General features: G+C 44.9%; 2 protein-coding genes across 2 annotated transcripts; one reads left to right on the top strand and one right to left on the bottom strand.

Moving 5' to 3' along the window:
- Window positions 1-52410: 52410 nt before the first annotated feature.
- On the bottom strand, window positions 52411-68806 carry LOC143768157 (uncharacterized). The gene is made up of 7 exons (XM_077256845.1): window positions 68632-68806; window positions 68108-68511; window positions 57141-57303; window positions 55834-56477; window positions 55299-55412; window positions 52811-53810; window positions 52411-52484 (listed from the first exon to the last, which is right to left on the bottom strand). Exons 1-7 carry the CDS (start codon window positions 68735-68737, stop codon window positions 52411-52413), a joined length of 2505 nt encoding a protein of 834 aa, XP_077112960.1. The 5' UTR covers window positions 68738-68806.
- A 900-nt stretch (window positions 68807-69706) lies between these two features.
- On the top strand, window positions 69707-120010 carry LOC143768156 (uncharacterized). The gene is made up of 8 exons (XM_077256844.1): window positions 69707-69839; window positions 69923-70011; window positions 103596-103745; window positions 103875-104054; window positions 104138-104261; window positions 104345-104442; window positions 105762-105852; window positions 115685-120010. The coding sequence occupies exons 1-8, from the start codon at window positions 69707-69709 to the stop codon at window positions 116686-116688; spliced, it is 1869 nt and encodes a 622-aa protein (XP_077112959.1). The 3' UTR covers window positions 116689-120010.
- The last annotated feature ends 24169 nt before the right edge of the window (window positions 120011-144179 follow it).

The raw sequence follows: 144179 nt of genomic DNA, 5'->3' as shown, positions 1-144179 counted from the left end.
TACCTCTGCCCACTGCTCTGGCGGGAGTTTTTCCCTCTCAGCAACCCTCTCAAACCTCATCAGGAAGGCCTCAACATCATCCCCGGAGGTCATTTTCTGCAATGCGTGTCTTACCGCCTTCCGGACGTGGGCGTCGTCAGCCAGACCTGGGGTTGGGAAACTCGTCCTGCCATGGATGGCGGTTGCCAGAAGCTGCATCTACTGAAGTTGCTCCTGCTGGCTCTGTTGTATCTGCTGCAACAACAGCCTATTGGTCTCTTGCTACTGTGACTGCGACCGGACCAAGTGTTTCAGCAGGTCCTCCATTTTTTCTGGCAATGCTTGCTGACTTACTACAGACTTGACCCAGGACATGCAGTAACAGTCTCACGTCTCCGCTGGGAACGCTGCCCGCATGTCTAAAACCAATTGTAGGGGTTGTACTCGCTCAGGTGCAGCAGGTGGCAATCAGGAAGCACGTTCATTTAAAAGTTTAAAGGGTTTTTGCTCCATAAACCCACATTTCAAAACCAAAATCAAATAGCCTTTAGCTCAGGCAAAAGAAAATACAAATGTCCAGTACTTCAGGCTCAGTTTTGGAGCCTCAATACACATTGGAGGCTTAAGCATTAGTCTAAATTATATAGCTTTAACCACACCCAGGAACCCATCACGTGATTAGTTACGTGGTAGTGACATCACCGAAGGTCCTTAAAACACATATAGAGGTATGGTGATGCCCCTACCCAGGGGTTAGGTATATGGGTAGCCAGACTCTCCCATCTCTCACAGATACCCGTAACCTGTACCCAAGTGTACTAAATGATCCCTTAGTGCTTATGTGCAATAAAGAAAACACTCCGGGTTACATCACAGAGGCAAGCCATCTCTGCAACATATACCTTCCGTCGACTATATGACCTTTAGCCACACTACAGTATAAACAGGACAGGAGGAATGGTACTGTGCAGTGTATATATACAGGATAGGAGAAATGGTACTGTGCAGTGTACATATACAGGACAGGAGGAGTGGTACTGTGCAGTGCATATTTACAGGACAGGAGGAGTGGTACTGTGCAGTGTATATATACAGGACAGGAGGAGGGGTACTGTGCAGTGTACATATACAGGACAGGAGGAGTGGTACTGTGCAGTGTATATATATAGGACAGGAGGAGTGGTACTGTGCAATGTATATATATACACAGGACAGGAGAAGTGGTACTGTGCCGTGTATATATACAGAACAGGAGGAGTGGTACTGTGCAGTGCATATATACAGGACAGGAGAAGTGGTAATGTGCAGTGTATATATACAGCACAGGAGGAGTGATACTGTGCAGTGTATATCTACAGGACCGGAGGAGTGGTACTGTGCAGTGTATATATACAGGACAGGAGGAGTGGTACTGTGCAGTGTATATATACGGTACCGGAGGAGTGGTACTGTGCAGTGTATATTTACAGGACCGAAGGAGTGGTACTGTGCAGTGTATATATACAGGACAGGAGGAGTGGTACTGTGCAGTTTATACACAGGACAGGAGGATTGTATTGTGCAGTGTATATACAGGACACGATGAGTGGTACTGTGCAGTGTATATATACAGGACAGGAGGAGTGGTACTGTGCAGTGTATATATACAGGACAGAAGGAGTGGTACTGTGCAGTGTATATATACAGGACAGGAGGAGTGGTACTGTGCAGTGTATATATACAGAACAGGAGGAGTGGTACTGTGCAGGGTATATACACAGGACAGAAAGAGTGGTACTGTGCAGTGTATATATACAGGACAGGAGGAGTGGTACTGTGCAGTGTATATATACAGGACAGAAGGAGTGGTACTGTGCAGTGTATATATACAGGACAGGAGGAGTGGTACTGTGCAGTGTATATATACAGAACAGGAGGAGTGGTACTGTGCAGGGTATATACACAGGACAGAAAGAGTGGTACTGTGCAGTGTACATATACACAGGAGAGGAGGAGTGGTACTGTGCAGTGTATATATACAGGACAGGAGGAGTGGTACTGTGCAGTGTATTGTAACGCTGTAGTAGCTTCGTACGCAGTGAAGAAGCAGTGACCCACAAATGCAAACACAAAAGTCTCTTTTAATGTGTTTCTTCACAGCATTAAAGTCCAGTACACATAAATGCATATAACTTCAGTGATCAGTTTACACCAGTTCAATGCAATACATTTCACATGGCTTTAGATTTGCTGTCCCTACACAGGCCAGACTTCCCTTGTCCAGTTTCCCTGGGCGACCACACGCCATCTCAGTCTCTATACGTCTCCATACACACAGCCTCATATGTTGCAGACACTACTCACGCCAGCCCTCCTCTGACTAGTTCCCGTGGGTGTCCTGCATCGCTGTATCACAGTCTCTGTACTCACTCAGCGCACTGCACTCTTTATCCTCCTGGAGTGCAGCCGGGTACAAATAAGACAGAGTCTCTGTACTCACTGTTTACTCACACAGTCGTACACAGTTCAGGATATCCTCCGGATAGCAGCCGGGCACCATATCCACCTGTTTGCAATCGTTGCACATGCTAGTCCTCTTTCGAGCACAGGACATCCACCTCTGGGCACAGAACATCCACCTCCGGGCACAGGACTGTCCACCTCCGACTCATACGGGCACAGAACATCCACCTCCGGGCACAGGACTGTCCACATCCGAGACCAGTACCATGGACGACTTGCATCTCTGTGTACGCTGCGGGTGCCAGGCTATTCAGCTGCCCTGGGTGCTGGCTCTGCTGGCCTCCATGCACTCTGCAGACCAGCACACACCAGACTGACACTGACGTGCACCTCGCACACCTGGCCTCACCTGGCCAGACGCCTGACACGGCCTGACACACCCATACCCCTTACTGCAGGGCTTTTAAACACACACAAACCTGTGGCCTTCAGCCACCTGGAAAACCCGGACCGGAAATCCATGACTGTCATGCACACCTATGGACTTCATCCGTCTGCATGCATATTCTGGGGAGAATAAACAGCGCCCCTTAGCTGTATCAGAGGCCACAGCCTCACAGTATATATACAGGACAGGAGTGGTACTGTCCAATGTATATATATATAGGACAAGAGGAGTGGTACTGTGCAGTGTATATATACAGAACAGGAGGAGTGGTACTGTGCAGTGTATATATACAGGACAGGAGGAGTGATACTGTGCAGTGTATATATACAGGACAAGAGGAGTGGTACTGTGCAGTGCATATATACAGGACAGGAGGAGTGGTACTGTGCAGTGTATACATACAGGACAGGAGGAGTGATACCGTGCAGTGAATATATACAGGACCGAATGAGTGGTACTGTGCAGTGTATATACAGGACAGGAGGAGTGGTACTGTGCAATGTATATATACAGGACAGGAGAAGTGGTACTGTGCAGTGTATATATACAGGACAAGAGGAGTGGTACTGTGCAGTGTATATATACAGTACAGGAGGAGTGGTACTGTGCAATGTATATACAGGACAGGAGGATTGTATTGTGCAGTGTATATACAGGACAGGAGGAGTGATACTGTGCAGTGTATATATACAGGACAGGAGGAGTGGTACTGTGCAGTGTATATACACAGGACAGGAGGAGTGGTACTGTGCAGTGTATATATACAGGACCGGTGGAGTGGTACTGTGCAGTGTATATATACAGGACCGGAGGTGTGGTACTGTGCAGTGTATATATACAGGACAGGAGGAGTGGTACTGTGCAGTGTATATATATACAGGACAGGAGAAATGGTACTGTTCAGTGTATATACACAGGACAGGAGGAGTGGTAATGTGCAGTGTGTATATACAGTACAGGAGGAGTGGTACTGTGCAGTGTATATATACAGGACAGGAGGAGTGGTACGGTGCAGTGTATATATACAGGACAGGAGGAGTGGTACTGTGCAGTGTATATACACAGGACAGGAGGAGTGGTACTGTGCAGTGTATATATGCAGAACAGGAGGAGTGGTACTGTGCAGTGCATATACACAGGAGAGGAAGAGTGGTACTGTGCAGGGTATATATACACAGGAGAGGAGGAGTGGTACTGTACAGTGTATATATACAGGACAGGAGGATTGTATTGTGCAGTGTATATATACAGGACAGGAGGAGTGGTACTGTACAATGTATATATACAGGACAGTAGAAGTGGTACTGTGCAGTGTATATATACAGGACAGGAGAAGTGGTACTGTGCAATGTATATATATACAGGACAAGATGAGTGGTACTGTGCAGTGTATATATACAGAACAGGAGGAGTGGCACTGTGCAGTGTATATACAGGACAGGAGAAGTGGTACTGTGCAGTGAATATATACAGGACCGGAGGAGTGGTACTGTGCAGTGTATATACAGGACAGGAGGAGTGGTACTGTGCAGTGTATATATACAGGACAGGAGGAGTGGTACTGTTCAGTGTATATATACAGGACAGGAGAAGTGGTACTGTGCAGTCTATATACAGGACAGGAGGATTGTATTGTGCAGTGTATATACAGGACAGGAGGAGTGGTACTGTGCAGTGTATACATACAGGACAGGAGGAGTGATACTGTGCAGTGAATATATACAGGACCGGAGGAGTGGTACTGTGCAGTGTATATACAGGACAGGAGGAGTGGTACTGTGCAGTGTATATATACAGGACAAGAGGAGTGGTACTGTTCAGTGTATATATACAGGACAGGAGGAGTGGTACTGTGCATTGTATATACAGGACAGGAGGATTGTATTGTGCAGTGTATATACAGGACAGGAGGAGTGGTACTGTGCAGTGTATATATACAGGACAGGAGGAGTGGTACTGTGCAGGGTATATACACAGGACAGAAAGAGTGGTACTGTGCAGTGTATATACAGGACAGGAGGATTGTATTGTGCAGTGTATATACAGGACAGGAGGAGTGGTACTGTACAATGTATATATACAGGACAGAAGTGGTACTGTGCAGTGTATATATACAGGACAAAGCAGTGGTACTGTACAGTGTATATATACAGAACAGGAGTAGTGGTACTATGCAGTGTATATATATACAGGACAGGAGGAGTGGTACCTTGCAGTGTATATATACAAGACAGGAGGAGCGGTACTGTGCAGTATATATATACAGGACAGGAGGAGTGGTATTGTGCAGTGTATATATACAGGACAGGAGGAGTGGTACTGTGCAGTGTATATACAGGACAGGAGGATTGGTACTGTGCAGTGTATATACAAGACAGGAGGATTGTATTGTGCAGTGTATATACAGGACAGGAGGAGTGGTACTGTGAAGTGTATATATACAGGACAGGAGGAGTGGTACTGTGCAATGTATATATACAGGACAGGAGGAGTGGTACTGTGCAGTGTATATATACAGGACATGAGAGGTGGTACTGTGCAGTGTATATATACAGGACAGGAGGAGTGGTACTGTGCAGTGTATATATACAGGACAGGAGAGGTGGTACTGTGCAGTGTATATACTGTATACAGGTCAGGAGGAGTGGTACTGTGCAGTGTATATATACAGGACAGGAGGAGTGGTAATGTGCAGTGTATATATACAGGACAGGAGGAGTGGTACTGTGCAGTGTATATATACAGGACAGGAGGAGTGGTACTGTGCAGTGTATATATACAGGACAGGAGGAGTGGTACTGTGCAGTGTATATATACAGGACAGGAGGAGTGGTACTGTGCAGTGTATATATACAGGACAGGAGGAGTGGTACTGTGCAGTGTATATATACAGGACAGGAGGAGTGGTACTGTGCAGTGTATATATACAGGACAGGAGGAGTGGTACTGTGCAGTGTGTATATACAGGACAGGAGGAGTGGTACTGTGCAGTGTGTATATACAGGACAGGAGGAGTGGTACTGTGCAGTGTATATATACAGGACAGGAGGAGTGGTACTGTGCAGTGTATATATACAGGACAGGAGGAGTGGTACTGTGCAGTGTATATATACAGGACAGGAGGAGTGGTACTGTGCAGTGTGTATATACAGGACAGGAGGAGTGGTACTGTGCAGTGTGTATATACAGGACAGGAGGAGTGGTACTGTGCAGTGTATATATACAGGACAGGAGGAATGGTACTGTGTAGTGTATATATACAGGACAAGAGGAGCGGTACTGTGCAGTATACACTCACCGGCCACTTTATTAGGTACACCTGTCCAACTTCTTGTTAACACTTAATTTCTAATCAGCCAATCACATGGCGGCAACTCAGTGCATTTAGGCATGTAGACATGGTCAAGACAATCTCCTGCAGTTCAAACCGAGCATCAGTATGGGGAAGAAAGGTGATTTGAGTGCCTTTGAACGTGGCATGGTTGTTGGTGCCAGAATGGCTGGTCTGAGTATTTCAGAAACTGCTGATCTACTGGGATTTTCACGCACAACCATCTCTAGGGTTTACAGAGAATGGTCCGAAAAAGAAAAAAAATCCAGTGAGCGGCAGTTCTGTGGGCGGAAATGCCTTGTTGATGCCAGAGGTCAGAGGAGAATGGGCAGACTGGTTCGAGCTGATAGAAAGGCAACAGTGACTCAAATCGCCACCCGTTACAACCAAGGTAGGCCTAAGAGCATCTCTGAACGCACAGTGCGTCGAACTTTGAGGCAGATGGGCTACAGCAGCAGAAGACCACACCGGGTACCATTCCTTTCAGCTAAGAACAGGAAACTGAGGCTACAATTTGTACAAGCTCATCGAAATTGGACAGTAGAAGATTGGAAAAACGTTGCTTGGTCTGATGAGTCTCGATTTCTGCTGCGACATTCGGATGGTAGGGTCAGAATTTGGCGTAAACAACATGAAAGCATGGATCCATCCTGCCTTGTATGGAGCATCTTTGGGATGTGCAGCCGACAAATCTGCGGCAACTGTGTGATGCCATCATGTCAATATGGACCAAAATCTCTGAGGAATGCTTCCAGCACCTTGTTGAATCTATGCCACGAAGAATTGAGGCAGTTCTGAAGGCAAAAGGGGGTCCAACCCGTTACTAGCATGGTGTACCTAATAAAGTGGCCGGTGAGTGTATATATACAGGACAGGAGGAGTGGTATTGTGCAGTGTATATATACAGGACAGGAGGAGTGGTACTGTGCAGTGTATATACAGGACAGGAGGATTGTATTGTGCAGTGTATATACAGGACAGGAGGAGTGGTACTGTGCAGTGTATATATACAGGACAGGAGGAGTGGTACTGTGCAGTGTATATATACAGGAGGAGTGGTATTGTGCAGTGTATATATACAGGACAGGAGGAGTGGTACTGTGCAGTGTATATATACAGGACAGGAGGAGTGGTACTGTGCAGTGTATATATACAGGAGGAGTGGTATTGTGCAGTGTATATATACAGGACAGGAGGAGTGGTACTGTGCAGTGTATATACAGGACAGGAGGATTGTATTGTGCAGTGTATATACAGGACAGGAGGAGTGGTACTGTGCAGTGTATATATACAGGACAGGAGGAGTGGTACTGTGCAATGTATATATACAGGACAGGAGAATGGTACTGTGCAGTGTATATATACAGGACAGGAGGAGTGGTACTGTGCAGTGTATATATACAGGACAGGAGGAGTGGTACTGTGCAGTGTATATATACAGGACAGGAGAAGTGGTACTGTGCATTCTATATACAGGACAGGAGAAGTGGTGCTGTGCATTGTATATATACAGGAGGAGTGGTAATGTGCAGTCTATATATACAGGACAGGAGGTGTGGTACTGTGCAGTGTATATATACAGGACAGGAGGAGTGGTAATGTGCAGTGTATATATACAGGACAGGAGAAGTGGTACTGTGCAGTGTATATATACAGGACAGGAGAAGTGGTACTGTGCATTCTATATACAGGACAGGAGAAGTAGTACTGTGCAGTGTATATATACAGGAGGAGTGGTACTGTGCAGTGTATATATACAGGACAGGAGGAGTGGTACTGTGCAGTGTATATACAGGACAGGAGAAGTGGTGCTGTGCATTGTATATATACAGGACAGGAGGAGTGGTTCTGTGCAGTGTATATATACAGGACAGGAGGAGTGGTACTGTGCAGTGTATATACAGGACAGGAGAAGTGGTACTGTGCAGTGTATATATACAGGACAGGAGGAGTGGTTCTGTGCAGTGTATATATACAGGACAGGAGGAGTGGTACTGTGCAGTGTATATATACAGGACAGGAGGAGTGGTACTGTGCAGTGTATATATACAGGACAGGAGGAGTGGTACTGTGCAGTGTATATATACAGGACAGGAGGAGTGGTACTGTGCAGTGTGTATATACAGGACAGGAGGAGTGGCACTGTGCATTGTATATACAGGACAGGAGGAGTGGTACTGTGCAGTGTATATATACAGGAGGAGTGTTACTGTGCAGTGTATATATACAGGACAGGAGGAGTGGTACTGTGCAGTGTATATACAGGACAGGAGGAGTGGTACTGTGCAGTGTATATATAGGACAGGAGGAGTGGTACTGTGCAGTGTATATATACAGGACAGGAGGAGTGGTACTGTGCAGTGTATATACAGGACAGGAGGAGTGGTACTGTGCAGTGTATATATAGGACAGGAGGAGTGGTACTGTGCAGTGTATATATACAGAATAAGGCCACATTCACATGTTCAGTATATGGTTAGTATTTCACATCAGTCTTTATAAGCCAAAACCAGCAGTGGGTGAGAAATACAGAAGCGGTGACTAGTGTTGAGCGATACCTTCCGATATCGGAAAGTATCAGTATCAGAAACTATCGGCCGATACTGTCAAAGTATCGGATCTAATCCGATCCCGATACCCGATCCCAATGCAAGTCAATGGGATGAAAATATCGGAATTAAAATAAACCCTTTCTTTCCTTGTAGGTTAATTCTACATGAAAGAAAACAACTAAGAATAATGTAGGATGTATTGGGGGAGGTGGCGGAGACATTAAAGGCACAGAGGTTTAGCCCAATCAAATAGAATAGCATGATTTTTATTTTTTTTTATGACGTTCGGCGTTAGAAAGATTTTGACTATGTTATTTTTTTTTTATTTTGTCAGATATTGATGTTTCACTACTTCCACGCCCTTCACCTTCTTTTTTACTTCTCCCACACTTTCTTCTTCATTATCCTCATCATCAGCTTCTTTGACATCAACTTCTTCACCTTATTCATCTTCTTCTTCATCTTCTACCTATTATTTTTTTTCTTACATTGTTCATATTCTTTTTATTTAACTATTATCTTCTTCGTATTCAACTTCTTCATCATATTCTTATTTGTGACAGGCATTCCCGTAGTTGTTATCTATAAAAGTCTGAAGATTACACCTTCCGTTCTGCCTGTCACAAAAGAGTTACATTTGTCCGCGTTCAGTTTGGCCTGCAGCATCAGGCTTTATCCAGGGGCACCACGAGGAGGAACGGACTCACCCCCATACACTGCTTAGTCTTCTTCTGCTTATAATTTAGATAATATTTTTTGCTCTGATATTTAGTGTTATGCTTAATGTTCTTCTGCTCTTTGTTCTGCAGCCTCTTGTTCTTCTGCTTCTCGGTCTTCCAGGTCGTCGTCGTCTCCAGGGTCGTCGTCTCCGGGGTCGTCGTCATCGGGGTGGTCTTCAGGGTCATCGTCTCCAGGGTCGTCATCATCTCGGTGGTTGTCGTCTCTGGTGTCGTCGTCATCTTAGGGGTGGTCTTCCGGGTCATCGTCTTTAGTCTCTTGAACTTGGAAATGTAGCAGAAGGTACAAGAAGGCTGAGAAAATGCCGAGAAACAGCTGATGGAACTGGAACTCGGATGGCTACCCGAAGGTCCAAGAGCCAATGGAACTACCGAGGACCAGCTGATGTTACTGTAACCTGGTTACTAAGCAGGAGGTACCCGTGCCTGAAAGCACTACCAAGGACCACCTGACGTTGGTGGAACTCGGATACCCAGAGGGAGGCACCTAAGCCAAAGGCTCTGCCCGGAACCAGCTGATGGTACTGGAACCAGGATGGGGAGCAGAAGGTACAAGAGCAAAAGACACTGCCGAGAACCAGCTGACGGTACTGGAACCCGGATGGGTAGCCGAATGTCCAAGAGCCAATGGAACTACCGAGGACCAGCTGACGTTACTGGAACCCGGTTACTAAGCAGGAGGTACCCGTGCCTGAAAGCACTACCAAGGACCACCTGACGTTGGTGGAACTCGGATACCCAGAGGGAGGCACCTAAGCCAAAGGCTCTGCCCGGAACCAGCTGACGGTACTGGAACCAGGATGGGGAGCAGAAGGTACAAGAGCAAAAGACACTGCCGAGAACAAGCTGACGGTACTGGAACCCGGATGGGTAGCCGAAGGTCCAAGAGCCAATGGAACTACCGAGGACCAGCTGACGTTACTGGAACCCGGTTACTAAGCAGGAGGTACCCATGCCTGAAAGCACTACCAAGGACCACATGACGTTGGTGGAACTCCGATACCCAGAAGGAGGCACCTAAGCCAAAGGCTCTACCCGGAACCAGCTGACGGTGCTGGAACCAGGATGGGGACCTATTCAAGCTTGTCTTCCTATAGCCCCAAATAGCGTTGTTGGAGCAAAGGGTCAGCAGGGGGATCAGAGTGTAGGCCGAAGCCTGCACTGGCGGCAGCTTTGGGTCTGTTGTGTCTGCGTGGCTGTTGCAGGACACGTTGCCGGCTACACAGCAGGGGAACAGCTGGCGGTGCTGAACCCCACTGACACATTGGCGAGGTGTTTGGCTCTGTGCAGCCAGCACTTCTGGACAGCAACTAGCGGTGTTGGAGCCCGGGCTCTGCAGGTGGAGCAGAGTGTAGGCCGAAGCCTAATTGAACCAATTTTAAAGGTAACCTTTAACCCCCCCTCAGGGGTTACAAACTAGAAGAGCCACACCTTATGCAGCAGTAGTGCTGCACAAGTCAAAGGTTGCTCTTTTAATTTTTCTCCTTGCACACGCTGAATGAAACACGTATAACATTTAGCCCTTTATACAGTCAAACTGTGTTGGAGGCGAGAGTTCCCTTCGTAATGAGACGCAGCACAGCTGGCAAACATGCCACCTTGGTGCTTGGCGCGGCCTCCTGAGCGTTGTTATTTGCTGCACAGGAGTCTGCGCTGTCGTGTTATCCCTTGGCCTTGCGCTGTTAGCGCTGCCCGTCCTCTGACATCATTTCATGTCGGCCGGTGCTGTTCGCGATGCCCATGAATCCCAGCCCCCCAGTGTCTTAACATTGTTAAAACACTGCTGGGCTGGGATTCATGGCCTGGCGCAGTACATATGTTCGCCTCTCGCTTGGGTTCTTACACCTGCTTCAGACTATGCGGCGTCAGCTGATCCCTTATCGCATGCCACGGCCATGAAGCCGCACAGTCCGAAGAAGGCGGAAGGAGATGAGGGACAGGCGAAGAAATGCACCGCTCATGCCCGTCAATCACACCCTCGCAGTCAAAATAAATAAGACACCGAGGGGCGTTGTGTGGGGCAGGGCGGCCGCAGAGGCGCAGCCAGCCAAACAATGATGTCAGAAGATGGGCAGCGCTACCAAGGAGTTTTAATGGTCTCAGGGGACACATTTTTGACGTGTTCTGTTCCACGTGTGCAAGGAGAATAAGTGTATGAGCCACCTTGCACACATGCGGCATTACTGCTGTACAAGGTGGCTGTAAAACATACAAACGCCTGGGGGAGGGGGGACAGGTTCCCTTCAATTTCAGTTCTTGTGTCTGCGTGGCTGTTGCAGGACACGTTGCCGGCTGCACAGCAGGGGAACAGCTGGCGGTGCTGAACCCCACTGACACATTGGCTGGTGTTTTTCTCTGTGCAGCTAGCACATCTGGGCCCCAACTGGCGGTGCTAGAGCCCAGGGTCAGCAGGAGGAGTAGAGGGAGCAGAGTGTAGGCCGAAGCCTGCACTGGCGGCAGCTTTGGGTCTGTTGTGTCTGCGTGGCTGTTGCAGGACACGTTGCCGGCTGCACAGCAGGGGAACAGCTGGCGGTGCTGAACCCCACTGACACATTGGCGAGGTGTTTGGCTCTGTGCAGCCAGCACTTCCGGACAGCAACTAGCGTTGTTGACGCCCGGGCTCTGCAGGTGGAGCAGAGTGTAGGCCGCAGCCTGCACTGGAGCAAGTTGAAAGGGAACCTTTAACCCCCCCCCCCAGGCGTTTGTAGCTGAAAGAGCCATCTTGTACAGCACTAATGCTGGAAAAGGTAAACTTAGCTCTTTTAATTATGGTCCTTGCACATGCTGACCCTAACACTTTTGAAACGTGTCCCCTCACACGGTTAAACCGTCCGGTCGGTGGAACTTTCCTTTGTCATGTGACGCAGCACAGCTGTTACCCCCTTGTCACCGTGCGCCTCCTCTGCATGTGCAAGGAGCACCACGAAAAGAGGCACTTTTTCCCTTTGCATCATTACTGCTGCACAAGGTGGCTCCTTCAGTAACAAACGCCTGGGGGGGGGACAGGTTCCCTTAAATTTAAATTTAACTTGTTGTGCCTGCGTGGCGGTCGCAGGACACGTTGCCGCATACACAGCAGGGGAGCAGCAGGCATTACTGAACCCCACTAACACATTGGCGAGGTGTTTGGCTCTGTGCGGATAGCACTTCTGGATGGCAACTAGCGGTGTTGGAGCCCAGGGACAGCAGCAGGAGGAGGAGGTGGAGGAGATAGGAGGGATTGCCACACACACAGCTGGGGAACAGCTGACGTTACTGAACCCCAATAACAGAGGAGGGACTGTTGGGACTGTGCGGACAGCACTTCTGGACGGCAACTAGCGGTGTTGGAGCCCAGGGACAGCAGGAGGAACACAGTGTAGGCCGAAGCCTGATTGGAGAAAGTCTAAAGGGAACCTTTAACCCCCCCCAAGGCGTTTGTAGCTGAAAGAGCCAGCTTGTGCAGCACAAAGGATGCAAAAGGAAAAGGTGGCTCTTTTCATTATGCTCCTTGCAAACACAGAACTAAACACTTATAAAATGTGTCCCCTGATACCGTGAGAACGTCCCGGAGGTGGGACATTCCTTCGTAATATGACGCAGCACAGCTGTCATTCCTACCCCCTTAGCGCCGTGCCCAGGGTCCTCAGCGTTGTTTGATTCCGTCCCGGAGCCTGTGCTGTTATGTTATCCCTTGGCCAGGCACACTTAGCGCTGCCCATCTTCTGACATCATTTGGTGTCAGGATGGCTGCGCCTGTGCGGCCGCGCTGGCCGAGAGCCCGCCTCGCAGTGTCGTCTAATGTAATCCCACCGCGGGCCTGGGATCCGTGGCCATGCGCAGTGCATATCCTCGCCTCTCACTCCCCTCCCTACGGCTTCTTCAGACTGTGCGGCGTCACGGCCGTGGCATGCTATTAGGGATCAGCTGACGGCACACAGTCTGAAGAAGGCGTAGGGAGATGAGTGAGAGGCGGAGGTTGAGATATGCACTGCGCATGTCCATGGATCTCAGGCCGCAGTGGGATTAAATCAGAAGACACTGCGAGGCGGGCTCTCGGCCAGCGCGGCCGCACAGGCGCAGCCAGCCTGACACCAAATGATGTCAGAAGAGGGGCAGCGCTAAGTGTGCCTGGCCAAGGGATAACATAACAGCACAGGCTTCGAGACAGAATCAAACAACGCTGAGGAGCCGGCGCACGGCGCCGGGGGGGGGGGGGGGGGGTAAGAATGACGGCTGTGCTGCGTCACATTACGAAGGAAAGTCCCACCTCCGGGACGGTTTTACGGTATCAGTGGACACATTTTATAAGTGTTAAGTTCTGCGTGTGCAAGGAGCTAAACAAAAATAGCTACCTTTTCCTTGTGCAGCATTACTGCTGCACAAGGTGGCTCTTTCAGTAACAAACGCCTTGGGGGGGGGGGACAGGTTCCCTTACATTTCAGTTGTTGTGTCAGCGTGGCGGTCGCAGGACACATTGCCGGCTACACAGCTGGGGATCAGCTGACGTTACTGAAACCCAATAACACTGGGTCGTATGTTTTGACTGTGCAGACGGCACTTCTGAGCCTCAACTGGCGGTGTTGGAGCCCAGGAATTTAAGTTCAGGTCGTAGAAAGATGAACACAACAGGAGACCTGGATAACGTAGACAGTCACCTAATTATTTAATCAGGAAGAGGAGTGGCAAATTCCTGCGAGATCCAGGCCTTGTTCATTTTCAGGAAAGTAAGCCGGTCAACGTTATCGGAGGATAGTCGCATGCGACGGTCAGTTAGTACACCACCTGCAGCACTAAAGACGCATTCCGATAATACACTAGCCGCAGGGCAAGCCAGCACCTCCAATGCATACTGGCTTAGCTCTGGCCATGTATCCAGCTTTGAGACCCAAAACTTGAAAGGTGAAGAACCGTCTGGGAGTACAACAAGAGGGCAAGACATGTAGTCTGTCACCATCTGACGGAACCGTTGCCTCCTGCTGACTGGAGCCGTCTGTGATGGTGTAGACTTTTGTGGCGGGCACAGAAAACTGTGCCACAGTTGGGCCATACTGGTCTTGCCTTGGGCAGAGGCACTGCTTCTGCTCCCTCTTTGTGCAGAGCCTCCACCACTGCCTGGACGCACTGAGCTGCTTTGTAATGCACTAGCAGCACTTCTCTCACTTGGAATGGAGAAGATGATGGAATTCACCAGTGTGTCTTGGTACTCCCGCATTTTTCGCTCCCGGTTCAACGGTGTGATGAGGCTTTCTACGTTGTCCCGGTAGGGAGGATCGAGGAGGGTGAACACCCAATAATCAGACATGTTGAGAATGTGGGCGATGCGGCGGTCGTTTCTCAGGCACTGCAGCATGTAATCCACCATGTGCTGCAGACTGCCAACTGGCCAAGAAACGCTGTCCCCTGCTGGAGGCGTGATCTCTGCCCGCTCGTCATCACCCCACCCTCGCTGTACACACTGAGTACTGGACAATTGTGTAACTCCCTCCTCTGGACGGATGTCTTCCTCCTCCATTGACTCCTCCTCATCCTCCTCACAAACTGTCCCCTGCCTACGCGTTTGTGAGGAACCACGTGGCGCTGACTGTCCAGAAGATGATGGAAATGGTGAATCCTCATCCTCCACCTCTTCCACAACATCATCCCTTAGCGCTTGCAGTGATTTTTCAAGCAGGCAGGTAAGGGGGACAGTCATGCTGACTAGTGCATCATCTGCACTCGCCATCCGCGTGGAATAATCGAAGGGACGCAAAACCTGGCAGACGTCCTTCATAGTGGCCCACTCTGTGGTTGTGAAGTCTGAACGGCGCGGAGTGCGACTTCTTTGCGCCTGATGCAGCTGGTACTCCATTACAGCTTGCTGCTGCTCACACAACCGCTCCAACATATGTAACGTGGAATTCCACCTGGTAGGTAGGTCACATATGATGCGATGTTCCGGCAGGTGGTGTCGGCGCTGCAGAGCCGCAATGCGCGCTTTTGCCGTGCTGGAACGCCGCAAGTGAGCACACTCTAGGCAGACCTTGTGCAGCAGTGCATCAAGATCCGGATAGTCCCTCAAAAAACTCTGCACGACCAAATTGAGCACATGTGCCAGACATGGGATGTGAGTGAGGTTGCCGAGGCCCAGAGCTGCCACCAGATTTTGGCCATTATCACACACTACCATGCCTGGCTGGAGATTCGCTGGCACAAACCAAACATCGCTCTCCTGCTTGATGGCATTCCAGAGCTCCTGCGCTGTGTGGCTTCGATTCCCCAAAGAAATGAATTTCAAGACGGCCTGTTGACGTTTGGCCACGGCTGTGCTCATGTCGGTCATAACAGGTAAACGTTCATCACGGGTCCATGTGGAGGTGGACTGTGACGGCTCCTGCAGCGATGATTCTGAGGAACTGGTGTAAGAGGAGGAGTCAATGCGTACAGAATGGATTCCTGCAATCCTTGGAGTGGGCAGGACACGTCCTGCGCAACTCGCACGATCTGTACCCGGCTCAACGACATTAACCCAATGGGCAGTTAGGGAAAGGTATCGCCCCTGTCCATGTTGACTGGTCCACGCATCGGTGGTGAGGTGGACCTTGCTACTGACGGCATTCAGTAGCGCGTTTTTTATGTGTCCCTCCACATGCTTGTGCAGGGCAGGGACAGCTTGCCTGCTGAAGTAAAAGCGGCTGGGCACATTGTACTGTGGTACTGCCAATGACATCAAGTCACGGAAGCTGTCAGTCTCCACCAGCCTGAATGACAGCATTTCCAGTGACAGAAGTTTGGCAATGCCTGCGGTCAGAGCCTGTGCTCGTGGGTGGTTTGACGAGAAAGGCCGCCTTTTCTCCCATGCCTGTACTACCGATGGCTGTAGACTGGGCTTGGAGTGTGTGGATGACTGGGAAAGTGGTGCTGCGGGTGGAATTACAGCGGGTCTCTGGACAACAGGGCCAGAGGTTCTTCCACGGCGATCCTGGGAGGAAGCCGAACCAGCTGCGTGTGAGCTGGAGGAAGAGGCAACACGAGCTGAAGAGGTGGTAGCTGCCGCTGTTGGTTGGCCTAGCTCTTCAGTGTGTTTTTCTAACTCCGCCGCGTGCCTGTTGCGCACATGTTTCCACATGTTGGAGGTATTGAGGTTGCTGACATTTCGACCTCTTTTGACTTTGTGATGACACACCTTGCATTTGACATAGCAAATGTCATCTGCAACTGTGTCAAAAAAGGGCCAGACACTGGAAGTCTTGGGAGCGCCCTTTTTGGCTTTTGGAACAGACATGCTCCTAACGGGTGCCAAAGTGGAGGCTACAGGCTGCGCAGTCTTCCCCCTCCCTCTACCTCTTTGGCCCGTTCTAGGAATCTCTTCCTCGGAGCTGCTCCCACCACCTTCCTGTCCCTCACGCCACGATGGGTCAAGGACCTCATCATCTACACTACCCTCTGCCACCAACTGCTCCTCCTGGGTAGTCTCAGCAGCAGAGCACGCACCAGAAAGTGGCACCTGAGTGTCATCATCAGCGGATGCGGCCTGCGATGTGGTGACCGGAGGCACTGGCCCACCCGCCTCTTCAGAGGAAGAGAGAAAAAGCTGTTGGGCATCACTGCACCCTGCCTCTTCTTCCATTTCTCCAATGCTGCTTGGCTGGCCCCCTGTTTCCAAGCCAAGAGATTCAGAGAACAGAAGTAGAGACGGCTCCTGTCCTGGGCTCTCTGTCTGCCTGGGCAATTTGGCAGGTGGTGAAGAGACAGATGGCTGCTCTCCAGTGCTCTGTGTCTGAGAGGATGTGGCACTAATTGAAGTCGATGCGTTAGCTGCCATCCATCCGACAATGGCTTCAATTTGTTCTTCACGCAGCAGCGGTGTACGGCGCTCTACGACAAAGCTGCGCATGAAGGACTGTTCCCTGGTGAAACTGGGTGCTGGTGAGTCACCGGTGCCCGCAGCAGGCACAGAATCCCCACGTCCTCTCCCTGTTCCGCGCCCACGCCCACGTGCCTTACTCACTGCCTTCTTCATCTTGGTTGACTGATAAAGATAAGCAGAAAAGTACTAACGGCTTTGTGTGCTTATTCCTGAACAGCTCCTAACAGGTATAAGAAACACTAATTTTCTAAAGTGTGGACTAGACTTTAATATGAGCTAATGTGGCCTACACAAATGTAAAGTGGTGTCACTGGTGTGTTTGGTGAACTTTATTATTTATTTATTTTTTTGGGGCTGAACTGACAACAGAGAGAGCTGCAGTCACACGGAGACCGTGCAGACAGCCGTAAACGGCGCTGCAAGGCCCAAAAACCCTCCTCTACGTTATCCTATGTAGTGTTTTTCCACAAGTTAGCTGGAGATGGGTGGAAAGACACTAATAGGAATTTTTTGAAAAAATGTGCAGCAGCCTGCACTACTTAAAACAAAAGGAAAATTGATTTTACGGTATGACGCAGTGAAGAACCCTGAGCTGGAGACAACCAGGCTATGGCTGCTCACAGACTACAGGGCGAGCTGCAGTCACACGGAGACCGTGCAGACAGCCGTAAATGGCGCTGCAAGGCCCAAAAACCCTCCTCTACGTTATCCTATGTAGTGTTTTTCCACAAGTTAGCTGGATACGGGTGGAAAGACACTAATAGGATTTTTTTGAAAAAATGAGCAGCAGACTACACTACTTGAAAAAAAAAAAAAAAGAACAGTATGAGGCAATGAACCACCCTCCCTGAACTGAATACAACCAGCTATGGATGGCCTATGGCTGCACTCAGACTAGAGAGTGGGCTGCACTCACACACACACACACACACACACACACAGACCTTGCAGATCGCTGTGAAAACAGCGCTACAAGGCAAAAGCAAGGTGATTAGTAGGTGAACACAGCGGTTGCTAAATTAGCCTTTGAAAAGCACAAAGAAGCAAATCGCTATCTCTAAACTGGCCCTCAGTCAGCAAACAGCGTCCTGTCACTTAGGGTACCGTCACACATTGAAATTTTCATCGCTGCGATGGCACGATTCGTGACGTCGCAGCGTCGTATGATCATCGCTCCAGCGTCGTAGACTGCGGTCACACGTTGCAATCACGGCGCTGGAGCGATGCCGAAGTCCCCGGGTAACCAGGGTAAACATCGGGTAACTAAGCGCAGGGCCGCGCTTAGTAACCCGATGTTTACCCTGGTTACCAGCGTAAACGTAAAAAAACAAACAGTACATACTCACCCGTCGGTTTCCTTCAGGTCCCTTGCCGTCTGCTTCCTGCTCTGAGTGCAGCCGTACAGTGAGAGCAGAGCGCAGCACCGCTGCGCTCTGCTCTCACTTTCCGGCCGGCACTCAGAGCAGGAAGCAGACGGCAAGGGACCTGAAGGACACCGACGGGTGAGTATGTACGGTTTGTTTTTTTACGTTTACGCTTGTAACCAGGGTAAACATCGGGTTACTAAGCGCGGCCCTGCGCTTAGTTACCCGATGTTTATCCTGGTTACAAGCGAAGACATCGCTGGATCGCTGTCACACACAATGATCCAGCGATGTCAGCGGGTGATCAAGCGACGAAAGAAAGTTCCAAACGATCTGCTACGACGTACGATTCTCAGCAGGGTGTCTGATCGCAGTAGCGTGTCAGACACAGCGATATCGTAACGATATCGCTAGAACGTCACGAATCGTAACGTCGTAGCGATGGAAATTTCAATGTGTGACGGTACCCTAACTGAATTCACAGCAGAGTGAGCGCAAAATGGCGCCAGCGACTTTTAAACTGCATCATGACATCATTTCAGCAGCCAATCACAGCCTTGCCAGTAGTTTCAGGCCCTCCATGCTGAACAGGATGTGCCCACACTTGGAATCATTCTCATTGGCTGATTTCGTACAAATTTGTGCCGATACTTGCGGTATTGTTTCCATTATACTTTTCCTCTGATTGCTCCACTCCTGGTTTTAGGTTACAAATATTTATTAACCCCTTCCCGACCTCTGCTGTACTATTACTGCGGAGGTAGGGTCCCCTGCTTTGATGTGCGTTTCGGCGCTGAGCCCACCTCAAACCCGGGACATGTCAGCTGTTTTGAACAGCTGACATGAGCCCGCAATAGCGACGGGTGAAATCACGATTCACAGCCGCTATTAACCAGTTAAATGCCGCTGATAGCGGCATTCAACCGGCGCTTCCGGCTGCACGGCCGAAAATGATCACATCGCCGACCCTGTCACATGATCGGGGGTCGGCGATGCATCAGGATGGCAACCATAGAGGTCCTTGAGACCTCTATGGTTACTGATGCCGGCCTGCTGTGAGCGCCACCCTGTGGTCGGCGCTCATAACAAGCCTGCAATTCAGCTACATAGGAACAAAATATGAGGAACCGGAGCATGATTGTATAAAAAGAATACTTTATTATAGAAAATTACTTAAAAAACAGTAGTATCATTAAGAGGTATATAACAGGCACCATGATACACACATGGGAAGACACCCACCCCTCTAATAACCCCTATAAATGATATCATGGGGAAGGACTTCCTTGATAAAGCGGCATCTCTTGGCCGCGAAACACGTGTCGGGAGCGGCACTGTGGCGAGACCCTGCCCTTCTATCTTCCCCCTTTTGCATTCTGGTAAGCGGACCTGTTCAACCTCATTATATTTAACTCTATGCACTTTGTGATTTTTATTAGAGTGGTCTCCTAGCCAGGTTGCATAATATGATAGGGGTTTCCCCATGATATCATTTATAGGGGATATTAGAGGGGTGGGTGTCTTCCCATGTGTGTATCATGGTGCCTGTTATATACCTCTTAATGATACTACTGTTTTTTAAGTAATTTTCTATAATAAAGTATTCTTTTTATACAATCATGCTCCGGTTCCTCATATTTTGTTCCTATGCTGTTTGGAGCTAAGTGATGGGTCTGTGTGTATACAACACACTTGTGTTGTCCCAGACCAATATTATGACCTTGGGATTTTTTATATTACTAATTCAGCTACATAGCAGCGATCTAATGACCGCTGCTATGTAGCAGAGCCGATCCAGTTGTGCCAGCTTCTAGCCTCCCATGGAGGCTATTGAAGCATGGCAAAAGTTTAAAAAAATGTTTTAAAAAATATGAAAAAAATAAAAAAATATAAAAGTTTAAATCACCCCCCTTTCGCCCCATTCAAAATAAAACAATTAAAAAAAAAATCAAACCTACACATATTTAGTATCGCCAAGTTCAAAATCACGTGATGTATCAATAAAAGAAAGCATTAACCTGATCGATGAACGGCGTAGTGAGAAAAAAATTTGAAACGCCAGAATTGCGGTTTTTTTGGTCGCCGCGACATTGAATTAAAATGTAATAACGGGCGATCAAAAGAACGTATCTGCACCAAAAAGGTATCATTAAAAACGCCAGCTCAGCACGCACAAAATAAGCCCTCACCTGACCCCAGATTACGAAAAATGGAGATGCTACGGCTATCGGAAAATTGCGCAATTTGTTTGTTTTTTTTAGCAAAGTTTGGAATTTTTTTCTACCAATTAGATAAAACGTAACCTAGACATGTTTGGTGTCCATGAACTCGTACTGACCTGGAGAATCAAAATGGCAGGTTAGTTTTAGCATTTAGTTAACCTAGCAAAAAAGCCAAGCAAAAAAACAGTGTGGGATTGCACTTTTTTTGCAATTTCACTGCACTTGGATTTTTTTTCCTGTTTTCTAGTACACGACATTGATGATCACATGTTTGTGGTATGCAACACTGCACCGTGATTACTTTTGCAAAGACTATAGTGATAGATTGCAGTATACCATTCTGCAAAGACCATTATAATATATTAGTATAATATACTTCCTTTGTTTACATATAAAGCACTTCAAATCTGTATTTTACGTCAGTAATTTATAGGATATTTTTTCACGATTTTGTTGCCAGGTGTCTACCCTTTTTTATTCTGTATCCGTTGTCTCTACCTGCTGCCCATTGTGGGCTATTTTTACCATATTTGGTGTTGTATGATGTTCAATAAAGTGTTTTTTCTATATCATCAATGAGTGGTGCCTGTTTTTAGGTATATATAAGTTATGTGCGGCTAACCACCGTGGGTTTCATTATTGGTGTTGTGTAGTACACGACATGCTAAAACCAATGATGTAGTTGAAAAATGCAACTTGTCCCGCAAAAAACAAGCCCTTGAATGGCCAAATTGACGGAAAAATAAAAAAGTTATGGCTCTGGGAAGGAGGGGAGCGAAAAACGAGAATGCAAAAATGGAAAAGGGCAAGGTCATGAAGGGGATAAAATACTGAACAAATACTGACGTGTGAACGTCCGCTTAATACAGGTACTCATTAGAGTGGAATCACACTAGCATATGGCATCGGATGTGATATGCCAAAGATACTCGGCTCTTGCTCTGCTGCGAGCGTGAGCCAAGTGTCAGTGCTCCAATGCTCTCGCAGCACAGGTGTGGAGGAGATGGAGAAATTAATTTCTCCATCTTCTCAATGGTCTGACTCGCTGTGTATCAGACTGCAACATCTGCTGAGAAAAAAAAACGGCTGCACGCGGACAGCAAGTGAGAAGAAAATCGTACCACTTTTCTGGAAGAAAATGGAACCGATTTTTTATATATTCTTTATTTGCCCTTGTGGCAACATTTCACTTCCATATCTGAGAAATGTTCAGTTATGGATCCGAAACGTTGCCACATGGGCCAATAAATAGTCCACTACTTTTCTCACAATTAATCGGAGTGATAGATAGATACACACACATAAATAATAAGAATAGATACTGAGAATTACACCATTTATGCAGGACAGTAGAAGTATACACAGCTCAACAATATACCGTATATACTCGAGTATAAGCTGACACGAGTATAAGTCGAGGCACCTAATTATGCCACAAAAAAACTGTGAAAACGTAATGACTCGAGAATAAGCCTGGTATGCATTGTTCCCTCATCCCTATCCTTGTTTGCATGGCTCCCCCGTTTCTGTCCTTGTTTGCATGGTTCCCCCATCCCTGTCCTTGTTGGCATGGCTCCCCTGTCCCTGTCCTTGTTTGCATGGCTCCCCCGTCCCTGTCCTTGTTTGCATGGCTCCCCCGTCCCTGTCCTTGGTTGCATGGCTCCCCCGTCCCTGTCATTGTTTGCGTGGTTCCTCATTCCCATCCTTGTTTGCATGGCTCCCTTGTCCCTGTCCTTGTTTGCATGGCTCCCCTGTCCCTGTTCATGTTTGCGTGGTTCCTCATTCCCATCCTTGTTTGCATGGCTCCCTCGTCCCTGTTCTTGAATGCATGGCTCCCTCGTCCCTGTCCTTGTTTGCATGGCTCCCCTGTCCCTGTTCTTGTATGCATGGCTCCCTCGTCCCTGTCCTTGTTTGCATGGCTCCCCTGTCCCTGTTCTTGTATGCATGGCTCCTTATTCCAGTCCTTGTATGCATGGCTCCTTATCCCTGTTTTAGTATGCATGGTTCCTATAAAAAAAACACATCCTACTTACCTTTCCTGCATGCCCTCGCAGCATCTCGTTCTGGTGCCAGCATCTCGTTCCGGTGCCAGCAGCTCCTGCGGCCGGGTGATCACGTTTCCCCCGCTCATTAAGGTAATGAATATTTACTCCACACCTATGGGAGTCTAGAGGGGTGAATATTCATTACCTTAATGAGTGGGGCCACATGATCTCTCTGCCTGAAGAGCTGCTGGTGCCAGAACGAGATGCAGTGAGGGCACGCAGGGAAGGTATGTAGGATGTGTGCTGGAAGCCGGCGGCTGCGGCTGTAACTGTGCGCGCTATAAGAGAAATTAATATTCACTGCCAGCGCAGTAAATATTCATTTCTCTTTAGCAGCGGCACAGGCTTTAGCCGCAGCCACCGACTCCTGCCTCTGTGACCCTCTGCTCCCCCTCCCCCACCATCTTTCTGGGACAAAGACTCGTGTATGAGCCTTGGGGGTTGTTTTCAGCAGCAAAAAATGTGCTGAAAAACTCGGCTTATACACAAGTATATACGGTATACTACAATCTATTATATACACAGCTGCATATTATATACCGTGTTATGGAATATAGAGCGGTGTATATACTATATAGTGCAGAGATGTGGCAGTGTATATATAGTGTGAATTCCACACGATATACACAGTGCCATACTATATTAACATCTCTACACTATACAGTGTGTTCCAAATTATTATGCAAATTGGATTTAAGTGTCATAAAGATTTAATTGTTTTGTTTTTCAAATAAACTCGTGTTGTGTCTCAGGGCTCAATGGATCACTGAAATCAATCTTAACCCCTTTCTGACATTAGACGTACTATCCTGTCGAGGTGGGGTAGGCCCGTATGCCCACCGATGGGATAGTACGTAATAGCTCACGGGGGGAGCGCGGCCAACAGCAGCCAGGTGTCAGCTGACTATCACAGCTGACATCCGGCACTATGTGCCAGGAGCAGTCAAGGACCGCCCCCGGAACATTAACCCCCGGCACACTGCGATCAATCTTGATCGCAGTGTTACAGCGGTATAGGGAAGCATCGCGATGTGATCGCATTGCTCCAAGGGTCTCTTACCTCCTCCTCCCTGCAAGCCTGGATCCAAAATGGCCTCAGGGCTGCATCCAGGCAGGTGCTGGGAGGCCTCCAGGAGTGCACGTCAGATCGCTGATCTGACACAGTGCACAGCAAAGTGTCATTTCAGCGATCAAAGGCTACTTTCACACTTCCGTCGGTACGGGCCCGTTGCAATGCGTCGGGCCGACGTACCGACGGATGCTGTGAAATAACTGCAAGACGTGGGCAGCGGATGCAGTTTTACAACGCATGCGCTGCCCATTCTGCAGTCCGGGGAGGAGGGGGCGGAGCTTTGGCCACGCATGCGCGGTCAAAAATGGCGGACGCGATGCACAAAAAAAGTTACATGGAACTTGTTTTTGTGCCGACGGTCCGCCAAAACACGACGCATCCGTTGCACGTGTGGCAATCCGTCGCAATGCGTCGCTAATTCAAGTCTATGGAGAAAAAAACGCATCCTGCGGGCAACTTTGCAGGATGCATTTTTTCTCCAAAACGACGCATTGCGATGTATGCCATAAGACGGAAGTGTGAATGTAGCTAAAGAAAAAACGCATCCTGCAAAGTTGCCCGCAGGATGCGTTTTTTTTCCATAGACTTGCATTAGCGACGCATTGCGACGGATTGCCACACGTGCAACGGATGCGTCGTGTTTTGTCGGACCGTCGGTATGAAAAAAGTTCCATGTAATTTTTTTTGTGCGTCGCGTCCGCCATTTTCGACCGCGCGGCCGAAACTCCGCCCCCTCTTCCCCAGACTGCAGATTGGGCAGCGGATGCAGTTTAACAATGCATCCGCTGCCCAATCTGCAGTCCGGGGAGGAGGGGACGGAGTTTCGGCCGCGCATGCGCGGTCGAAAATGGCAGACGCGACGCACACAAAAAGTCTTGCAATTATTTCACAAAGTCCGTCGGTACGTCGGCCGTACGCATTGCGACGAAAGTGTGAAAGTAGTCTTACACTATAACATGATGCCCCCCCCCCCCGTATTGTTCCCACAAATACGTTTCTTTATCTAAATAAAAAAAACAATAGAAGCACACATATGTAGTATCGCCGAGTCCGTAACGACCCGTCCTATAAAACTATCCTACTAGTTAACCCCTTCCGTGAACACCGTAAAAAATGAGGCAAAAAATGCTTTATCATCATACCGCCGAACAAAAAGTGGAATAACACGCGATCAAAAAGACAGATATAAATAACCATGGTACCGCTGAAAACGTCATCTTGTCCCGCTAAAAATGAGCTGCCATACAGCATCATCAGCAAAAAAATAAAAAATTTATAGTCCTCAGAATAAAGCGATGCAAAAATAATTATTTTTTCTATAAAATAGTTTTTATCGTATAAAAGTGCCAAAACATAAAAAAAATGATATAAATGAGGTATCGCTGTAATCGTACTGACCCGAAGAATAAAACTGCTTTATCCATTTTACCAAACGCGGAACGGTATAAACGCCCCCCATCCAAAAAGAAATTAATGAATAACTGTTTTTTTGGTCATTCTGCCTCACAAAAATCGGAATAAAATGCAAAAAATATTTTTTGCTATAAAAAGCGTCTTTTAGTGTGTGACGGCTGCCAATCATAAAAATCCGCTAGAAATCCCGCTACAAATAGTAAATCAAACTCCTTTCATCACCCCCTTAGTTAGGGAAAAATTTAAAAAAAATATTTTTTTCCATTTTCACATTAGGGTTAGGGTTAGGGCTAGGGTTAGGGCTAGGGTTAGGGTTGGGGCTAGGGTTAGGGCTACAGTTAGGGTTGGGGCTAAAGTTAGGGTTAGGGCTAAAGTTACGGTTAGGGTTTGGATTACATTCACGGTTGGGAATAGGGTTGGGATTAGGTTTAGCAGTGTGTCAGGGTTAGGGGTGTGGTTAGGGTTACCATTGGGATTAGGGTTAGGGGTGTGTTTGGATTAGGGTTTCAGTTATAATTGGGAGTTTCCACTGATTAGGCACATCAGGGGCTCTCCAAACGCGACATGGCGTCCGATCTCAATTCCAGCCAATTCTGCGTTGAAAAAGTAAAACAGTGCTCCTTCCCTTCCGAGCTCTCCCGTGCGCCCAAACAGGGGTTTACCCCAACATATGGGGTATCAGCCTACTCAGGACAAATTGCACAACAACTTTTGGGGTACAATTTCTCCTGTTACCCTTGGGAAAATACAAAACTGGGGCTAAAATATAATTTTTGTGGGAAAAAATATGATTTTTTTATTTTTACAACTCTGCATTATAAAATTCTGTGAATTACGTAATGGGTCAAAGTGCTCACAACACATCTAGTTGAGTTCCTTAGGGGGTCTACTTTCCAAAATGGTGTCACTTGTGGGGGGTTTCAATGTTTAGGCACATCAGGGGCTCTCCAAGCGCAACATGGCGTCCCATCTCAATTCCAGTCAATTTTGCATTGAAAAGTCAAATGGCGCTCCTTCGCTTCTGAGCTCAGCCATGCGCCCAAACAGTGGTTTACCCCCACATATGGGGTAACGGCGTACTCAGGACAAATTGTACAACAACTTTTGGGGTCCATTTTCTCCTGTTACCGTTGGTAAAATAAAAGCAATTGGAGCTGAAGTAAATTTTTTGTGAAAAAAAGTTACCGTATATACTCGAGTATAAGCCGACCCGAGTATAAGCCGACCCCCCTAATTTTGCAACAAAAAAACGGGGAAAACTTATTGACTCGAGTATAAGCCTAGGGTGGAAAATGCAGCAGCTACCGGTAAATGTCAAAAATAAAAATAGATACCAATAAAAGTTAAATTAATTGAGACATCAGTAGGTTAAGGGTTTTTGAATATCCATATTGAATCAGGAGCCACATATAATGCTCCATACAGTTCATTATGGCCTCATAAGATGCTCCATATACAAATATGCCCCATATAATGCTCCATGCAGTTCTTTATGGCCCCATAAGATGCCCCATATAATGCTCCATGCAGTTCTTTATGGCCTCATAAGATGCCCCATATAATGCTCCATGCAGTTATGGCCCCATATAATGCTCCAGGCAGTTATGGCCCCATATAATGCTCCATGCAGTTATGGCCCCATAGAGTTATGGCCCCATAGATGCCCCATATAATGCTCCATGCATGCAGTTCTTTATGGCCCCATAAGATGCCCCATATAATGCTCCATGCAGTTCATTATGGCCCCATAAGATGCCCCATATAATGCTCCATGCAGTTCATTATGGCCCCATATGATGCCCCATATAATGCTCCATGCAGTTCATTATGGCCCCATAAGATGCTCCATGCAGTTATGGCCCCATATAATGCTCCATGCAGTTATGGCCCCATAGATGCCCCATATAATGCTCCATGCAGTTATGGCCCCATAGATGCCCCATATAATGCTCCATGCAGTTATGGCCCCATAGATGCTCCATATAATGCTCCATACAGTTCTTTATGGCCCCATAGATGCTCCATACAGCATTGTGCCTCATGTAATGCTGCTGCAGCACTAAAAAAAAAAATGACATACTCACCTCTCATCGCTGCCCACTGCTCCTCAGCGTCCCGTCTCTCTGCACTGACTGTTCAGGCAGAGGGTGGCGCGCACACTAATACGTCACCGCGCCCTCTGACCTGAACAGTCACAGCAAGAGGACGGGAAGACGGAGCTTTGGTGGAACAAGGGAAGGTAAATATACTCACCCATAAGATGCCCCATATAATGCTCCATGCAGTTCTTTATGGCCTCATAAGATGCCCCATATAATGCTCCATGCAGTTATGGCCCCATATAATGCTCCAGGCAGTTATGGCCCCATATAATGCTCCAGGCAGTTATGGCCCCATAGAGTTATGGCCCCATAGATGCCCCATATAATGCTCCATGCATGCAGTTCTTTATGGCCCCATAAGATGCCCCATATAATGCTCCATGCAGTTCATTATGGCCCCATAAGATGCCCCATATAATGCTCCATGCAGTTCATTATGGCCCCATATGATGCCCCATATAATGCTCCATGCAGTTCATTATGGCCCCATAAGATGCTCCATGCAGTTATGGCCCCATATAATGCTCCATGCAGTTATGGCCCCATAGATGCCCCATATAATACTCCATGCAGTTATGGCCCCATAGATGCCCCATATAATGCTCCATGCAGTTATGGCCCCATAGATGCTCCATATAATGCTCCATACAGTTCTTTATGGCCCCATAGATGCTCCATACAGCATTGTGCCTCATGTAATGCTGCTGCAGCACTAAAAAAAAAAATGACATACTCACCTCTCATCGCTGCCCACTGCTCCTCAGCGTCCCGTCTCTCTGCACTGACTGTTCAGGCAGAGGGTGGCGCGCACACTAATACGTCACCGCGCCCTCTGAGCTGAACAGTCACAGCAAGAGGACGGGAAGACGGAGCTTTGGTGGAACAAGGGAAGGTAAATATACTCACCTACTCCCGTCACTCCTGACGCGGTCCCTGCATATCCCACGGTGTACGGCGCAGCAGCTTCTTCCTGTAGTGAGCGGTCACATGGTACCGCTCATTACAGTAATGAATATGCAGCTCCACCCTATGGGCGTGGAGTCCATATTCATAACTTTAATGAGCGGTACCATGTGACCGCTGAAGGGGAAGTGTTGTGAATTCCGTCTGGGCTCCCTCTGGTGGCCTTTAGCGATACTGCGGGTCTGTAGCTGGGCTCAGCTGTCTCATTTCCTGCTATGCTGGTCCCTATTTAACTCCACCTGGACCTTTACTTGTTGCCTGCTGTCGTTGTATTCAGTACTGGTTCTGATCTCTCCTGGATTTCCCTGGTGACCTGTCTCCTTCTGGAGAAGCTAAGTCTGGCTAGTTCTTTTGCTCATTGTTTCCTTGAAAATGTTTCTCAGTATATTATGAGTTCAGTCCAGCTTGCTTATATGTGATTTTCACTTGCTGGTAGCTCTGGGGTGCAGAGTGCGCCCCTCACATCGTGAGTCGGAGTGGGGGTTCTTGCATTTTCTGCGTGGATAGTTTTTGATAGTTTTGTACTGACCGCACAGATCCCTTGCTGTCTTCTGTCTATTTAGTGTTAGCGGGCCTCATTTGCTAAATCCTGTTTTCATTCCTAAGTTTGTATTTTCCCCTTAACTCACTGTTATTATTTGTGGGGGGCTGTCTAAACTTTGGGGTTATTTCTCTGAGGCAAGTGAGGCTTTGCTTTCTCTCTAGGGGTAGCTAGTTTCTCAGGCTGTGAAGAGGCGTCTAGGTTTTTAGGTAACGCTCCACGGCTGCCTTTAGTGTGTGTGGATAGGATCAGGGTTGCGGTCAGTATAGTTTCCACATCCCCAGAGCTTGTCCTAATATTCAGGTTTACCTATCAGGTCAGTTTTGTGATCCTACCACCGGATCATAACAGTACAGCAGGCCAATAAAGAGTTAATGCATCGCAAAAGAGGGATAAGAGAAATCCTGAGTTCATTTTTTTTTTCCTCTGCAGTGTGTCTAGCCTCTCTCCTCCCCTTAATCTCTGGGTGGTTCAGAATTCAGCTGCTGCTATGGACATTCAGAATCTGTCTTCTAGTGTGGATCATCTCACTGCAAGGGTACAAAGTATTCAGGATTATGTAATCCACAGTCCTATGTCTGAGCCTAAAATACCTATTCCTGAGCTGTTGGATTGCTTTATGAGGAACCAAATTTAGTGGATCAAGCAGAAAAGGTTTTGCTGGCTCTCTCCCAGGGTCAGGATGAAGCAGAGGTTTACTGTCAGAAGTTTAGGAAATGGTCTGTGCTCACTCAATGGAATGAGTGTGCCCTGGCAGCGATTTTCAGAAAGGGTCTTTCTGAAGCCCTTAACCCCTTCCTGACGTCGGACGGGATAGTACGTCCGACGTCAGGTCCCCTGCTTTGATGCAGGGCTCCGCGGTGAGCCCGAATCAAAGCCGGGACATGTCAGCGATCTGCCCGCACCTATTAACTAGTTAAATGCCACTGTCAAACGCTGACAGCGGCATTTAACTACCGCATCCGGCCGGGCGGCCAGATATGACGTCATCGCCGGCCCCCGTCACATGATCGGGGGTCGGCGATGCTTCTGAATGGTAACCATAGAGGTCCTTGAGACCTCTATGGTTACAGATCGCCGGCAGCTGTGAGCGCCACCCTGTGGTCGGCGCTCACAGCACACCTGCAATTCTGCTGTGTAGCAGCGATCTTATGATCGCTGCTACATAGCAGAGCCGATCGGGTTGTGCCTGCTTCTAGCCTCCCATGGAGGCTATTGAAGCATGGCAAAAGTGAAGAAAAAAAAAAAAAAAAAATGTGAAAAAAATTAAAAAAACATAAAAGTTTAAATCACCCCCCTTTCGCCCCAATCAAAATAAATCAATAAAAAAAAAATCAAACATACACATATTTGGTATCGCCGCGTTCAGAATCGCCCGATCTATCAATAAAAAAAAGCATTAACCTGATCGCTAAACGGCGTAACGAGAAAAAAAATCGAAACGCCAAAATTACGTTTTTTTGGTCGCCGCGACATTGCATTAAAATGCAATAACGGGCGATTAAAAGAACGTATCTGCACCGAAATGGTATCATTAAAAACGCCAGCTCGGCACGCAAAAAATAAGCCCTCAACCGACCCCAGATCATGAAAAATGAAGACGCTACGGGTATCAGGATGGCGGAAAAATCGGAAAATGGCGCAATTTTTTTTTTTTTAGCAAAGTTTGGAATTTTTTTTCACCACTTAGGTAAAAAATAACCTAGTCATGTTAGGTGTCTATGAACTCGTACTGACCTGGAGAATCATAATGGCAGGTCAGTTTTAGCATTTAGTGAACCTAGGAAAATAGACAAGCAAAAAACAAGTGTGGGATTGCACTTTTTTTGCAATTTCACCGCACTTGGAATTTTTTTCCCGTTTTCTAGTACACGACATGGTAAAACCAATGATGTCGTTCAAAAGTACAACTCGTCCCGCAAAAAATAACCCCTCACATGGCCAAATTGACGGAAAAATAAAAAAGTTATGGCTCTGGGAAGGAGGGGAGTGAAAAACAAAAATGGAAAAACGAAAAATCCCACGGTCATGAAGGGGTTAAGGATGTTATGGTGGGGTTCCCCACGCCTGCGGGTCTGAATGAGTCGATCTCTTTGGCCATTCAGATTGATCGGCGTTTGCGGGAGCGCAAACCTGTGCACCATCTGGCGGTATTTTCTGAGCAGAAGCCTGAGTCTATGCAATGTGACAGGATTCTGACCAGAATTGAACGGCAAAGTCATAGACGTCAGAATGGGTTGTGCTTTTATTGTGGTGATTCAGCTCATGTTATCTCAGATTGTTCTAAGCGCACAAAAAACTCCGCTAAGTCTGTCACCATTGGTACTGTACAGCCTAAATTCATTTTGTCTGTTACTTTAATTTGCTCTCTGTCATCCTACTCAGTTGTGGTTTTTGTGAATTCAGGTGCTGCCCTGAATTTGATGGATTTGTGTTTTGCCAGGCGCTGTGGTTTTATCTTGGAGCCTTTACAATTCCCTATTCCACTAAAGGGAATTGATGCTATGCCATTGGCCAAGAATAAACCTCAGTACTGGACTCAAGTAACCATGTGCATGACTCCTGTACATCAGGAGGTGATTCGCTTTCTTGTGTTGCATAATTTGCATGACGTTGTCGTGTTGGGTCTGCCATGGCTGCAGGCTCATAATCCAGTCCTGGATTGGAAAGCAATGTCTGTGTTAAGTTGGGGTTGCCATGGGATTCATGGTGATGCTCCTTTGGTGTCAATTGCTTCTTCTACTCCTTCTGAAGTCCCTGAATTTTTGTCGGACTACCAGGATGTATTTGATGAGCCCAAATCCAGTGCCCTACCTCCTCATAGGGATTGTGATTGCGCTATAAATTTGATTCCTGGTAGTAAGTTCCCTAAGGGACGACTTTTTAATCTATCTGTACCAGAACATGCCGCTATGCGGAGTTATATAAAGGAGTCTTTGGAGAAGGGGCATATTCGCCCGTCCTCGTCCCCTTTGGGTGCGGGGTTCTTTTTTGTGGCCAAGAAGGATGGTTCTCTGAGACCCTGTATAGATTATCGCCTTCTAAATAAAATCACGGTCAAGTTTCAGTATCCTTTGCCACTGTTGTCCGATCTGTTTGCTCGGATTAGGGGGGCCAGTTGGTTCACCAAGATAGATCTTCGAGGAGCGTATAATCTTGTGCGTATAAAGCAGGGCAATGAATGGAAAACAGCATTTAATACGCCCGAAGGCCATTTTGAGTACTTGGTGATGCCTTTTGGGCTTTCTAATGCCCCTTCTGTGTTCCAGTCCTTCATGCATGACATCTTCTGGGAGTATCTGGATAGATTTATGATTGTGTACCTGGATGATATTTTGGTCTTTTCTGATGATTGGGAATCTCATGTGAAGCAGGTCAGGATGGTATTTCAGGTCCTGCGAGCCAATGCCTTGTTTGTGAAGGGCTCTAAATGTCTCTTCGGAGTCAAGAAGGTTTCCTTTTTGGGCTTTATTTTTTCTCCTCCTACCATTGAGATGGATCCAGTCAAGGTCCAGGCTATTTATGACTGGACTCAACCTACATCGGTGAAGAGTCTTCAGAAGTTCTTGGGTTTTGCTAATTTTTACCGTCGCTTCATCACTAATTTTTCCAGTGTGGTTAAGCTTTTGACGGATTTGACCAAGAAGGGTTCTGATGTGACGAATTGGTCTCCTGCGGCCGTGGAGGCCTTTCAGGAGCTGAAACATCGGTTTTCTTTGGCTCCTGTATTGCGTCAGCCGGATGTCTCTCTTCCCTTCCAGGTCGAGGTTGATGCTTCTGAGATTGGAGCAGGGGCTGTCTTGTCACAGAGAAGCGCTGATGGCTCTGTGATGAGGCCATGTGCTTTCTTTTCAAGAAAGTTTTCGCCTGCCGAGCGGAATTATGATGTTGGTAATCGGGAGTTGTTGGCTATGAAGTGGGCGTTTGAGGAGTGGCGACATTGGCTTGAGGGAGCCAAACATCGTGTGGTGGTCTTGACGGATCACAAGAATTTGACTTATCTTGAGTCTGCTAAACGGTTAAATCCTAGACAGGCTCGATGGTCGCTGTTTTTCTCCCGTTTTGATTTCGTGGTTTCATACCTTCCGGGTTCGAAGAACGTAAAGGCTGATGCCCTTTCTAGGAGCTTTGTGCCTGACTCTCTGGGAGTTTCTGAACCGGCTGGTATCCTCAGAGAGGGGGTGATTTTGTCTGCCATCTCCCCTGATTTGCGACGGGTGCTGCAGGAGTTCCAGGCCGATAGACCTGACCGTTGTCCACCGGAGAGACTGTTTGTAACGGATAGATGGACCAGTAGAGTCATTTCCGAGGTTCATTCTTCGGTGTTGGCAGGTCATCCCGGAATTTTTGGTACCAGGGATTTGGTGGCTAGGTCCTTTTGGTGGCCTTCCTTGTCGCGGGATGTGCGTTCGTTTGTGCAGTCCTGTGGGATTTGTGCTCGGGCCAAGCCTTGCTGTTCTCGTGCCAGTGGATTGCTTTTGCCTTTGCCTGTCCCGAAGAGGCCCTGGGCGCACATTTCCATGGATTTTATTTCGGATCTTCCAGTCTCTCAGAGGATGTCTGTTATCTGGGTGGTTTGTGATCGTTTTTCTAAAATGGTCCACTTGGTGCCCTTGCCTAAGCTGCCTTCCACCTCTGAGTTGGTTCCACTGTTTTTTCAGAATGTGGTTCGTTTGCATGGTATTCCTGAGAACATTGTGGCTGACAGAGGATCCCAGTTTGTGTCCAGATTTTGGCGGTCCTTTTGTGCTAAGATGGGCATTGAGTTATCTTTTTCGTCGGCCTTCCATCCTCAGACGAATGGCCAAACCGAACGAACTAATCAGACCTTGGAAACTTATCGGAGATGTTTTGTTTCTGCTGACCAGGATGATTGGGTGACCTTTTTGCCATTGGCGGAGTTCGCCCTCATTAATCGGGCTAGTTCTGCTACTTTGGTTTCGCCTTTTTTTTGCAATTCTGGTTTTCATCCTCGTTTTTCCTCAGGTCAGGTTGAGCCTTCTGACTGTCCTGGGGTGGATTCTGTGGTGGATAGGTTGCAGCAGATTTGGAACCATGTGGTGGACAATTTGACGTTGTCACAAGAGAAGGCTCAGCGCTTTGCTAACCGCCGTCGCTGTGCGGGTCCCCGACTTCGTGTGGGGGATTTGGTGTGGTTGTCTTCTCGTTATGTTCCTATGAAAGTTTCCTCTCCTAAGTTCAAGCCTTGTTTCATCGGTCCTTATAAGATTTTGGAAATTCTCAACCCTGTGTCATTTTGTTTGGATCTCCCAGCATCGTTTGCCATTCACAATGTGTTCCATAGGTCGTTGTTACGGAGATATGTGGTGCCTGTGGTTCCTTCTGTTGATCCTCCTGCTCCGGTCTTGGTCGAGGGAGAATTGGAGTATGTGGTGGAGAAGATCTTGGATTCTCGTGTTTCGAGACGGAAGCTTCAGTACTTAGTTAAGTGGAAGGGCTATGGTCAGGAGGATAATTCCTGGGTTGTCGCCTCTGATGTCCATGCGGCCGATTTGGTTCGTGCCTTTCATTCGGCTCGTCCTGATCGGCCTGGGGGCTCTGGTGAGGGTTCGGTGACCCCTCCTCAAGGGGGGCGTACTGTTGTGAATTCCGTCTGGGCTCCCTCTGGTGTCCTTTAGCGATACTGCGGGTCTGTAGCTGGGCTCAGCTGTCTCATTTCCTGCTATGTTGGTCCCTATTTAACGCCACCTGGACCTTTACTTGTTGCCTGCTGTCGTTGTATTCAGTACTGGTTCTGATCTCTCCTGGATTTCCCTGGTGACCTGTCTCCTTCTGGAGAAGCTAAGTCTGGCTAGTTCTTTTGCTCATTGTTTCCTTGAAAATGTTTCTCAGTATATTATGAGTTCAGTCCAGCTTGCTTATATGTGATTTTCGCTTGCTGGTAGCTCTGGGGTGCAGAGTGCGCCCCTCACATCGTGAGTCGGTGTGGGGGTTCTTGCATTTTCTGCGTGGATAGTTTTTGATAGTTTTGTACTGACCGCACAGATCCCTTGCTGTCTTCTGTCTATTTAGTGTTAGCGGGCCTCATTTGCTAAATCCTGTTTTCATTCCTAAGTTTGTATTTTCCCCTTAACTCACTGTTATTATTTGTGGGGGGCTGTCTAAACTTTGGGGTTATTTCTCTGAGGCAAGTGAGGCTTTGCTTTCTCTCTAGGGGTAGCTAGTTTCTCAGGCTGTGAAGAGGCGTCTAGGTTTTTAGGTAACGCTCCACGGCTGCCTTTAGTGTGTGTGGATAGGATCAGGGTTGCGGTCAGTATAGTTTCCACATCCCCAGAGCTTGTCCTAATATTCAGGTTTACCTATCAGGTCAGTTTTGTGATCCTACCACCGGATCATAACAGGGAAGATCTTGAAGCTGCCGCGCCGAACACTGTGGGACATGCGGGGAGCGCCGGAAGTAGGTGAGTATTTGACAGGCATCGCTCCCCCTCACCCGCCGACCCCCCGCCTTCCATGACTCGAGTATAAGCTGAGAGGGGCACTTTCAGCCCATTTTTTTGGGCTGAAAATCTCGGCTTATACTTGGGTATATACGGTAAATGTTCAATTTTATTTAAACATTCCAAAAATTCCTATGAAACACCTGAAGGGTTAATAAACTTCTTGAATGTGGTTTTGAGCACCTTGAGGGGTGCAGTTTTTAGAATGGTGTCACACTTGGTAATTTTCTATCATATAGACCCCTCAAAATGACTTCAAATGAGGTGTGGTCCCTAAAAATAAACGGTGTTGTAAAAATGAGAAATTGCTGGTCAATTTTTAACCCTTATAACTCCCTAACAAAAAAAAATGTTGTTTCCAAAATTGTGATGATGTAATGTAGACATGTGGGAAATGTTACTTAAGTATTTTGTGTGACATATCTCTGTGATTTAATTGCATAAAATTCAAAGTTGGAAAATTGCGAAATTCTCAAATTTTCGCCAAATTTCTGTTTTTTTCGCAGGTAATTTTAAAGAAATTTTACCACTATCGTGAAGTACAATATGTCATGAGAAAATGTTAGAATCACCGGGATCCGTTGAAGCGTTCCAGAGTTGTAACCTCATAAAGGGACAGTGGTCAGAATTGTAAAAATTGTCCCGGTCATTAACGTGCAATCCACCCTTGGGGTAAAAGGGTTAAACACATGTGATACCGTATATACTCGAGTATAAGCCGACCCGAGTATAAGCCGACCCCCTAATTTTGCCACAAAAAACTGGGAAAACTTATTGACTCGAGTATAAGCCTAGGGTGGAAAATGCAGCAGCTACCAGTGAATTTCAAAAATAAAAATAGATGCTCCATACCGTTCATTATGGCCCCATAGCTGTGCCATATAGTGCTCTGCACCATTCATTATTGCCCCATAGCTGTACCATAGAAAGCTGTGCCATATAGTGCTCTGCGCCGTTCATTATTGCCCCATAGCTGTGCCATATAGTGCTCTGCACCATTCATTATTGCCCCATAGCTGTGCCATATAGTGCTCTGCACCGTTCATTATTGCCCCATAGCTGTGCCATATAGTGCTCTGCACCGTTCATAATTGCCCCATAGCTATGCCATATAGTGCTCTGCACCATTCATAATTGCCCCATAGTTGTGCCATATAGTGCTCTGCACCGTTCATTATTGCCTCATAGATGTGCCATAGAAAGCTGTGCCATAGAAAGCTGTGCTGCTGCAATAAAAATAATAAAAGACATACTCACCTCTCTTGCTTGCAGCTCCTCAGCGTCCCGTCCCGGCGTCTCTCTGCACTGACTGATCAGGCAGAGGGCGGCGCGCACACTATATGCGTCATCGCGCCCTCTGACCTGCACAGTCAGTGCGGAGAGAGAGACGCCGGGAAGACAGAGTGGCGCCCGGCGTGTGGAACGCGGACAGGTGAATATGACATACTTACCTGCTCCCGGCGTTCCGCTCCTTCCCCCGGACAGCTGGTCTCCGGGTGCCGCAGCCTCTTCCTCTGTCAGCGGTCACCGTTACCGCTGATTAGAGAAATGAATAGGCGGCTCCGCCCCTATGGGAGTGGAGTCCATATTCATTTCTCTAATGAGCGGTCCCACGTGACCGCTGAACAGGGGAAGAGCTGCGGCACCCGGAAGCAGGTAAGTATGCCTCAGCACCCTCTCCCCCTCACCCGCCGACCGTGACTCGAGTATAAGCCGAGAGGGGCACTTTCAGCCCAAAAATTTGGGCTGAAAATCTCGGCTTATACTCGAGTATATACGGTAATTCGTTTTCCAGGTGATTCTAATTAAAGGAAAACTACTTAAAAATCATGTTCCACATTATTAAGCAGGCCACAGGTTTCAAGCAATATGGGTAATAAAAAGGATCTCTCTGCTGCTCAAAAGCCTTAAATAGTGCAATGTCTTGGACAAGGTATGAAAACATTAGATATTTCTCGAAAACTTAAGAGTGATCATCGTACTGTGAAGAGATTTGTGACAGAAACAGAGCACAGAGTTCATGCAGATAAAGGCATAATGAGGAAGGTTTCTGCCAGACAAGTTCATCGGATTAAGAGAGCAGCTGCCAAAATACCATTACAAAGCAGCAAACAGTTATTTGAAGCTGCTGGTGCATCTGGAGTCCCTCGAACCTCAAGGTGTAGGATCCTTCAAAGGCTTGCTGTGGTGCATAAACCTACTATTCGGCCACCCCTAAACAGTGTTCACAAGCAGAAATGGTTGCAGTGGGCCCAGACATACAGTACAGACCAAACGTTTGGACACACCTTCTCATTTAAAGATTTTTCTGTATTTTCATGACTATGAAGATTGTACATTCACACTGAAGGCCTCAAATCTATGAGGAATATAGAGGAATTCTATGAGGAATTATATACTGCTTTTGCAATTAAATGGTTCTCTGAGAGTCAGCAGGAGGGTGTATACTACAGAGGAGGAGCTAACTTTCTTTGTATCACTTAGTGTCAGCCTCCTAGTGGCAGCAGCATACACCCACGGTCTGTGTCCCCCAATGAATGGCTCGGAGAAAAGGATTTTACGGTGAGTACACAAAAATCCCTATTTTTCTTGGCTCATCCTGGATCCTTTGTTATCTGTGGATGGATGTTTGGACATTAGGGCTTTGTCACGGGGAGACTAGGTGGGCGAGAGCTAATAACCCGGGCCCCTGCAATTTCCCTCAGACTAGGGAAATCCTGACTGACCCTCTACCTGAAGTTTACACTGATGGTGTGCATGTCCAGGCCTCGAACCTCACCCTGCCTCCTGTTTCAACCCTAGGCTGAAAACCTCCGCCCACCACCCAGTGAATGCAATACACCAATACCCACAGTTAGCTCAGACTAAAAAAATATACACCACGCCGCAGTCACTCAGGAATACACTATAAATGTGCAGGGCAAAATAAATACAAATATAGGAAGGATTAAATAAGACAAAGGAAAATACACCACCAGCAACGATTCTCCAAAAACCAGCTCTCCACTCCAGACCAAGATAACAATGTGTTGTGAATTTGGTTTCTGGGCTCCCCCGGTGGTTTCTGGTGGTACTGCACTTGTGTGCTTCATCTCCTCTGTTCACCTGTTTCCATCAGGATGTGGGAGTTGTCTATTTAGCCTTGCTCCTCAGTCATTTCTATGCCGGCCAACAATGTTACCAGAAGCCTTTCTGTTGCATGTTCCTGCTCCTAGACTACTATCAGCTAAGTTGGACTTGTAGTCCTAGATTGTTTTGCATTTTTGTTCCAGTTCTCTGTGTTTGAATATTTCTGAGGCTGGAAGCTCTTGTGAGCTGAAATTGCCACTCTGGTGTCATGAGTTGATATTAGAGTCTTAAAGTAATTTCAGGATGGTGTTTTAAGAGGGTTTTCAGCTGACTGTGAAGTTCCCTTTTCTGTCTTCCTACTATCTAGTAAGCGGACCTCAATTTGCTAAACCTATCTTCATACTTCGTATGTCAAATTCCTCTAAAATCACCGACAATATATGTGGGGGCTACTGTCTGCCTTTTGGGGAAAATTTCTCTAGAGGTAAGCCAGGTCTGTATTTTCCTCTGCTAGGGTCAGTCAGTCCTCCGGCTGGCGCTGGGCGTCTAGGGATAAAACGTAGGCACGCTACCCGGCCACTGTTAGTTGTGCGGTAGGTTTAGCTCACAGTCAGCTCGAGTTCCCATCTTCCAAGAGCTAGTCCTTTTGTATGCTTTACTACGGTCTCTTGCCATTGAGAACCATGACAGTTTGGCCGGCCAAGGGTTAAAATAATTGGCAGAAGAAAGGAGAGAAAAGAAGTCTGCAGAGAATTTTTTTTTTTTTTTTTTTTTTGTGAGTTTGCTCATTAGTTGATTCACTTGCATCTCTGCTTACTGCAGCCTTCGTCTCTCTCTCCTTCTAATCCTTGAATGGTTCTGATTTCACCTGATTAAAATGGATCCACAGAGTTTAGCTATAGGTTTGGATAATCTCGCTATGAAGGTTAAAAGTTTACAGGATTTTGTAATTCATGCTCCTATATCTGAACCTAGAATTCCTTTACCTAAATTTTTCTCCGGGGATAGATCTCGCTTCCAGAATTTCAAACATAATTGTAAATTATTTTTGTCTCTGAGATCTCGCTCCGCTGGAGATCCTGCACAGCAGGTCAGGATTGTAATTTCCTTGCTCCGTGGCGACCCTCAGGATTGGGCATTTGCTTTGGCACCAGGGGATCCTGCGTTGCTCAATGTGGATGCGTTTTTCCTGGCTTTGGGGTTGCTTTATGAGGAACCTCATTTAGAGATTCAGGCTGAAAAAGCCTTGATGGCCCTGTCTCAAGGGCAAGATGAGGCTGAAATATACTGCCAAAAATTTCGTAAGTGGTCTGTGCTTACTCAGTGGAATGAGTGCGCCCTGGCGGCGAATTTCAGAGAGGGTCTCTCTGACGCCATTAAAGATGTTATGGTGGGGTTCCCTGTGCCTACAGGTCTGAATGAGTCCATGACAATGGCTATTCAGATTGATCGGCGTTTGCGGGAGCGCAAACCTGTGCACCATTTGGCGGTGTCTACTGAGAAGGCGCCAGAGATTATGCAATGTGATAGAATTCTGTCCAGAAGCGAACGACAGAATTTTAGGCGGAAAAATGGGTTATGCTTCTATTGTGGTGATTCAACTCATGTTATATCAGCATGCTCTAAACGTACTAAGAAGGTTGATAAGTCTGTTTCAATTGGCACTTTACAGTCTAAGTTTATTCTATCTGTGACCCTGATTTGCTCTTTATCGTCTATTACCGCGGACGCCTATGTCGACTCTGGCGCCGCTTTGAGTCTTATGGATTGGTCCTTTGCCAAACGCTGTGGGTTTAATTTAGAGCCTCTGGAAGTTCCTATACCTCTGAAGGGTATTGACTCCACGCCATTGGCTAGTAATAAACCACAATACTTGACACAAGTAACTATGCGTATTAATCCGGATCACCAGGAGATTATTCGCTTCCTTGTGTTGTATAATCTACATGATGTGTTGGTGCTTGGATTGCCATGGCTGCAATCTCATAACCCAGTCCTCGACTGGAAAGCAATGTCTGTGTTAAGCTGGGGATGTCAGGGGACTCATGGGGACGTACCTTTGGTTTCCATTTCGTCATCTATTCCCTCTGAGATTCCGGAATTTTTATCTGATTATCGTGACGTTTTTGAGGAGCCTAAACTTGGTTCACTACCTCCGCACAGAGATTGCGATTGTACTATAGATCTGATTCCGGGCAGTAAGTTTCCAAAGGGTCGTTTATTTAATCTATCTGTGCCTGAACATGCTGCTATGCGGGAATATATTAAGGAGTCCTTGGAAAAGGGACATATTCGTCCTTCGTCATCTCCCTTAGGAGCCGGTTTTTTCTTTGTATCTAAAAAAGATGGCTCTTTGAGGCCGTGTATTGATTATCGGCTTTTGAATAAAATCACGGTTAAATATCAGTATCCTTTGCCACTGCTTACTGATTTGTTTGCTCGAATAAAGGGGGCCAAGTGGTTCTCTAAGATTGATCTTCGTGGGGCGTATAATTTAGTGCGAATTAAGCAGGGGGATGAGTGGAAAACCGCATTTAATACGCCTGAGGGCCATTTTGAGTATTTAGTAATGCCTTTTGGTCTTTCAAATGCCCCTTCAGTCTTTCAGTCTTTTATGCATGACATTTTCCGTGAATATTTGGATAAATTTATGATTGTGTATCTGGATGATATTTTGATTTTTTCGGATGACTGGGACTCTCATGTCCAACAGGTCAGGAGGGTTTTTCAGGTTTTGCGCTCTAATTCCTTGTGTGTAAAGGGTTCTAAGTGTGTTTTTGGGGTTCAAAGGATTTCGTTTTTGGGGTACATTTTTTCCCCCTCTTCCATTGAGATGGACCCTGTCAAGGTTCAGGCTATTTGTGATTGGACGCAACCCTCTTCTCTTAAGAGCCTTCAGACGTTTTTGGGCTTTGCTAATTTTTATCGTCGATTTATAACTGGTTTTTCTGATGTTGCTAAGCCGTTGACTGATTTGACTAAGAAGGGTGCTGATGTTGCTGATTGGTCCCCTGCTGCTGTGGAGGCCTTTCGGGAGCTTAAGCGCCACTTTTCTTCCGCCCCTGTATTGCGTCAGCCTGATGTTACTCTTCCTTTTCAGGTTGAGGTTGACGCTTCAGAAATCGGAGCTGGGGCGGTTTTGTCGCAGAAAAGTTCCGACTGCTCCGTGATGAGACCTTGCGCGTTCTTTTCTCGTACATTTTCGCCCGCTGAGCGAAATTATGATATTGGTAATCGAGAGCTCTTGGCTATGAAGTGGGCTTTTGAGGAGTGGCGTCATTGGCTTGAGGGGGCTAGACATCAGGTGGTGGTATTGACCGACCACAAGAATTTGATTTATCTTGAGTCTGCCAGGCGCCTGAATCCTAGACAGGCGCGCTGGTCGTTATTTTTCTCTCGGTTTAATTTTGTGGTTTCTTACCTACCGGGTTCTAAAAATGTGAAGGCGGATGCCCTTTCTAGGAGTTTTGAGCCTGATTCCCCTGGTAATTCTGAACCTACAGGTATCCTTAAGGATGGAGTGATATTATCTGCTGTTTCCCCAGACTTGCGACGGGTCTTGCAGGAGTTTCAGGCGGATAGACCTGATCGTTGCCCGCCTGGTAGACTGTTTGTTCCGGATGATTGGACCAGTAGAGTCATCTCGGAGGTCCATTCTTCTGCGTTAGCTGGTCATCCTGGAATCTTTGGTACCAGGGATTTGGTGGCTAGGTCCTTCTGGTGGCCTTCCCTGTCACGAGATGTGCGAGGTTTTGTGCAGTCTTGTGATGTTTGTGCTCGGGCCAAGCCTTGTTGTTCTCGAGCTAGTGGATTGTTGTTATCTTTGCCTATTCCGAAGAGGCCTTGGACTCACATCTCCATGGATTTTATTTCTGATCTCCCTGTTTCTCAGAAGATGTCTGTCATCTGGGTGGTGTGTGACCGTTTCTCTAAGATGGTCCATTTGGTCCCCTTGCCTAAATTGCCTTCCTCATCCGAGCTGGTTCCTCTGTTCTTTCAAAATGTGGTTCGCTTGCATGGTATTCCGGAGAATATCGTTTCTGACAGGGGAACCCAATTCGTGTCTAGATTTTGGCGAGCGTTCTGTGCTAGGATGGGCATTGATTTGTCTTTTTCGTCTGCTTTCCATCCTCAGACTAATGGCCAGACCGAGCGAACTAATCAGACCTTGGAGACTTATTTGAGGTGTTTTGTGTCTGCGGATCAGGATGATTGGGTTGCCTTTTTGCCCTTGGCGGAGTTTGCCCTCAATAACCGGGCTAGTTCTGCCACCTTGGTTTCTCCTTTCTTCTGTAATTCGGGGTTTCATCCTCGTTTCTCTTCCGGTCAGGTGGAGTCTTCGGATTGTCCTGGAGTGGATGCTGTGGTGGAGAGGTTGCATCAGATTTGGGGGCATGTGGTGGACAATTTGAAGTTGTCCCAGGAGAAGACTCAGCAGTTTGCCAACCGCCGTCGTCGTGCTGGTCCTCGTCTTTGTGTTGGGGACTTGGTGTGGTTGTCTTCTCGTTTTGTCCCTATGAAGGTTTCTTCTCCTAAGTTTAAGCCTCGGTTCATCGGCCCGTACAAGATATTGGAGATTCTTAACCCTGTGTCCTTTCGTTTGGACCTCCCTGCATCTTTTTCTATTCATAATGTCTTCCATCGGTCATTGTTGCGCAGGTATGAGGTACCGGTTGTGCCTTCCGTTGAGCCTCCTGCTCCGGTGTTGGTTGAGGGTGAGTTGGAGTACGTTGTCGAGAAGATCTTGGACTCCCGTGTTTCCAGACGGAGACTTCAGTATTTGGTCAAGTGGAAGGGCTACGGTCAGGAGGATAACTCTTGGGTGACTGCCTCTGATGTTCATGCCTCCGATTTGGTCCGTGCCTTTCATAGGGCTCATCCTGATCGCCCTGGTGGTTCTGGTGAGGGTTCGGTGCCCCCTCCTTGAGGGGGGGGTACTGTTGTGAATTTGGTTTCTGGGCTCCCCCGGTGGTTTCTGGTGGTACTGCACTTGTGTGCTTCATCTCCTCTGTTCACCTGTTTCCATCAGGATGTGGGAGTTGTCTATTTAGCCTTGCTCCTCAGTCATTTCTATGCCGGCCAACAATGTTACCAGAAGCCTTTCTGTTGCATGTTCCTGCTCCTAGACTACTATCAGCTAAGTTGGACTTGTAGTCCTAGATTGTTTTGCATTTTTGTTCCAGTTCTCTGTGTTTGAATATTTCTGAGGCTGGAAGCTCTTGTGAGCTGAAATTGCCACTCTGGTGTCATGAGTTGATATTAGAGTCTTAAAGTAATTTCAGGATGGTGTTTTAAGAGGGTTTTCAGCTGACTGTGAAGTTCCCTTTTCTGTCTTCCTACTATCTAGTAAGCGGACCTCAATTTGCTAAACCTATCTTCATACTTCGTATGTCAAATTCCTCTAAAATCACCGACAATATATGTGGGGGCTACTGTCTGCCTTTTGGGGAAAATTTCTCTAGAGGTAAGCCAGGTCTGTATTTTCCTCTGCTAGGGTCAGTCAGTCCTCCGGCTGGCGCTGGGCGTCTAGGGATAAAACGTAGGCACGCTACCCGGCCACTGTTAGTTGTGCGGTAGGTTTAGCTCACAGTCAGCTCGAGTTCCCATCTTCCAAGAGCTAGTCCTTTTGTATGCTTTACTACGGTCTCTTGCCATTGAGAACCATGACAACAATGCACAAGACAGAAGCTATAATCAGCGACGCCCAATGATCAGGAGAACTATTTAAAGGCAATGGGCATGGCCCAGCTTCCAATCCGAGGATCAGGTAAATTAACCCCGGAACAGCTAGATAAAATCTAGCCGACGCCAATGAGCAAATAGTGGTCAAAAGTGGAATTACCGCTGTCTGTCGGACGACCTGGTCTGAACAGCGTCCGACATGACAGGCTTACAGTCATGGCCGAAAGTATTCACACCCCTGCGATTCTGTCAGATAATACTCAGTTTCTTCCTGAAAATGATTGCAAACACAAATTCTTTGGTATTATTATCTTCATTTAATTTGTCTTAAATGAAAAAACACAAAAAGAATTGTCCTAAAGCCAAATTGGATAAAATTCCACACCAAACATAAAAATGGGGGTGGACAAAAGTATTGGCACTGTTCGAAAAATCATGTGATGCTTCTCTAATTTGTGTAATTAACAGCACCTGTAACTTACCTGTGGCACCTAACAGGTGTTGGCAATAACTAAATCACACTTGCAGCCAGTTGACATGGATTAAAGTTGACTCAACCTCTGTCCTGTGTCCTTGTGTGTACCACATTGAGCATGGAGAAAAGAAAGAAGACCAAAGAACTGTCTGAGGACTTGAGAAACCAAATTGTGAGGAAGCATGAGCAATCTCAAGGCTACAAGTCCATCTCCAAAGACCTGAATGTTCCTGTATCTACCGTGCGCAGTGTCATCAAGAAGTTTAAAGCCCATGGCACTGTGGCTAACCTCCCTAGATGTGGACGGAAAATAAAAATTGACAAGAGATTTCAATGCAAGATTGTGCGGATGTTGGATAAAGAACCTCAACTAACATCCAAACAAGTTCAAGCTGCCCTGCAGTCCGAGGGTACAACAGTGTCAACCCGTACTATCCGTCGGTGTCTGATTGAAAATGGACTGTATGGTAAGAGACCCAGGAAGACCCCACTTCTTACCCTGAGACATAAAAAAGCCAGGCTGGAGTTTGCCAAAAATTACCTGAAAAAGCCTAAAACGTTTTGGAAGAATGTTCTCTGGTCAGATGAGACAAAAGTAGAGCTTTTTTGGGCAAAGGCATCAACATAGAGTTTACAGGAGAAAAAAATAGGCATTCAAAGAAAAGATAATCCACAAAGTCCTATTATAACTTTCTAAATGGTACTTCCACAGTACATATAAACAACCACAAGATGGCAGCCAAATCACTGTCACCTTAAAGAAGCCAACCATATGTAATAATTATTTCTAAAAAAGTTTTTGTTAAACAAAAATAAACACAATACAAAACATAAATAAATCAATAAAAACTACTACATATCATCCGGATAGTACCCCATGGGAAAATAGCTGTAGGAGGCCTCATGTATATATTTATACTGGGAAGGATAATACAGCGGATGCAGGAAAACAATTCAAAGAGTCTAAGTTTCCAGTAGAATTTAAGTTTATGGCGCTAGCAGCATCCCTATAAAGACCCTCAAAGCACTCCGTTTTCCTAGCACCTCTACTTACGCATGACAGCATGAGAACAATAATTAAACGATCACAGCAAAATGCCACATAGTGCCGCTTAATAATACCACATAATAATCAAAAATCAGCGCAAAATATCCATTACCCAGATGCCGTAAATCCACGTGTGCCTCCTATGCAGCCTTTTCCCAGCGCCCCGACGCGCGTTTCGCCCTTGCTTCTTCCGGGGGCGTGTCTCCAAACAGACCGGGTGACGCATTTATGCCAATAAAAGGCCAATCAAGTGCCGCCACTAATGAAAAAAATGGGACCGCTTATTCCACCGATGACTCAAACGGCGCATGCGCAGATCCATCTCTTCCTGGATAAACCAACACTTCCGGACATCCGCCGTGTGGACCGCAAGCTGACAGCAAGCAGGAACCACCTGTGACGCTGTCCGAAGTGTGCAGGGAGGAGGACCCGCGCATGCGCACTATCATCTGGAATATTGACCGAAAAAGTGAAAGAAGAAGATTAGGATTTAATAAAAAGTGCCAAAAAAGAAGATTACAATATTAATAGTGCGATAATAATAAGTGATAAAGTGCAAATGCAGCCCTGTATATCAAAATTATTTATAATAACCAAAACGTGCATATGTTAATTACCCTGCCACAGGTGCAAGAAAAAGTAATTTATTAATACCGTGCAAGAAAGTGCAGATTAATGGGACATATAATACAACCCATACATATTATCCCGCAATGCGTACGCGGGCGTGAAAGCATTATTAAACATACAACCAGCATACAACCAGTGCCGTGACGCTGTACTACAATGCCAGCATAAGTACAACAGTGCAACAGAGATTATCTATATAAAAATATCCTTAATACACTGAAGGTGCCCATATAAATAACAAGTGCAGATAAGGCTACAAAAAATGCATAAGAAGCATATAATAACTACGCAGGATCTCATTCAATAAATATATAACTACAATACTATAGAAAATATAAATAAATAACATTTTAAAATTACTATATATCAAAAAATACATATAACCATATCAAGATATATAAAAATATATAAACATATATTATATATATGAAGAACAAGTAATAATATAAGCCGAATTCAACAGCAACTGTTCTTTATTCCTGATATAAATCCTTTTCATAAGATCCACGCAGCGATTTATCCCATTCTTCATCAGATAGCAGCAGGAGAGGACCATGGCAAAATACTATATCAAATATACAATACACAAAAATTAGAAACCATGAATAAAACAATAATACAATGATAAAGACATATATATAAATAACCCCATTAAAAACACCCAGACCCTAAAAATACCTCTCAAGAATAAAAATTATAACATACAATATTATCTACAAAAAGGCAGAGAAACCAAAGTTTTCATTGAGGCCATCAGGACTAAGGGTTCCCAGACGATATATCCATTTACTCTCAGTCTGGGCAAGGATTTTAGCCAGATCACCCCCTCTAATACCTAAAGAAACCTGATCAATAGCTTTTACTACCAGGCCTCTGGCATTACTTTCATGATATATTTTAAAATGTCTGGCAATAGGTTTAAGGGGCACATCGTTATCCACTTTTTTAGCCTTTAGAATATCCCTGACATGTTCCCTAGTTCTTACCTTCAATTCCCTAGTTGTCATGCCGATATATACTTTCCCACAAGGGCATTGCGCATGGTATATGACTCCTTCGGAACTACAATTTAAGTGTTGTCGAATATCATATTGTTTGGAGCCATCAAAGTTACAGAACTTTGTTGCCTTTGTGTGATTAAAACAGCCTTTGCAGAAGCCACACGGAAAGAAACCAAACCTTCCCATATTCTTCTTATTCTTTTTACGCTCGTAGTGGCTATGTACCAGAGTATCTTTCAAATTTGAAGACCTTTTCGCAACAAAGGATGGGCGGTCAGGTAGACAATGTCGTAAAGTGGAATCCGCTTGTAGCACTTTCCAATGCTTTAACACAATCTCTTGAAGTTCATTCCACTTATTGTTATAAGTTGAGATGAAACGTACTTGTTCAGGGGGATCTTGTGCTTTTGCCATGGAAGAGTCTTTATATAGTAGTTGGTTACGCGAAGTTTTTGCAGCTCTAAGGTATCCTCTTTTGATCATCCTTTTGCTATATCCCCTTTCGGTGAATCTTCTTGTTAGATCCATGGCTTGTCTTTCAAAGTTAATGTCATCTGAACATATACGCTGAGCCCGGAGAAACTGCCCCACCGGAATTCCACAGACTGTGGAGATGGGATGGGAGGAATCTGCACATAGAAAGGAGTTAGTAGATGTAGATTTTCTGAAAATATCAGTAGTGATCACACCATTAGATCCAACTCCAATTTTAATGTCCAGAAAATCAATTTCCCTTCCAAATTTAAGTGATAGTTTGATGTTCTTGTTATTGTTAAGATATCTCATAGTATATTCCAAAGAGCCTTCCCATATAAACAGAACATCATCAATGTATCTCATCCAGTTATGGATGTGACACATTTCCTGGATGAGATCACCTTGAAATACCTCCCTCTCCCAGGCCCCCAAAAACAAATTGGCATACGAGGGGGCACAAGTGGCCCCCATCGCAGTTCCCTGCAACTGTAAATAGGTCCGGTTATTAAAGGTAAAAATATTATGCGTCAGCAGAAATTCAAGCAAGATCATAATCAGTTCCACCATGTCAGGTTCCACTCGACTAGAGTTTAGAAAAAATCTTGTTGCATCCAACCCATCCTGATGCCTTATAGATGTATATAAAGATTCCACGTCGGCTGCTACAAAAATCATATTGTCCTCCAGACACAATTGATCCAGACGTTGCAATGCCGACGTGGTATCCTTAACCCCTTCCTGACATCAGACGTACTATCCCGTCGAGGTGGGGCGGGCCCGTATGACCACCGACGGGATAGTACGTCATACGCGATCGGCCGCGCTCACGGGGGGAGCGCGGCCGATCGCGGCCGGGTGTCAGCTGCATATCGCAGCTGACATCCGGCACTATGTGCCAGGAGCGGTCATGGACCGCCCCCGGCACATTAACCCCCGGCACACCGCGATCAAACATGATCGCAGTGTACCGGCGGTATAGGGAAGCATCGCGCAGGGAGGGGGCTCCCTGCGGGCTTCCCTGAGACCCCCGGAGCAACGCGATGTGATCGCGTTGCTGCGAGGGTCTCCTACCTCCTTCCTGGCTGCAGGTCCCGGATCCAAGATGGCCGCGGCATCCGGGTCCTGCAGGGAAGGAGGTGGCTTACCGAGTGTCTGCTCAGAGCAGACACTTGGTAAGCCTGCAGCCCTGCACAGCAGATCGTCGATCTGGCAGAGTGCTGTGCACACTGCCAGATCAATGATCTGTGATGTCCCCCCCTGGGACAAAGTAAAAAAAAAATTTTTCCACATGTGTAAAAAAAAAAAAAAAAAAAAATCCTAAATAAATAATAATAAAAAAATATATATTATTCCCATAAATACATTTCTTTATCTAAATAAAAAAAACAAAACAATAAAAGTACACATATTTAGTATCGCCGCGTCCGTAACGACCCAACCTATAAAACTGCCCCACTAGTTAACCCCTTCAATAAACACCGTAAGAAAAAAAAAAAAAAAACGAGGCAAAAAACAACGCTTTATTACCATACCGCCGAACAAAAAGTGGAATAACACGCGATCAAAAAGACTGATATAAATATCCATGGTACCGCTGAAAACGTCATCTTGTCCCGCAAAAAACAAGCCGCCATACAGCATCATCAGCAAAAAATTAAAAAAGTTATAGTCCTGAGAATAAAGCGATACCAAAATAATTATTTTTTCTATAAAATATTTTTTATCGTATAAAAGCGCCAAAACATAAAAAAATGATATAAATGAGATATCGCTGTAATCGTACTGACCCGACGAATAAAACTGCTTTATCAATTATCAAACGCGGAACGGTATAAACGCCTCTCCCAAAAGAAATTCATGAATAGCAGGTTTTTGGTCATTCTGCCTCACAAAAATCGGAATAAAAAGCGATCAAAAACGGTCACGTGTCCGAAAATGTTACCAATAAAAACGTCAACTTGTCCCGCAAAAAACAAGACCTCACATGACTCTGTGGAGCAAAATGTGGAAAAATTATAGGTCTCAAAATGTGGAGACGCAAAAACTTTTTTTGCTATAAAAAGCGTCGCTGGTTTCACACTTGCGTTTTTGTCTGCAGCGTTTTTTGCACAAAAAAAGCATGCGTTTTTTCCCTATATTTAACATTGAAAACGCATGCGGTTTTTTTCTGCATGCGTTCATTTTCAGAAATACAACCTGCAGTATTTTCTTGCGTTTTTAAGCACATGCGTTTGTTTGCGTTAAAAACGCATGCATTTTTATCGAAAAAAAACAGAAAACACACTGAAAAGCCACCCACCACCATCAAGGTGATAAAGGGATCCAAACCCTAACCCTAACTCTACCCCTAACCTCACCCCTAACCGTTTAATGAACATTTTCTGACAGTCATAGTGCCACGTATTTCAGTGCCACGTATTTCAGTGCCACGTATTTCAGTGCCACGTATTTCAGTGCCACGTATTTCAGTGCCACGTATTCCACGTATTGTTGAACAACAACTTCTGGGGTCCAAGTTCTCTTGTTATCCTTAGGAAAATAAAAATTTGGGGGGCTAAAAATCATTTTTGTGGGAAAAAAAAGATATTTTATTTTCACGGCTCTGCGTTATAAACTGTAGTGAAACACTTGGGGGTTCAAAGTTCTCACAACACATCTAGATAAGTTCCTTGGGAGGTCTAGTTTCCAATATGGGGTCACTTGTGGGGGGTTTGTACTGTTTGGGTACATCAGGGGCTCTGCAAATGCAACGTGACGGCTGCTGACCAATCCATTTAAGTCTGCATTCCAAATGGCGCTCCTTCCCTTCCGAGCTCTGTCATGCGCCCAAACAGTGGTTCCCCCCCACATATGGGGTATCAGCGTACTCAGGACAAATTGGAAAACAAATTTTGGGGTCCAATTTATTCTGTTACCCTTGTAAAAATACAAAGCTGGGTGCTAAAAAATCATTTTTGAGAAAAAAAAAAAAAATTATTTTCACGGCTCTGCGTTATAATCTGTAGTGAAACACTTGGGGGTTCAAAGCTCTCAAAACACATCTAGATAAGTTCCTTAGGGGGTCTACTTTCCAAAATGGTGTCACATGTAGGGAGTTTCAATGTTTAGGCACATCAGGGGCTCTCCAAACGCAACATGGCGTCCCATCTCAATTCCAGTAAATTTTGCATTGAAAAGTCAAATGGCGCTCCTTCCCTTCCAAGCTCTGCCATGCGCCCAAACAATGGTTTACACCCACATATGGGGTATCATCGTACTCAGGACAAATTGCACAACATTTTTTGGGGTCCAATTTCTTCTCTTACCCTTGGGAAAATAAAAAATTGGGGGCAAAAAGATCATTTTTGTGAAAAAATATGATTTTTTATTTTTACGGCTCTGCATTATAAACTTCTGTGAAGCACTTGGTGGGTCAAAGTGCTCACCACACATCAAGATAAGTTCCTTAGGGGGTCTACTTTCCAAAATGGTGTCACTTGTAGGGGGTTTCAGTGTTTAGGCACATCAGGGGCTCTCCAAACGCAACATGGCGTCCCATCTCAATTCCAGTCAATTTTGCATTGAAAAGTCAAATGGCGCTCCTTTCCTTCCGAGCTCTGCCATACGCCCAAACAGTGGTTTACCCCCACATATGGGGTATCAGCGTACTCAGGACAAATTGTACAACAACTTTGGCGGTCCATTTTCTCCTGTTACCCTTGGTAAAATAAAACAAATTGGAGCTGAAATAAATTTTGTGTGAAAAAAAGTTAAATGTTCATTTTTATTTAAACATTCCAAAAATTCCTGTGAAACACCTGAAGGGTTAATAAACTTCTTGAATGTGGTTTTGAGCACCTTGAGGGGTGCAGTTTTTAGAATGGTGTCACACTTGAGTATTTTCTATCATATAGACCCCTCAAAATGACTTCAAATGAGATGTGGTCCCTAAAAAAAAATGGTGTTGTAAAAATGAGAAATTGCTGGTCAACTTTTAACCCTTATAACTCCGTCACAAAAAAAAATTTTGGTTCCAAAATTGTACTGATGTAAAGTAGACATGTGGGAAATGTTACTTATTAAGTATTTTGCGTGACATAGGTCTGTGATTTAAGGGCATAAAAATTCAAAGTTGGAAAATTGCAAAATTTTCAAAATTTTCGCCAAATTTCCATTTTTTTCACAAATAAACGCAAGTTATATCGAATAAATTTTACCACTAACATGAAGTACAATATGTCACGAGAAAACAATGTCAGAATCGCCAAGATCCGTCAAAGCGTTCCAGAGTTATAGCCTCATAAAGGGACAGTGGTCAGAATTGTAAAAATTGGCCCGGTCATTAACGTGCAAACCACCCTTGGGGGTGAAGGGGTTAATATAAGAAGGAAGGTTGGTAACCAATGGTTTCAAAAAGTAGTCAATTATACTCCCAATTACTTCACAAAGTCCCCCATTACCTGCTACAATGGGACGGCCTGGGGGGTCCAGATGATTTTTATGTATTTTCGGTATTAAATAAAGGGTAGGGAGCTTTGGATGGCAATTTCTAATCTGATCCACCAGTTTCTTCGTCACTAGACCTTGTGTACAGGCGTTCTCCATAATTTCCACCAAAAGATCCTGAAAGGAGGACATAGGATTATACGATAATTGACGGTAGCAATCATGGTCATTTAAAAGTCTATTGGCCTGTTTTTCATATTGGACAATTGGCCAAATGACCAGATTGCCCCCTTTATCGGCCGGTTTAAAGACAATATCGTCCCATGTCTGCATTTCTCTCAAGGCCAACCATTCCAATCTAGAGAGATTGGATCTATTCCTTTGTTTACATGCCAACTCCTCTATATCTTGTGTGGCCAATTTTGTAAAAATCTCCACTGCAAGGCAGAGATTTAAAGCAGGAAATGTTTTACAAGTAGTATATAGATTTTTAGGAATCATACTCACACTTGATGTACTAGCATTTTCTTCTTCTAAGGAAATTAAGGCCTCCAGGGCCTCATCTTCAGCCGTTGTGAGTATATGATCCTTTTCTATCTTCGATGCATGTAATTTTTTAAGAACTAATTTCCTAGCAAATAGATGGGTGTCCTTTACCGATGTGAACGGGTCTAGGTTATTAGAAGGGGAAAAAGTCAGGCCACGTTGTAAAACATTAATCTGTTCCTCAGTTAACACACGACTAGATAAATTAACCACCTGATAGCGGTCTGCAGGTCTGCCATTCCTTTGTGCCTTCTGGAACATATCAGGGAATTTTTTCTTTCTCTCATTCCCTTTAGATTGAGAATCCCGTGTAGTTTCTACATCACTGGCTGAGGTTGCACTATCCACCTCAGAGGATCTATCAGATTGTGTCCGAAATCTCTTTCTTGGACCACTTATCCCTCCTTTTAACTGCCACCTGAAGATTTTATTAGAATCATAGTCTTCCACATCACGAAGATATTTTTTGGATTTTTCTTGGCTGATTTTATCTTCCCATTTTAATGCATCAGTCTCCAAATCTTTAGACCATTTACCAAATTGGTCTATAGTCATTTCTTTCGCTAATGTTTTAGAGATAGATTCCAATTCATTATCCAGCTCCAATAACGAAGATGTATTATTCTCAATTAAAATTTGAATGAACTCTAAAGAACATCTAGATGCTGCTGATATCCATCTTGCAATTAGCTCTTTATTGCCAAGTTCATAGGTGGGATACAGTTGAATTCTCAATCCCCTAGGGACTATTTTTTTCTCTAAATAATTTTCAAGTGTGGTCTTATTCCACCATAACTTTGTTTTTCGTTGCAAGGTGTATCTATATTTATGCATTAGATCTTTAATTTCAAGAGAGGTATTCTGCGAAACCACAGGGGTACTCCGTGAGAAAATGTCAATAGCTTTAGAACGCCAGGCACTTTCTCTGGCTTTCAGATCCATACTTAGACGGACACTCTGTTACAAAACAGCAATCAATAGTTAATCCACAAAGTCCTATTATAACTTTCTAAATGGTACTTCCACAGTACATATAAACAACCACAAGATGGCAGCCAAATCACTGTCACCTTAAAGAAGCCAACCATATGTAATAATTATTTCTAAAAAAGTTTTTATTAAACAAAAATAAACACAATACAAAACATAAATAAATCAATAAAAACTACTACATATCATCCGGATAGTACCCCATGGGAAAATAGCTGTAGGAGGCCTCATGTATATATTTATACTGGGAAGGATAATACAGCGGATGCAGGAAAACAATTCAAAGAGTCTAAGTTTCCAGTAGAATTTAAGTTTATGGCGCTAGCAGCATCCCTATAAAGACCCTCAAAGCACTCCGTTTTCCTAGCACCTCTACTTACGCATGACAGCATGAGAACAATAATTAAACGATCACAGCAAAATGCCACATAGTGCCGCTTAATAATACCACATAATAATCAAAAATCAGCGCAAAATATCCATTACCCAGATGCCGTAAATCCACGTGTGCCTCCTATGCAGCCTTTTCCCAGCGCCCCGACGCGCGTTTCGCCCTTGCTTCTTCCGGGGGCGTGTCTCCAAACAGACCGGGTGACGCATTTATGCCAATAAAAGGCCAATCAAGTGCCGCCACTAATGAAAAAAATGGGACCGCTTATTCCACCGATGACTCAAACGGCGCATGCGCAGATCCATCTCTTCCTGGATAAACCAACACTTCCGGACATCCGCCGTGTGGACCGCAAGCTGACAGCAAGCAGGAACCACCTGTGACGCTGTCCGAAGTGTGCAGGGAGGAGGACCCGCGCATGCGCACTATCATCTGGAATATTGACCGAAAAAGTGAAAGAAGAAGATTAGGATTTAATAAAAAGTGCCAAAAAAGAAGATTACAATATTAATAGTGCGATAATAATAAGTGATAAAGTGCAAATGCAGCCCTGTATATCAAAATTATTTATAATAACCAAAACGTGCATATGTTAATTACCCTGCCACAGGTGCAAGAAAAAGTAATTTATTAATACCGTGCAAGAAAGTGCAGATTAATGGGACATATAATACAACCCATACATATTATCCCGCAATGCGTACGCGGGCGTGAAAGCATTATTAAACATACAACCAGCATACAACCAGTGCCGTGACGCTGTACTACAATGCCAGCATAAGTACAACAGTGCAACAGAGATTATCTATATAAAAATATCCTTAATACACTGAAGGTGCCCATATAAATAACAAGTGCAGATAAGGCTACAAAAAATGCATAAGAAGCATATAATAACTACGCAGGATCTCATTCAATAAATATATAACTACAATACTATAGAAAATATAAATAAATAACATTTTAAAATTACTATATATCAAAAAATACATATAAACATATCAAGATATATAAAAATATATAAACATATATTATATATATGAAGAACAAGTAATAATATAAGCCGAATTCAACAGCAACTGTTCTTTATTCCTGATATAAATCCTTTTCATAAGATCCACGCAGCGATTTATCCCATTCTTCATCAGATAGCAGCAGGAGAGGACCATGGCAAAATACTATATCAAATATACAATACACAAAAATTAGAAACCATGAATAAAACAATAATACAATGATAAAGACATATATATAAATAACCCCATTAAAAACACCCAGACCCTAAAAATACCTCTCAAGAATAAAAATTATAACATACAATATTATCTACAAAAAGGCAGAGAAACCAAAGTTTTCATTGAGGCCATCAGGACTAAGGGTTCCCAGACGATATATCCATTTACTCTCAGTCTGGGCAAGGATTTTAGCCAGATCACCCCCTCTAATACCTAAAGAAACCTGATCAATAGCTTTTACTACCAGGCCTCTGGTATTACTTTCATGATATATTTTAAAATGTCTGGCAATAGGTTTAAGGGGCACATCGTTATCCACTTTTTTAGCCTTTAGAATATCCCTGACATGTTCCCTAGTTCTTACCTTCAATTCCCTAGTTGTCATGCCGATATATACTTTCCCACAAGGGCATTGCGCATGGTATATGACTCCTTCGGAACTACAATTTAAGTGTTGTCGAATATCATATTGTTTGGAGCCATCAAAGTTACAGAACTTTGTTGCCTTTGTGTGATTAAAACAGCCTTTGCAGAAGCCACACGGAAAGAAACCAAACCTTCCCATATTCTTCTTATTCTTTTTACGCTCGTAGTGGCTATGTACCAGAGTATCTTTCAAATTTGAAGACCTTTTCGCAACAAAGGATGGGCGGTCAGGTAGACAATGTCGTAAAGTGGAATCCGCTTGTAGCACTTTCCAATGCTTTAACACAATCTCTTTAAGTTCATTCCACTTATTGTTATAAGTTGAGATGAAACGTACTTGTTCAGGGGGATCTTGTGCTTTTGCCATGGAAGAGTCTTTATATAGTAGTTGGTTACGCGAAGTTTTTGCAGCTCTAAGGTATCCTCTTTTGATCATCCTTTTGCTATATCCCCTTTCGGTGAATCTTCTTGTTAGATCCATGGCTTGTCTTTCAAAGTTAATGTCATCTGAACATATACGCTGAGCCCGGAGAAACTGCCCCACCGGAATTCCACAGACTGTGGAGATGGGATGGGAGGAATCTGCACATAGAAAGGAGTTAGTAGATGTAGATTTTCTGAAAATATCAGTAGTGATCACACCATTAGATCCAACTCCAATTTTAATGTCCAGAAAATCAATTTCCCTTCCAAATTTAAGTGATAGTTTGATGTTCTTGTTATTGTTGTTAAGATATCTCATAGTATATTCCAAAGAGCCTTCCCATATAAACAGAACATCATCAATGTATCTCATCCAGTTATGGATGTGACACATTTCCTGGATGAGATCACCTTGAAATACCTCCCTCTCCCAGGCCCCCAAAAACAAATTGGCATACGAGGGGGCACAAGTGGCCCCCATCGCAGTTCCCTGCAACTGTAAATAGGTCCGGTTATTAAAGGTAAAAATATTATGCGTCAGCAGAAATTCAAGCAAGATCATAATCAGTTCCACCATGTCAGGTTCCACTCGACTAGAGTTTAGAAAAAATCTTGTTGCATCCAACCCATCCTGATGCCTTATAGATGTATATAAAGATTCCACGTCGGCTGCTACAAAAATCATATTGTCCTCCAGACACAATTGATCCAGACGTTGCAATGCCGACGTGGTATCCTTAATATAAGAAGGAAGGTTGGTAACCAATGGTTTCAAAAAGTAGTCAATTATACTCCCAATTACTTCACAAAGTCCCCCATTACCTGCTACAATGGGACGGCCTGGGGGGTCCAGATGATTTTTATGTATTTTCGGTATTAAATAAAGGGTAGGGAGCTTTGGATGGCAATTTCTAATCTGATCCACCAGTTTCTTCGTCACTAGACCTTGTGTACAGGCGTTCTCCATCATTTCCACCAAAAGATCCTGAAAGGAGGACATAGGATTATACGATAATTGACGGTAGCAATCATGGTCATTTAAAAGTCTATTGGCCTGTTTTTCATATTGGTCAATTGGCCAAATGACCAGATTGCCCCCTTTATCGGCCGGTTTAAAGACAATATCGTCCCATGTCTGCATTTCTCTCAAGGCCAACCATTTAAGTAAACTTAAATTCTACTGGAAACTTAGACTCTTTGAATTGTTTTCCTGCATCCGCTGTATTATCCTTCCCAGTATAAATATATACATGAGGCCTCCTACAGCTATTTTCCCATGGGGTACTATCCGGATGATATGTAGTAGTTTTTATTGATTTATTTATGTTTTGTATTGTGTTTATTTTTGTTTAATAAAAACTTTTTTAGAAATAATTATTACATATGGTTGGCTTCTTTAAGGTGACAGTGATTTGGCTGCCATCTTGTGGTTGTTTATTCAAAGAAAAGAGCACGGTCCCTACAGTCAAACATGATGGAGGTTCCCTGATGTTTTGGGGTTACTTTGCTGCCTCTGGCACTGGACTGCTTGACCGTGTGCATGGCATTATGAAGTCTGAAGACTACCAACAAATTTAGCAGCATAATGTAGGGCCCAGTGTGAGAAAGCTGAGTCTCCCTCAGAGGTCATGGGTCTTCCAGCAGGACAATGACCCAAAACACACTTCAAAAAGCACTAGAAAATGGTTTGAGGGAAAGCACTGGAGACTTCTAAGGTGGCCAGCAATGAGTCCAGACCTGAATCCCGTAGAACACCTGTGGAAAGATCTAAAAATGCCAGTTTGGAGAAGGCACCCTTCAAATATCAGGGACCTGGAGCAGTTTGCCAAAGAAGAATGGTCTAAAATTCCAGCAGAGCATTGTAAGAAACTCATTGATGGTTACTGGAAGCAGTTGGTCGCAGTTATTTTGGCTAAAGGTTGTGCAACCAAGTATTAGGCTGAGGGTGCCAATACTTTTGTCTGGCCCATTTTTGGAGTTTTGTGTGAAATTATCAATGTTTTGCTTTTTGCTTCATTCTCTTTTGTGTTTTTTAATTTAAGACAAATTAAATGAAAATAATAATACCAAAGAATTTGTGATTGCAATCATTTTCAGGAAGAAACTGAGTATTATCTCACAGAATTGCAGGGGTGTCAATACTTTTGGCCATGACTGTACATAAGCATTTTGGCCAATTAAGTTCATCACTTGATGGCACTTGTTTACGCTACCCTAGAAGAACAATGTACCATGACACCATGGTCCACTAGTCACAGAGGTCCATGATCATCTCAATATAGAAGAACAGCGCTCCACCGGGTGTAATAGTCCAGAAGAATCTTTATTTAGCCATATAGCATAAGCAACGTTTCGACCATATGCTGGTCTTTTTCAAGCATACAAACATGGCAGCAGGGCGGTCTTAAATAGTGTGGACACCACGCAGGGAGCCAATCACTACTAAGTACCGCCCTCTTAACATCATGATATAATATTTAATTAAAATACAAAAAATAAACATCAGACACTTGTGTGCACAAATACATATCATTAAAAATTCACCATCACCTTATTAACATAATATTCTATATAGAAACACATAATATGGCTCTGTTTTTACTTCTCGTCCGTGGGTTTTTTTATGTGTCATTGTTGCCATAGTAATCAACGTCCAATGGGATATATTCATCTATGGACTTCCTGCATAGTGAATTATAATGCAGGTAACTGGCGCCAAAAGACTCATATGGCCAATCAGTCTAATCCTTATTTTAAAGCTACTTAGCTCACCCCAATTGAATCATCCCTTCTATAATGCCTGTTCACGCATCAGCGCCGGACTCCGCCGGCATCATCCTTAAGCGACAGGAAACTGGGCAGTGAAGCGCAGGCGCAGTGACGTCACATCAGGATCGTGTCTCGTCACATGACCTGAAGCAACGAAAACAAGCGCCGCACATCATCCACCCCGTACATCTGCCGTGCAGGCAGGTTGTATAGGGAGTGCTAGTAAACAATACCGCGTCACCCTGGAAACCTATCTGAGCGACAGGCCGGGTAATGAAGCAAGAGCGCAGGCGCAACACGTCGGGGCCGTGTCTCATCAGAGACACTCCCAGCCGTGATGCAAATCCACGTCACTTAGCAGTCACCACCCATACCCGTCGAACAGGCAGGTCGCCCGGGGAACGCATATAAACAATGGAACTCCTCCATATAGATACTAATGGGCATAATAGCCACATCTCTGTTTCTAGACACTTATACAGAAATCGTTCATCATGGCATTATATCCACCTCTCGTGTCTCCCCTTTTCCTCATAGTTTGTAAGCTTGCGAGCAGGGCCCTCATTCCTCCTGGTATCTATTTTGAACTGTGATTTCTGTTATGCTGTAATGTCTATTGTCTGTACAAGTCCCCCCTATAAGTTGTAAAGCGCTGCGGAATATGTTGGCGCTATATAAATAAAAATTATTATTATTATTATTATTATTATTATTATTATAATAATATACATAGTGGGGAGCAAAAGGACGCATCCCTCATTAGTATCATTGATTTCATACGGCAAACACATTATAAATCCAGTTCTTATATAAGTAATATATGTAGAAAAAACATACAGCATAGCCTACATAGAAAAAGCACCAAATGAAAAAAACAAAAAACCACACAGTATAGGCCAACCACACAGGGGCAGTCGGGAATCAGGCGAAGAATCATATCCAAGATAAAGAACACTTTATCGACATAAATAATCCATATTTAAGCTCATTTTAATTTCTTCAACCGTATCCATCCACCGACTGTCTCCAGTGTGGCTGATCTAATAAAACATAGAAAAAAAAAAAATCGATAAAAATGTCAACTATGTCTAAAACAATAAAAACACATGACGAATGCATACGTAACGTCGGGGGTAGTGAATTCAATGGGTACAAATCTGCAGATTGAAATCTAGATTTAGACCTCCTGGATGTAATGAACCCAGGGTATAAATCCACTTCATTTCTTTTGTTTTAAGCATCTGCAGTCTATCCCCTCCCCTTCTCAAAGCAGGGACACTATCAATGACTCTGAACCTAAGTTGGTTCACTGAATGTTTTCTCTCTACAAAATGTTTTGGTACCGGTAATTCCATAAGACTTGTTCTGATTGTACTTTTATGTTTAGTGATGCGGGCCTTCACCTCCATAGTGGTCTCACCTATATACGCGAGTCCACATGGACAGGTAATCATATAGATGACATAACTTGATGTGCAGGTATATCTTTCTTTTAAGAAAAACTTCTTCCCAGTATGGAGATGGCAAAAAAAACTCTCCCTTAAGCATGTTATTGCAACAAGTGCAACCAAGGCACGGGAAATTCCCATATCTCGGTGCACTTAGTGTTCTTTGGCCTATTATTTTGGAAGTACCAAAATCGGATCTGACCAGTTTGTCGCCTAGATTTCTACCCCTCCTGTATGACATCATTGGAAATGATTTAAAACCTGTCACCTGAGGTAATCCTCGTTGTAAGAGGGCCCAGTGTTTTTTTATAACACCACTAATTCGGTTACTCATTACATTGTATGTAGAAACAAAAGAAATGCGATCACAACCGTGTTTTGAGGAGGTTTTCTTACGGACACTTTCTCTTGTAGAATTTCGAGCCTTAGTTTTAAAGGCTTCCACTCCTTTCTTAGGGTACCCTCTTGCTACAAACTTAGAACACATGTTTTCCAAACGTTAGTCCACCAAACTCTCGTCGGACACTATTCTCCGTACCCTTAGCAATTGGCTCCATGGGAGCGAGTCAACCATTTTTCTTGGGTGGTTGCTATCAAAAGAAAGTAGACTATTTCTATCAGTTTCTTTAATGAAAATGTCCGTTTTCAGTCTACCTCCATCTTTGTAAACCAAAGTGTCTAGAAATTGGATTTGAACTGCCGAGTATACTAATGTAAATTGTAACTCTGAATAAATTTCATTGAGGCTAGTATGAAAATTTTCCAATTCCATAATGCTACCCTCCCAAATCACAAAGATATCATCAATGTAGCGCCACCAGGCTCTGACGTGGCGCCAAAGGATGGAATGGTACACAAACCTGTCCTCAAATACCGCCATGTAGATGTTAGCATAAGTTGGGGCCACATTGGACCCCATGGCGGTACCTCTCAACTGAAGGAAATACTCATCCCCAAAGAGGAAATAATTCCTCCTGAGGATGAGCTCCAACAGTGTGAGGACAAGCTGTGCACACTCTGGGGCCACGTCAGAGCCCGATAGCGCACAATGAACGGCCTCAAGACCTTTATCATGTTCGATTGATGTATACAATGATGTCACATCGAACGATACCAAAATGGACGCATCAGATACCTCCAGACCTTCGATTTTATCAAGGAAATCGCTAGTATCTCTCACAAAAGATCGTGCTGCCACAGCAAAAGGACGCAGCACTTTATCTAGAAAGATAGCAGTTTTGCTGAATAATGAACCTCTCCCTGAGACTATTGGTCTACCTGGGGGGTTAAGCAAGTCCTTGTGGATTTTAGGTAACACGTACAGCACAGGTATAACTGGTGCTTCCACAATCAAAAATTCTGACAGCTTGTGATCAATGAGTCCCATAGACAAGGAGTCACTGATCACAAGCTGTAATTGTTTCTGGAACCGTAGGGTAGGATTACATGACAATTTCTCATAAACTAGGTAATCACTTAACTGTCTAAGAATTTCTGCTTTGTATTTATGACTGTCCATGATGACAACTGCTCCGCCTTTATCGGCTCTTTTGATGGTTATTGCAGTATTATTAGCCAAATCGCTAACCGCTTTCATACTAGCCTCAATGAAATTTATTCAGAGTTACAATTTACATTAGTATACTCGGCAGTTCAAATCCAATTTCTAGACACTTTGGTTTACAAAGATGGAGGTAGACTGAAAACGGACATTTTCATTAAAGAAACTGATAGAAATAGTCTACTTTCTTTTGATAGCAACCACCCAAGAAAAATGGTTGACTCGCTCCCATGGAGCCAATTGCTAAGGGTACGGAGAATAGTGTCCGACGAGAGTTTGGTGGACCAACGTTTGGAAAACATGTGTTCTAAGTTTGTAGCAAGAGGGTACCCTAAGAAAGGAGTGGAAGCCTTTAAAACTAAGGCTCGAAATTCTACAAGAGAAAGTGTCCGTAAGAAAACCTCCTCAAAACACGGTTGTGATCGCATTCCTTTTGTTTCTACATACAATGTAATGAGTAACCGAATTAGTGGTGTTATAAAAAAAACACTGGGCCCTCTTACAACGAGGATTACCTCAGGTGACAGGTTTTAAATCATTTCCAATGATGTCATACAGGAGGGGTAGAAATCTAGGCGACAAACTGGTCAGATCCGATTTTGGTACTTCCAAAATAATAGGCCAAAGAACACTAAGTGCACCGAGATATGGGAATTTCCCGTGCCTTGGTTGCACTTGTTGCAATAACATGCTTAAGGGAGAGTTTTTTTGCCATCCTCATACTGGGAAGAAGTTTTTCTTAAAAGAAAGATATACCTGCACATCAAGTTATGTCATCTATATGATTACCTGTCCATGTGGACTCGCGTATATAGGTGAGACCACTATGGAGGTGAAGGCCCGCATCACTAAACATAAAAGTACAATCAGAACAAGTCTTATGGAATTACCGGTACCAAAACATTTTGTAGAGAGAAAACATTCAGTGAACCAACTTAGGTTCAGAGTCATTGATAGTGTCCCTGCTTTGAGAAGGGGAGGGGATAGATTGCAGATGCTTAAAACAAAAGAAATGAAGTGGATTTATACCCTGGGTTCATTACATCCAGGAGGTCTAAATCTAGATTTCAATCTGCAGATTTGTACCCATTGAATTCACTACCCCCGACGTTACGTATGCATTCGTCATGTGTTTTTATTGTTTTAGACATAGTTGACATTTTTATCAATTTTTTTTTCTATGTTTTATTAGATCAGCCACACTGGAGACAGTCGGTGGATGGATACGGTTGAAGAAATTAAAATGAGCTTAAATATGGATTATTTATGTTGATAAAGTGTTCTTTATCTTGGATATGATTCTTCGCCTGATTCCCGACTGCCCCTGTGTGGTTGGCCTATACTGTGTGGTTTTTTGTTTTTTTCATTTGGTGCTTTTTCTATGTAGGCTATGCTGTATGTTTTTTCTACATATATTACTTATATAAGAACTGGATTTATAATGTGTTTGCCGTATGAAATCAATGATACTAACGAGGGATGCGTCCTTTTGCTCCCCACTATGTATATAATGCCATGATGAACGATTTCCGTATAAGTGTCTAGAAACAGAGATGTGGCTATTATGCCCATTAGTATCTATATGGAGGAGTTCCATTGTTTATATGCGTTCCCCGGGCGACCTGCCTGTTCGACGGGTATGGGTGGTGACTGCTAAGTGACGTGGATATGCATCACGGCTGGGAGTGTCTCTGATGAGACACGGCCCCGACGTGTTGCGCCTGCGCCCTTGCTTCATTACCCGGCCTGTCGCTCAGATAGGTTTCCAGGGTGACGCGGTATTGTTTACTAGCGCTCCCTATACAACCTGCCTGCACGGCAGATGTACGGGGTGGATGATGTGCGGCGCTTGTTTTCGTCGCTTCTGGGCGTGTCTCCGATCAGGTCATGTGACGAGACACGATCCTGATGTGACGTCACTGCGCCTGCGCTTCACTGCCCAGTTTCCTGTCGCTTAAGGATGATGCCGGCGGAGTCCGGCGCTGATGCGTGAACAGGCATTATAGAAGGGATGATTCGATTGGGGTGAGCTAAGTAGCTTTAAAATAAGGATTAGACTGATTGGCCATATGAGTCTTTTGGCGCCAGTTACCTGCATTATAATTCACTATGCAGGAAGTCCATAGATGAATATATCCCATTGGACGTTGATTACTATGGCAACAATGACACATAAATAAACCCACGGACGAGAAGTAAAAACAGAGCCATATTATGTGTTTCTATATAGAATATTATGATAATAAGGTGATGGTGAATTTTTAATGATATGTATTTGTGCACACAAGTGTCTGATGTTTATTTTTTGTATTTTAATTAAATATTATATCATGATGTTAAGAGGGCGGTACTTAGTAGTGATTGGCTCCCTGCGTGGTGTCCACACTATTTAAGACCGCCCTGCTGCCATGTTTGTATGCTTGAAAAAGACCAGCATATGGTCGAAACGTTGCTTATGCTATATGGCTAAATAAAGATTCTTCTGGACTATTACACCCGGTGGAGCGCTGTTCTTCTATATAGAGATTGACGTTTTACCCAGGAGGGTTCCCTGGATATGGAACGAGCGCCCAAATGAGTGAGTGCTGTCAGTCACCTGTATACTCTACTTGTTGGAGAGGTCCATGATCATGTGACCCCCTGACACCTCCACTCTTGTGACCTCATCACAGGTCCTGTGCACACAGTACAGCCATATGTGATGTGCGGCTCTGCAGGTGGAGGTACAGTACAAACCAAAAGTTTGGACACCCCTTCTCATTTAAAGATTTTTCTGTATTTTCATGACTATGAAAATTGTTAATTCACATTAATGACTACCTCTTGAAGCTCAACAAGAGAATGCCAAGAGTGTGCAAAGCGGTCATCAAAGCAAAGCAGTCAGCAAAAGGTGGCTTCTTTGAAGAACCTAGAAAATAAGACATAATTTCAGTTGTTTCACACTTTCTTGTTAAGTATATAATTCCACATGTGTTAATTCATGGTTTTGATGCAGTGTGAATGTACTATTTTCATAGTCATGAAAATACAGAAAAATCTTTAAATGAGGTTTGTCCAAACTTTTGGTGTGTACTGTACATGAAGACTAATTTTCAAACAGTCTTGTTTACTGATGAGTGTCGAGCAACCCTGGATGGTCCAGATGGATGGAGTAGTGGATGGTTGGTGGATGGCCACCATGTCCCAACAGGGCTGCGACATCAGCAAGGAGGTGGAGGAGTCATGTTTTTGGCTGGAATCATGGGGAAACAGCTGGTAGGGCCCTTTAAGGTTATTGAAGGTATCAAAATGACCTCTGCAAAGTATAGAGAGTTTCTGACTGGCAACTTTCTTCCATGGTATAAAAAGCAGAAACGTGCCTGCAGGAGCAAAATCATCTTCATGCATGACAATGCACCATCTCATGCTGCAAAGAATACCTCTGAGTCATTGGCTGCTATGGGCATAAAAGGAGATAAACTCATGGTGTGGCCACCATCTTCCCCTGACCTCAACCCTATAGAGAACCTTTGGAGTAACATCAAGCACAAGGTCTATGAGGGTGGGAGGCAGTTCACATCAAAACAGCAGCTCTGGGAGGCTATTCTGACTTCATGCAAAGAAATACAAGCAGAAACTCTCCAAAAACTCACAAGTTCAATGGATGCAAGAATTGTGAAGGTGACATCAAAGAAGAGTTCCTACTAGTAATGAGAGAGTATAATCGTTGCTCGAGATTTCCCGAGCACGCTCGGGTGTCCTCCGAGTATTTTTTAGTGCTACGAGATTTAATTTTCTTCACCGCAGCTGAATGATTTACATCTGTTAGCCAGTTTGATTACATGTGGGGATTCCCTAGCAACCAGGCAACCCCCACATGTACTCAGCCTGTCTAAGAGTTGTAAATCATTCAGCTGCGGCGAAGACACCACCGTGTGTTTGTGTATAACACACACACACACATACATAAATACACAACAGTATCACCTATATAAAGTATTTACACATCTGTAGCAGTATCATGTATATAGACTGCTGTACATACATTATATAGGTGATACAGTGATTATATACAGCAGTGTCACTTATATATCGTACTAGCTGTTTCCAGCCATCTAACGCTTGGCACGCTCATTGCTATCTAATTAACGCTGCTGGTGATTAACCTAAAGTAAATAATGACAACATTCCTACGATTTAGTAGATATTGTTGTTATCGATCAGCTACTGCATCGTTGTCTGGATTTTCCTGCGGCCTGTGAGATGGACCTGGCGACTCTTCTTGGCTCATTTTGTTTTGGAGAATGCGGATGCAATTAAATGTACGTTTTCCTTGGCTGAAGTGTTTGAATTACATAGAAAGGAAGTGCTGCGTGTGGTAATGTGGGGGGCGGAGCCTCGTGTGGTAATGTGTGGGGACGGAGCCTCGTGTGGTAATGTGGGTGGGCGGAGCCTCGTGTGGTAATGTGGGGGAACGGATCCTCCTGTGGTAATATGGGGGAACGGAGCCTCGTGTGGTAATGTGTGGAGACAGAGCCTCGTGTGGTAACGTGTGAGGACAGAGCCTAGTGTGGTAATGTGTGGGGACGGTGTCTCGTGTGGTAATGTGTGGGAACGAAGCCTCGTGTGGTAATGTGGAGGGACGGAGCCTCGTGTGTTAATGTGTGAGGAGCGAGCCTCATATGGTAATATGTGGGGACAGCCTCATGTGGTAATGTGTGGGGATGGAGCCTCGAGTGGTAATGTGTGAGGACGGAGCCTCGTATGGTAATGTGTGGGGACAGAGCCTCATGTGGTAATGTGTGGGGGCGGAGCCTCGTGTGGTGATGTGTGGGGACGGAGCCTCGTGTGGTAATGTGTGAGGACAGAGCCTCGTGTGGTAATGTGTGGGGACAGAGCCTCGTGTGGTGATGTGTGGGGACAGAGCCTCGTGTGGTAATGTGAGGGGACGGAGCCTCGTGTGGTAATGTGTGGGGATAGAGCCTTGTGTGGTAATGTGGGGGGGCTGGATTATGTGTGGTAATGTGTTGGGGGCGGGATTATGTGTGGTGATGTGGTGGGGGATTATGTGTGGTAATGTGGTGGGGGGGCTGGATTATAAGTGGTAATGTGTTGGGGGCGGGATTATGTGTGGTGATGTGGTGGGGAGAGGGATTATGTGTGGTAATGTGGTGGGGGGGCGGGATTGTGTGGTAATGTGGTGGGGGGCGGGATTATGTGTGATGATATGGTGGTGGGGCAGGATTATGTGTGGTGATGTGGTGGGATTATGTGTGGTGATGTGGTGGGGGGCGGGATTATGTGTGGTAATGTGGTGGGCGGGCGGGATTATGTGTGGTGATGTGGTTGGGGCAGGATTATGTGTGGTAATGTGGTGGGGGCGGGATTATGTGTGGTGATGTGGTGGGGGGCTGGATTATGTGTGGTGATGTGGTGGGGGCGGGATTATGTGTGGTAATGTGAGGGGCAGGACTATCTGGTAATGTGGTGGGGGGCGGGATTATATGTGGTAATGTGATAGGGGGCGGGATTATGTGTGGTAATGTGGGGGGCGGGATTATGTGTGGTGATGTGGGGGGCGGGATTATGTGTGATTTGTTGGGGGGCGAGATTAGGTGTGGTGATGTGTTGGGGGCGGGATTATGTATGGTAATGTGTGGGGGGTGGGATTATGTATGGTAATGTGGTGGGGCGGGATTATCTGTGGTAATGTGGTGGGGCGGGATTATCTGTGGTAATGTGGTGGGGGCGGGATTAGGTGTGGTAATGTGGTGGGTGCGGGATTATGTGTGGTAATGCGGTGGGGGGCGGGATTATGTGTTGCAATGTGGTGGGGGGAGGGATTATGTGTGGTAATGTGGTGGGGGGCGGGATTGTGTGTGGTGATGTGGTGGGGGGCGGAGCTACTGTGCAGGGGGCGGGATTAGCGAGTAATCACGATGCCTCTTATATATCGCATATACAGCAGTCTATACACATTATATAGGTGCAGCTGGTGTATATACATTAACAAAAATTATCTTGGGTCTCACCCAGGTCCCTGAGATGAGGGGGAGGATGAAGAGCTGAGGAGGGTCCTGTCCAGCCTCGGCGGTGAAGAGGAGCAGATCCCAGGAATTGGTGAGGACGAGTCTCCTCTGACGCTGGTACAGGCCGGCCAGCGTCACAGATGGAGGCGCTCTATGCGCGGCGGCCTTTACAAATGTCTTGACCCCCTGTGCGCACGTGTGATCTCCTGCTTGCCCGCCCTGACCCGGGCCGCAACCGCGCACACAGGAGGACCGCGGCCGTGCTCGCGCACTGACGACAACTAGATAACACGTACACAAAGGACCTAACTCATAATATTTAAAGGTCCGGCGGCCTACTGTGTGGTGGAGATCTGTCGGCCCACCGGGCATCTGCCGCCTGGGCAGATTAGCAATCCGACTCTGGTCTGAGGGAAATAGAAAGAAAAAACTTAATTGAACAAAAATGACATCACTGAGCAGTGGAAACATTGTGCAGTCAGATGAGTCCAGATTTCTGTGCTGATTAGTGGGTCAGAATCTCATACAAGCAGCAGGAGTCCATGTGTCCTTTCTGTCAGGTGCAGTAATGGCGGGAATGTGTTCTTGGCTCATCCTGGGCCCTTTATTATCTCTGGATGGATGTTTGGACATTAGGGCTTACAGAAGCATTTTGGCCAATCAGGTTCATCACTTCATGGCAGCTGTTTCCCCTACAGTAGAAGGACAATGCACCTTGTCACAATGGCCACTAGTCACAGAGGCCCCTGATCATGTGACCCCTGACTCCTCCCCTCCTGTGACCTCATCCCAGGTCCTGTGCGCACAGAACAGCCATATATGTGGTGTGCGGCTCTGCAGGTGGAGGTAGGTGCTGGAGATTCCCCATTACTGGGCGCAGGGGACATTAACCCCCTCAGTGCTGAGCCTGTGATAAATCTCTGTATGTGACTATAATGGGACTGTGTGTTATACCGGGGGCAGGACGGGGCCATGACTGGATGTAGTGATCATGTGACGCCGGTAACAGCTCCGGAGATTTCTTACATGGGATCTTTATGCTGTTACATCGTTATCTTCTCCCCATTCAGGTCCCTACAATATCGGATCCTCTCAGTGGAGATCTTCTATATAAGAGAATTCTCCTGAGTGACCCTACAAGGATGGATAGGAACAGGGACAAGATGGCGGAGAGGATATTACACCTCACCCTAGAGATCCTCTTCCGGCTTACTGGAGAGGTGAGAGATTCTGATGACGTCACATTACATCATTCTTATCTATGGGAATAACAGATGGACAGAACTGGAGAGGTGAGGACTCTGGGAATGTCTGTAGTGAGGTTTATTAATGTGTCTCTCCATAACCAGGATTACACATTAGTGAAGAAGACCTCTAGTGAGCGCTGTCAGGACCCTGTGTCTGAGGGATGGGGAAGACCCCTGAGCCCAATCACAGGGCCTCCACCTCACCCCCTGATACATGAGGACATCAATGACCAGAAAATCCTAGAACTCACCTACAAGATGATTGAGCTGCTGACTGGAGAGGTGACACTGCTGGGAATGCTGGGACATTATATAGTAACGCTATGGAGGGATCGGGGGATGACGGTATCATTGTATGTGTCAGGTTCCTATAAGGTGTCAGGATGTCGCCGTCTATTTCTCCATGGAGGAGTGGGAATATTTAGAAGGACACAAAGATCTGTACAAGGACGTCATGATGGAGGATCCCCAGCCCCTCACATCACCAGGTAATAGACAGGACTAAATACACACGGCCTATAATTATCTGTATGTAAAGAATGAATTCAGTCCCTGTATGTGTTTCTTCCAGTTCTATCCAGTGAGAGGACAACACCAGAGAGATGTCCCCTTCCTCTTCTTCCACAGGACTGTAAACAAGAAGATCTCGATGATCATCAGGTAGATGCAGAGAAGGTGTTATGAGATCTCCCCTATGATCTGTGGATGCCTGTGAATGTCTTGTGCTCAGACTTGTTTTATCCCCCAGTATTATACACTGAACTGATAATTTATTACAAACACCGACACTCTCTTTATTGAAACTTCCCTGTATAGAGAATACTAATAACAATAATATCAAATAATTGAAATAGAACCCGCGTGTAGGGAGTGAAACATAGATGGATAATACTAGAATACTCCAAAGATGTCCCAACAAAAGTAACAATACTGCTCCACTGGAGGAACAGCAGTAGCAATAGGCAATTACTAAGATTGCGATCAATCACTGAGCTCCCCACCTCTTAAATATACAATCGTGCCACTACAAAAACAAATGCGGCTGCCAGTTTACCTAGATGTTCAAACTGCTATGGCGTGCTGTTTCCAGGCTGCCGGTACCCGGAGCTGCGGCCCTGTCTATATCCGGCGGTGAAGCACTCCTTGCAGTGCACTATAGGGGTGGAACTGTCTGGGTGTACAGGGTTACGGCACTGCTTGTGCCAGATGGTGGAACACACTCGTGGGACCAGGCGCGCTCCGGCCGGTAGCGCTTCCTGGAATACCACGAGGAAAGAAAAAAATGTCCGTTAGGCTCCTCCTACCAGTGACGTCACCTGTGGTACGGATCGCCGAAGCGCTCACAAAAGAAAGGGAACTAACCAACGCGTTTCGAAGAGGCTAAGCTCTGACGAAAAAGAGCTTAGCCTCTTCGAAATGCGTTGGTTAGTTCCCTTCCTTTTGTGAGCGCTTCGGCGATCCGTACCACAGGTGACGTCACTGGTAGGAGGAGCCTAACGGACATTTTTTTCTTTCCTCGTGGTATTCCAGGAAGCGCTACCGGCCGGAGCGCGCCTGGTCCCACGAGTGTGTTCCACCATCTGGCACAAGCAGTGCCGTAACCCTGTACACCCAGACAGTTCCACCCCTATAGTGCACTGCAAGGAGTGCTTCACTGCCGGATATAGACAGGGCCGCAGCTCCGGGTACCGGCAGCCTGGAACCAGCACGCCATAGCACTTTGAACACCTAGGTAAGCTGACAGCCGCATTTGTTTTTGTAGTGTTACGATTGTATATTTAAGAGGTGGGGAGCTCAGTGATTGATCGCAATCTTAGTAATTGCCTATTGCTACTGCTGTTCCTCCAGTGGAGCAGTATTGTTACTTTTGTTGGGACATCTTTGGAGTATTCTAGTATTATCCATCTATGTTTCACTCCTTACGCGCGGGTTCTATTTCAATTATTTGATTTTATATTACGTGCACGGGTGGGCACTACCCGGGTTTGATCCCAGCAGCTGAGGAGCATTGTGCCTTTGGGAGAGCGCCAGTGTTTTTGATATTATAATAATAATAATAATAATAATAATAATATTTATTTATACAGCGCCAACATATTCCGCAGCACTTTACATTATAGAGAGGACTTGTGCAGACAATAGACATTATAGCATAATAATAAACACAGATCAAAACAGACACCAAGAGGAATGAGGGCCCTGCTCTCAAGCTTACAATCTATGAGGAAAAGGGGAGACACCAGAGGTGGATGGTAAGAGAACATGATGCAAGGAACCGGATTATGGTTTAAATTTTTTGAATGGACCACACAGGGATAGTTAAGTTAATTCGTTGAGGCGGTAGGCCAGCCTGAACAAATGCGTTTTTAGGGCACGCTTAAAACTGTGAGGAATAATTGTATTAACCTGGGTAGTGCATTCCAAAGAATTGATCCAGCACGTGAAAATGTGAATGTGAGCGGTTCTGATTATTGAGGATGCTAACCTCAGGTCATTAGCAGAACGAAGAGCATGGGTAGGGTGGTAGGCTGAGACCAGGGAGGAGATGTAGGGTGGTGCTGAGCCATGGAGCGCTTTGTGGATGAGGGTAATAAGTTTGTACTGGATTCTGGAGTGGAAGGGTAACAGTAAGAGTTTTTGCAGAGTCGAAAGTAAGAAAAGGTCGAATTCTAAAAATGTTTTTGATGTGCAGATAACAAGAGCGAGCCAGTGATCGGATCTGGGAGGTGAATGAAAGGTCGGAATCAAGTATGACCCCAAGGCTGCGGGCATGTTGCTTGGGAGTAATGGTGGAACCACACGCCGAGATGGCAATGTCAGGCAAAGGTAGAGGGAGAGAACATGAGGAGTTCATTTTTTGACAGATTCAGTTCCAGATAGAGGGAGGACATGATGTTAGAGACAGCGATAAAATAATCACTGGTGTTTTCTAAAAAGGCAGGCGTGATATCAGGAGCAGAAGTGTATAATTGGGTGTCATCTGCATAGAGATGGTACTGGAACCCAAATCTACTGATTGTTTGCCAATAGGGGCAACGAGAAGAGGAGGGGGCCTAGGACTGATCCTTGAGGAACCTCAACAGTAAGGGGAAGATGAGAGGAGGAGGAGCATGGTGGCTCAGTGGATAGCACTGCAGTCTTGCAGCGCTGGGGTCCTGGGTTCAAATCCCACCAAGGACAACATCTGCAAGGAGTTTGTATGTTCTCCCCGTGTTTGTGTGGGTTTCCTCCAGGTACTCCGGTTTCCTCCCACATTCCAAAGACATACTGAGAGGGAATTTAGATTGTGAGCCGCATCAGGGACAGCAATGATAATGTGTGCAAACTGTAATGCGCTGCGGAATGTGTTAGCGCTATATAAAAATAAAGATTATTATTATTAACTAGCAAAAGATACAGTGAAAGAGTGGTCGGAGAGATAGGAGGAGAACCAGGAGAGAACGGTGTCCTTAAGGCCGATGGAGCGGAGCATAGTGTGGAGGAGCTGATGATCCACAGTGTTGAATGCTGCGGAGAGATCCAAGAGAATTAGCATGGAGTAGTGACCATTAGATTTAGCTGTTAGTAAATCATTGGAGACTTTAGTGATGGCAGTTTAAGTAGAGTGTTAAGAGCGGAAACCAGATTGAAGAGAGTCGAGAAGAGAGTTATCTGAGAGACAGCGGATAAGACGGGAGTGGACCAGGCGTTCGAGGAGTTGAGAGATAAAGGGAAGATTAGAGACAGGTCTATAGTTAGCGGCACAAGGGATGGTTTTCCAAGTAATGGATGTATGATGGCATGCTTAAATGAGGAGGGAAAGATACCGGAAGAGAGAGAGAGGTTGGATATTTTTGTTAGGTAAGAGGTGACAGCAGGGGAAAGGGACTGGAGAAGTGACAGAATGGGGTCACTGGTGCAAGTGACCGGGCGAGAAGATGCAAGGAGGCGGATTACTTCTTCTTCTGTGACTGGTTCAAAGTCAGAGAGTGAGCTAGATGCAGTGGGGGAGGGAGGACAGTGCATGAGATGAGGAGATTGGGAGATAATTTCCTGTCGGCTATGGTCAATTTTTTCTTTGAAGTACTTGGCCAGATTGTCAGCGTGGAGATCCGTTGTTGGGGCCTGCACTCTTGGGTTGAGTAGGGAATGAAAAGTGTCAAAGAGACGTTTAGGGTTATTGGACAGTGAGGTGATGAGGGTGTTGAAATAGGTTTGTTTGGAGAGGTGAAGGGCAGAGTTGTATGTTTTAAGCATAAACTTATAATGGAGGAAATCTTCGGGTAGATTACATTTTCTCCACAGGCGTTTGGCGCACCTGGAGCACCACTGTAGGAAACGTGTTTGCAGCGTGTGCCACAGTTGTCGCCATCTGTGTCGAGTTGTTCTATGTATAGGAGGTTTAATTTCATGCAGGGTTTCATTGTAATGCTTTAGTGCAAAGTCAGGACATGACATTGTAATGCTTTAGTGCAAAGTCAGGACATGAGAGGGAGGAGATAGGGGCCAATGAGGACTGCAAGTTCTTCATAAGTTTCTGGGTGTTAATGGCCTGTATGTTTCTATAAGTGTGGAAAGTGGGGGTGACCTGAGCGGGATGGCAGTTCTTGATAGAGAATGAAAGATGGTTGTGGTCAGAGAGCTGGAGAGGGGAGTGTTAGGTGTCGAGATCCCGCCTCTGCACAGGGGAATCTCGAACCATCTCAACTGCGGTCTCCTATTCTTCTCCAGCTGCAGTGGAGTCTGCTCAGCGGAGACGTCGGTCCCAGCGTCTAGTTCAGACTGATACTGGACGACTGGTTACTGCTGCCTTTCCAGCTTCTGCCATTGTAGCCTGTACTGGGCAGCGGCGAGCAGACGTGTATGGGACTAAGTCCTGCTCTTCCCTTTCTGAGCATGCCCAGGGCAAGATCTCTCGTTGGAGATCAAGGGTCACATGCTTAGATACTGCAGCAAATCCCATTGGTCCTTTAGGAAGGTCCTGAAGGTGTTCTTCTGTGGCTGACTCCCATTGGTCCTTCTGGGAAGGTCCTGTTCTTGCTGCAGCTATGAAAGGTTCGCATGGCCGCAATGCCATGCGCTAGTGTACATTTGGAATCGTGTGTGTGTTGATGAGTGCAAGTCGTTCTTTAAAATCCCCTCGCTTGTGTATGACAGTTCGCAAAAGGTGGATGCTTGCTGTCTAGCGCCTGACTAAGCTGTCAACATAAAGACACACGATACAGCATCTACTGCTGTAACCGCCAGTGCGGCGCCGTGCGCTTATAGAGCGCTTTCCTACCCCAAGTCTGAGTGGTTAGTGGCATCTGCCAAAGCGGCACAGCACGCACTCTTGTGCTTTAAGTTATATTTTCTGTTACTTTGACACCCCAGTTGCGGTGTCGAGCGCAAATGGTCTGAATGTACTTTAATCCTGTGTCTTGGGATAGAGTCCTGAGGTTCTTGCTTGCGCTCTTGGTGCGGTACCGCGGCCCTGTGACGCAACAGGGTTTGCTTCCTTCACACAGGATGAAGTTAACCCGTGTGTGTATCCACATTGTACCGCCACATAGTCCGTCATTACTCAGCAGCAGGTTACATCTCTGCACGGTGGACCCCGGGCTACGAACGCAACTTATACCATCTCTCTTATAATTTGGTGCATTCCGATAGCCCAAACAGGGAGTTTGTAAAATCATCCACTGAGCAAGCCGGGAGAAGACCAAGTCGAGGGAGTTCCCGTCTTCATGAGTTGAAGAGCTAGTATGCTGCGAGAGGCCGAAAGAGGAGGTTAGAGGTAAAAGGTAAGAAGCTGATGGTGAGAGGGGAAAAGCAATGGGGATGTTGAAATCACCCATGATGAGGGTGGGGATGTCACAGGAGAGAAAGTGCAGAAGCTAGGTGGCAAAGTGATCCAGGAACTGATGGGAGGGGCCCGGAGGACAATACACCACCGCCACTCGCATTGAGAAGGGGATGAAGAGTCTGATCACATGGACCTCAAAAGAATGGAAAACCAGCGAAGGTACTTTGGGGATAACCCGAAAGGTACATTTGGGTGATAGGAGCAGACCAATGCTTCCACCTGCTCTGTTGTCCGATCTTGAGGTATGAGAAAAGTGTAGTCCACCATATGAAAGAGCAGCAGCGGTGGTGTTTGACTGCTGGATCCAGAAAGAGCCAGGAGGTTAAGAGAAATCAGAAAGGAAGAAGTCATGGATGAAGGGGAGTTTATTACACACAGAGCGAGAATTCCAAAGGGCACAATTGAAAGAGGCAGAAGGCATGCATGGTATATTAACCCCTTTCTGACATCTGACGTACTATCCCGTCGAGGTGGGGTGGGCCCGTATGACCACCGACGGGTTAGTACGTCATACGCGATCGGCCGCGCTCACGGGGGAGCGCGGCCGATCGCGGCCGGGTGTCAGCTGCCTATCGCAGCTGACATCCGGCACTATGTGCCAGGAGCGGTCACGGACCGCCCCCGGCACATTAACCCCCGGCACACCGCGATCAAACATGATCGCGGTGTACCGGCGGTATAGGGAAGCATCGCGCAGGGAGGGGGCTCCCTGCGGGCTTCCCTGAGACCCCCGCAGCAACGCGATGTGATCGCGTTGCTCCGAGGGTCTCCTACCTCCCTCCTCGCCGCAGGTCCGGGATCCAAGATGGCCGCGGCATCCGGGTCCTGCAGGGAGGGAGGTGGCTTACCGAGTGCCTGCTCAGAGCAGGCGCTGGTAAGCCTGCAGCCCTGCACTGCAGATCGCCGATCTGACCGAGTGCTGTGCACACTGTCAGATCACCGATCTGTAATGTCCCCCCCTGGGACAAAGTAAAAAAGTAAAAAAAAATTTTTTCCACATATGTAAAAAAATAAATAAAAAATAAATTCCTAAATAAAGAAAAAAAATATATATTATTCCCATAAATGCATTTCTTTATCTAAATTTAAAAAAAACCCAATAAAAGTACACATATTTAGTATCGCCGCGTCCGTAACGACCCAACCTATAAAACTGCCCCACTAGTTAACCCCTTCAGTAAACACCGTGAGAAAAAAAAAAAACGAGGCAAAAAACAACGCTTTATTACCATACCGCCGAACAAAAAGTGGAATAACACGCGATCAAAAAGACAGATATAAATAACCATGGTACCGCTGAAAACGTCATCTTGTCCCGCAAAAAACGAGCCGCCATACAGCATCATCAGCAAAAAAATAAAAAAGTTATAGTCCTGAGAATAAAGCGATACCAAAATAATTATTTTTTCTATAAAATAGCTTTTATCGTATAAAAGCGCCAAAACATTAAAAAAATGATAAATGAGGTATTGCTGTAATCGTACTGACGCGAAGAATAAAACTGCTTTATCAATTTTACCAAACGCGGAACGGTATAAACGCCTCCCCCAAAAGAAATTCATGAATAGCTGGTTTTTGATAATTCTGCCTCACAAAAATCGGAATAAAAAGCGATCAAAAAATGTCATGTGCCTGAAAATGTTACCAATAAAAACGTCAACTCGTCCCGCAAAAAACAAGACCTCACATGACTGTGGACTCAAATATGGAAAAATTATAGCTCTCAAAATGTGGTAACGCAAAAAATATTTTTTGCAATAAAAAGCGTCTTTCAGTGTGTGACGGCTGCCAATCATAAAAATCCGCTAAATAACCCGCTATAAAAGTAAATCAAACCCCCCTTCATCACCCCCTTAGTTAGGGAAAAATAAAAAAAATGTATTTATTTCCATTTTCCCATTAGGGTTAGGGCTAGGGTTAGGGCTAGGGTTAGGGTTATTGCTAGGGTTAGGGCTAGGGTTATTGCTAGGGTTAGGGCTAGGGTTATTGCTAGGGCTAGGGTTGGGGCTAGGGTTAAGGCTACAGTTAGGGTTGGGGCTAAAGATAGGGTTAGGGTTTGGATTACATTTACGGTTGGGAATAGGGTTGGGATTAGGGTTAGGGGTGTGTCAGGGTTAGGGGTGTGGTTAGGGTTACCGTTGGGATTAGGGTAAGGGGTGTGTTTGGATTAGGGTTTCAGTTATAATTGGGGGGTTTCCACTGTTTAGGCACATCAGGGGCTCTCCAAACGGGACATGGCATCCGATCTCAATTCTGCGTTGAAAAAGTAAAACAGTGCTCCTTCCCTTCAGAGCTCTCCCGTGTACCCAAACAGGAGTTTACCCCAACATATGGGGTATCGGCGTACTCAGGACAAATTGGACAACATCTTTTGGGTCCAATTTCTCCTGTTACCCTTGGGAAAATACAAAACTGGGGGCTAAAAAATAAGTTTTGTGGGAAAAAAAAGATTTTTTATTTTTACGGCTCTGCGTTGTAAACTGTAGTGAAACACTTGGGGGTTCAAAGTTTTCACAACACATCTAGATAAGTTCCTTGGGGGGTCTAATTTCCAATATGGAGTCACTTGTGGGGGGTTTCTACTGTTTAGGTACATCAGGGGCTCTGCAAATGCAACGTGACGCCTGCAGACCAATCCATCTAAGTCTGCATTCCAAACGGCGCTCCTTCCCTTCCGAGCTCTGCCATGCGCCCAAACAGTGGTTTACCCCCACATATGGGGTATCAGCGTACATAGGACAAATTGGACAACAACTTTTGGGGTCCAATTTATCCTGTTACCCTTGTGAAAATACAAAACTGGGGGCTAAAAAATCATTTTTGTGAAAAAAAAATTAATTTTTATTTTCACGGCTCTGCGTTATAAACTGTAGTGAAACACTTGCGGGTTCAAAGCTCTCAAAACACATCTAGATAAGTTCCTTAGGGGGTCTACTTTCCAAAATGGTGTCACTTGTGGGGGGTTTTAATGTTTAGGCACATCAGGGGCTCTCCAAACGCGACATGGCGTCCCATCTTAATTCCAGTCAATTTTGCATTGAAAAGTAAAATAGCGCTCCTTCCCTTCCGAGCTCTGCTATGCGCCCAAACAGTGGTTTACCCCCACATATGGGGTATCGTCGTACTCAGGACAAATTGCACAACAACTTTTGTGGTCTAATTTCTTTTCTTACCCTTGGGAAAATAAAAAAATGGGGGCGAAAAGATCATTTTTGTGAAAAAATATGATTTTTTATTTTTACGGCCCTGCATTATAAACTTCTGTGAAGCACTTGTTGGGTCAAAGTGCTCAACACACATCTAGATAAGTTCTTTAAGGGGGTCTACTTTCCAAAATGGTGTCACTTGTGGGGGGTTTCAATGTTTAGGCACATCAGGGGCTCTCCAAATGCAACATGGCGTCCCATCTCAATTCCAGTCAATTTTGCATTGAAAAGTCAAATGGCGCTCCTTCCCTTCCGAGCTCTGCCCTGCGCCCAAACAGTGGTTTACCCCCACATATGGGGTATCAGCGTACTCAGGACAAATTGTACAACAACTTTTGGGGTCCATTTTCTCCTGTTACCATTGGTAAAATAAAACAAATTGGAGCTGAAATAAATTTTGTGTGAAAAAAAGTTAAATGTTCATTTTTATTTAAACATTCCAAAAATTCCTGTGAAACACCTGAAGGGTTAATAAATTTCTTGAATGTGGTTTTGAGCACCTTGAGGGGTGCAGTTTTTAGAATGGTGTCACACTTGGGTATTTTCTGTCATATAGACCCCTCAAAATGACTTCAAATGAGATGTGGTCCCTAAAAAAAAATGGTGTTGTAAAAATGAGAAATTTCGGGTCAACTTTTAACCCTTATAACTCCCTAACAAAAAAAAAATTTGGTTCCAAAATTGTGCTGATGTAAAGTAGACATGTGGGAAATGTTACTTATTAAGTATTTCGCGTGACATATGTCTGTGATTTAAGGGCATAAAAATTCAAAGTTGGAAAATTGCGAAATTTTCAAAATTTTCACCAAATATCCGTTTTTTTCACAAATAAACGCAAGTTATATCGAAGAAATTTTACCACTATCATGAAGTACAATATGACACGAGAAAACAATGTCAGAATCGCCAAGATCCGTTGAAGCGTTCCAGAGTTATAACCTCATAAAGGGACAGTGGTCAGAATTGTAAAAATTGGCCTGGTCATTAACGTGCAAACCACTCTTGGGGGTGAAGGGGTTAATAAGGTTAGAGGGGTTTCTTGGTGTAGCAGTTGGGAGGTTTGACTTGCTATAATATGGGGGGCCGGGGTTGGGAGAGATGTCTCCTGTGACTAGGAGAAGGAGGATAGAAAGAGTGAGCAGATGGTTAAGTGATTTGTGAGAGCGTCTCGTGTGTTGGATGGTGGCACTGAGTGGATCTGCACTATTTAGCAATGTGAACAGAGTGTAAGTGCTATACATAGGAGAGGAAAGGACAGAGGGGCCGATATGAATGGAGTGTAAAGAATTAATGCGAGGGCGGTGAATGTGAGTGAATGCAGCAGCCAGGATATAGATTATAGAAATGAATATGGTGAATATTTGTTGTGTTCCAAATATACAGGGAATAGATTTATTTAATTGTCTTACCTGTCTCTTGCCATGTCTAATTGCCATGTTATAACTGCCAGTACTTTGATGAAATGTACTTCGATTAAATGCCTCCCCAGGCTATGTCTGAATATATAGGAGGCTAGTTCTTAGCTTTTTTTTTCTCTCATTAGCAATCAATCAGACTAAGTTGAGACAGCAGGACACAATAAATGTAGTGAAAAGATAAACAAATGTCCAGGCCTACATAGATCATAAACCATTTTGAGAAGTTAGTTCACCTCATAGCATAAGAGGACAAAGAGAGTAAGTTGTAATAACTAAATACCAATATCTATGCAGTTAAGATGAATAACATTTGCGAATTCATGCAGGAATTGTGTGCAGTAGCTAGAATTATATACCATTAGAATATATTGCAGGAGATGAGACAGCAATCAGAGGTGGGAAGTTGTACCATTAGAATATATTGCAGGAGATGAGACAGCAATCAGAGGTGGGAAGTTGTACCATTAGAATATATTGCAGTGTAATATAAAATAAAGTGATCATTTTTCAGTCTGAAACCACATTAGAATGGGAATTTTGAGCACTTCACCTAGGCATGGTTGTCAGTGAAATTTTGAAAAACTCCTAACCTCTTTAGTTTTTCTTGTCAAAAGTATTAGTACTGAGAACATTATGATTGAGGAAAAAAAATGTAATAAAAGTGAATCCACAGGACATACATGATTTGTTGAGGAAGATATCAATAGTATCTGAGGCAGTGACCAGTGTTACATGTGAGAATTGCTGTTTGTTCCTCCTAGGATGCGCAAGGAGGCACATTGTGGCCATGGGAGTGCATTGAAGTCACAGGCGTAGCTGTGATTGCAATGACAAATAAAAGTGAGTATTAGGGTTGGACAAGCTATTTGTCAGATTTGAGAAAACCTGAGTTTTTGTTTTGAAACTGACTACAGGATGGTAGTGTGGCATTCCGTTTCCTTCCTGGCCTGGTTTTCTATGTGGCCGAAGGCTACATGTTCTTTGGGTAAAAGCCCTGCAGTAAAGGGTTTGGGTGTGTCAGGGTCAGAGTTAGTGTCAGTCTGGTGCAGAGCAGTCGGCTCTACAGAGCTCCACCTGTGTGAGGCAACACAGGCAAGCAGAGCCAAACAGCCAGGGGAGCTGAGATGCCTGGCACCCACAGCTAACACAGCAGTGCAGTCACCCACGCCAACTGATCTTGGAGTTGGACTGGAGTGTTTATTGGCTGCAAACTGGGAGGATATGGTTCCAGGCTGGGATCTGGAGGATATCGTGTACTGTGTAATGCTGTGAGTTGGACATTAACCCCTTCATGACCCAGCCTATTTTGACCTTAATGACCTGGCCATTTTTTGCAATTCTGACCAGTGTCCCTTTATGAGGTAATAACTCAGGAACGCTTCAATGCATCCTAGTGGTTCTGAGATTTTTTTTCGTGACATATTGGGCTTCATGTTAGTGGTAAATTTAGGTCGATAATTTTTGTGTTTATTTGTGAAAAAAATGGAAATTTGGCAAAAATGTTGAAAATTTTGCAATTTTCAAATTTTTAATTTTTATTCTGTTAAACCAGAGAGTAATGTGAGTTAATAAATAACATTACCCACATGTCTACTTTACATCAGCACAATTTTGGAAACAAAATTTTTTTGCTAGGAAGTTATAAGGGTTAAAATGTGACCAGCGATTTCTCATTTTTTACAGCAGTTTGAGGGGTCTATATGGCTGAAAATACCCAAAAGTGACACCATTCTAAAAACTGCACCCCTCAAGGTGCTCAAAACCACATTCAATAAGTTTATTTTTCCTTCAGGTGCTTCACAGCAGCAGAAGGACATGGAATGAAAAAATGAACATTTAACTTTTTAGTCACAAAAATGATCTTTTAGCAACAATTTTTTTATTTTCCCAAGGGTAAAAGGAGAAACTGGACCACGAAAGTTATTGTGCAATTTGTCCTGAGTATGCCAATAACCCATATGTGGGGGGGAACCACTGTTTGGGCGCACAACGAAGCTCGGAAGGGAAGGAGCGCCATTTGACTATTCTATTAAATAGTTTTTATCGTATAAAAGCGCCAAAACATAAAAAATGATATAAATGAGGTATCGCTGTAATCGTACTGACCCAAAGAACAAAACTGCTTTATCAATTTTACCAAACGTGGAACGATATAAACCCCCCCCCCAAAAAAAGAAATTGGATGAATAGCTGTTTTTTGGTCATTCTTCCTCACAAAAAATCTGAATAAAAAGCGATCAATAAAATTTCACGTGCCCGAAAATGTTACCAATAAAAACGTCAACTCGTCCTGCAAAAAATAAGACCTCACATGACTCTGTGGACCAAAATATGGAAAAATTATAGGTCTCAAAATGTGGAGACGCAAAAACTTTTTTGCTATAAAAAGCATCTTTTAGTGTGTGTGACAGCTGCCAATCATAAAAATCCGCTATAAAAAACGCTATAAAAGTAAATCAAACCCCCCTTCATCACCCCCTTAGTTAGGGAAAAATAATAAAATTAAAAAAAGTATTTATTTCCATTTTCCCGTTAGGGTTAGGGCTACGGTTACAGCTAGGGTTAGGGCTAGGGTTAGAGTTAGGGCTAAAGTTAGGGTTGGGGCTAAAGTTGAGGTTAAGGTTGGGGCTAAAGGTAGGGTTAGGGTTTGGATTACATTAACAGTTGGGATTAGGGTTGGGATTAGAGTTAGGGGTGTGTCAGGGTTAGGGGTGTGGTTAGGGTTACCATTGGGATTAGGGTTAGGGGCGTGTTTGGATTAGGGTTTCAGTTAGAATTGGGCAGTTTCCACTGTTTAGGCACATCAGGGGCTCTCCAAACACGACATGGCGTCCGATCTCAATTCCAGCCAATTCTGCTTTGAAAAAGTAAAACCGTGCTCCTTCCCTTCCGAGCTCTCCCGTGCACCCAAACAGGTGTTTACCCCAACATATGGGGTATCAGCGTACTCGGGATAAATTGGAGAACAACTTTTGGGGTCCAAGTTCTCTTGTTACCCTTGGGAAAATAAAAATTTGGGGGGCTAAAAATCATTTTTGTGGGGAAAAAAAATTTTTTTCTTTTCACGGCTCTGCGTTGTAAACTAGTGAAACACTTGGGGGTTCAAAGTTCTCACAACACATCTAGATAAGTTCCTTGGGGGTTCTAGTTTCCAATATGGGGTCACTTATGGGGGTTTCTACTGTTTGGGTACATCAGGGGCTCTGCAAATGCCACGTGACGCCTGCAGACGAATCCATCTAAGTCTGCATTCCAAATGGTGCTCCTTCCCCTCCGAGCTCTGCCATGTGCCCAAACAGTGGTTCCCCCCCACATATGGGGTATCGGCGTACTCAGCACAAATTGGGAAACAACTTTTGGGGTCCAATTTCTCCTGTTACCCTTGGGAAAATACAAAACTGGGGGCTTAAAAATAATTTTTGTGGGAAAAAAATTATTTTTTATTTTCACGGCTCCATGTTATAAACTGTAGTGAAACAGTTGGGGGTTCAAAGTTCTCACAACACATCTAGATAAGTTCCTTGGGAGGTCTAGTTTCCAATATGGGGTCACTTGGGGGGGGGGGGGGTTCTACTGTTTGGGTACATCAGGGGCTCTGCAAATGCATTGTGACGCCTGCAGACCAATCCAACTGAGGCCGGCGTCACACTGGCGAGTTTTACGGACGTATGAGCGCACAAAATACACCCGTAAAATATGCATAACACACGGCCCGATGATTCTCTATGGCCCAGCTCCTATCGGCCGTATTTTACGGATACGTGTTATACGGTCTTCTACGGCCGTACAAAATCGCAGCATGCTGCGTTTGTCACCGTATTGCGCAAAAAAATCACCAATGAAAGTCTATGGGGGCGAGAAAAATATGGATTACACACGGACCAGCAGTGTGACTTGCGAGAAATACGCAGCAGTGTAATATAGAAAAGCCGGTAATTCAATTGCCGGCTTTTAATTTCTCCTTCCCAAACCCGACAGGATATGAGACATGGTTTACATATAGTAAACCATCTCATATCCCCTTTTTTTTTGCATATTCCACACTACTAATGTTAGTAGTGTGTATGTGAAAAATTTGGGCACTGTAGCCTGTAAAATAAAGGGTTAAATCGCGGAAAAAATTGGCGTGGGCTCCCGCGCAATTTTCTCCACCAGAGTGGTAAAGCCAGTGACTGAGGGCAGATATTAATAGCCTAGAGAGGGTCCATGGTTATTGCCCCCCCCCCCCCCGGCTACAAACATCTGTCCCCAGCCACCCCAGAAAAGGCACATCTGGAAGATGCGCCTATTCTGGCACTGGATGTCCTCATATGAACTCGAGCGTGGGAACTTTTACCAGGCTCCAGTTCATGAGGACATCAAGCAGAGGGCGCCTCACCGCAACTCAAGGTAACTACAGATCATTCCCCTGCAATCCATTCATTCCCGGGGGTTTTACAGCCACGAGCACTGCTTTAGCACAGCTCCTGGCTGTAAAATGATTTAACCCTTTCAGATGGATTTTTTTCGTGGGATTTGACATGAGCGTCGGAAGGTATGAGATATTGTTGTTTTTTTATTTTTCCTTTGTTACGTGACCAGGGTCATCAGGTGGATTACCAGTATAATAAAATATTAAAACAACCTGTGTCTTTATTTCATTAAAATACTTGTAAAAAATGTGCCTATGTTTTATTAACCATTTCGTACTATTGGATTAATAATGGATAGGTGTCATAATTGATGCCTCTCCATTATTAATCTGGCTTAATGTCACCTTACAAAAGCAAGGTGACATTAACCCTTCATTACCCCATATCCCACCGCTGCACGGGAATGGGAAGAGAGTGGCCAAGTGCCAGAATAGGCGCATCTTCCAGATGTGCCTTTTCTGGGGTGGCTGGGGGCAGATGTTTGTAGCCAGGGGGGGCCAATAACCATGGACCCTCTCTAGGCTATTAATATCTGCCCTCAGTCACTGGCTTTACCACTCTGGTGGAGAAAATTGCGCGGGAGCCCACGCTAATTTTTTCCGCCATTAAACCCTTTATTTTACAAGCTAGAGTGCCCACATTTTGCACATACACACTAACATTAGTAGTGTGGAATATGCAAAAAAAAAAGGATATGAGATGGTTTACTGTATGTAAACCATGTCTCATATCATGACGGGTTTGGGAAGGAGAAATGAAAAGCCGGCAATTGAATTACCGGCTTTTCGCATATCTCGTGCTGAATTAAATATAAATACCGAATATATATATATATATATATATATATATATATATATATATATATATATATATATATATATATATATATATAATTAATGTCTCAATGACATATATATATATATATATATATATATATATATATATATATATATATATATATATATTACACATGCATACTGTATATATGTTTTAACAAACATTTGAGCACATAAATCCATTAGATGTCGGTTTTGCAAGCCTGCGAGAAAATATCGCAGTACGGATGCCATATGGATTACATACTCGGATGCCATGCGCAAAATACGCTGACACACCCTGCCTACGGATGACATACGGATCACTATTTTTGGAACATTTCTGCGTATTACGGCCGTAAAATACGGACCGTATTTTCATACGCTGAGTGTGACGCCGGCCTAAGTCTGCATTCCAAATGGCGCTCCTTCCCTTCCGAGCTCTGTCATGCGCCCAAACGGTGGTTCCCCCCACATATCGGGTATCAGCGTACTCAGGACAAATTGGACACCAACTTTTGGGGTCCAATTTATCCTGTTACTTTTGTGAAAATACAAAACTGGGGGCTAAAAAATCATTTTTGTGAAAAAAAAATAATTTTTATTTTCACGCCTCTGCGTTATAAACTGTAGTGAAACACTTGGGGGTTCAAAGCTCTCAAAACACATCTAGATAAGTTCCTTAGGGGGTCTACTTTCCAAAATGGTGCACTTGTGGGGGGGGGGGTTTAATGTTTAGGCACATCAGGGGCTCTCCAAGCGCGACAAGTCAAATGGCGCTCCTTCACTTCCAAGGTCTGCCATGCGCCCAAACAGTGGTTTACCCCCACATATGGGGTATCGGCGTACTCAGGACAAATTGCACAAAAACTTTTGTGGTCCAATTTCTTCTCTTGCCCTTGGGAAAATAAAAAATTGGGGGTGAAAAGATCATTTTTGTGAAAAAAATATGATTTTTTATTTTTACGGCTCTGCATTATAAACTTCTGTGAAGCACTTGTTGGGTCAAAGTGCTCACCACACATCTAGATAAGTTCATTAAGGGGTCTACTTTCCAAAATGGTGTCACTTGTGGGGTGTTTCAATGTTTAGGCACATTAGGGGCTCTCCAAACGCAACATGGCGTCCCATCTCAATTCCACTCAATTTTGCATTGAAAAGTCAAATGGCGCTCCTTCCCTTCCGAGCTCTGCCATGCGCCCAAACAGTGGTTTACTCCCACATATGGGGTATCAGCGTACTCAGAACAAATTGTACAACAACTTTTGGGGTCCATTTTCTCCTGTTACCCTTGGTAAAATAAAACAAATTGGAGCTGAAATAAATTTTGTGTGAAAAAAAGGTAAATGTTCATTTTTATTTAAACATTCCAAAAATTCCTGTGAAACACCTGAAGGGTTAATAAACTTCTTGAATGTGGTTTTGAGCACCTTGAGGGGTGCAGTTTTTAGAATGGTGTCACACTTGACTTGGGTATTTTCTATCATATAGACCCCTCAAAATGACTTAAAATGAGATGTGGTCCCTAAAAATAAAATGGTGTTGTAAAAATGAGAAATTTCTGGTCAACTTTTAACCCTTATGACTCCCTAACAAAAAAAAAAAAATTTGGTTCCAAAATTGTGCTGATGTAAAGTAGACATGTGGGAAATGTTACTTATTAAGTATTTTGTGTGACATATCTCTGTGATTTAATTGCATAAAAATTCAAATTTGGAAAATTGCGAAATTTTCAAGATTTTTGCCAAATTTCAGTTTTTTTTCACAAATAAACGCAAGTTAGATCGAAGAAATTTTACCACTAACATGAAGTACAATATGTCACGAGAAAACAATGTCAGAATCGCCAAGATCCTTGAAGCGTTCCAGAGTTGTAACCTCAAAAAGGGACAGTGGTCAGAATTGTAAAAATTGGCCCGGTCATTAACGTGCAATCCACCCTCGGGGCTTAAAGGGAGGGTGCCGTGATTTTAGTTTTTGTATTAATAATTATTGATTATACTAGACTGTGGCCCGATTCTAATGCATCGGGTATTCTAGAATATGCATGTCCCCGTAGTATATGGACAATGATGATTCCAGAATTCGCGGCAGACTGTGCCCGTCGCTGATTGGTCGAGGCAACCTTTATGACATCATCGTCGCCATGGCAACCATTATGACATCTACGTCGATACTGTGCCCGTCGCTGATTGGTCGAGGCGAATTCGCGGCAGACTGTGCCCGTCGCTGATTGGTCGAGGCAACCTTTATGACATCATCGTCGCCATTCTGTGCCCGTCGCTGATTCGTCGAGGCGAATTCGCGGCAGACTGTGCCCGTCGCTGATTGGTTGAGGCAACCTTTATGACATCATCGTCGCCATTCTGTGCCCGACGCTGATTGGTCGAGACCTGGCGGCCTCGACCAATCAGAGTCGCGGGATTTCCAGGACAGACAGACAGAAAGACAGACAGACAGAAAAACCCTTAGACAATTATATATATATATAGATAATCAATTATTTTTAATACAAAAGTAAATGTACTACTTTCATACTTTTTTATTTATTCACGTTTACTTTTACCACTGGAGGCCGCCATTTTCATTAGTGTGGGTGTAAGTGTCTGGGCACGACACTTGCACACCTCACTTACGGCAGCCATGGGCATAGGTGCCAACAGTCGGGCTCCCACCGCATCTTTCATGGAGGCCACTCCTCCTGCCCCTCAGCTGTGACTCGGGCACGCCCACTGAGCTGCTACGTCACAGCTGTGAGAGGAGATCGCGGCCATTTTGTTTATTTTCCTCTGTCATCGCACACACAGCTTAGTGCGTGCGATGGCAGAGCAGCCAGGGAGAAGCTGCTGCTGGGAAGCGAGGGGCCGAGGTGAGTATCTGCAGCGAGGAGCGGTGATTGCAGCCTGTACTTAGTATTACAGTACAGGCTTCAATCACTGCTCACTGCCGACCTGTTCAGAGCACAGCAGGGAGATCGTCACACTGCTCTGCCCTGCACAGGATTCAGCACTTCCTGGGAGAGGAGGGAAGGTAAGTACAGGGTTTTTATTTTCTTATGCATATACCACTGCTGCCTGCCCCTATATACCACCTACCACTGCTACCTGCCTCTATATACCACTGCTACCTGCCCCTATATACCTCTGCTGCCTGCCCCTATATACCACTGCTACCTGCCCCTATATACCTCTGCTGCCTGCCTCTATATACCTCTGCTGCCTGCCCCTATATACCTCTGCTGCCTGCCCCTATATACCACTGCTGCCTGCCCCTATATACCACTGCTACCTGCCCCTATATACCACTGCTACCTGCCTCTATATACCACTGCTGCCTGCCTCCATATACCACCTACCACTGCTACCTGCCTCTATATACCACTGCTACCTGCCCCTATATACCACTGCTACCTGCCCCTATATACCTCTGCTACCTGCCTCTATATACCACTGCTACCTGCCCCTATATACCTCTGCTGCCTGCCCCTATATACCACTGCTGCCTGCCCCTATATACCACTGCTACCTGCCCCTATATACCACTGCTACCTGCCCCTATATACCACTGCTACCTGCCTCTATATACCACCTACCACTGCTACCTGCCCCTATATACCACTGCTACCAGCCCCTATATACCACCTACCACTGCTGCCTGCCCCAATATACCACTGCTGCCTGCCCCAATATACCACCTACCACTGCTACCTGCCTCTATATACCACTGCTACCTGCCTCTATATACCACTGCTACCTGCCCCTATATACTACTGCTACCTGCCTCTATATACCACTGCTACCTGCCCCTATATACCACTGCTACCTGCCCCTATATACCACTGCTGCCTGCCTCTATATACCACCTACCACTGCTACCTGCCCCTATATACCACTGCTACCAGCCCCTATATACCACCTACCACTGCTGCCTGCCCCAATATACCACTGCTGCCTGCCCCAATATACCACCTACCACTGCTACCTGCCTCTATATACCACTGCTACCTGCCTCTATATACCACCTACCAGTGCTACCTGCCTCTATATGCCACTGCTACCTGCCTCTATATACCACTGCTACCTGCCTCTGTATACCACTGCTACCTGGCTCTGTATACCACTGCTAGCTGCCTCTATATACCACTGCTAGCTGCCTCTATATACCACTGCTAGCTGCCTCTATATACCACTGCTAGCTGCCTCTATATACCACTGCTAGCTGCCTCTATATACCACTTCTACCTGCCTCTATATACCCCTGATACCTGCCTCTATATACCCCTGCTTCATGCCTCTATATACCCCTGCTACCAGCCTCTATATACTACTGCTAGCTGCCTCTGTATACCACTGCTACCTGCCTCTGTACACCACTGCTACCTGCCTCTGTACACCACTGCTACCTTCATCTGTATACCAGTGCTACCTGCCTCTATATACCACTATCTACTTCTATATACCACTGCTACCTGCCTCTATATACACCTACCACTGCTACCTCTGTCCTGTGTAGCTAATCTAGTCCTGTGTAGCTAATCTAGTCCTGTGTAGCTAATCTAGTCCTGTGTAGCTAATCTAGTCCTGTGTACTGTGTCCTCAGCAGTCAGTATCACACAGGACAGGATTAGATACACGGCTCAGCAGTTGGTATCACACAGGACAGGATTAGATACACGGCTCAGCAGTCGGTATCACAGGACAGGATTAGATACACGGCTCAGCAGTCGGTATCACACAGGACAGGATTAGATACACGGCTCAGCAGTCGGTATCACACAGGACAGGATTAGATACACGGCTCAGCAGTTGGTATCACACAGGACAGGATTAGATACACGGCTCAGCAGTCGGTATCACACAGGACAGGGTTAGATACACGGCTCAGCAGTCGGTATCACACAGGACAGGATTAGATACACGGCTCAGCAGACTGTATCACACAGGACAGGATTAGATACGCGGCTCAGCAGACTGTATCACACAGGACAGGATTAGATACACGGTTTTGCAGACTATCACACAGGACAGGATTAGATACACGTCTCAGCAGTCGGTATCACACAGGACAGGATTAGATACACAGCTCAGCAGACTGTATCACACAGGACAGGATTAGATACACGGCTCAGCAGTCAGTATCTAATCCTCTCCTATGCACTCCTCTCCCCCCTGCGTCTCTTTCCCCATTGTGGTTTATTATTTTTGTTGTGGGAGATGAGGGAGTCGAGGATTATGCATTCGGTATGGTTTAAAAAAGATTAATAAAGGACTTTATTCTGGCCGAGTCTTTATTTACAATACAACTATAGGATTAGTAATGGATGGGTGCCTTATAGACGCCTCTCCATTAGTAAGCCATGGGCTTGATGTCACCGGACAATATGAAGGTGACATTAACCCCACAAATATGAACCCCACTTGCTACCGCTACAGGGCAAGTGGAAATTGCCAGGCAAAGCGCCAGAAAAGGTGCATGTAAAAGGCGGCTGAGAGCTGATGTTTTTAGCCTGGGGGGGGGGGCAATATCCATGGCCCCTTCCTAGGCTATTAATGTCAGCCCGCAGCTGTCTGCATAGTATTTGATGGTTATTAATTATAGGGGGCCCCACGTCTTTTTTTTGGGGGGTGTCCCCCATTTTAATAGCCAGTAAAGGCTAAGTATACAGTTGGGAGCGTGTGAGTGTGAGCACACCCTCCCCCCCATAGATCAGTACACTGCTCTCCTGAAATACTCTGTGCACCTGTCACCCTGCTCCTTCCACCATACGTCTCTGACCTCCCTAGATCAGCACAATACCATATGGATCACGTATAATGCCGCTATATATATTTACTAGCTGTACTACCCGGCTTCGCCCGGGTTAATGACTGCTGTTAGCAAAATAGAATGTGTTAACAAAAATTTATTCTGCACACAAAAACCACAAAACAAATAGATAGAAATGTAATTATTAAAAGGCAAAAACTAAGCAAATAGAAGCATTTCACAACATATATTAGCTTTGTTATACTGAGAATGTCTTTGTTGCCTATATTAACCAATCAGAGCTCAGGTTAATTAACTGTAGCAAAATAGAAGCTGAGCTGTGATTGGTTGCTATTGGCAGCCTGATAAATCCCCAGCCAACAGGAAGCCCTCCCCCCTGGCAGTATATATTAGCTCACACATACACATAATAGACAGGTCATGTGACTGACAGCTGCCGTATTTCCTATATGGTACATTTGTTGCTCTTGTAGTTTGCTTATTAATCAGATTTTTATTTTTGAAGGACAATACCAGACTTGTGTGTGTTTTAGGGCGAGTTTTATGTGTCAAGTTGTGTGTGTTGAGTTGCGTGTGGCGACATGCATGTAGCGACTTTTGTGAGATGAGTTTTGTGTGGCGACATGCGTGTAGCAACATTTTGTGTGTTGAGTTGCATGTGACAGGTTAGTGTAGCAAGTTGTGTGCAGCAAGATTTGTGCATGGCGAGTTTTGCGCGTGGCGAGTTTTATGTGTGGTGCATTTTGAGTATGTGCAAGTTTTGTGTGAGGCAACTTTTGCATGTGGTGCAACTTTTGTACATGTGGCAATTTTTCTGTGTGTGCAAGTTTTGCATGAGGTGAGTTTTCCATGAGGTGAGTTTTGCACGTGTGGCGAGTTTTGCGTGAGCCTAGTTTTGCATATGGCGAGTTTTGCATGTAGCGAGTTTTGAGTGGTGACTTTTGTGTTTCGACTTTTATGTGGCGAGGTTGGTGTGTGTGTGTGGTGAAATGTGTGCTGAGGGTGGTATATGTGTTCAAGCACGTGGTAGTGTGTGGCGCATTTTGTGTTTGTGTTCATATCCCCGTGTGTGGTGAGTATCCCATGTCGGGGCCCCACCTTAGCAACTGTACGGTATATACTCTTTGTCGCCATCGCTCTCATTCTTTAAGTCCTCATTGTTCACATCTGGCAGCTGTCAATTTTCCTCCAACACTTTTCCCTTCACTTTTTCCCCATTATGTAGATAGGAGCAAAATTGTTTGGTGAATTGGAACGCGCGGGGTTAAAATTTCACCTCACAACATAGCCTATGACGCTCTCGGGGTCCAGACGTGTGACTGTGCAAAATTTTGTGGCTGTAGCTGCGACGGTACAGATGCCAATCCCGGACATACACACATACATACATACACACATTCAGCTTTATATATTAGATATACCTGTATGTAATCTCCTGTATATAGTATATACCTGTGTGTCATCTCACCTATATATAGTATATATCTGTGTGTCATCTCCTGTATATAGTATATACCTGTATGTCATCTCCTCCTATACATAGCATATACCTGTGTCATCTCCTCCTGTATATACTATATACCTGTAGGTAATCTGCTCCTGTATATAGTATATACCTGTGTGTCATCTCCTCCTGTATATAGTATATACCTGTATGTCATCTCCTCCTGTATGTAGTATGTACCTGTATGTCATCTCCTCCTCTATATAGTATATACCTGTGTGTCATCTCTCCTGTATATAGTATATATCTGTGTGTCATCTCCTCCTGTATATAGTATATACCTGTGTGTCATCTCCCCTGTAAATAGTATATACCTGTGTGTCATCTCCTGTATATAGTATATAGCTGTATGCCATCTCCTCCTGTATTAGCCCTCGTTCACACGTTATTTGGTCAGTATTTTTACCTCAGTATTTGTAAGCTAAAATGGCAGCCTGATAAATCCCCAGCCAACAGTAAGCCCACCCCCTGGCAGTATATATTAGCTCACACATACACATAATAGACTGGTCATGTGACTGACAGCTGCCGGATTCCTATATGGTACATTTGTTGCTCTTGTAGTTTGTCTGCTTATTAATCAGATTTTTATTTTTGAAGGATACCAGACTTGTGTGTGTTTTAGGGCGAGTTTCGTGTGTCAAGTTGTGTGTGTTGAGTTGCGTGTGGCGACATGCATGTAGGGACTTTTGTGAGATGAGTTTTGTGTGGCGACATGCGTGTAGCAACTTTTTGTGTGTCGAGTTGCATGTGACAGGTTAGTGTAGCAAGTTGTGTGCAGCAAGTTTTGCGCATGGCGAGTTTTGCGCGTGGCGAGTTTTATGTGTGGTGCCTTTTGAGTATGTGCAAGTTTTGTGTGAGGCAACTTTTGCATGTGTTGCAACTTTTGTGCATGTGGCAATTTTTCTGCGTGTGGCAATTTTTCTGCGTGTGCAAGTTTTGCGTGTGGCGAGTTTTGCACGTGTGGCGAGTTTTGCATGTGGAGAGTTTTGCGCGTGGCGAGTTTTGAGCGGCGACTTTTGTGTTTCTACTTTTATGTGGCGAGGTTGGTGTATGTGTGGTGAAATGTGCACTGAGGGTGGTATATGTGTTCGAGCACGTGGTAGTGTGTGGCGCATTTTGTGTGTGTGTTCATATCCCCGTGGTGGTGTGATTATCCCATGTTGGGGCCCCACCTTAGCAACTGTACAGTATATACTCTTTGGTGCCATCGCTGTCATTCTTTAAGTCCCCCTTGTTCACATCTGGCAGCTGTTAATTTGCCTCCAACACTTTTCCTTTCATTTTTTCCCCATTATGTAGATAGGGGCAAAATTGTTTGGTGACTTGGAAAGCGCGGGGTTAAAATTTCACCTCACAATATAGCTTTGACGCTCTCAGGGTCCAGACGTGTGACTGTGCAAAATTTTGTGCCTGTAGCTGCGACGCCTCCAACACTTTTCCTTTCACTTTTTCCCCATTATGTAGATAGGGGCAAAATTGTTTGGTGAATTGGAAAGCGCGGGGTTAAAATTTCACCTCACAACATAGCCTATGACGCTCTCGGGGTCCAGACGTGTGACTGTGCAAAATTTTGTGGCTGTAGCTGCTACGGTTCAGATGCCAATCCCGGACATACATACATACATACATACATACACACACACACACATTCAGCTTTATATATTAGATCACATAATACTCCCATAAAGACCACACATTATGCCGAGATATTATAATATATATATATATATATATATATATATATATATATATATATATATATATATATATATATATACAGCACAAAAAAAAAATTGAAAAAAAAAAAAGGGCTTTAATGCCTGAACGGCGTGGCGACGTTTCGGATATCTTTATCCTTTTTCATTTCAACAGTGGTTGGGAAGACGCTGCACTACAGTTTGGTAATATAAGATGCTGTTCCGATTTTGAACTATATATATATATATATATATATATATATATATATATATATATATATATATATATATATATATTTTATCACACATTATGCCGCCAAGTATTGTGTGATCTATGTGACGGTATTTAATGTGATCTATATGGCGGTATTATGTTTGATCAGTGTTGTGGAATGATGTAAAAACTATATGACGCTGGTATATGAGAACTACATTGTGGGATTATGTGTGATCTATGTGACGGTATTAAATGTGATCTATATGGCGGTATTATGTTTGATCAGTGTTGTGGAATGATGTAAAAACTATATGACGCTGGTATATGAGAACTATATTGTGGGATTATGTGTGATCTATGTGGCAGTACTAGGTGAGAATTATATGGCGGTATTATGTGAGAACTGTATGACAGTATTGTGTGATCTGTTATGACCCCAATGGCAGAGGGCCTCAGGAATAAGTACCAAGTCTGCAAACACAAAAAACCAGCTCATAGGGCAGTGGTAACTGGGCTGACCATATATCTAATCCTAGCACCACAAATAGAAGTAGCCGGGGAACGTGCCTACGTTGATTCTAGACGTCTCGCGCCAGCCGGAGAACTAACTAACCCTAGAAGGGAAAAGAAAGACCTTTCTTGCCTCCAGAGAAAAGACCCCAAAAGTTGGATACAAGCCCCCAACAAATAATAACGGTGAGGTAAGAGGAAAAGACAAACATAAGAATGAGCTAGGTATTTAGCAAAGAGAGGCCCACAAGCTAATAGCAGAATATAGTAAGATGACTTACAGTGGGGCAAAAAAGTATTTAGTCAGTCAGCAATAGTGCAAGTTCCACCACTTAAAAAGATGAGAGGCGTCTGTAATTTACATCATAGGTAGACCTCAACTATGGGAGACAAACTGAGACAAAAAAATTCAGAAAATCACATTGTCTTTTTTTATCATTTTATTTGCATATTATGGTGGAAAATAAGTATTTGGTCAGAAACAAAATTTCATCTCAATACTTTGTAATATATCCTTTGTTGGCAATGACAAAGGTCAAACGTTTTCTGTAAGTCTTCACAAGGTTGCCACACACTGTTGTTGGTATGTTGGCCTATTCCTCCATGCAGATCTCCTCTAGAGCAGTGATGTTTTGGGCTTTTCGCTTGGCAACACGGACTTTCAACTCCCTCCAAAGGTTTTCTATAGGGTTGAGATCTGGAGACTGGCTAGGCCACTCCAGGAACTTGAAATGCTTCTTACGAAGCCACTCCTTCGTTGCCCTGGCGGTGTGCTTTGGATCATTGTCATGTTGAAAGACCCAGCCACGTTTCATCTTCAATGCCCTTGCTGATGGAAGGAGGTTTGCACTCAAAATCTCACGATACATGGCCCTATTCATTCTTTCATGTACCCGGATCAGTCGTCCTGGCCCCTTTGCAGAGAAACAGCCCCAAAGCATGATGTTTCCACCATCATGCTTTACAGTAGGTATGGTGTTTGATGGATGCAACTCAGTATTCTTTTTCCTCCAAACACGACAAGTTGTGTTTCTACCAAACAGTTCCAGTTTGGTTTCATCAGACCATAGGACATTCTCCCAAAACTCCTCTGGATCATCCAAATGCTCTCTAGCAAACTTCAGACGGGCCCGGACATGTACTGGCTTAAGCAGTGGGACACGTCTGGCACTGCAGGATCTGAGTCCATGGTGGCGTAGTGTGTTACTTATGGTAGGCCTTGTTACATTGATCCCAGCTCTCTGCAGTTCATTCACTAGGTCCCCCCGCGTGGTTCTGGGATTTTTCCTCACCGTTCTTGTGATCATTCTGACCCCACGGGGTGGGATTTTGTGTGGAGCCCCAGATCGAGGGAGATTATCAGTGGTCTTGAATGTCTTCCATTTTCTAATTATTGCTCCCACTGTTGATTTCTTCACTCCAAGCTGGTTGGCTATTGCAGATTCAGTCTTCCCAGCCTGGTGCAGGGCTACAATTTTGTTTCTGGTGTCCTTTGACAGCTCTTTGGTCTTCACCATAGTGGAGTTTGGAGTCAGACTGTTTGAGGGTGTGCACAGGTGTCTTTTTATACTGATAAGTTTAAACAGGTGCCATTACTACAGGTAATGAGTGGAGGAAAGAGGAGACTCTTAAAGAAGAAGTTACAGGTCTGTGAGAGCCAGAAATCTTGATTGTTTGTTTCTGACCAAATACTTATTTTCCACCATAATATGCAAATAAAATGATAAAAAAACAGACAATGTGATTTTCTGGATTTTTTTGTCTGTTTGTCTCCCATAGTTGAGGTCTACCTATGATGTAAATTACAGACGCCTCTCATCTTTTTAAGTGGTGGAACTTGCACTATTGCTGACTGACTAAATACTTTTTTGCCCCACTGTATATGGTCAGCAAAAACCCTATTAAAATATCCACGCTGGATATTCAAGAACCCCCGAACCGTCTAACGGCCGGGGGGAGAACACCAGCCCCCTAGAGCTTCCAGCAAGGTCAGAAATCACATTTAGTACAAGCTGGACAAAAATAGAAGCAAGCAAGTAACTCAAAAAACAAAGAAGCAAGACTTAGCTTAATTTTGCAAGAGCCAGGACCAGCAGACAGGAGCAACAGAAGGATCTGATTACAACGATGCCAGGCACTGGACTAAGGATCCAGGAAGTTAATATAGCGACACCCCTGGACTAACGACCCAGGTGAGTGCCAAACAGAAAAAAGACAATCCCAGAGTCATACCACTAGTGACCACAAGAGGGAGCCAAAAAGTCTAATTCACAACAGTGATCTATTTGATAGTATTGTTTGTGATGTATATGGCGGTATTGTGTGATCTATATGGCGGTATTATGTGAGAACACTATGGCAGTATTATCTTCAGAAAGCAGACCCATTCTATGGTGGTTCTGGCTGAGCACCTGCACGCGGGTCTGGGGTAATAGAGGGGGCAGCATGACCTCCAGTTAGGTGCAGTCAGGGGAAGGCTGGTGAGGCAGCTGAAGAGAGGGGTCTCATTTTTATCGTTACTATATGGCTATATTTCCTTCCCAGCGTCACCCCGGACTGCGCCTGTCGTCTCACTTTCACACATCGCCAGGACAGGATGGAGAAGACAGGATGTGAGGAGGGGAATGGGGTCTTTGCAGGCAAAGTCTGGATCAGACCAGGCCATCAATCTGCAGAAATGTTTCCTGGATTTCTGTGGAGGAGACGGTCTATCCATGTGTATAAAAGACAGCGCTCTATGTACAATTCCTGGCTGCTCCACGCACTGAACATGGTGCCCCCCCATAGGCCAGCACACTGCTCTCCTGAAATACTCTGTGCTGCTGTCACCCTGCTCCCTCCACCATATATCTCCCAGAATCCTTGCTGCCTGCCATCCTCGGTGACTGTCTACTTGTCAGTATAAGGCTGCGGTCACACCTTCAGTATTTGGTCAGTATTTTACATCAGTATTTGTAAGCCAAAACCAGGAGTGGGTGATAAATGCAGAAGTGGTGACGTGTTTCTGTTATACTTTTCCTCTAATTGTTCCACTCCTGGGTTTGGCTTACAAATACTGAGGTAAAATACTGACCAAATACTGCTAGTGTGATGACAGCCTTACTCTGCAGTCACCAACAAAATGGCTGCTCACTGGGTTCCTGAATATTATCCGCTCTTATCCCTTAGCAAACACACAGAAGGGAAGGAGAGGAGACATCACACACGACAGCAGACTCCACCCATAATTACTGCAGTGCTGTAATGTGAGCTAGTTGTACACTAGGTTTTTCTGAAATTTCAGCAGCTGCTCCCCCTAGTGTTTAAAAGTGGAAATTCCAAAACTTTTCAAATTATTTTTCATATTTTACTAAATTATAAACAAATGATAATATTTTTTAAGAAAATTTAAACATTAATTCTTTACATTTTTACAATTGCTGTAAAAAATTTTTTTTGATGGCACCTTCCCTTTAAGGGGTTAAAGAGGCACAACGACGCTGCAAAATCAGTACCCGGGTAAGGAAGTACTGCTCTCTCCCCTTGCATTTTCCCCCCTGTACTTAAGGGCACATGACCAGTATTCCCTGGTTTTAAAGGCACATGACCAGTATTCCCTGGTCTTAAAGGCACATGACCAGTATTCCCTGGTCTTAAAGGCACATGACCAGTATTCCCTGGTCTTAAAGGCTCATGACCAATGTTCCCTAATCTTAAAGTCACATGACCAGAATTCCCTTGTCTTAAAGTCCGAAACCTGTCACCCCAAATGAGCTCAGGAGCCCTTCGCCGCTGATCCCAGCGTATCCCAGAATACCTAGTTCCCCTGAGTGGGCTTCGTCACTGACCACAATCCATGGCTTCTCTGACCAAGAGATTGAACCCCTCCGTCAACCCTCTGTGACTCGGAGTGCTTGCAGGACCGATATAGATGGTCCCTCTCCTACATGGAAGCCATCGGCTAGTATGGGCCGCAAGTATTCTAGAAACGTAAAGGCATCTAGAAATGTACAGGCGTCTAGAAAACAGAAGCTTCATTTGCTGATCTCCCTCACCAATGATTTGCTGAGGACAAGACTCTGAATATGGATCGGATATTGCCTTGGATCTCGACTCGCCAGACGTTCAGAAAAGGATGGATTCAACTATTTATATCATCAACCATTCTCCCTAGGTATCCTTTTTCAGCCAATATGCAAACACGTGGGGTGTCCTATCCACGTATACCCCCTATGACGTGGGATGCTGTTATGGTTCTCAATGGCAAGAGAACATAGCCCAGCAAACATAAGTACTAGCTCTTGGAAGGATGGAAACTAAACTGACCATGAACTAAACCTGCCGCACAACTAACAGTAGCCGGGTAGCGTTGCCTACGTTTTTTATCCCTAGACGCCCAGCGCCGGCCGGAGGACTAACTAATCCTGGCAGAGGAAAATATAGTCCTGGCTCACCTCTAGAGAAATTTCCCCGAAAGGCAGACAGAGGCCCCCACATATATTGGCGGTGATTTTAGATGAAATGACAAACGTAGTATGAAAATAGGTTTAGCAAAATTGAGGTCCGCTTACTAGATAGCAGGAAGACAGAAAGGGCACTTTCATGGTCAGCTGAAAACCCTATCAAAATACCATCCTGAAATTACTTTAAGACTCTAGTATTAACTCATAACATCAGAGTGGCAATTTCAGATCACAAGAGCTTTCCAGACACAGAAACGAAACTACAGCTGTGAACTGGAACAAAATGCAAAAACAAACGAGGACTAAAGTCCAACTTAGCTGGGAGTTGTCTAGCAGCAGGAACATGCACAGAAAGGCTTCTGATTACAATGTTGACCGGCATGGAAGTGACAGAGGAGCAAGGTTAAATAGTGACTCCCACATCCTGATGGAAACAGGTGAACAGAGGGGATGATGCACACCAGTTCAATTCCACCAGTGGCCACCGGGGGAGCCCAAAATCCAATTTCACAACAGGATGCCATGCCTGGTCTGATTTTTAGGGGCGATGGGTCCTTTAAACGGCACCGATCTCCCCACACCATCAGCAGACAAGCACATGGAGTGTCGCCTCCATGTATCCTCTTCTGCAGCCAAGCCTAACGCAGGACAACCAGCCCTGTCCACCCGGGGATCTGAACTCTGTGGATGTACTGGGGCACCCTTTTTGGCAGCCGAGCACCCCACTCTGCATCCCCATTATTTAGCAGATGATGCAAGAAGGCGGACGATCCCTCTCCACTTCCCTGTTAAGAGAATGGTGGATCGAGGGTTCATCATTTTAACTCTGCGCCGTCAAAAGAGAGCAGCGATAGCAAGAGACGGCTTTTTCCTGACCTGCTGGATGCAGCCACGCATTCTGCAGCTTGGCAGATTAACCGAGTAGAATCTCCTGTGGTATACCTACCAGTATCCCTGCCCGATCGGTCATCAATTAAAAATACCAAGGACTGTCAAATAGAAAATCTGGTTCGGTCTGTCTTCCGGCCTCGGGTTCAGAGCTCTACCCTCCCTTAGCCACCGCATGGGTTGCTAGAGCAATGGTCTCCTGGTCGGAGACTTAAACTACTTTGATTCACAACAGTAACCTTTTCCCTTAGACAGTACAGCTGGCCAATCAAATTTCTTGAGCGGGAGTCTGTGGTTCATGCTTCTTGAATGCGGCTAGTTGCGCGGCGCTGTCAGCAGCAAATGCCGTTACACTCAGAAGGTCATTATAGCTCAGAGAATGGAAGCGTACTCTGCATTCAAAAAGCCTCTGAGATCACTCCCTTACCAGAGTGGTCGGTTATTCGGTGAGAAGTTGGGAGTGTTCCCCACGCAGGAACAAAGGATCGCATGTTTCCTATAGACCCAACCAGCAGTGGAAGGGTTGTCCAGGACAGTCTAGATCTAAGGGATCTTGGTTCCAAAAAGGGGACTGAAACGTAAGACCGATCCTGGACCTCAAACTTCTAACAAGCTTGACAAGGTCCTCCTTCTTCCGATGGAGTTCCTCCACTCAGCCATTACTTCATCGGAAAAAGGTGGAGTTTCTGGCATCCATTGACAATCGGTATGCTTACCTTCACATTCCTATTTTTCCCCTCTTCAAAAATTCCTTTGCTTTTCCATTCGCGAACAGCATTTAAGTCACAACCTTGCCCTTCGGCCTTGATACCACACCCAGAGTGTTCGCATGGGTCATGGCGGCTGTCATGTTCCTCTTGCAACCAGAGGCATGGTCGTCCTGCCCTATCTGGTCGACTTTCTAGCCGCTCTTCCAGGACTGCGCTGAGTCTTCCATATCACTTGCGATACCCTCTCTCACCTGGGCTGTCAGCTGAACTTAGACAAGTTTTTCTCATTTCCAACCCAGCAGATATCCTTTTCGAGGATGATCCTGGACACTTCCAGGAGGTTGGTAATTCTCCCTTGAGACAAGGCTGTGGCCCTTCAACAGGGAGCTTGCGCACTTGATCACTCATCCCCTCATTCCATTCAATTTGCTAGGAGGGTTCTGAGGAAAAATGGTGATGGCAATGGAGGCAGTTTCCTTTGCTCCTCGTTTTTTGCAGGATAAACAGGCTTTCAGAGTGCTGTCTCTGAGCTCCTTAATCATCCAGGGGAGATCCTTTCTCCCGATTCAATGGCTATTAGTGATTACCGATGCCAGTCTTCTCCCAATCATTCTTCTGGGGATCTGAACGGTATGGCTAGTCCTACAGCAGGTCCACTGCCTTCTGGTGGGTCACCCCATCCAAATTCAATCAAATAATGCCACGGCTGTGCCATACGTCAATCATCTAGCAAGTACCCACGGTCAAGCGCCATGGCCGAGGTACCTCACATTCTCTGATGGGCCGAGATCTATCATTCGGTGATCTCCGCACTACACATCCCAGGAGTAGAACTCTGGGCAGCAGACGACGTCAGGGTCCCGCCTCAAGTGAGTGGGAACTTCACCCGGAAGTCTTCCATCAGATCTGCCTTCACTGGAGCACTCCGGATGTAGATCGGATGGTGTCCAGACTGAACGCCAATGCACTCAAGTTCATGGTTCGGCCTCGAGATCCAAAAGCCATCGCAGTGCATGCTCTGGTTCTTCCGTGGTACCAGTTTCCATAACCCCTCTGCCACTACTTCCGAGAGCCTTTCGGAAGCTGGAAGGGCCCCAGTTATCCTGGGAGATCCGCACTGACCACATCAGGTTTTTTAGTTTGCGGAACTAGTTTTTTTCCGTCTTATTGGAACAAAATTGCAAGTAGGGATTTTCTCGCCGAGAGTTTTCACATGTGGTCCTTCCTTATCGCATATCGTCAGATCTTTGGGACCTTAGTGATCCTGGGAGTCTTACAGTATACTCCCTTTGATCCGGACAGACTTTACTATCAGGGAAGGTTGCCCTTTTTTCTCTGCGATCTTGTCATCCTGACGAAACTTTGGAGCTAGCCGTCTGTTCTTTCAGACTTTTTTTCTTATTACCATCAAGGCAAGGATGTCCTCAGGCCATCCTTGTCCCTTGTTACCAAGGTGGTATTGTATTCCCACTGTCATGAGGGCATCGTTCTTCCCTCATCTCTTTCAGCACCAGTCCACAAAACGAAATGGGTTCCCCATATTCTGGACGAAGTTAGTGCCCTGAGTAGGTACATATCGAGGACGGCGTCCTTCCGAAGGTTGGACACTTTTTATTTGGCCTTCCTGACAGTAAGAGGAAGTTTTCCTGATGGTTATGGGAAGGGTTTAACCATTTCGTTGGCCACGTTAGCCTGGTGGATTCGTTACACCATCCAGGAGTCCTTCCATGTTAGATGTCAGCCTATCTCCCTGTCTATCAAGGTTTCTTGGGTTCTAGGCACCAGGCGCCGGCAAAGCACGCCTGCAAGCTTGCGGGTTCGTCCAGTCCATATGCATTCTTGAAGCACTATAATTCCCTGACTTCTGCAGATGTGAGTCTGGGCAGGCGGACTCTGCAGGCCGTGGTGGCACACTTGTAAGTAGCGGTTACACAGGGCCTGATCTGATGTTGTCCCCACCCAGGGACTGCTTTGGAACGTCCCATGGTCTGTGTCCCCCAATGAAGCGAAGGAGAAATAGGGATTTTTGTGTACTCACCGTAAAATCTTTTTCTCCAAGCCATTCATTGGGGGACACAGCTCCCACCTGTTATCAGCTTGTGTTTGTTGTATAATTTGACATTCTATATTCTCATATGTTGTTATTGATCTGCTACTGCTTTTGCAATGACCTGGTTCTCTGAGAGCCAGCAGGAGGGTGTATACTGCAGAGGATGAGCTAACTTTCTTTGTATCACTTAGTGTCAGCCTCCTAGTGGCAGCAGCATACACCCACGGTCTGTGTCCCCCATTAAATGGCTCGGAGAAAAGGATTTTACAGTGAGTACACAAAAATCCCTATTTTTCGTGGCTCATCCTGGATTCTTTGTTATCTGTGGATGGATGTTTGGACATTAGGGCTTACATAAGCATTTTGGCCAACCAAGTTCATCACTTTATGGCAGCTGTTTACCCTACCCTAGAAGAACAATGCACCATGACACCATGGTCCACTAGTCATAGAGGTCCCTGATCATGTGACCCCCTGACTCCTCCACTCTTGTGACCTCATCACAGGTCCTGTGCACACAGTATAGCCATGTATGAGATGTGCAGCTCTTCGGGGGGAGGTAGGTGCTGGAGATTCCCCATTGCTGGGGCAGGGGACATTAACCCCCTCAGTGGTGAGCCTGTGATAAATCTCTGTATGTGACTATAATGGGATTGTGTGTTTTATTGGGGGCAGGGTGGGGCCATGACTGGATGTAGTGATCATGTGACACCGGTTACAGCTCCGGATGTTTCTTAGATGGGATCTTTATGATGTTACATTGTCATCTTCTCCCCATTCAGGTCCCTACAATATCGGATCCTCTCAGTGGAGATCTTCTATATAAGAGAATTCTCCTGAGTGACCATACAAGGATGGATAGAGACAGGGACAAGATGGCGGAGAGGATATTAGACGTCACCCTAGAGATCCTCTTCCGGCTTACTGGAGAGGTGAGAGATTCTGATGATGTCACATTACATCATTCTTATCTATGGGAATAGCAGATGGACAGAACAGGAGAGGTGAGGACTCTGGGAATGTCTGTAGTGAGATTTATTAATGTGTCTCTCCATAACCAGGATTACACAGTAGTGAAGAAGACCTCTAGTGAGCGCTGTCAGGCCCCTGTGTCTAAGGGATGGGGAAGTCTGATGAGGCCAATCATGGGGCCTCCACCTCACCCCCTGATACATGAGGACATCGATGACCAGAAGATCCTAGAACTCACCTACAAGATGATTGAGCTGCTGACTGGAGAGGTGACACTGCTGGGAATGCTGGGACTTTATACAGTAACGCTATGAAGAGATCGTGGGGATGACGGTATCATTGTATGTGTCAGGTTCCTATAAAGTGTCAGGATGTCACTGTCTATTTCTCCATGGAGGAGTGGGAGTATTTAGAAGGACACAAAGATCAGTACAAGGACGTCATGATAGAGGTTCCCCAGCCTCTTACATCACCAGGTAATAGACAGGACTAAATACACACGGCCTAAAATTATCTGTATGTAAAGAATGAATTCAGTCCCTGTATGTGTTTCTTCCAGTTCTATCCAGTGAGAGGACAACACCAGAGAGATGTCCCCTTCCTCTTCTTCCACAGGAATGTAAACAAGAAGATCTCGATGTTCCTCAGGATCATCAGGTAGATGGACAGAAGGTGTCATGAAATCTCCCCTATGATGTGTATAAGGCTATGCAGGTCTTGTGATCAGACTTGTTTTATCCCCCGGTATTATACACGGAACTGCCAATTTATTAGAAACACTGACACTTTCTTTATCAAAACTTTCCTGTATAGAGAATACTAATAATTAGTGTAAAATAAAATAAAGTGATCATTTTTCAGTCTGAAACCACATTAGAATGGTAATTTTGAGGACTTCACCTAGGCATGGTTGTCAGGGAAATTTTGAAAAACTCTTTAGCTGTTTAGTTTTTCTTCTCAAAAGTATTAGTACGGAGAACATTATGATTGAGGGAAAAAATACAATGAAAGGGGATCCATAGGACATACTTGATTTTTTGAGGAAGATATTAATAATATTTGAGGTAGTGACCTGTTTTACATGTGAGGGTCACTGTATGTTCCCCCTAGGATGTGTTTGGAGGATAATTGAGGCCTTGGGAGTGCATTGCAGTCACAGGCGTAGCTGTGATTGCAATAAAAATAAAAGTGAGTGTTAGTCTTGGACAAGCTATTTGTCCAGGGCAGATTTAAGAAAACCTGCTGGACTTTTGTTTTGAAACGGACTACAGAATGGTAGTGTGGCAGTCTGTTTCCTTCCTGGCCTGGTTTTCCATGTGGCCGAAGGCTCCAGGTTCTTTGGTTAAAAGCCCTGCAGTAAAGGGTTTGGGTGTGTCAGGGTCAGAGTTAGACCAGGTTCAGACATGCGAGAAACTCACCCGAGACTCGAATGTCAATACCCGGCACTGCCGCTGGCACTCGGGACCGAAGCGTGCTTCTGCATAGAAATACATGCAGTTGCACGCTCCTGTCCGGGTATTGACATGCGAGACTCGTGCGAGTACGGTAGAAGGACAATGCACCATGACACAATGATCCACTAGTCAAGGACTGATTCCAGGTATATTAGAGAGTTTTTGTTGCTTCTCTGGACTTCATAGTCCTCATGCTTTAATCCTATAGCGCATCTTCAGGATGAGGTGAAAGTGACTATTCACAACATATCAGTATCTCCATATTATTTGTGGATGGGCCAATAATCCCACAGAATTATTTCTTCATCTAGTGGAATCTATTACAATTTGAATTGGTGCTGAGGATCTGAAAAGACAACGTGGGTGTCTCTAATAATGTGGCCATTCAGTGTGTGTTTTATACTTGGTGGAGATGACTGGGTAAAGCTGATCATAGACATTAAATGTTGTCTGGATCTTTCCCCAGTTTTCTGGTTATGATTTTTTCATCTTTCTCTGACTCTTAATAAATTTTTGTTTCAGGGTAAATATCTGCCCCATATTAATACTACAGAGACATATATGAGAGGTGATGAGCGGTGTAAAGAGGAGATTCCCACAGATAACCGCACAGGTGAGTATAACCTAAAAAACAATCAGTGCCAGGAGCGCACATCGGGTTGGCTCCATCCCAGAGGCAGCACAAATCCATTATGGGTATTTATTTATGCGCCGTGATTGTGCTTATAATAATATATGATATTTTGTGACATGTTCGGACATCTCATAGCTTGCACATATCTGGTCAGTTTACATTATCTGTTTTGCAGCACATGATAATTATTATTATATTACATTATATGGTGATCTACCTGCAGACTTCTGCAATGTCTGGTATAACCCTGTTTTTTTGTAAACCTACTACCATCCACTCTGATCATTACATAGTATATTTTTCCCCTAATTAAACATGTTGATTATGTGTCTGTATTCCTAAATCTTAAACAGATTTTGGTTTCCTTCCTCATTTTTGTACAATCATGTTCTTACATTCTGACATCTTCCCTCTTGTATCTAGTGATTTTTTTACATTACACTTGATCCGTTTTTTTTTTACTTTGTATTTTACATATGTGATAAAAGATATTGATGGTTTTTAACTCACTCTTTTATTTCTAGTAATCAATTTTTTTCATTTATAGCTCTATAATCATGGCCCTTTGTTGTTCCCTTTTTTGCCATTTTTGAAGCAGAAGAGATACATCTGTATTCACAGTCCTGTTTAATAAAGGACACTCCGTGGATGTCTCCTAACCCCTTAAGCCCCGAGGGTGGTTTGCACGTTAATGACCGGGCCAATTTTTACAATTCTGACCACTGTCCCTTTATGAGGTTATAACTCTGGAACGCTTCAACGGATCTTGGCGATTCTGACATTGTTTTCTCGTGAGATATTGTACTTCATGTTAGTGGTAAAATTTATTCGATATAACTTGTGTTTATTTGTGAAAAAAAATGGAAATTTGGCAAAAATTTTGAAAATTTCACAATTTTCCAACTTTGAATTTTTATGCCCTTAAATCACAGAGATATGTCACACAAAATACTTAATAAGTAACATGTCTACTTTACATTAGCACAATTTTGGAACCAAAATTTTTTTTGTTAGGGAGTTATAAGGGTTAAAAGTTGACCAGCAATTTCTCATTTTTACAACACCATTTTTTTTTTTAGGGACCACATCTCATTTGAAGTCATTTTGAGGGGTCTATATGATAGAAAATAACCAAGTGTGACACCATTCTAAAAACTGCACCCCTCAAGGTGCTCAAAACCACATTCAAGAAGTTTATTAACCCTTCAGGTGTTTCACAGGAATTTTTGGAATGTTTAAATAAAAATGAACATTTAACTTTTTTTTCACACAAAATTTACTTCAGCTCCAATTTGTTTTATTTTACCAAGGGTAACAGGAGAAAATGGACCCCAAAAGATGTTGTACAATTTTGTCCTGAGTACGCTGATACCCCATATGTGGGTGTAAACCATTGTTTGGCTGCATGGCAGAGCTCGGAAGGGAAGGAGCGCCATTTCACTTTTCAATGCAAAATTGGAATTGAGATGGGACGCCATGTTGCGTTTGGAGAGCCCCTGATGTGCCTAAACATTGAAACCCCCCACAAGTGACACCATTTTGGAAAGTAGACCCCCTAAGGAACTTATCTAGATGTGTGGTGAGCACTTTGACCCAACAAGTGCTTCACAGAAGTTTATAATGCAGAGCCGTAAAAATAACAAATCATATTTTTTCACAAAAATGATCTTTTCGCCCCCAATTTTTTTATTTTTCCAAGGGTAAGAGAAGAAATTGGACCCCAAACATTGTTGTGCAATGTGTCCTGAGTACGCTGATACCCCATATGTGGGCGTAAACCACTGTTTGGGCGCATAGCAGAGCTCGGAAGGGAAGGAGCGCCATTTGACTTTTCAATGCAAAATTGACTGGAATAGAGATGGGACACCATCGCGTTTGGAGAGCCCCTGACGTGCCTAAACATTAAAACCCCCCACAAGTGACACCATTTTGGAAAGTAGACCCCCTAAGGAACTTATCTAGATGTGTTTTTAGAGCTTTGAACCCCCAAGTGTTTCACTACAGTTTATAACGCAGAGCCGTGAAACTAAAAATGCTTTTTTTTTTTTTTCAGAAATGATTTTTTAGCCCCCAGTTTTATATTTTCACAAGGGTAACAGGATAAATTGGACCCCAAAAGTTGTTGTCCAATTTGTCCTGAGTACACTGATACCCCATATGTGGGGGGGAACCACTATTTGGGCGCATGGCAGAGCTCGGAAGGGAAGGAGCGCCATTTGGAATGTAGACTTAGATGGATTGGTCTGCAGGCGTCATGTTGCATTTGCAGAGCCCCTGATGTACCCAAACAGTATAAACCCCCCATAAGAGACCCCATATTGGAAACTAGACCTCCCAAGGAACTTATCTAGATGTGTTGTGAGAACTTTGAACCCCCAAGTGTTTCACTACAGTTTACAACGCAGTGCTGTGAAAATAAAAAATCCTTTTTTTCCCACAAAAATGATTTTTAGCCCCCCAAATTTTTATTTTCCCAGAGATAACACGAGAACTTGGACCCCAAAAGTTGTTTTCCAATTTGTCCCGAGTACGCTGATGCCCCATATGTTGGGGTAAACACCCGTTTGGGCGCACGGGAGAGCTCGGAAGGGAAGGAGCACTGTTTTACTTTTTCAACGCAGAATTGTCTGGAATTGAGATCGGACGCCATGTCGTGTTTCGAGAGCCCCTGATGTGCCTAAACAGTGGAAACTCCCCAATTCTACCTGAAACTAATCCAAACACACCCCTAGCCCTAATCCCAACTATAACCCTAACCACACCCCTAACCCTGACACACCCCTAATTCTAATCTCAACCCTAATCCCAACCGTAAATGTAATCCAAACCCTAACCCTAACTTTAGCCCCAACCCTATCCCTAACTTTAGCCCCACCCTAACTTTAGCTCCAACCCTAGCCCCAACCCTAGCCCTAACCCTAGCGGGAAAATGGAAATAAATACATTTTTTTAATTTTATTATTTTTCCCTAACTAAGGGGGTGATGAAGGGGGGTTTGATTTACTTTTATAGCGTTTTTTATATCGGATTTTTATGATTGGCAGCTGTCACACACTAAAAGACGCTTTTTTATAGCAAAAAAGTTTTTGCGTCTCCATATTTTGAGACCTATAATTTTTCCATACTTTGGTCCACAGAGTCATGTGAGGTCTTGTTTTTTGCGGGACGAGTTGATGTTTTTATTGGTGACATTTTCGGACATGTGACAGTTTTTGAACACTTTATTCCGATTTTTGTGAGGCAGAATGACCAAAAACCAGCTATTCATGAATTTCTTTTGGGGGAGGCGTTTATACCGTTCCACGTTTGGTAAAATTGATCAAGCAGTTTTATTCGTCGGGTCAGTACGATTACAGCGATATCTCATTTATATCATTTTTTTATGTTTTGGCGCTTTTATACGATAAAAACTATTTTATAGAAAAAATAATTATTTTGGCATCGCTTTATTCTGAGGACTATAACTTTTTTATTTTTTTGGTTATGATGCTATATGGCGGCTCGTTTTTTGCGGGACAAGATGACGTTTTCAGCGGTACCATGGTTATTTATATACATCTTTTTGATCGCGTGTTATTTCACTTTTTGTTCGGCGGTATGATAATAAAGCGTTGTTTTTTGGCTCGTTTTTTTTTTTTTTTTCTTACGGTGTTCACTGAAGGGGTTAACTAGTGGGACAGATTTATAGGTTGGGTCGTTACGGACGCGGCGATACTAAATATGTGTACTTTTATTGTTTTTTGGGGTTTTTTTAGATAAAGAAATGTATTTATGGGAATAATATATATATTTTTTTCTTCTTTATTTAGGATTTTTATTTTTACACATGTGGAAATTTTTTTTAAAACTTTTTTACTTTGTCCCAGGGGGGGACATCACAGATCGCCGATCTGATAGTGTGCACAGCACTCTATCAGATCGGCGCTCTCACTCACATCGCTGCAGGCTGCAGCTTTCATCTGCAGCCTGTTCCGGACCCGGAAGTAATCCCTGCAGGACCCGGATGCAGCCCCGCGGCCATTTTGGATCCGGGGCCTGCAGGGATAGGAGGTAAGAGACCCTCGCAGCAACGCGATCACATCGCGTTGCTCCGGGGGTCTTAGGGAAGCACGCAGGGAGCCCCCTCCCTGCGCGATGCTTCCCTGTACCTCCGGTACACCGCGATCATGTTTGATCGCGGTGTGCCGGGGGTTAATGTGCCGGGGGCGGTCCGTGACCGCTCCTGGCACATAGTGCCGGATGTCAGCTGCGATAGGCAGCTGACACCCGGCCGCGATCGGCCGCGCTCCCCCCGTGAGCGCGGCCAATCGGCTATGACGTACTATCCCGTCACTGGGAATTAAGTCCCAGGTCACCTTGACGGGATAGTACATCATATGGGATTAAGGGGTTAATATACTTGTGAAGTTTGTCAGTGCCGGGGATCTGAACTCAAGACCCCTGATATGGAAGGTAGAAACATTACTAGGGAGCCACTGGTTGTACTGTTAAGTTCTGGAGAATTTTCTCAGCCTAAAAACCTCAAAAGCATTTTTCTTTACATGCATAATATAACGTTATATACAGATATCTCGCCAGAACATTATAAGTGCTGAAAAGTAATCACCAGAGATTTCTAACTATAAAATTTTCAAAAATTATACAAAATCATCACAGTAAATATGGACATATGTTGTGTCCCTGTAATTGTAACAACGTGTACAATAGAGTGATTTATGGTGAAAGGTAAATAGTGTGAATAAAAATGACACTTTTTTTTTACATTCAAATTATATAAATATATATTTTTTAGCGGCAAAAAAAAGCTTATCACTCTGAACTTTGATTTCCATTCTAAAAAAGAACACATATTATAAACAATAGTAAAGGAACCCAGACAGACCACAATTAACAGGCCCACTCGGCTTCTGTTTGCTTCAGTTGTGCAACAAATCTATTTTGGACATAAATTCAATTTTCCTGAAGAGAACAGTCAAAACTCAGAATCTCATTTGTGAACACACTCCAAAACTGTCCGGCAAAATATAGAAAAATGGATACATGTCTGTGTTTGATCCGCTTGATTGAATTTGCTCAATCAAGGGAATGGGTCTGCATTTCCAGATCGTACTCACATGTCATCCAGAATATCCTGGTTCATTAACTGAATCAGAATATGGTATGTTTTCATTTCTTTCCTCGTGAACCACCAGACTTCAATATTTTTACGGTGGAGAACTTCATACTGTGAATATGTCCCATGGAGAGGGGAAGAATGACAGAGAAATCATATACCTGCCTGGCAGTGAGTGTGCTTGGTTGTGGTAAACAGCCATAGAAACTGAAGAAGGTGGGGGGGTAACGTAACTTCAGCTGTGCTAGTTCATGAGAAATAAAAACATATCATGTGAGCAGAGCTGGAGAAACATCCCAAGAGAAAAAAGTTTGAAGGTGGAAGAGGTGAAAAAAAAGCTATGGAGGTTTCTGATGAGCAGGATAGCTCCATGCAAAAGTCAGATAATGTGGAACTTTATTACCACAGAGGCTTAGTCACATATGTGGTTACCTATTTGTTGTGAACCATGGATTACAGAGGACACTGCTGCAAATTCATTTTCAGATCCCCAGTGCTCCCATATTCATGATGGAATCCAATGCTTTCTGTTGAGTTCCAATAGATATAAAATAGTATAAAAAAATTCTTCTCATATCTTGTATCTGTCGCTTAGTTTCTTTATAAAAAAAATGGAAAACCTACACTTGCATAAAAGCCATTGCTTATTGTTACATGACCATACTGCTGTGCTCTATGCATATAGATAATATAAATATTAACCCCTTCCTGACATCGGACGTACTATCCCGTCGAGGTGGGGTCGGCCCGTATGACCACCGATGGGATAGTACGTCATCACCGATCGGCGCTCACGGGGGGAGCGCGGCCGATCGCGGCCGGGTGTCAGCTGCATATCGCAGCTGACATCCGGCACTATGTGCCAGGAGCGGTCACGGACCGCCCCCGGCACATTAACCCCCGGCACACCGCGATCAAACATGATCGCAGTGTACCGGCGGTATAGGGAAGCATCGCGCAGGGAGGGGGCTCCCTGCGGGCTTCCCTGAGACCCCCGGAGCAACGCGATGTGATCGCGTTGCTGCGAGGGTCTCCTACCTCCTTCCTGGCTGCAGGTCCCGGATCCAAGATGGCCGCGGCATCCGGGTCCTGCAGGGAAGGAGGTGGCTTACCGAGTGTCTGCCCAGAGCAGACACTGGTAAGCCTGCACCGATGTAAGTGAGATCGGTGATCTGATAGAGTGCTGTGCACACTATCAGATCATCGATCTGTGATGTCCCCCCCTGGGACAAAGTAAAAAAAAAAATTCTCCACATGTGTAAAAAAAATTAAAAAAAATTCCTAAATAAATAATTAAAAAAATATATATTATTCCCATAAATACATTTCTTTATCTAAATAAAAAAAACAAAACAATAAAAGTACACATATTTAGTATCGCCGCGTCCGTAACGACCCAACCTATAAAACTGTCCCACTAGTTAACCCCTTCAGTAAACACCGTAAGAAAAAAAAAAAAAAAAAAACGAGGCAAAAAACAACGCTTTATTACCATACCGCCGAACAAAAAGTGGAATAACACGCGATCAAAAAGACTGATATAAATATCCATGGTACCGCTGAAAACGTCATCTTGTCCCGCAAAAAACAAGCCGCCACACAGCATCATCAGCAAAAAAATAAAAAAGTTATAGTCCTGAGAATAAAGCGATACCAAAATAATTATTTTTTCTATAAAATAGTTTTTATCGTATAAAAGCGCCAAAACATAAAAAAATGATATAAATGAGGTATCGCTGTAATCGTACTGACCCGTCGAATAAAACTGCTTTATCAATTTTACCAAACGCGGAACGGTATAAACGCCTCTCCCAAAAGAAATTCATGAATAGCAGGTTTTTGGTCATTCTGCCTCACAAAAATCGGAATAAAAAGTGATCAAAAACGGTCACGTGTCCGAAAATGTTACCAATAAAAACGTCAACTCGTCCCGCAAAAAACAAGACCTCACATGACTCTGTAGACCAAAATGTGGAAAAATTCTAGGTCTCAAAATGTGGAGACGCAAAAACTTTTTTGCTATAAAAAGCGTCGCTGGTTTCACACTTGCGTTTTTGTCTGCAGCGTTTTTTGCACAAAAAAACGCATGCGTTTTTTCCCTATATTTAACATTGAAAACGCATGCGTTTTTTTGTACGGGTTTGGTCGCGTTTTCAAACGCATGCGTTTTTTTTTCTGCATGCGTTCATTTTCAGAAATACAACCTGCAGTATTTTCTTGCGTTTTTAAGCACATGCGTTTGCGTTAAAAACGCATGCGTTTTTATCGGAAAAAAAAACAGAAAACACACTGAAAAGCCACCCACCACCATCAAGGTGATAAAGAGATCCTAACCCTAACTCTACCCCTAACCTCACCCCTAACCGTTTAATGAACATTTTCTGACAGTCATAGTGCCACGTATTTCAGTGCCACGTATTTCAGTGCCACGTATTTCAGTGCCACGTATTTCAGTGCCACGTATTACGTATTTCAGTGCCACATTTCAGTGCCACGTATTTCAGTGCCACGTATTTAAGTGCCACGTATCATGTATTTCAGTGCCACATATTTTAGTGCCACGTATTTCAGTTGCACGTATTTCAGTGCCACGTATCACGTATTTCAGTGCCACGTGTTTCAGTCCCACGTATTTAAGTGCCACGTATCACGTATTTCAGTGCCACGTATCACGTATTTCAGTGCCACATATTTCAGTGCCACGTATTTCAGTGCCACGTATTTCAGTGCCACGTATTTCAGTGCCACGTATTTCAGTGCCACATATTTCAGTGCCACATATTTCAGTGCCACGTATTTCAGTCACGTTTAGGGTTAGGGGTAGGGTTAGGGCTAGGGTTGGGGCTAAAGTTATGGTTGGGGCTAAAGTTAGGGTTTGGATTACATTTACGGTTTGGATTAGGGTTGGGATTAGAATTATGGCTGTGTCAGGGCTAGGGGTGTGGTTAGGGTTACCGTTGGGATTAGGGTTAGGGGTGTGTTTGAGTTAGGGTTTCAGGTAGAATTGGGGAGTTTCCACTGTCCAGGCACATCAGGGGCTCTCCAAGCGCGACATGGCGTCCAATCTCAATTCCAGCCAATTCTGCGTTGAAAAAGTAAAACACTGCTCCTTCCCTTCCGAGCTCTCCCGTGCGCCCAAAAAGGGGTTTACCCCAACATATGTGTTATCAGCGTACTCGGGACAAATTGAACAACAACTTCTGGGGTCCAAGTTCTCTTGATATCCTTAGGAAAATAAAAATTTGGGGGGCTAAAAATCATTTTTGTGGGGAAAAAAAGATGTTTTATTTTCACGGCTCTGCGTTATAGACTGTAGTGAAACACTTGGGGGTTCAAAGTTCTCACAACACATCTAGATAAGTACCTTGGGAGGTCTAGTTTCCAATATGGGGTTTGTACTGTTTGGGTACATCAGGGGCTCTGCAAATGCAACGTGACGGCTGCTGACCAATCCATTTAAGTCTGCATTCCAAATGGCGCTCCTTCCCTTCCGAGCTCTGTCATGCGCCCAAACAGTGGTTCCCCCCCACATATGGGGTATCAGCGTACTCAGGACAAATTGGAAAACAAATTTTGGGGTCCAATTTATTCTGTTACCGTTGTAAAAATACAAAGCTGGGGGCTAAAAAATCATTTTTGAGAAAAAAAAATATATATTTTCATGGCTCTGCGTTATAATCTGTAGTGAAACACTTGGGGGTTCAAAGCTCTCAAAACACATCTAGATAAGTTCCTTAGGGGGTCTACTTTCCAAAATGGTGTCACTTGTGGGGGGTTTCAATGTTTAGGCACATCAGGGGCTCTCCAAACGCAACATGGCGTCCCATCTCAATTCCAGTCAATTTTGCATTGAAAAGTCAAATGGCGCTCCTTCCCTTCCAAGCTCTGCCATGCGCCCAAACAATGGTTTACACCCACATATGGGGTATCAGCGTACTCAGGACAAATTGCACAACATTTTTTGGGGTCCAATTTCTTCTCTTACCCTTGGGAAAATAAAACAAATTGGAGCTGAAATACATTTTGTGTGAAAAAAAGTTAAATGTTCATTTTTATTTAAACATTCCAAAAATTCCTGTGAAACACCTGAAGGGTTAATAAACTTCTTGAATGTGGTTTTGAGCACCTTGAGGGGTGCAGTTTTTGGAATGGTGTCACACTTGGGTATTTTCTATCATATAGACCCCTCAAAATGACTTCATTTTTTTTTTAGGGACCACATCTCATTTGGTGTTGTAAAAATGAGAAATTGCTGGTCAACTTTTAACCCTTATAACTCCGTCACAAAAAAAAATTTTGGTTACAAAATTGTACTGATGTAAAGTAGACATGTGGGAAATGTTACTTATTAAGTATTTTGCGTGACATATGTCTGTGATTTAAGGGCATAAAAATTCAAAGTTGGAAAATTGTGAAATTTTCAAAATTTTCGCCAAATTTCCATTTTTTTCACAAATAAACGCAAGTTATATCGAATAAATTTTACCACTAACATGAAGTACAATATGTCACAAGAAAACAATGTCAGAATCGCCAAGATCCGTCAAAGCGTTCCAGAGTTATAGCCTCATAAAGGGACAGTGGTCAGAATTGTAAAAATTGGCCCGGTCATTAACGTGCAAACCACCCTTGGGGGTGAAGGGGTTAATATAATTTCATTGCAGTGTTATTGACAAATAATAATTTTATTCTTGGCAGATGACGTTACCAGGAGCTCCGAGGGACATCTGATATTTTTAGATTTTGCAGCAGGGGATCAAGGTATCACATCAGATACATATGAAGAACATATAATTATCACAGATATACCTCAAGCCCTTAGGAAAAATCTATCATCTGATCCTTTTAAACGGGTCCTTTCTTCTACTTCATTAAAGGAAAATATGGAAAACAAAAAACACAAAAGTACTGATGAACATGAAGTAGCTCACAAAGGGGAGAAACCATTTTCATGTTCACAATCTGGGAAATGTTCAAGATTTCTTTCACATCAGAGAAGTCACTCAGGGAAGAAGCTATTTTCATGTTCAGAATGTGGGAAATGTTTTATGGATAAAACACATCTTGTTACACATCAGAGAACTCATACAGGGGAGAAACCGTTTTCATGCTCAGAATGTGGGAAATGTTTTAGTGAGAAAAAAACTCTTGTTACACATCAGAGAACTCATACAGGGGAGAAGCCATTTTCATGCTCAGAATGTGGGAAATGTTTTAGTCAAAAATTCCATCTTGTTATACATCAGAGAAGTCACACAGGGGAGAAGCCATTTTCATGTTCAGAATGTGGGAAATGTTTTTTTGATAAATCAAATCTTGTTAAACACCAGAGAACTCACACAGGGGAAAAGCCATTTTCATGTCCAGAATGTGGGAAATGTTTTATAGATAAATCAAATCTTGTTAAACACCAGAGAACTCACACAGGGGAAAAGCCATTTTCATGTCCAGAATGTGGGAAATGTTTTATAGATAAATCACATCTTGTTAAACATCAGAGAACTCACACATTGGAGAAGCCATTTCCATGTTTAAAATGTGAGAAATATTTTGAAAGGAAATCAAATCTTGTTTCGCATCAAAAAACTCACAAAGGAGAGAAGCCATTCTCATGTTCAGAATGTGGGAAATGTTTTACCCAGAAATTCGATCTTGTTAAACATGAAATAGCTCACACAGGAGAGAAGCCACTTTTATTTTAAATCATTACATTGTCACCATGTAACAGAAAAATTACAAGTTATAATCAAGTAAAGTCAATTTTCTACAAGAGAAAGGAAAATCAACTCAGATCACTAAATAATAGAAATTGTATATACCGTATATACTTAAGTATAAGCTGAGATTTTTAGCCCATTTTGTTAGGCTAAAAGTGCCCCTCTCGGCTTATACTCGAGTCACCCACGGGTTCGGCGGGATAGGAGGAGTGGCATGAGTGGCGACTATCACATCATACTCACCTGCTCCCCCCACGGTCTCTGCAAGTCCCTTCTCCGATGGTCTCCGGCGCCCGCAGCTCTTTCTGGGTTCAGCGGTCACATTGTACCGCTTATTAAAGTAATGAATATGGGCGCGACTCCACTCCCATAGGCATGGAGCACATATTCATTACTTTAATGAGCGGTACCATTTGACCTCTGAACACAGGAACAAGCTGCCGGCGCCAGAGACCATCTGAGAAGCAGAGACCGCGCCAGGAGGGGGTGAGTATGACGGGGGAGGGTGAGCCATGTGATATTCACCTGTCCCCGTTCCACCGCCGGGCTCTGCCTTCCGCGTCCTCTGGCTGTGATGTTCAGGTCCTAGGGTGCGATGACGTGTTTAGTGCGTGCCCTCTGCATGAACAGTCACTGCAGAGACTCGGAAGACACAGACTTGCGGCATTGGAATGGGGACAGGTGAATATCGCAACTGCTGGTTTGCTGACACTGCTCAGGACACTGGCAACAGACCCCCAGCAAAGAGAGGTATGTAATTTTTTTTTAACCGCAGCAGCATATGGGGCATATTATTCTATGGAGCATCTTATGGATCATCATTATCCTTTGTGCAGCATTATATGGGGCATAATATTCTATGGAACATCTTATGGGGCCATCAACCTTTGTGCAGCATTATATGGGGCATAATATTCTATAGAGCATCTTATGGGGCCATCAACCTTTATGGAGCAGCATATGGGGCAGATTATTCTATTGAGCATCTTATGGGGCATCATTATCCTTTGTGTATAATTATAAGGGGCATAATATTCTATGGAGCATCTTTTGGGGCCATTAACCTTTATGGAGCAGCATATGGGGCATATTATTCTATTGAGCATCTTATGAGGCCATCAACATTTGTGCAGCATTATATGGGGCATAATCTATGGAGCATTTTATGGGGCCCATCATGAACTGTATGGAGCATTATATGGGGCATATTTTGTATGGAGCATCTTATGGGGCCCAGCATGAACTGTATGGAGCATTATATGGGGCTCCTGATTCAATATGGATATTCAAAAACACAACCTACTGATGTCTCAATTAATTTTACTTTTGTTGGTATCTTTTTATTTTTTAAATTTACCAGTAGCTGCTGCATTTGCCCCAGGCTTATACTCGAGTCAATACGTTTTCCCAGTTTTTTTGTGGCAAAATTAGGGGTCTCGGCTTATACTCGGTGTAGAAGGGAAGTGCTCCAAAATGTATATTTTTACGTAGAGATGTGTTTAGTGATATATAATTCCCCCACATGTACTCAGTAGCCCCCTCCTCACGCTGGTATATCAGGTTTTATTTAGGACTTAGGCCAGTGGACAATAGACTTGTGACCTCATCCCCACACACCTGGGGCTGGACAAACCTCTTCTAGCTGGACATAAATGCACAAGACATGTGCTCTGGGTCTTTTTGCTCTATGGCTTGCTGGGAAGATCATGGACCCACACGGTGGATAAGTACTCTGTATCCCCTTTTCTTACTAGGCCCTGTAACCTCTTAGGCCTTAGGGTTAGTAAGCTATAGATTGGGAGGGCTGATATTGTATGTGTGATTTGGGTAATCGGGCAGTTAATTGTGGGTTTTTATATTGTGATATTGTTGTGATATTACTAGATATTGTGGGTTATTACTGTGTGATACTGTTGGGATATCACTGTATACTGTAGTGATATTACTGTATCAGAGTTGTGATATCTATATATATATATATATATATATTTATAGTCGCCAGCTTGGGTATAAATATATATGTATATTATAGACTGCAGACGTGTGTGTGTGTGTGTGTGTGTAATAAATATCCTTTATTGTTACACTGTTTTGTCTCAGATAGTATAAGGAAAAGATAACGTTGAGGCATATTTAGTGGATATTAATTATTAATAGTCAAGTTTGGCGATAATAGTTAATAATACTTGGTTAGTAATTTTTGGAGGAAAACCCTGTCTCTTTTACACTCGGTTCGGCTTATACTCTAGTATATACGGTAATTATTAATGACCATTTCTTCTATAAAGTAAGTACAATCCTAATTTCTATAAAATATTTAATATTTCTATGTACTATTTAACCGTTCGTTGCGTGGAGTCAATTGGACCCCAATAAAGTTTGTTTTTGTCATATTTCCACAAGTATGGAAGGCAGTTAACAGTCTGCTTTGGTAGCTTCCTAGTCCTTAATGACGCTGCATCAACTACACGTGCTTCAGCAAAAAAAAAAAAATCCCAAGGCATTTCTAGTATTTATTTTTGTCATTTATATAGTGCCATTTATGCCATTGCGTTTTGCAGACATTATTGGCACAATCTAAATTTGCTATCAGTATATCTTTGTAGTGTGGGAGGAAACCGAAGTACTTGGAGGAAACCCACGCAAACACGGATTTGAATCCAGTACCATAGCGCAGCAAGGCTGCAGTGCTAACTACTGAGCCAACATAGTGTCCAGTATGAATCATGATAAAGTTATATGTGACGGTGATAACAAGAAGTTGGAAATAATAGACTTTTACCATAAAACCCAGGGTGGCATTGATACAAACATCAAACTATGCGAAACTTAAAACGTTGCTCGAAACAGTAGGAGATGGCCAATGGTCATATTAATTTTTCTCTTCAATGTATTAGCTATAAATGCTTTCATTATTTATAACATGATTAATAAGACTAAAATTACCCCAAAAGAATTTCTGAAACTATTTTTTCAACGTAATTTGTAAGAGCTCATATAAGTACCATGTTTCCTGAAATTACGACTCGATGATGACACCAAGCCTTCTTTTCTGGAAGTAGGTCGATGTCAATTGTATGTGAGATCTAGTGACCGAAAAAAAAAAAAAACAGATGTGATAATTACAAGAAATTTATGTGCAATGAGCACAATTAGGAGATATGTGATTCTTGTACCAAATAATTACTTGTTTTCTTCATGGTATATAAGCAGCTGTTTACATTTTGTTGATTTCTAAAACTGTTATATTTTTCATTTAGCTAAGATGTTGTACCTTAAGTTCCAAAATAAAGTAATAATTCTTTAATTTATTGTTGGGTTTTTTTCAATATGAAAACTGAGGTCCCATGAACCCAACGCAAATAATAGTGTAAATATTCTGACACGACTAACTGAAGGTTAGTAAAGTGCAAAACTTTAAAAAATATTCTCACCATTCCCAGTTCCATATACACTCACCGGCCACTTTATTAGGTACACCTGTCCAACTTCTTGTTAACACTTAATTTCTAATCAGCCAATCACATGGCGGCAACTCAGTGCATTTAGGCATGTAGACATGGTCAAGACAATCTCCTGCAGTTCAAACCGAGCATTAGTATGGGGAAGAAAGGTGATTTGAGTGCCTTTGAACGTGGCATGGTTGTTGGTGCCAGAAGGGCTGGTCTGAGTATTTCAGAAACTGCTGATCTACTGGGATTTTCACGCACAACCATCTCTAGGGTTTACAGAGAATGGTCCGAAAAAGAAAAAAAATCCAGTGAGCGGCAGTTCTGTGGGCGGAAATGCCTTGTTGATGCCAGAGGTCAGAGGAGAATGGGCAGACTGGTTCGAGCTGATAGAAAGGCAACAGTGACTCAAATCGCCACCCGTTACAACCAAGGTAGGCCTAAGAGCATCTCTGAACGCACAGTGCGTCGAACTTTGAGGCAGATGGGCTACAGCAGCAGAAGACCACACCGGGTACCACTCCTTTCAGCTAAGAACAGGAAACTGAGGCTACAATTTGTACAAGCTCATCGAAATTGGACAGTAGAAGATTGGAAAAACGTTGCTTGGTCTGATGAGTCTCGATTTCTGCTGCGACATTCGGATGGTAGGGTCAGAATTTGGCGTAAACAACATGAAAGCATGGATCCATCCTGCCTTGTATGGAGCATCTTTGGGATGTGCAGCCGACAAATCTGCGGCAACTGTGTGATGCCATCATGTCAATATGGACCAAAATCTCTGAGGAATGCTTCCAGCACCTTGTTGAATCTATGCCACGAAGAATTGAGGCAGTTCTGAAGGCAAAAGGGGGTCCAACCCGTTACTAGCATGGTGTACCTAATAAAGTGGCCGGTGAGTGTATATGTTGAGCAGTCCTTAAATCAGCAAGTGAATATAAAAATTTAAAAAGTGCCGCTGGATTTATATAAAAAATCCATAACGTCCTTCTCCAGCACCACACTTCAAAGGCTTAAATTCCTCTTCTGTCTTGTTTTATTATTGTCCATGTTTGGTATCAGTGTGTTACCACAAAAAAAAAAAAACTATGTACAAGCCGTGTCTTCGTCACCAGTGAAATGTTAGTTGTGCAATTTGATTTCCTCTTGGTATATAATAACTTCTAAGGAACATTTTGATAATATATTTGTCTAGATTCTGTCTATCAATTTCCCTGTTGAAGGAGTTTGTCCCATCAGTGCTGTCTGCCTCTTCTTCGCCTCCACCAGTTTATGTCAATGGTGGTTCGGAGTATGAGGTGCAGAGGATCGTGGATTCTCGGAGGGTCAGAGACACACCTTCTCATTTAAAGATTTTCTGTATTTTCATGACTATGAAAATTGTACATTCACACTGAAGGCATCAAAACTATGAATTAACACATGTGGAATTATATACTTAACAGAAAAGAGTGAAACAACTTAAATTATGTCTTATATTCTAGGTTCTTCAAAGTAGCCACCTTTTGTTTTGATGACTGCTTTGCACACACTTGGCATTCTCTTGATGAGCTTCAAGAGGTAGTCACCGGGAATGGTTTTCACTTCACAGGTGTGCACTGTCAGGTTTAATAAGTGCGATTTCTTGCCTTATAAATGGGATTGGGACCATCAGTTGTGTTGTGAAGAATTCTGGTGGATACACAGCTGATAGTCCTACTGAAAAGACTGTTAGAATTTGTTTTATGGCAAGAAATAAGCAGATAAGTAAAGAAAAACGAGTGGCCATCATTACTTTAAGAAATGAAGGTCAGTCAGTCCGAAAAATTGGGAAAACTTTGAAAGTGTCCCCAAGTGCAGTGGCAAAAACCATCAAGCGCTACAAAGAAACTGGCTCACATGAGGACCACCCCTGGAAAGGAAGACCAAGAGTCACCTCTGCTTCTGAGGATAAGTTTATCCGAGTCACCAGCCTCAGAAATCACAGGTTAACAGAAGCTCAGATTAGGTCAGGTCAATGCCACACAGAGTTCAAGCAGCAGACACATCTCTACAGCACCTGTTAAGAGGAGACTTTGTGCAGCAAGTCTTCATGGTAAAATAGCTGCTAGGAAACCACTGCAAAGGACAGGCAACAAGCAGAGACTTGTTTGGGCTAAAGAACACCACAAGGAATGGACATTAGACCAGTGGAAATCTGTGCTTTGGTCTGATGAGTCCAAATTTGAGATCTTTGGTTCCAACCACCGTGTCTTTGTGCGACGCAGAAAAGGTGAACGGATGGACTCTACATGCCTGGTTCCCACCGTGAAGCATGGAGGAGGAGGTGTGATGGTGTGGGGGTGCTTTGCTGGTGACACTGTTGGGTATTTATTAAAAATTGAAGGCATACTGAACCAGCATGGCTACCACAGCATCTTGCAGCGGCATGCTATTCCATCCGGTTTGCGTTTAGTTGGACCATCATTTATTTTTCAACAGGACAATGACCCCAAACACACCTCCAGGCTGTGTAAGGGCTATTTGACCAAGAAGTAGAGTGATTGGGTGCTACGCCAGATGACCTGGTTTGGGGTAAGCTGGACCGCAGAGTGAAGGCAAAAGGTCCAGCAAGTGCAAAGCATCTCTGGGAACTCCTTCAAGATTGTTGGAAGACCATTCCCGTGACTACCTCTTGAAGCTCATCAAGAGAATGCCAAGAGTGTGCAAAGCAGTCATCAAAGCAAAAAGTGGCTACTTTGAAGAACCTAGAATATAAGACATATTTTCAGTTGTTTCACACTTTTTTGTTAAGTATATAATTCCACATATGTTAATTCATAGTTTTGATGCCTTCAGTGTGAATGTACAATTTTCATAGTCATGAAAATCCAGAAAAATCTTTCAATGAGAAGGTGTGTCCAAACTTTTGGTCTGTACTGTATACAGGACAGGAGAAGTGGTACTGTGCAGTGTATATATACAGGACAGAAGGAGTGGTACTGTGCAGTGTATATACAGGACAGAAGGAGTGGTACTGTGCAGTGTATATATACAGGACAGGAGAAGTGGTACTGTGCAGTGGATATATACAGGAGGACTGGTACTGTGCAGTGTATATACAGGACAGGAGGAGTGGTACTGTGTATTTTGTATATATACATGCAGGAGGAATGATACTGTGCAGTGTATATACAAGACAGGAGGAGTGGTACTGTGCAGTGTATATATACAGGACAAGAGAAGTGGTACTGTGCAGTGTATATATACAGGACAAGAGAAGTGGTACTGTGCAGTGTATATATACAGGACAGGAGGAGTGGTCCTGTGCAGTGTATATACAGGACAGGAGTGGTACTGTGCAGGGTGTATATACAGGACAGGAGGCGTGGTACTGTGCAGTGTATATATACAGGTCAAGAAAAGTGGTACTGTGCAGTGTATATATACAGGAGGAGTGGTCCTGTGCAGTGTATATATACAGGACAGGAGGAGTGGTCCTGTGCAGTGTATATATACAGGACAGGAGGAGTGGTCCTGTGCAGTGTATATATACAGGACAGGAGAAGTGGTACTGTGCAGTGTATATATACAGGACAGGAGAAGTGGTACTGTCCAGTGTATATATACAGGACAGGAGGAGTGGTACTGTGCAGTGTATATATACAGGACAGGAGAAGTGGTACTGTCCAGTGTATATATACAGGACAGGAGGAGTGGTACTGTGCAGTGTATATATACAGGACAGGAGGAGTGGTACTGTGCAGTGTATTGTAAGGTTTCTCTTACTGAGAGTGTTGGGGGACACTCGCTTGACCGCGATATTTAAGCACACAGCACGGGTTTATAAAAGAAAGTAGTCCATACGGTTTATTAAGCCACATAAACCGGGTTAAGCACAGTTCATTACATAGAATACAACAGGCACCAACAGTCTCTTTGGTACCTGACGGGAGCTCCTGCTCCACCTTGCCGACTCTTCCAACAGCCTTTGGGTAAGCTGCCTAACGGGGATCACCAACTCGCCTGGTCAATACACAGTAGTCAGTCCCGATCTCACCGAAGGACTCCAGCTTCCCTACACTCTGTTAACATGCTTCTGGGTAAGCTGCCTAACGGGGATCCCCAACCTGCCTGTCCGGCACACAGTAGTCAGTCCGGACCTCACCGAAGGACTGCAGCTTCCCCACACAGGAACAGTCTCTGGCTCCGCAGATCCTGGTCCTCACCTCGTTACCACAGGTCCTGGACCCCGTCCTCCACCTATCAGCTTAGGTCCTGGACCCCGTCCTCCACCTGTCACAACAGGTCCTGGACCCCGTCCTCCACCTATCAGCTTAGGTCCTGGACCCCGTCCTCCACCTGTCAGCTTAGGTCCTGGACCCCGTCCTTCACCCGTTACCTCAGGTTACCAGGATCACGCCAGTGGCCTAGTCCGGGTATTCTTCAGGACGTCCTTCCGCAGCCGGGCACGTCCAATACCCAGGCCACCCGAAGCAAAGTCTCACGGTCTTAGGTGCTCTCCGGACCCTAGTCATTCCTAGGCCAATCCAGCACCATACGGGACCCTAGTCATTCCTAGGACAGTCCCCGGGACCCTAGTCATTCCTAGGACAATCCCGCACCGTTCCCAGGTGCTTGCAGGACCCTGGTCATTCCCAGGCCAATCCAGCACCTTCACCGGTCAGGTCCATACACAGGTTCCACACAGGAACCACACAGGACCTGCCGGACACGCCTCCCATGTGACCCACATCCTGGTCACATTATATACCTGAAACCACACCCCTGGATGTGTGTGTGGATGTATGGCTAGTCTGACCCTCCCGTCTCTCATGACTAGCCTAGTAAGTCACCCAAACTTAACTATACACATTACAGAAACTCTTGAGGGACTACAGGTCCCAGCATAAACACAAAACATCAGACTTACTACGCAGACTCCCTCTGCGACACATATCGGCCATTCACAACACTGCCGATCACAGGTTCACCACGAATATCACCACAACAGATACGCCTCCATGCATATCTCGCAGAGCGCACAGAGCGCCCCCTAGCTGCCACAGGGTTCACTACACCATCACATATATCACAGTATGTATACAGTACAGGAGGAGTTGTACTGTGCAGTGTGTATATATACAGGACAGGAGGAGTGGTACTGTGCAGTGTATATATACTGGACAGGAGGAGTGGTACTGTGCAGTGTATATATACAGGACAGGAGGAGTGGTGCTGTGCAGTGTATATATACAGGAGAGGAGGAGTGGTGCTGTGCAGTGTATATATACAGGAGAGGAGGAGTGGTTCTGTGCAGTGTATATATACAGGACAGGAGGTGTGGTTCTGTGCAGTGTATATATACAGGACAGGAGGTGTGGTTCTGTGCAGTGTATATATACAGGACAGGAGGAGTGGTACTGTGCAGTGTATATATACTGGAGAGGAGGAAGTACTGTGCAGTGTATATATACAGGACAGGAGGAGTGGTTCTGTGCAGTGTATATATACAGGAGAGGAGGAGTGGTACTGTGCAGTGTATATATACAGGACAGGAGGTGTGGTTCTGTGCAGTGTATATATACAGGAGGAGTGGTACTGTGCAGTGTATATATACAGGACAGGAGGAGTGGTACTGTGCAGTGTATATATACAGGAGGACTGGTACTGTGCAGTGTATATATACAGGACAGGAGGAGTGGTACTGTGCAGTGTATATATACAGGACAGGAGGAGTGGTACTGTGCAGTGTATATATACAGGACAGGAGGAGAGGAGTGGTACTGTGCAGTGTATATATACAGGACAGGAGGAGTGGTACTGTGCAGTGTATGTATACAGGACAGGAGGAGTGGTACTGTGCAGTGTATATATACAGGACAGGAGGAGTGGTACTGTGCAGTGTATATATACAGGAGGAGTGGTACTGTGCAGTGTATATATACAGGACAGGAGGAGTGGTACTGTGCAGTGTGTATATACAGGACAAAGGAGTGGTACTGTGCAGTGTATATACAGGACAGGAGGAGTGGTTCTGTGCAGTGTATACAGGAGAGGAGGACTGGTACTGTGCAGTGTATATACAGGACAGGAGGAGTGGTACTGTGCAGTGTATAGGACAGGATAGGAGGAGTGGTACTGTGCAGTGTATATATACAGGACAGGAGGAGTGGTTCTGTGCAGTGTATATATACAGGACAGGAGGAGTGGTACTGTGCAGTGTATATGTACAGGACAGGAGTGGTACTGTACAGTGTATATATACAGGTCAGGAGGAGTGGTACTGTGCAGTGTATATATACAGGACAGGAGGAGTGGTACTGTCCAGTGTATATATACTGGACAGGAGGAGTGGTACTGTGCAGTGTATATATACAGGACAGAAGGAGTGGTACTGTGCAGTGTATATATACAGGACAGTGTTGTGAATTTGGATTCTGGGCTCCCCCGGTGGCCGCTTGTGGAATTGGACTTGTCATCCTCTTTCCTGTTTCACCTGGTTCCATCAGTAGTGGGTGTCGCTATTTAAGCTCATTTCTCTGGTGGTTTCTTGCCGGTCAACAATGTTATCTGATGCCTCTCAGTGCTTGTTCCTGCTTCTAGACTACTACTAGATAAGTTGGACTTTTGTCCATGTTTTGTTTTTGCCTATTTGTTCCAGTTCACAGCTGAAGTGTTGTTACTGTGTCTGGAAAGCTCTCGTTGATCAGGGATTGCTACTCTGGCGTTATGAGTTAATGCCAGAGTTTAAGGTAATCTCTGGATGATGTTTTGTTAGTGTTTTTCTGCTGACCATGAAAGTATACTATCTGTCTTCTGCTATCTAGTAAGCGGACCTCAAATTTGCTAAGACTATTTTCCTGCTGCGTTTGTTGTTTCATCTGAACTCACCGTCATTATATGTGGGGGGCTACTGTCTTCTTTGGAATATTTCTCTAGAGGTGAGCCAGGTCTTATATTTCCCTCTGCTAGCTATTTAGGTCTTAGGCCAGAGCTGGGCATCTAGCGATAAATAGGAAATGCTACCTGGCTATTTCTAGTTGCGCGGCAGGCTTAGTTCATGGTCAGTATAGTTCCATCTTCCGAGAGCTTGTCCCTCTATAGGCTTGCTATGATCTCTGCCTGCAGAGATCATGACAGTTTGACCGGCCAATAAAGTGTTAAAGACCCAGGTTGAGAAAGGAGAGTTATAAGAAGTCTGCTGGAACTTTTTTTTTTTTTTTTTTTTTTTCCTCCAGTCTGCCTTGCTGCAGTCTTTTTTCTCTCTCTCCTCCTAATCTCTGTATGGCTCTGTGTGCACCTGACAATAATGGATCTCCAGAGTGTAACTGCGGGTTTGAATAATCTCATCACGAAAGTACAAAATTTACAAGATTTTGTGGTACATGCTCCGGTATCTGAGCCGAGAATTCCTTTGCCGGAGTTCTTCACAGGGAATAGAGCTAGCTTCCAGAATTTCCGAAATAATTGTAAGCTTTATTTGTCCCTGAAGTCTCGTTCAGCTGGAGACCCTGCTCAGCAGGTTAGGATTGTGATTTCCTTGCTCAGGGGTGACCCTCAAGATTGGGCCTTCTCATTGCCAGCAGGGGATCCTGCGTTACGCGATGTGGATGCGTTTTTTCTGGCCTTGGGCTTGCTTTATGAGGAACCTCATTTGGAACTTCAGGCAGAAAAAACTTTGATGGCACTATCTCAGGGGCAAGACGAAGCTGAAGTTTTCTGCCAAAAATTCCGTAAATGGTCTGTGCTTACTCAGTGGAATGAGTGCGCCTTGGCGGCAACTTTCAGAGAAGGTCTCTCTGATGCCGTTAAGGATGTTATGGTGGGGTTCCCTGTGCCTGCAGGTCTGAATGAGTCCATGACAATGGCTATTCAGATTGATAGGCGTCTGCGGGAGCGCAAACCGGTGCACCATCTGGCGGTGTCTATGGAAAAGACGCCAGAAAGTATGCAGTGTGATAGAATTCTGTCCAGGAGCGAGCGACAGAATTTTAGACGGAAGAATGGATTGTGTTTCTATTGTGGGGATTCTACTCATATTGTATCAGCATGCTCTAGGCGTACAAAGAAGCTTGATAAGTCTGTTTCCATTGGCACCATTCAGTCTAAGTTTATTTTGTCTGTAACCCTGATTTGCTCTTTGTCATCCATTGCCACGGACGCCTATGTTGACTCTGGCGCCGCTCTGAGTCTTATGGATTGGTCCTTTGCCAATCGTTGTGGTTTTGATTTAGAGCCTTTGGAGACTCTTATTCCTCTGAAGGGGATTGACTCCACCCCATTGGCTAATAATAAACCACAATACTGGACACAAGTAACCATGCGTATCAATCCTGATCACCAGGAGATTATTCGTTTCCTGGTGCTGTATAATTTACATGACGATTTGGTACTGGGATTGCCATGGTTGCAGTCTCACAACCCAGTCTTGGACTGGAGAGCAATGTCTGTGTTGAGCTGGGGATGTAAGGGTATTCATGGGGACTTACCTTTGGTTTCTATTTCGTCGTCCATTCCCTCTGAAGTCCCTGAGTTCCTCTCTGATTTTCAAGATGTCTTTGACGAACCCAAGCTTGGGTCGTTACCTCCGCACCGTGAGTGCGATTGTGCCATAGATTTGATACCGGGTTGTAAATATCCCAAGGGTCGTTTGTTTAATCTGTCTGTGCCGGAACATGCTGCTATGCGGGAATATATAAAGGAGTCTTTGGAAAAGGGACATATTCGTCCATCTTCTTCTCCCTTGGGAGCTGGGTTTTTCTTTGTCTCAAAAAAAGACGGCTCTTTGAGACCATGTATTGATTATCGGCTTCTGAATAAGATCACTGTTAAGTATCAATACCCATTGCCATTGCTTACTGATTTGTTTGCTCGTATAGAGGGTGCTAAGTGGTTCTCTAAAATTGATCTTCGTGGGGCGTATAATTTGGTGCGGATCAGGCAGGGGGATGAGTGGAAGACCGCATTTAATACGCCCGAGGGCCACTTTGAGTATTTGGTCATGCCTTTCGGTCTTTCTAATGCCCCTTCAGTTTTCCAGTCTTTTATGCATGATATTTTCCGCGATTTTCTGGATAAATTTATGATAATATATCTGGATGATATTCTGATTTTTTCTGATGACTGGGACTCTCCTGGTAATTCTGAACCCACAGGTATCCTTAGGGAGGGAGTAATTTTGTCGGCCGTTTCTCCTGATCTGCGGCGGTCCTTGCAAGAGTTTCAGGCGGATAGACCGGATCGTTGTCCGCCTGATAGACTGTTTGTTCCGGATGATTGGACCAGCAGAGTCATCTCTGAGGTACATTCTTCTGCATTGGCAGGTCATCCCGGAATTTTTGGTACCAGGGATTTGGTGGCAAGATCCTTCTGGTGGCCTTCCCTGTCACGAGATGTGCGAGTCTTTGTGCAGTCATGTGACGTTTGTGCTCGGGCCAAGTCTTGTAGTTCTCGGGCTAGCGGACTGCTGTTGCCCTTGCCTATTCCTAAGAGGCCTTGGACACACATCTCGATGGATTTTATTTCAGATCTGCCTGTTTCCCAGAAGATGTCTGTCATCTGGGTGGTCTGTGACCGTTTCTCTAAAATGGTCCATTTGGTTCCTCTGCCCAAGTTGCCTTCTTCTTCTGAGTTGGTTCCTCTGTTTTTTCAGAATGTTGTCCGATTGCACGGTATTCCTGAGAATATTGTTTCTGACAGAGGTACCCAATTTGTGTCTAGATTTTGGCGGGCATTCTGTGCTAGGATGGGCATAGATTTGTCTTTTTCATCTGCTTTTCACCCTCAGACTAATGGCCAGACCGAGCGGACTAATCAGACCCTGGAGACATATCTGAGGTGTTTTGTCTCTGCTGACCAGGATGATTGGGTTGCTTTTTTGCCATTGGCAGAGTTCGCCCTCAATAATCGGGCCAGCTCTTCCACCTTGGTGTCCCCGTTTTTCTGTAATTCAGGGTTTCACCCTCGATTTTCCTCCGGTCAGGTGGAATCCTCGGATTGTCCTGGAGTGGATGCGGTGGTGGAGAGATTGCATCACATCTGGGGGCAGGTTATGGACAATTTGAAGTTGTCCCAGGAGAAGACTCAGCGTTTTGCCAACCGTCATCGTCGTGTTGGTTCTCGGCTTTGTGTTGGAGATTTGGTGTGGTTGTCTTCTCGTTTTGTCCCTATGAGGGTCTCTTCTCCTAAGTTTAAACCTCGGTTCATCGGCCCTTATAGAATATTGGAGATTCTTAATCCTGTTTCTTTCCGTTTGGACCTCCCTGCGTCCTTTTCCATTCATAACGTTTTTCATCGGTCGTTATTGCGCAGGTATGAGGTACCTGTGGTACCTTCAGTTGAGCCTCCTGCTCCGGTGTTGGTTGAGGGTGAGTTGGAGTACGTTGTGGAGAAAATTTTGGACTCTCGTGTTTCCAGACGGAGACTCCAGTATCTGGTCAACTGGAAGGGTTACGGCCAGGAGGATAATTCTTGGGTCAATGCATCTGATGTTCATGCTTCTGATCTTGTTCGTGCCTTCCATAGGGCTCATCCTGGTCGCCCTGGTGGATCTGGTGAGGGTTCGGTGCCCCCTCCTTGAGGGGGGGGTACTGTTGTGAATTTGGATTCTGGGCTCCCCCGGTGGCCGCTTGTGGAATTGGACTTGTCATCCTCTTTCCTGTTTCACCTGGTTCCATCAGTAGTGGGTGTCGCTATTTAAGCTCATTTCTCTGGTGGTTTCTTGCCGGTCAACAATGTTATCTGATGCCTCTCAGTGCTTGTTCCTGCTTCTAGACTACTACTAGATAAGTTGGACTTTTGTCCATGTTTTGTTTTTGCCTATTTGTTCCAGTTCACAGCTGAAGTGTTGTTACTGTGTCTGGAAAGCTCTCGTTGATCAGGGATTGCTACTCTGGCGTTATGAGTTAATGCCAGAGTTTAAGGTAATCTCTGGATGATGTTTTGTTAGTGTTTTTCTGCTGACCATGAAAGTATACTATCTGTCTTCTGCTATCTAGTAAGCGGACCTCAAATTTGCTAAGACTATTTTCCTGCTGCGTTTGTTGTTTCATCTGAACTCACCGTCATTATATGTGGGGGGCTACTGTCTTCTTTGGAATATTTCTCTAGAGGTGAGCCAGGTCTTATATTTCCCTCTGCTAGCTATTTAGGTCTTAGGCCAGAGCTGGGCATCTAGCGATAAATAGGAAATGCTACCTGGCTATTTCTAGTTGCGCGGCAGGCTTAGTTCATGGTCAGTATAGTTCCATCTTCCGAGAGCTTGTCCCTCTATAGGCTTGCTATGATCTCTGCCTGCAGAGATCATGACAGGACAGGAGGAGTGGTACTGTGCAGTATATATATACTGGACAGGAGGAGTGGTACTGTGCAGTGTATATATACAGGACAGGAGGAGTGGTACTGTGCAGTGTATATATACAGGACAGGAGAAGTGGTACTGTGCAGTGTATATATACTGGACAGGAGGAGTGGTACTGTGCAGTGTATATGTACAGGACAGGAGGAGTGGTACTGTGCAGTGTATATGTACAGGACAGTAGAAGTGATACTGTGCAGTGTATATATACAGGAGGACTGGTACTGTGCAGTGTATATATACAGGACAGGAGGAGTGGTACTGTGCAGTGTATATATACAGGACAGGAGGAGTGGTGGTACTGTGCAGTGTATATATACAGGACAGGAGGAGAGGAGTGGTACTGTGCAGTGTATATATACAGGACAGGAGGAGTGGTACTGTGCAGTGTATGTATACAGGACAGGAGGAGTGGTACTGTGCAGTGTATATATACAGGAGAGGAGGACTGGTACTGTGCAGTGTATAGGACAGGACAGGCAGGGCCGTATTTGCCACTAGGCACCCGAGGGCAGGTGCGTAGGGCGGCGACATTGCGGGGGGCGGCACCTGAGCAAGGTTTTTTTTTTTTTTTTTTTAAGTCCCAGGTCACAAACGCGACCGACCGCCCCGCCCCCCCCGCCTCCGAGTCCCACCCTCCTTGAAGACGATACTCACCCTGCTCCAGCGGTGCCTGGTCTCGGCGTCTGTAGCGCGTCCTGAGTGAGCGGTCACGTGGTACCGCTGATTAAGGTCATGAATATGCGCATATTCATGACCTTTAATTAGCGATACCACCTGACCACTCAGGAAGATGGCGCTGCGGCCGGACAGAGACAGAGGGATGTCGGCGCGGCCGCGCAGTGTGTGGGACAGCTGACAGGTGAGTATTGGCCCCCCCTTCTAATACTCACCTCTCCTGGTTCCTGCAGCAGCTGCAGCGTCTTCACCGCTCTCTGACTCTGTGACGTCTCAGGGCAGAGGGTGCGATGACGTCATCACTGCGCGCTCAGCCTCTCTGTCCTGAGCGTTGCAGAGCCGGAGAGACGCTGAGTGCACGGTGCACTGGACCTGCGCTGGGAACGGGAGAGGTGAGGATTTTACTTTTTTTTTTTTCATAATGTCTGACAGACCCTGGGGCAATGCTGGACACGGGCAGAATGCTGGACACACTGGGGGCAGAATGCTGGACACACTGGGGGCAATATGCTGGACACACTGGGGGCAATATGCTGGACACACTGGGGGCAATATGCTGGACACACTGGGGGCAATATGCTGGACACGCTGGGGGCAATATGCTGGACACACTGGGGCAGATTGCTGGACACACTGGGGCAATGCTGCACACTGGGGCAGATTGCTGGACACACTGGGGGCAATGCTGCACACTGGGGGCAATGCTGCACACTGGGGCAATGCTGCACACTGGGGCAGATTGCTGGCCACACTGGGGCAATGCTGCACACTGGGGCAATGCTGCACACTGGGGCAGATTGCTGGACACACTGGGGCAATGCTGCACACTGGGGCAGATAGCTGGACACACTGGGGCAATGCTGCAAACTGGGGCAGATTGCTGGACACACTGGGGCAATGCTGCACACTGGGGCAATGCTGCACACTGGGGCAGATTGCTGGACACACTGGGGCAATGCTGCACACTGGGGCAGATTGCTGGACACACGGGGCAATATGCTGGACACACTGGGGCAGAGTGCTGGAGACACTGGGGGCAATATGCTGGAGACACTGGGGGCAGGATGCTGGACACACTGGGGCAGATTGCTGGACACACTGGGGGGCAATATGCTGGACACACTGGGGCAGATTGCTGGACACACTGGGGGGCAATATGCTGGACACACTGCGGCAGAATGCTGGAAACACTGGGGGCAATATGCTGGACACACTGGGGCAGAATGCTGGACACACTGGGGGCAGAATGCTGGACACACTGCGGCAGAATGCTGGACACACTGGGGGCAATATGCTGGACACACTGGGGCAGAATGCTGGACACACTGGGGGCAATATGCTGGACACACTGGGGCAGAATGCTGGACACACTGGGGGCAATATGCTGGACACACTGGAGCAGAATGCTGGACACACTGGGGGCAATATGCTGGACAGACTGGGGCAGAATGCTGGATACACTGGGGGCAGAATGCTGGACACACTGGGGCAGAATGCTGGACACACTGGGGCAGAATGCTGGACACACTGGGGGCAGAATGCTGGACACACTGGGGGCAATATGCTGGACACACTGGGGGCAATATGCTGGACACACTGGGGGCAATATGCTGGACACACTGGGGCAATATGCTGGACACACGGGGGCAGATTGCTGGACACACGGGGGGCAATGCTGCACACTGGGGCAGATTGCTGGACACACTGGGGCAATGCTGCACACTGGGGCAGATTGCTGGACACACTGGGGGCAATGCTGCACACTGGGGCAGATTGCTGGACACACTGGGGGCAATGCTGCACACTGGGGCAGATTGCTGGACACACTGGGGCAATGCTGCACACTGGGGCAGATTGCTGGACACACTGGGGCAATGCTGCACACTGGGGCAGATTGCTGGACACACTGGGGCAGATTGCTGAACACACTGGGGCAATATGCTTAACATACTGGGGCAGATTGCTGGACACACTGTCTGGGGGAAATGCTGGACATACTGGGGCAGATTGCTGGACACACTGGGGCAATATGCTTGACATACTGGGGCAGATTGCTGGACACACTAGGGGCAATGCTGGACATACTGGGGCAGATTGCTGGACACACTGGTGGTAATATGCTTGACATACTGGGGCAGGTTGCTGGACACACTAGGGGCAGGACTGGAGGCATGGACAGAATGTAGATACGGGGCATGATTGGAGACACGGGGCAGAATGAAAGACATGGGGCAGGATGGATATGATAGAGACAGATGGGGCAGGATGGGGAGATCATATGGGGTAGAATGGATACTCATGAGGGCAGGATGCGAGAACACATGGCTGGAGCCAGGAATGAGATAAACGGGACCAGGATGGGAAATATTATTACCATAGGGGCTAATTAAGGGATATTATTACTGCAGTGATGTATTTATTTTATTAATTGAGTATACTGTTTTAAATGGGGGGGGGCGTCCTGTTACTGTTTAGAGTGACACTACGTCGCCTTTTTTTCTTCATGTGGTGTAATGTAGAAGTTGTGAAAAATTAAGTAATGTGTTCTGGAAGCAGAGCTTGAGATAACTGTGTTATTTCCTGCAGAAATGAGTCCTGGCTGGAAGAAATGATGGTGGTCTGTGCTGGATGAAAGATGAAGGACTTCACCTAGAGACGTCACTGGTGAGTATGGAGTATCATGTGTGGCCAATGGCCATTATACAGTATTGAGCATCAAGTGTGGCCCTTATACAGTATGGAGCATCATGTGTGGCCATTATACAGTATGGAGCACTGTGTGGCCATTATACAGTATGGAACATCATGTAGGGCCATTATACAGTATGTGGAGCCCTGCGTAGCCATTATACAGTATGGAGCACTGCGTAGCCATATTTTTGGGGGGTTTTAATTATTGTATATGAAACAGTGTGATCAGAAGTGCTAAATGGCTGTGGTTGGGACTTGGATATGGGTGTGATTAGTTGTGAAATGGGCGGGGTCAGAGGCGTGGCCTAAAATTTGCCGCTGCGCACTACGTGCGCCGCAACCTTTAGTCCTTTTTCCCTTCTTCAAAAGTTGGGAGGTATGGTACCGCAGTTCCCAGATCACAGCAAGGGCTGCAAATCCCATAGGGAATGAACGAAACCAAACACAATCTTGCCATAAGTGATCCATTACACAGCAGATGCAGAAAAACTGCCCAATCTGCTGCAAAAGGCGACTTTCACAACAGCGATTCTTGACAAAAGTCTATGCAGATAGTGTCATACTCACCAATGGGGGAGGCAGTGCTAAAAGTGCCTAGGGCAGCAGAAACTCTAAATACGGCCCTGAGGACAGGATGAGTGGTACTGTGCATTGTATATGTACAGGACAGGAGGAGTGGTACTGTGCAGTGTATATATACAGGACAGGAGGAGTGGTACTGTGCAGTGTATATATACAGGACAGGAGGAGTGGTACTGTGCAGTGTATATATACAGGTCAGGGGGAGTGGTACTGTGCAGTGTATATATACAGGACAGGAGGAGTGGTACTGTGCATTGTATATATACAGGACAGGAGGAGTGGTACTGTGCAGTGTATATATACAGGACAGGAGGAGTGGTACTGTGCAGTATATAGGACAGGACAGGAGGATAATACTCCTAATAATGCCTAATAATTTGGGACAGTGCATTTTGAGTTTTTATTCATTTTGGAGATTCTACTGCTATCATTGGGAGGTTTCTTCAATAAAATTTGATGTATACTCTAACGGGTGATGAGTTTTATTAGACTGACTGTCATTTGCACTGAACATTTAGGAAAATCCGAGACAAATATCATTTGCATAATAATTTGGAACACGGTGTATACTGTATATAAATATACACTCACCGGCCACTTTATTAGGTACACCATGCTAGTAACGGGTTGGACCCCCTTTTGCTTTCAGAACTGCCTCAATTCTTCGTGGCATAGATTCAACAAGGTGCTGGAAGCATTCCTCAGAGATTTTGGTCCATATTGACATGATGGCATCACACAGTTGCCGCAGATTTGTCGGCTGCACATCCCAAAGATGCTCCATACAAGCCAGGATGGATCCATGCTTTCATGTTGTTTACGCCAAATTCTGACCCTACCATCCGAATGTCGCAGCAGAAATCGAGACTCATCAGACCAAGCAACGTTTTTCCAATCTTCTACTGTCCAATTTCGATGAGCTTGTACAAATTGTAGCCTCAGTTTCCTGTTCTTAGCTGAAAGGAGTGGTACCCGGTGTGGTCTTCTGCTGCTGTAGCCCATCTGCCTCAAAGTTCGACGCACTGTGCGTTCAGAGATGCTCTTAGGCCTACCTTGGTTGTAACGGGTGGCGATTTGAGTCACTGTTGCCTTTCTATCAGCTCGAACCAGTCTGCCCATTCTCCTCTGACCTCTGGCATCAACAAGGCATTTCCGCCCACAGAACTGCCGCTCACTGGATTTTTTTTCTTTTTCGGACCATTCTCTGTAAACCCTAGAGATGGTTGTGCGCGAAAATCCCAGTAGATCAGCAGTTTCTGAAATACTCAGACCAGCCCTTCTGGCACCAACAACCATGCCACGTTCAAAGGCACTCAAATCACCTTTCTTCCCCATACTGATGCTCGGTTTGAACTGCAGGAGATTGTCTTGACCATGTCTACATGCCTAAATGCACTGAGTTGCCGCCATGTGATTGGCTGATTAGAAATTAAGTGTTAACAAGAAGTTGGACAGGTGTACCTAATAAAGTGGCCAGTGAGTGTGTGTGTATATATATATATATATATATATATATATATATACACATCTCTACATTATAGTTAAGACAGCATTATACTATATTATGATGCATACATCACATCGGAGACACCGCGACTGCTGAATATATCACACTGAAACTACTGTATATACAATATATTGTTGATACTGCGACTGATGTGTATAGTTGTAGTATCACCTCATCCCAAACCTCACCACAATCTTCATCCCAACCCTAACCCATCTCTTCAACCTATCACTAACAACTGGTGTTTTCCCATCAAGCTTTAAACATGCCTCCATCACACCTATCCTCAAAAAGCCCTCTCTTGACCCATCCTCTGTATCTAGCTATCGCCCTATATCACTTCTCCCCTATGCCTCAAAACTACTGGAACAACACGTCTACCTTGAACTGTCCTCCCATCTCTCTTCTTGCTCCCTCTTTGACCGCTTACAATCTGGCTTCCGGTCACACCATTCCACTGAAACTGCCCTAACTAAGGTCACCAATGACCTCTTAACCGCCAAGAGCAAGCGACACTACTCTGTTCTCCTCCTCCTCGACCTGTCGGCTGCCTTTGACACAGTGGACCATTCCTTATTATTACAGACCCTCTCATCCCTTGGCATCACAGACTTGGCCCTATCCTGGATCTCATCATACCTAACAGACCGGACATTCAGCGTCTCCCACTCACACACCACCTCCTCACCTCGCCCCCTATCTGTCGGAGTCCCACAAGGTTTGGTCCTTGGGCCCCTGCTCTTCTCCATTTACACCTTTGGCCTGGGACAGCTCATAGAATCTCATGGCTTTCAGTATCACCTCTATGCTGATGACACACAGATCTACATCTCTGGACCAGATATCACCTCTGTTGTGATCGCTTTTTGGGCTCCCCTAGTGGTGGCTGGTGGTACTGGAGACTTGTGTGTTCTTTTCTGCCTCGCTCACCTGCTTCCATCAGTTTTGGGAGTTCCCTATTTAGCCTTGCTCTCCAGTCACTTCCTTGCCGGTCATCATTGTAACCTGAGTCATTCAGTTGCATGTTCATGCTACTAGTCTGCTGATCAGCTAAGTGGACTCTTGTCCTTATTGTTTTGTATTTTTGTCCAGTTTACAGTTTTGTCATTTCCTGTTACTGGAAGCTCTTGTGGACTGAAATTGCCACTCCTGTGTGATGAGTTGACACAGGAGTTTTAAAGTAATTTCAGGATGGGTTTTTGAAAGGGTTTTTCAGCTGACCGTGAAGTCCTCTTTTGTATCCTTCCTCTATCTAGTAAGTGGACCTCGCTTTGCTAAATCTACCTTCATACTGTGTATGTCTTTTCCTCTGAACTCACCGTTAATATATGTGGGGGCTACTATCATCTTTGGGGAATTTCACTAGAGGTAAGCCAGGTCTGTTCCTTCCTCTTCCAGGCGTAGTTAGTTCTCCGGCTGGCGCGTGGCATTTAGGCAGCCGTAGGAATGCTCCCTGGCTACTGTTAGTTGTGTGGTAGATTTAGGTCACGGTCAGCTTGAGTTTCCATCACCCGAGAGCTAGTCTGTAATTTTTGTGTTTCTGATGTTCCCATGCCATTGGGGAATCATGACAGTATGACCGGCCACTGTTAAAGTAATTGGCAGAAGAAAGGAGAGTAAAAGAAGTCTGTAGATTTTTTTTTTTTTTTTCTCTCATGTTTGCTACTTAGTTGGCTCAGTTGTATTTCTGCTCTATTTACAGCCTTGCCTTTCTCTCCTTCTAATCCTTGAATGGCTCTGATCTCTCCGGTTTAAGGATGGACTCTCAGAGTTTGGCTGCAGGTTTAAATAATATTGCTACGAAGGTTCAGAATTTACAAGATTATGTTATACGTACTCCTATTTCTGAACCTAAGATTCCTACACCAGAGGTATTTTCCGGAGATAGATCTCGGTTTCTGAATTTCAAATGTAATTGTAAATTATTCCTTTCTCTCAGACCTCACTCCTCTGGAGATCCTGTTCAGCAGGTTAAGATTGTGATTTCTTTGCTGCGAGGTGACCCTCAAAATTGGGCATTTTCATTGACACCAGGGGATCCTGCGTTGCTCAATGTGGATGCGTTTTTTCTGGCTTTAGGGTTGCTGTATGAGGAACCTAATTTGGAGATTCAAGCTGAAAAAGCTTTAATAGCCCTGTCTCAAGGGCAAGATGAAGCTGAGATATACTGCCAAAAATTTCGTAAATGGTCTGTGCTTACTCAGTGGAATGAGTGTGCCCTAGCGGCAATTTTCAGAGAAGGCCTTTCTGATGCCGTTAAGGATGTCATGGTGGGGTTTCCTACGCCCACAGGTCTGAATGAGTCCATCACAATGGCGATTCAGATTGATCGGCGTTTGCGGGAGCGCAAACCCGTGCACCATTTGGCGGTATCTTCTGAAGGGACGCCAGAGAAAATGCAATGTGACAGAATTCTGTCAAGAAGCGAGCGGCAGAATTATAGGCGCAAAAATGGCTTGTGCTTCTACTGTGGTGATTCCGCGCATGTTATATCAGCATGCTCTAAACGTACTAGGAAGGTTGACAAGTCTGTTTCTATTGGCACTTTACAGTCTAAATTTCTTCTGTCTGTAACTCTGATTTGTTCATTATCAGTTATTACCGTGGATGCCTATGTGGACTCTGGCGCCGCTCTGAGTCTCATGGATTGGTCCTTCGCCAGGCGCTGTGGGTTTGATTTGGAGCCTCTGGAAGTTCCTATACCTCTGAAGGGTATTGATTCTACACCTCTGGCTTGTAATAGACCACAGTTCTGGACGCAAGTGACTATGCGTATGACTCCAGACCATCAGGAGATAATTCGCTTCCTCGTGTTGCATAATTTACATGATGTGTTAGTGCTTGGATTACCATGGTTACAATCTCATAACCCAGTACTGGACTGGAAAACTATGTCTGTGTTAAGCTGGGGATGTCGGGGGGCTCATGGGGACATACCTTTGGGTTCTATCTCGTCATCTATTCCCTCTGAGATTCCGGCATTTTTGTCGGATTTTGGGGATATTTTTGAAGAGCCTAAAATTGGTTCTCTCCCTCCCCACAGAGAGTGTGATTGCGCCATAGATCTGATTCCAGGCAGTAAATTTCCAAAGGGTCGTTTGTTTAACCTATCTGTACCTGAGCATGCTGCCATGCGAGAGTATGTTAAGGAGTCCCTGGAAAAGGGACATATTCGTCCTTCTTCATCACCTTTAGGAGCTGGGTTTTTCTTTGTCTCTAAAAAGGATGGCTCGCTGAGGCCTTGTATTGATTATCGACTCCTGAATAAAATTACTGTCAAATATCAGTATCCGTTGCCGCTGCTTACTGATTTGTTTGCTCGCATAAGGGGGGCTAAGTGGTTCTCCAAGATTGATCTCCGTGGGGCGTATAATTTGGTGCGAATTAAGCAAGGGGATGAGTGGAAAACCGCATTTAATACGCCTGAGGGCCACTTTGAGTATTTGGTAATGCCTTTCGGCCTTTCTAATGCACCTTCAGTTTTTCAGTCCTTTATGCATGATATTTTCCGTGAATATCTGGATAAATTTATGATTGTGTATTTGGATGATATTTTGATTTTTTCTGAGGACTGGGAGTCTCATGTTCAGCAGGTCAGGAGGGTTTTTCAGGTCTTGCGGGAGAATTCTCTGTGTGTAAAGGGTTCTAAGTGTGTTTTTGGGGTTCAAAAGATTTCCTTTTTGGGGTACATTTTTTCCCCTTCTTCTGTTGAGATGGACCCTGTCAAGGTTCGGGCTATTTGTGACTGGACGCAGCCTACTTCTCTAAAGGGTCTTCAGAAGTTCTTGGGCTTTGCTAATTTTTATCGTCGATTTATAACTGGTTTTTCTGGTGTTGCTAAGCCTCTTACGGATTTGACTAAGAAGGGTGCTGATGTGGCCAATTGGTCCTCTGCCGCTGTGGAGGCCTTTCGGGAACTTAAGCGCCGCTTTTCGTCTGCCCCTGTGTTGCGCCAGCCCGATGTCTCTCTCCCCTTTCAGGTTGAGGTCGATGCTTCCGAGATCGGAGCGGGGGCGGTTTTGTCGCAGAAAAGTTCCGATTGCTCAGTGATGAGACCTTGTGCGTTCTTTTCTCGAAAATTTTCTGCCGCCGAAAGAAATTATGATGTTGGTAATCGGGAGCTTTTGGCCATGAAGTGGGCATTTGAGGAGTGGCGTCATTGGCTTGAGGGTGCTAGACATCAGGTGGTGGTTTTGACTGATCACAAGAATCTGATTTATCTTGAGTCTGCCAGGCGCCTGAATCCTAGACAGGCGCGCTGGTCGTTGTTTTTCTCTCGGTTTAATTTTGTGGTCTCATATCTACCAGGTTCTAAGAATGTGAAGGCGGATGCCCCTTCTAGGAGTTTTGAGCCTGATTCCCCTGGTGATTCGGAACCTACAGGTATCCTTAAGGATGGGGTGATATTATCCGCTATTTCCCCAGATCTGCGACGTGCTTTGCAAGAATTTCAGGCGGATAGACCTGATCGCTGTCCACCTGGTAGACTGTTTGTTCCTGATGATTGGACCAGTAGAGTCATCTCGGAGGTTCATTCTTCTACGCTGGCGGGTCATCCTGGAATTTTTGGTACCAGGGATTTGGTGGCTAGATCCTTCTGGTGGCCATCTCTGTCTCGAGATGTGCGTGTTTTTGTGCAGTCTTGTGATGTGTGTGCTCGGGCCAAGCCTTGTTGTTCTAGGGCTAGCGGGTTGTTGTTGCCCTTGCCTATTCCGAAGAGGCCTTGGACGCACATCTCGATGGACTTTATTTCTGATCTTCCTGTCTCTCAGAGGATGTCTGTTATCTGGGTGGTGTGTGACCATTTTTCTAAGATGGTTCATTTGGTGCCATTGCCGAAGTTGCCTTCCTCGTCTGAGTTGGTTCCTTTGTTTTTTCAAAATGTGGTTCGCTTGCATGGTATTCCTGAAAATATCGTTTCTGATAGGGGTACCCAGTTCGTTTCTAGATTTTGGCGGGCATTCTGTGCCAGGTTGGGCATTGATTTGTCTTTTTCGTCTGCCTTCCATCCTCAGACTAATGGCCAGACGGAGCGAACTAATCAGACTTTGGAGACGTATTTGAGGTGTTTTGTGTCTGCGGATCAGGATGATTGGGTTGCCTTTTTGCCGTTGGCGGAGTTTGCTCTTAATAATCGGGCTAGTTCGGCCACTTTGGTTTCCCCTTTCTTTTGCAATTCGGGGTTTCATCCCCGTTTTTCTTCTGGTCAGGTGGAGTCTTCGGATTGTCCTGGAGTGGATGCTGTGGTGGATCGGTTGTATCGGATTTGGGAACAAGTGGTGGACAATTTGAATTTGTCCCAGGAGCGGACTCAGCGGTTTGCTAACCGCCAGCGTCGGGTTGGTCCTCGCCTTCGTGTTGGGGACTTGGTGTGGTTGTCTTCCCGTTTTGTCCCAATGAGGGTTTCTTCTCCTAAATTTAAGCCTCGGTTTATCGGTCCCTATAGGATTTTGGAGATTATTAACCCTGTTTCCTTTCGTTTGGACCTCCCGGCATCTTTCGCTATCCATAATGTGTTCCATCGGTTGTTGTTGCGGAGATACGAGGTGCCGGTGGTTCCTTCTGCTGAGCCTCCTGCTCCTGTGCTGGTTGAGGGTGAATTGGAGTACGTTATAGAGAAAATCTTGGACTCCCGTATTTCCAGGCGGAGACTCCAGTATCTGGTTAAATGGAAGGGCTATGGTCAGGAAGATAATTCTTGGGTAACTGCCTCTGATGTTCATGCCTCGGATTTGGTTCGTGCTTTTCATAGGGCTCATCCAGGTCGCCCTGGTGGTTCTTGTGAGGGTTCGGTGCCCCCTCTGTTGTGAATTTGGATTCTGGGCTCCCCCGGTGGCTACTGGTGGAATTGAACTGGTGTCTTCATCTTCTCTGTTCACCTGTTCCCATCAAGATGTGGGAGTCGCTATATAACCTTGCTGCTCTGTTAGTTGCTTGCCGGTCAACAATGTTATCAGAAGCCTCTCTGTGCTTGTTCCTGCTCCTAGACAACTACTAGATAAGTTGGACTCTTGTCCATGTTTGTTTTTGCATTTTTGTTCCAGTTCACAGCTGTAGTTTCGTTACTGTGTCTGGAAAGCTCTTGTGAACAGGAATTGCCACTCTGGTGTTATGAGTTAATGCCAGAGTTTTAAAGTAATTTCTGGATGGTGTTTTGATAGGGTTTTCAGCTGACCATGAAAGTGTCCTTTCTGTCTTCTGCTATGTAGTAAGTGGACCTCAAATTTGCTAAACCTATTTTCATACTACGTTTGTTATTTCGTCTTAATTCACCGCCAATACATGTGGGGGGCCTCTGTCTCCTTTCGGGGTATTTCTCTAGAGGTGAGCTAGGACTTATATTTTCCTCTGCTAGCATTATTTAGTCCTCCGGCTGGTGCTGGGCATCTAGAATCAACGTAGGCATGCTACCCGGCCACTGCTAGTTGTGCGTTAGGTTTAGTTCATGGTCAGCTCAGTTCCCATCTTCCAAGAGCTAGTTCCTATATAGGCTGATGCTATGTTCTCTTGCCATTGAGATCATGACAGTTTGACCGGCCCACTAAAGGGTTAAAATCCTTGGCTGAGAAAGGAGAGAAATAAGTAGTCTGCTGAAATTTTTTTTTTTTTTTCTCTGAATGGCTCTGTGTCCACCTGTTTGTAATGGATCTTCAGAGTGTAACTGCAGGTTTGAATAATCTCGCACGAAGGTACAAAATTTGCAAGATTTTGTTTGTCATGCACCTGTATCTGAGCCGAGAATTCCTTTGCCGGAATTTTTCTCGGGGAATAGATCTGGGTTTCAGAATTTTCGAAATAATTGCAAATTATTTTTGTCCCTGAAATCTCGCTCTGCCGGAGACCCTGCACAGCAGGTCAGGATTGTGATTTCCTTGCTCCGGGGCGACCCTCAAGACTGGGCTTTTTCATTGACACCAGGGGATCCTGCGTTGCTCAATGTGGATGCGTTTTTTCTGGCCTTGGGGTTGCTTTATGACGAACCTCATTTGGAGCTTCAGGCAGAAAAAACTTTGATGTCCCTATCTCAGGGGCAAGATGAAGCGGAAATTTACTGCCAAAGATTCCGTAAATGGTCTGTGCTTATTCAGTGGAATGAGTGCGCCCTGGCGGCGACTTTCAGAGAGGGTCTCTCTGATGCCATTAAGGATGTTATGGTGGGGTTCCCTGTGCCTGCGGGTCTGAATGAGTCCATGACAATGGCTATTCAGATCGATAGGCGTTTGCGGGAGCGCAAACCAGTGCACCATCTGGC

Source organism: Ranitomeya variabilis, chromosome 4 (genome assembly GCF_051348905.1).
Source record: "Ranitomeya variabilis isolate aRanVar5 chromosome 4, aRanVar5.hap1, whole genome shotgun sequence".
NCBI classification, from domain to species: Eukaryota; Metazoa; Chordata; class Amphibia; order Anura; family Dendrobatidae; genus Ranitomeya; species Ranitomeya variabilis.
Note: the sequence above shows the minus strand (reverse complement) of the source record. Positions and strands in the feature narration are given on the sequence as shown.

Bases quoted from the DNA above. Each gene is read 5' to 3' on its own strand.
- LOC143768157 (XM_077256845.1), bottom strand. From the start codon at position 68,737: ATGTCCAAACATCCATCCAGAGATAATAAAGGGCCCAGGATGAGCCAA. The intron at 56,478-57,140 runs GTAATGGGGGAC...TTCTATGTGCAG, and splicing joins AGGCCGTCCCATTGTAGCAG to ATTCCTCCCATCCCATCTCC. The intron at 52,485-52,810 runs GTATGATTCCTA...TCCTCCTTTCAG, and splicing joins TGCTAGTACATCAAGTGTGA to GATCTTTTGGTGGAAATTAT.
- LOC143768156 (XM_077256844.1), top strand. From the start codon at position 69,707: ATGTGTCAGGTTCCTATAAGGTGTCAGGATGTCGCCGTCTATTTCTCC. The intron at 104,443-105,761 runs GTAGATGGACAG...TTTTTGTTTCAG, and splicing joins ATGTTCCTCAGGATCATCAG to GGTAAATATCTGCCCCATAT. The intron at 105,853-115,684 runs GTGAGTATAACC...TATTCTTGGCAG, and splicing joins TCCCACAGATAACCGCACAG to ATGACGTTACCAGGAGCTCC.